Here is a 121,896-nt window from a genome sequence, read left to right as displayed (position 1 = left end):
TTCTTTCTTCCTATTTTTATACCTTTACTTCCTTCTCTTGCCTAAATGCTGTAGCTGGAATTTCTAGCATTATATTAAATAGAAGTGGTGAAAGTGGACATCTTTTGTCTTGTTCCAGATTTTAAAGTAGGAGTTCATTTTGAATTGTTTTTTAAATTATTCAAATATTCTCATGATTTCAAATCCAAATTTAGAAAGTCTATTCAGAGTATTCTGGCTTCTATCCGTGAAACTTCAACTCTATTATCCCTTCTCTTTCCCCATAGGTTAAAAAAAAAGAAAAAAACAAGTTTTGTTTTATGTTTCATCCTTCTGAAGTGAATTTTCATTATAGTTTTAGCACCCCTTCTAAGGAGATCAAGAGCATATTGTACACTTCTCTAACTTGCTTTTTTTCCAGGTTTAACTTTTTAGTATTTAGATTTATTGATTCACATACTATACAATTAACCTTAAGTATTACTCAATGATTTTAATATATTCAGAGTCATGCAAACGTCACCATAATCAATTTTAGTATATTTTTATTCCAAAAGGAAATCATGTACCCATCAACCCTGTTTCTCCCAACTCCCCCACTACAAGCCTAAGCAGCTGCTAAGGTACTTTCTTTCCCTATGGAATTGCTATTATAGATGTTTCATGTAAGTGGAATCATACAGTATGGGACCTATGGGACCTTTGGCCTGCCTGCCTGCCTTCCTCCTTCCCTCCCTCCCTCCCTCCCTGCTTTTCTTCCTTCCTTGTACTGATATTGAACCCAGGAGCATTTTACCACTGAGCCATATCCCCAGCCCTTTTTAAAAATTTTTCATCTTGAGACAGGCCTTTGCTAAGTTGCTTTGGGACTCAATAAGTTGCTGAGGCTGGCCTCAAACTTATGATCTTCCTGCCTCAGCCTCCCAAGTTGCTGAAATTATAGGTAGGTGTCAGCATACCTGCTGGCCCTTTTTCTTTTTCATTTGGCATGTTTTCAAGCTTAATCTATGTTGTAGCATGTACCAGTATTTCTTTTTTATTGCCAAATAATATTCCAGTATATGTATATGCCACATTTTATCTGTTTTTAACCTTGCTTTTTCTACTTAATAACATATTTAATATATTACTCCATGTTGTTAGAGATATTCCCATTAGTACATCCCAGAGGAGATTTGCCCAAGTTTTTAAAATATTGTTTTAAATTGACAAACAATAATTATATATATTTACAGGTGCGATATGATGTCTTACTACATCTGTGCATTATAGAATAACTAAATAGGCTATTTAGGATGTCCATTACCTTATACATTTATCATTTCTTTTCAGTGAGAACATTTAAAATCTTTTTAAAATTTTAAAAATATACAATTCATTATTATTAATGTTAGTAGCTATGCTCTGCAACAGAACATCAGAAGCTCTTCCTCCCGTCTGAAACATTATACCCTTTGGCTAGCTGATGGCTGCCCTTTCCACTCACCCACCCTCACTCTGGTAACCAGCATTCTGCTCTCTACCTCAGAGTTTGACTTTTTAAAATTCCACATATGGTGAGATCATATAGCGTTGGCCTCTCTCTGCTTTGCCATAGGTTATTTACTTATTTATTTAGGAACTGGGGATTGAAGCCAGAGGCACATTACCAGTGATCTACATCCCCAGCCCCTCCCTACCTCTCTCTCTCTCTCTCTTTTTGAGAGAGTCTTGCTAAATTGCTGAGGCTGGTCTCAAACTTGAGATCCTCCCATCTCAGCCTCCTGAGTTTCTGGGATTGCAGGCATGCACCATTGTGCCTAGCTTCATAGGTTATTTAACCAGTATTTTATTCTTACATGTAGTATGCAAGGGAAAAAACCTGCTGTAAATCTTGTGAGACAATGGGGAGCTAACTTGTGCCTTCCTCAGTCCTCAGTGGGTTGACCTCAGCAACTGCCCAGGATGCTTTCAGCTTCAAAGACCTCTGACAAATCAGCAAGGGTGACATTAACAGTCTGATTTCTGAGGCCCTGGTGGTGCTGGGTTGACTCTGGACAGCCTTTGCTGTTAGGTGGTGTTCAATCAATGGAGTTGCTTCTGTGCTGGGAATCCCATGAAATGAAGGGTGAGGGGTACTGTGAGGCCCAACCCCTTTGTCCCACAAGATGGAGTAGATTTGCTTATATGGAAATATCCAAAGGACTGTGGACATCCTGGGACCTAGTCCACTGAGGCCAGGAAAGGCAAACTTTGCTGTTCTCTGTCAGAAAGCAGAGCAGAGATCAGGGATGGATGGGATGCTGACGGAGCAAGGAGCATCTCCCAGGGAATCAGCAGCAGGACACACGACAACCTCATGAGGCACTTCCCAGCTTGAAGTGGAAGAGATTTCTCCAGGGAAGGGTCTGAGGAGTTCCCAGAGGACAGCAGGAACTCAACTCACAATCAGCGAGATTCTTAGTGCAAAGGAAAAGAAGTTCACACAAGCCAGACAGAGGCTGAGACAGAGGTTTATTTAGGAAAGCAGCTACACATTCAAGGGAGAATGTGGGCTGTCTTTAGAGTGAGAAGCGGCCCTGACTTGGACTGGGGGTCCAATATTTATAGAAGGGCTATATCAGGGGCCAGTCTGGAGATGGAGCCAGGGTGGAGCAGCAAAATTTCTACCAGTTTCCCCTGCACTTCTGTATTTCCCTTATTTTTAAAGGTCACGGGCCAAGGCTTTTTGCTCAAGATTTACAACTATGCTTTCTACATCTCAATGGCAGTGAGTGTTTCCTTTAAGATTCAGTATCTCTCTCTCTCTCTTTATCCTAAATTGCTATCTCAGAATCAGTGAAGTGGGGACTGACCTGCAGCTCTGTTCCTGGTCCCTTAACTCTGGGGACTGTCCCCTCAGAAGCCTACAAGGCCAGGCCAGAAAATAAATGGGTCAGGGAACGTATGACTCATCTAAAGGGGAGTCCCCACTGATCTTTGCAAAGTGAGAACCCCTAACGTAACTAGATTCTTTGAGGTTTTCTGTCTTGTTTTGTTCTCTCCAGAGGTTAGAGATCTGGATTTTTCTGTGTGGAACTGTGTGGTTTAGGGGGAGTTGTTTTGATTTAGAGTTTTTGGCAAATATATTTGGAAACTGTGTTCAAACTCTGTAAAAAAACAGAAAATTCAGGGAACTAGCTTGACTGAGGATCTGACTCAGGAAATCCATGAGAGCATAAGCAGGTGCAGGCTCAGGGCCCTTCCTGAACCAGACGGCTACCAGAGGCACAGGAAGCCATGTCCTCCCTTCCTCGTGCTCTACCCTGCCCTCAATTGCTCAAGAAGACATTCTTGGAGCTGAAGCCCAGCTTCTTTTTACTTTAGCTCCCTGATCTTTAAAACAGAATCACATCTCTGTGATGGTGAGTTGTCAACTAACTGCAGAGGACAGTGCAGAGGTGATATCCTCAGCCTGAACATATTCCCAAGTATGTGTTGAATTCATTGAAGTGAATCCCCTTCTAGGTATCTCATTTCAATTTGGAGAGATGGAAGGTAGCTAAAAATTTTTTTAATAAGGAGAAACTTGAAGATACAAATATTAAAATTATAATATTCAAAACAGTATGGTACTAATGCTGCAACAAACTGGCAAATCAATATCTACCCTAAAGAATAGTTCCTAATATACTTAAATACTTTATAAATGAAAGTGGGATAATCAGAAATCAATCAGAAAGGCTTATTTGATAAATAAATTTGGAAGTTCAATCATTCCAGGAGAAAATCAACTGAGATAGTCCTTTACATTGTAAATCAATATAAATTTAATAATTAATAATAAACATCAGAACCAAATAAAACCAAAAAACTCTCTACATTTAGAACAACTTTCTAGTTATAAAAATAGCAAGTTGGTCATGGTGGTGTATGCTATAATCCCAGCAGCTTGGGTGGCTGAGGCAGGAGGATTGCAAGTTCAAAGCCAGCCTCAGCAATTTAGCAAGGCCCTAAGCAACTGAGTGAGACTCTGTTTCTAAATAAAATACAAAATAAGGCTGGGGATGTGGCTCAGTGGTTGAGTGCCCCTGAGCTCCATCCCTATACCCTCAAAATAAAAAATAAAAGGGCTGTGGGAGTGGCTCAGTGATTAAGTACCCCTGGGTTCATTCCTCAGTACCCCAAAAACCCACAAAACCAAAAAAAAAAAAAAAAAAAAAGGAAGATACTTACCGAAGGAAAAACGATGGTAAATTCAAGTATAAAAAGAACTTTTTAACGCCTAAATGTTTAAAAAAAATTTCTAAGTTGAAAGTTACTCTGGACAAAATGAGTGATGAATCTAACAAGATGTAAATGTTAATATTAAATATATAAAGAGCTCATGTTATCAAAAGCTCTATCCTTGTCCCCATGCCAATCCAATAACAAGGACATGGTTTTGAAAAAAGGAAAAAGAATATTATTGCTTTGCAAACAAAGGAAAAGAATCACAGGGGATTCCTGTCCCAGAGGCTGATTCTGCCCATCAGCAGGAACAGGGGGCTTTTAAAGAGATGATTCAAAGCCTACATTCCATGTGTTCTCTGGTGCAGTTGTAATTCACTTGTTAATCTGGAAGGTAATTATTTCTGAGTACCATCCCCAAAATCTGAATTCCTTCATTCCTGTGATGGGTGTGTGTTCAAGGACAGATAACTCTGGCTTGGATTAGGAATAAAGGTGATCCTGTTTCCCCAGAGATTAGGGAGGGGGAGATACTAGGGAGGAGCAGAGAGAGGAAGAGAAAAAAAACAAGTCCCCTTTTAAAAATAAGTTGGGGGGGGGCGCTGTTTCCAAGATGGTGGGCTAGAGGGAGGCTGCATTCTGTGCCACTCTGGGACCTGGGATTCAAGTGGTGGGAATACTGTTTCTCTGTAAGTGATTAGAGGACCCCCTACGGCTGCTCCCATGCAGGAATCATGGCCGTCGTGCCTGTGCAGGTAACCAGGTCTCAGCTTCAGCACAGGACTCCCAGCCACTCGTCCACACAGGATCTCCAGGTGCCCGAGTAGAACCACTGGCATCGGCACCCATGCGGGACTCCTGGCCACCACCTGTACAGGAACTCCAGCTGCCACTCCCGTGTGGACCCCCATCTACCAACATGGGGCTCCCTCAGTTGCCTCCATCTTGGGGCACTACAACCCCTGCCACAATCCCCTACACAGGATAACCTGCACCTGGAGATACTGCACTGGGTTCAGAGACAGCTGTTGTCCACAACACTGTATGCCACAGAGCTGCATCTCTGAACAAGCTGCTCAATGCCACCACCAGGCCCCACCCAACCCAACACCCCATACCTGAGAGCAGCCACCTCCATCTTGGGACACCTTTGTCACCATCTTTAGTTGGGGCAACCCCCAGCTTGGAACACCTGCTGGGGCTTAGAAGCAATATCAAGGTACTGAAAGTCTCCAAGACCTTGGAGAGAAAGGTTCCTGTGGGCTGGGATCTGGGGGCTGCACACCTGTTGTGGAGAGATGTTTTACATCGGGCAATTCAGGACCTGGTTTTGTGACCTGGTTTTGTTGAACTATGGATCAGCCACACAACCTCATGCACTGTGCAGGGTTAGCAGCTGCTGGGGAGAGTGGGTAGTTGGAGACTTTCAGTACCTTGATATTGCTTCTAAGCCCCAGCAGGTGTTCCAAGCTGGGGGTTGCCCCAACTAAAGATGGTGACAAAGGTGTCCCAAGATGGGGTTGAGCGAGATATAGTTTAGATACTAAATTAGAGACCAGGAATTGCAAGGTCTACAGGTAATATAAGGAGATAAGACCAGGTGCCCACATCACACGAGTGGGCCCTAAAGGAGATCCTTAGGGTGCAGTCTCCCATTGGGGACCAGCAATTGCTATATCCCACTTCCAGGAGCTCTGCCCCCAAGACCAACCCTCCCACCCTAATAACCCTCACCATCCTGAGGGTGAAGACACCAGCAAACAACAAACAAGCCCACCCACTAGATGAGAAGGGAAGTAGGAAAGACACTGATCTCCAAGAGAAACAATCCTTGTATCTTCCTTCAAGATTTCTCTCTCTGTCCTCCAACACATCCCCAACATTTATGAAACCAAGTACTTTTCATGAATTAGGCTACTGAGGACTGGGATGTCTGAATAGTATATTAAAGTAGTGTTGTATATTCTTTACCTCCTATTTTCTCATTTTTTATTTTTCTTGACATTTATGTTTGTCTTTTGTATGCTACTGTCTTCCCACTTGCTTGTCTCCCCCAAATCACTTTCTCTCTCTTCTCCTGCTACTAACCAACTTCTTTAGATTCCTCTTTCACACTTTCAAAGATATAATAATAACTCCATATCCTCACCTCCTACCACCTCAACATCTCATCCTACACCTTATCCCTGGTTCTTTGTCCACCACCAGAAACTGTAGACCCCTTTGCAAATCTTCTATTTATACTGTGGATAATAATTGTGACAAAACCATAAACATCTTAATAGCAGCTCTCTGGTGTAAGGTTGTATATTGTTTGTATTGGGATCTGTTCACATTGTTTTCCCTCTTAAAGGAGAGGTGTTGAAAACCTGCAGGGACACTACAGCCTATGGGGTAAAAACTGTAATGCCTTGGATCCACAGTGCTAAGGGGAAGACACAAAATCAACATAAAAAAAAAAAAAAACAAGGAAAGAAAGTGTCCAAAACAAACCAAGACATTATATTATTGGAATCCATGGCCAGCACAGCAGAAGTAATGACAGAGAAGGAGTTCAGGATGTACATAATTAAAATGTTCTCTGAATTAAAGATGACATAAAAGAGCAAATACAGGCAGCAAGAGATCATTTTGATAAAGAACCACATAAGCATATATAGGAAGCAAAAGATTACTTCTATAAAGTTATAGAGGTTCTGAAAAAGAAACCAAATATAAATCCTCAAAATGAAAGAAACAATAAACCATATTAAAAACTCAATAGAAAGCATCACCAACAGATTACATCACTTGGAAGACAGGACCTCAGACAAGGAAGACAAAATATATAATCTTGAAAAAAATATTGATCACACAGTGAAGATGGTAAGAAATCATGAGCAGAATATTCAAGAATTATGGGATAGCATCAAAAGACCAAATTTAAGAATTATTGGGATAGAGGAAGGCATACAGTTCCAGACCAAAGGAAAGCACAGTCTCTTCAATGAGATAATTTCAGAAAATTTCCCAAACATGAAAAATGAATTGGAAAATCAAACAAAAGAGGCTCATAGGACACCAAATGTACAAAATCACAACAGATCCACACCAAGGCACATTATAAATGAAAATGCCCAGCATACAGAATAAGGAGAGAATTCTAAAAGCCACAAGAGAAAGGAATCAGATCACATATAGGGAAGACCAATTAGGATATTTGCAGATTTTTCAACCCAGACCCTCAAAGCCAGGAGATCCTGGAACAACCTATACTAGGCTCTGAAAGAAAATGATGCCAACCAAGAATCTTATATCCAGTAAAATTAAGCTTCAGATTTGATGACAAAAATGTTTCATGATAAACAAAAGTTAAAAGAATTTACAACTAGAAAGCTTGCACTAGAGAACATCCTTGGCAAAATATTATATAAGGAGGAAATTAAAAAACAACAATGAAAATCAGCAAATGGAGGTACTACACTAAAGGAAATACCAATCAAAGGAGAAACCAAGTCAAGTCAAAAACCAAAAATAAACAAAAATGACCAGGAAAACAAATCATGTCACAATAATAACCCTAAGTGTTAGTGGCCTAAACTCACCAATCAAAAGACACAGGCTGGCAGATTGGATTTTTAAAAAGACCCAACAATATGCTGCCTTCAAGAGACTCATCTCACAGACTGAAGGTGAAAAGTTGGGAAAAAAACATATCACTCACATGGACCACATAAACAAGGAGGGGTTTCCATCCTCATATCAAATAAAGTAGACTTTGCCAAAGTTAATCAAAAGGGATAAAGAAGGACACTACATACTGCTTAATGGAACCATACATCAACAAGACATAACAGTTATATATTTCATCCATAAAGGAGTGAATACACTTTCTTCTCGGCAGCACATAGATTATGTGGCATAATATATGCTGCCATATATTAAGAAACTCTTAGCATATAAAAAAATAGAGATACTATCCTGAATTCTATCAGATCATAATGGAATAAAATTAGAAATCAATCATAAAATTAAAAAAAGAAGCTACTCCAACACCTGGAAATCAAATAATATGCTATTGAATGAACAATGGGTTGCAAAAGACATCAAAGAGGAGATTAAAATATTCTTAGGGCTAGGGCTATAGTTCAGTGGTAGAGCGCTTGCCTCACACATGCAAGGCACTGGGTTCCATCCTTAGCACAACATAAAAATATATAAAGATTGTGTCTATCTTCAACTAAAAAATAAAAACAATTCTTAGAGGTAAATGGGAACATTGATACAATATATCAAAATCTCTGGGACACTATGAAGGCAGTAGTAAGAGGAAAGTTAATTGCATGGAGTTCATTCCTTAAAAAAAAAGAACATGTCAACAAATAAATGACCTAACATTACATCTCAAAGCCCTAGAAAAGTAAGAATAAATTAACACCAAAAGCAGCAGAAGACAGGAAATAATTGAAATCAATGAAATCGGAACAAGAGAAACAAAAAAAATTGACAAAACAAAAAGTTGGTTCTTTTAAAAAATAAATAAAATTGATAAAACCTTAACCATGATAATGAAGAGAAGGAGAGAGAAAACTCAAGTTAGTAACATCCAAGATGAAAAAGAAAATATCACAACAGACACTACTGAAATACAAAAGATAATTAGAAATTCTTTTGAAAATTTGTACTCTAATAAAACAGAAAGACAACTTTCTAGAGTCATATGATTTGCCCGAACTGAATCACAAGTTAAACAGATCAATTACTATTGCCGCCACCACCTATAGTTCCAGTAGCATCCGTCACAGGTCACTGGCAGGTTCTGGAAGCTCAACACCAAGGTGAGGTAGAGATAATATGCACGGTTACTATAACATTTAGGGCAGAAACTGTAATACTTCAGATCTGCACTGCAAGAAAGGAAGATACATAGATAACATGAAAAAACAAGGGAAAATAGTGTCCCAAACAAACCAAGATACTACAATAACATAACCCATGGACAGCACAGTTGATAAAACATCAGAGAAGGAGTTCAGAATGTACATAATTAAAATGATCTGTGAGGGGCCAAGGTTATGGCTCAGTAGTAGAGCACTTGCCTAGCATGTATGAGGCACTGGCTTCAATCCTTGGCAACACATAAAATAAATAACATAAAGGTATTGTGTCCATCTACAACTAAAAAAGAATATTTTTAAGAAATGATCTGTGAATTAAAGAAACACTTAAATGAGCAAATACAGGCAAAAATTAATCGCTCCAACAAAGAGATAAGCGAGCAAATACAGGCAACCATAGATCACAACAACAAAGAGGGAAGGGAACAAATACAGGTAGCAAAAGATTACTTCAAGAGTTAGAGATTCTGAAAAAAAAAAAAAAAAAAGCCAATCAGAAATCCTTGAAATGAAGGAAACAATAAACCAAATAAAAAAGTCAATAGAAAGCATCACCAAGAGACTAAATCACTTGTAAGACAGAACATATCTAGATAATAAAGACAAAGTATACAGTCTGGGAAATAAAGTTGACCACACAGTGAAGATGATAAGAATCCATGAACAGAATATCCAAGAATTATGGAATAGCATCAAAAGACCAAATCTAAGATTTATTGGTATAGAGGAAGGCACAGAGATTCAAACCAAAGGAATGCACAATCTCTTCAATAAGATAATTTCAGAAAATTTTCCAAACATGAAGAATGAATTGGAAAATCAAACAAAAGGGGCTTACAGGACACCAAATGTACAAAATTACAACAGACCCACACCAAGGCATGTTATAATGAAAATGCCTAGCATACAGATAAGGACAGAATCTTAAAGGCCGCAAGAGAGAGGAATCAGATCACATAGAGGGGAGACCAATTAGGATATCTGCAGATTTTTCAACCTAGACCCTCAAAATCCAGGAGATCCTGAACAACATATACCAAGCTCTGAAAGAAAAATGGATGCCAACCAAGAATCTTATATCCAGCAAAATTAGGCTTCAGATTTGATGACAAAATAAAAGTGTTTCATGATAAACAAAAGTTATTGACATGATAAACAAAAGTTTATTGACAACTAGAAAGTCTGTACTACAGAGCATCCTCAGCAAAATATTCCATGAGGAGGAAATGAAAATCAGCAAAGGGAGGAATTACATTAAAGAAAAGGCCAATCAAAGGAGAAACCAAGTTAAGTTAAAAACCAAAAATAAACCAAAATTTCTGGGAATACAAATCACATTTCAATAACAACCCTGAATATCAGTGGCCTAAATTCATCAATTAAAAGACATTGAATGACAGATTGGATTTAAAAAAAAAAAAGACCCAATTATATGTTGCTTCAATAGACTCATCTCACAAGAAAAGACATCCACAGACTAAAGGTGAAAGGGTGGGAAAAAACATACCACTCACATGGAACATGTTAATAAGCAGGGGTTTCCATCCTCATATCAGATAAAGTGGACTTCAAGCCAAATCTAGTGAAAAGAAATAAAGAAAGACATTTCATACTGCTTAAGGGATTCATACATCAACAAGATAAAACAATCATAAATATCTATGCCCCCATCAATGGGCTATCTATATATATCAAACAAACCCTTCTCAAATACAAGAACCAAATAGACCAAGACACAATAATACTGGATGAATTTAATATACCTCTCTCACCACTGGATAGATCTTCCAAACAAAAACTAAACAAAGAAACTATAGAACTCAATAATACAATCAATAATTTGTACTTAACAGACATATATAGAATATTCCATCTGTCAAGGAACAAATATACTTTCTTCTCAGCAGCACATGGATCCTTCTCCAAAATACACCATATGTTATGCCACAAAGCAAGTCTTAGCAAATACAAAAAAATAGAGATACTACCCTGCATTCTATCAGATCATAATGGAAAGAAATTAAAAATCAATGATAAAATTAAAAAGAGAAGCTACTCCAACACCTGGAGAATAAACAATATGCTATTGAATGACACATAAATAACAGAAGACATCAGGTAGGAGATTAAAAAAAATTCTTAGAGGTAAATGTGAACTCCAATACAACTTATCAAAATCTCTGGGACACTATGAAGGCAGTGCTAAGAGGGGTTCATTGCATGGAGTTCATTCATTAAAAGAAGAAAAAGTCAACAAATTAAAAAACCTGACATTACACCTCAAAGCCCTAGAAAAAGAACAACCCAACACTAAAAGTAGTAGAAGACAGGAAATAATTAAAATCAGGGCAGAAATCAATGAAATTAAAACTAAAAAAAATTTCAAAAATTGACAAAACAAAAAGCTGGTTCCTTGAAAAAAATAAATAAAATTGACAAATCTTTAGCCACTCTAACAAAAAGGAAGCAGGAAATCCAAATTACTAAAATCTGTGATGAAAAAGGAAATATCATGACAGACACTATTGAAATACAGAAGACAATTAGAAATTATTTTGAAATTTTATACTCCAGCAAAATAGAAAACCTCAAAGACACCAACAAATTTCTAGAGGCATATTATCTATCCAAACTGAGTCAAGAGGACATACACAATTTAAGCAGAACAATTTAAAGCAAGGAAATAGAACACACCATCAAAAGCCTACCAACCAAGAAAAGCCTGGATTCACAGCTGAGTTCTACAAAACCTACAAAGAAGAATTAATACCAATACTACTCAAATTATTCCATGAAACAGAAAAGGAAGGATCCCTTCCAAACTCATTCTACAAATCTAGTATCATTCTGATACCAAAACCAGGCAGAGACACATCAAGGAAAGAAATTTTCAGACCAATATTCCTGATGAACATTGAGGCAAAAATTCTCAGTAAAATCCTGGCAAACTGCATACAAAAACATATCAAAAAAAATAATGTACCATGATCAAGTGGGGTTCATTCCAGAGATACAAGTTTGGTTCAACATCTGGAAATCAATAAATATAACTCCTCACATCAATAGACTCAAAGATAAGAATCATTTGATTATATCAATAGATACAGAGAAAGCATTTGACAAAATACTTTCATGTTCAAAACAATAGAAAAACTAGGAATAACAGGGACATACCTCAACATTGTAAAAGCTATCTACACTAAATCCAAGTCCAACATTATTCTAAATGGAGAAAAATTGAAAGCATTCCCTCTAAAAACTGGAACAAGAAAGGGATGCCCTCTTTCACCACTTCTTTTCAACATAGTCCTTGAAACTTTAGCCAGAGCAATTAGACAGATGAAAGAAATTGAAGGGATACAGAGAGGAAAAGAAACACTCAAACTCTCATTATTTGCTGATGACATGATTCTATATTTAGAGGATCCAAAAAACTCCACCAGAAAACACCTAAAATTAATTAATGAATTCAACAAAGTAGCATGATATAAAATCAATACTCATAAATCAAATGCATTTCTATATATCAGTGATGAATCCTCTGAAAAAGAAATTAGGAAATCACAATAGCCTAAAAAAAAAAAAACCTTGGTAATCAACTTAACAAAAGAGGTGAAAGAACTCTACAATGAAAACTACAGAACACTAAATAAAGAAATTAAAGAACTTAGAAGATGGAAAGATCTCCCATGCTCTGAGATAGGCAAAATTAATGTTGTCAAAATGGTCATACTAGGGAGATTCAAGATGGCGGCCTAGAGGAAGGCTGCATTCCTACTTGCTCAATGGCTTGGGATTCAAGCAGCGGGAATACTGCTTCTCAAAGAGCCTTTTGAAAATATAGTTCAGAAATTCCACTGAAGAGAGACCTGCCGGCAATTGGTAGGATTTTTGGAGGTGACAGATTGCCCCAGACCAGTGAATCTCCGCCACGCAGTGCAGCGTAGAGGTCCGGACCTGCCAGCCACTGCCCGCGCGACTCCACTCGGCGACCGCCAGTGACCGCCCGCCCTTGGCCCCCATGACTGGGTGGCTAAAGACCACACAACCGCCGGCAACCGCCCACCCACTGCCCACGCGAATGGGCAGCTAGAGACCGCACACCCGCTGTAGGCCGCCTGCCCACTGCCCACGCGACTGGGTGGCTAGAGACCGCCTGCCAGCTGGCGACCACATGGCTAGACCCCGAGGCACGGCCCAGCAGGTGCGGTGCAGGGACTCTAGGAAGAGGTCTCTAGCCAGGCCTTCATGAAGTAGCTGAATCCAACCAGAACAGACCAGTCCCACCCCTCCCTTCAGACACTCCGGCAAGGAGCCTGGGGCCCGCCATGGCAGAGAGGTGACGTCACCGGAGTTCGGCCGACGGAATTCCTTCCCAGCAGAATCCACTTTAGTAGGTGTGTGACTCCAACCCCCTCCAGATACAAGCAGCCAGGAAACCTCAGGAATCTCCCTGGGGGGCGTGTCTGTAGGGAAGCAGAGGGGATTCCCGATCCCCACCTCCCCTTACCACCAGCGGCGACACCCAAGGTCTTAGCCGCCAGTTACTGGGGGAAGGCCCACCAAAGGAGTCCAGAAAAATTAAAACTGTTGGTCCCCAGATCACCGCACCACAGCACTGGGGCTTAGATGAATGCCGGAGAGAGCGCTCAGTCGTTCGGGAATTAGGACACGCGGTGGGGCTGCAAGTGTAACCGGTTCTTTGGGGAACCGCCTCTGGTGAACAGGACCTGGCTGGCTGACTGGCAGGAGGAAGGGGGGGAGGGGTCAGAGAAGTGATACGGCTCTGGACTAACAGGACTGAGAGTCTCTCAGGAGCTGCCTCACAGGAATTGCTATCTGCACGAAGAGGGCAGAAGCTCGGCGCGGAGGGCACAGCTCCGCCTACTGGAAGAGAAGAAAATGGATCTCTAAGACTTCAATTTTTTTTCTCTTTGTTCTTTTCTCCCCTTTTCCTTCTTTCTTTCCTGTTTCAAGTTTTATTGTTCTTTCCATTCTCCTCTAATCTATCTATCTCTCTCCTCCTTTCTTTTTAAGAGCACCTTCCTTCCCCTACCCCCCAACTTTCATCCCAAGCATTACATCTTCCATTACGTGTAATTGTCTAAATGCAAATAGGTGAATGTTTCGAGGCTGTCTATAGGGCTCCTAAATACCTAGCTACTACCAACACCCTGATCCAATTGCCTGTTAGTATCCCCCTTCAGTAGAGCAATCTTCTAAAGTAGCCAAGACATACTAACCCTCACACCATCATAGCACCTAACCTAAACATAAAGTCCTAAGAACAAACAACAAATCACTATATGCATACAGAATCCGGAAGCCTTTTATGAATTGAATGAAGCAGCTTTAAAGTATAATAAAGCCCAACATTTCTAGGCATAGTCCACCACCACAAAGGAGAGACAACAGAGATACACAAAACCAAAACAAATTTATAGGAGAGAGCAGAAACACAGCAGTCAAATAGAGCTGGAAAGTAACATGAACAACATGAAAAAACAAGGGAAAAAGGATTACAAACAATGCAGGACAACTTAAATCTACAGGAGGACCTAGAAGCATCAGAAACATGGACAGGGAAAGAACTCAAGGCATACCTGACTCAGATGGAAAGGAATATTAGAGAAGACATGAGACAGCAAGTCCAAGCAATGAAAGTATATTTTGAAAACGAATTAAACAAACAAATTCAAATGGCAAAGAACGAGCTTTACCAGGAGATAGAGAGTTTTTAAAAAAATCAAACAGTAATCCTAGAAATGCAGGAAATCATAAACCAAATTAAAAACTCAAATGAGAATATTACAAATAGACTAGATCAAGTAGAAGTCAGAACATCAGATAATGAAGACAAAGTTTATCAACTTGAAAAGAATATAGTCAACACAGAAAGGATGCTTAAATCTCACAAGCAATCTATCCAAGAGATATGGGATGTCATAAAAAAACCAAACTTGAGAGTCATTGGGATAGAAGAAGGTATAGAGGTTCAAACCAAAGGAATGGACAACCTATTAAATGAAATAATCCTAGAAAACTTCCCAGAGATGAAAGATGGAATGGATTGCCAAATCCTGGAAGCCTACAGGACCCCAAACATTCAAAACCGTAATAGACCAACTCCAAAACATATAATTATGAAGATAGCCAACATACAGAACAAGGAGAGAATATTAAAAGCTACGAGAGAAAGGTGGCAGATTACATTCAGGGGTAAACCAATTAGATTAACGACTGATTTTTCATCACAGACTTTGAAAGCAAGAAGATCCTGGAACAACGTATTTCAAACGCTGAAAAATAATGGATTCCAACCAAGAATACTGTATCCAGCAAAATTAAGCTTCAGATTTGACAATAATTAAATATTTCACGATAAACAAAAGCTAAAAGAATTCACAGCCAGAAAACCAGCACTGCAAAGCATTTTGAGCAAAACACTACAAGAAGAGGAATTGAAAAATAGCGCCCAAAACTAACAGTGGGAGGTATCTCAGTAAAGGGGGAGAAAAATAACCAAAGAGGAAAAACTAGCCAAACTAAAATAAATAAATAAATAAACATGACTGGAAGTACAAACCATATTTCAATTGTAACCTTAAATGTTAGTGGCCTAAATTCACCAATCAAGAGAATAGACTAGTAACCTGGATTAAAAAAACAAATCCAACAATATGATGCCTTCAGGAGATTCATATGATAGGAAAAGACATACACAGGCTAAAGGTGAAAGGTTGGGAAAAATGTGGCTTTTATACACAATGGAGTATTACTCAGCACTAAAAAACGACAAAATCATGGATTTTGCAGGGAAATGGATGGCATTAGAGCAGATCATGCTAAGCGAAGCTAGTCAATCCCTAAAAATCAAATGCCAAATGTCTTCCTTGATATAAGGAGAGCAACTAAGAACAGAACAGGGAGGAAGAGCATGAGGAAAGGATTAACATTAAACAGAGACGAGTGGGGGGAGGGAAAGGGAGAGAGAAGGGAAATCATATGGAAATGGAAGGAGACCCTCAATGTTACACAAAATTACATATAAGAGGTTGTGAGGGGAAAGGTGGGGGAAACAAGGGAGAGAATTGAACAACAGCAGATGAGGTAGAGAGGGAAGATGGGAGGGGAGGGGAGGGGGGATAGTAGGGGATAGGAAAGGTAGCAGAATACAACAGTCACTAATATGGCATTATGTAAAAATGTGAATGTGTAACCGATGTGATTCTGCAATTTGTATTTGGGGTAAAAATGGGAGTTCATAACCCACTTGAGTCAAATGTATGAAAGATGATATGTCATGAGCTTTGTAATGTTTTGAACAACCAATAAAAAAAAAATGGTCATACTATCCAAAGTGCTATACAGATTCAATGCAATTCCAATCAGAATCCCAACATCATTCCTTATAGACATAGAAAAGGCAATCATGAAATTCATTTGGAAAAATAAGATATCCAGAACAGCCAAAGCAATCCTTAGCAAGAAGAGTGAAGCAGGATGGCATCACAATACCAGACTTTAAACTATACTACAAAGCTATGGTAACAAAAACAGCATGGTATTGGCACCAAAATAGACATGTAGACCAATGGTACAGAATAGAAGACACAGAGACAAACCCACATAAATACAGTTACCTCATACTAGACAAAGGCACCAAAAACATATGATGGAAAAAGATAGTCTCTTCAACAAATTGTGCAGGAAGAACTGAAAATCATATGCAGCATTATGAAAGTAAATCCCTATTTCTCACCATGCACAAAACTCAATTCAAAGTGGATCAAGGACCTAGGAATTAAACCAGAGACCCTACGCATAATAGAGGAAAAAGTAGACCCAATTCTTATTATGTCATATTAGGCTACGGCTTCCTTAACAAGACTCCTAAAGTGTAAGAAATAAAGTCAAGAATTAATAAATGGGATGGACTCAAACTAAAAAACTTCTTTTTAGCAAAAGAAACAACCAAAGAGGTAAACAGAGAGCCTACATTTTGGGAGCAAACTTTTGCCACACACACGTCAGATAGAGCACTAATCTCCAGGATATATAAAGAACTCAAAAACCTTAATACCAAAAAAAAAAAAAAAAAAAAAGCAACCCAATCAATAAATGGGCTCAGGAGCTGAACAGACACTTCTCAAAAGAAGATATACATTTGATCAACAAATATATGAAAAAATGTTCAGGGCTGGGATTGTGGCTCAGCGGTAGAGTGCTCACCTAGCACATTCGAGGCCCTGGGTTTGATCCTCAGCACCACATAAAAATAAATAAACAAAATAAAGGTATTTAGTACAACTACAACTAAAAAATAAAATATCAAAAAAAAATCAGAAAAAATGTTCAACATCTCTAGTAAATAGAGAAATGCAAATCAAAACTACTCCAAGATTTCATGTCACTCCAGTCAGAATGATAGCTATCAAGAATATAGGCAACAATAAATGTTGGCAAGGACGTGAGGGAAAAGGCACACTCATACATTTTAGCAGGACTGCAAATTGGTGTAACCAATTAGAAAGTAGTATGCAGATTTCTTAGAAAACTTGCAATGGAATCAGCATTTGACCCAGCCATCCCACTCCTCAGTCTATACCCAATGGACTTAAAATCAGCATACTATAGTTAACGGAGCCACGTCAATGTTCATAGTAGGTCAATTCACAATAGCTAAACTGTGGAAGAAACCTACCCTTCAGTAGATGAATGGATAAAGACACTGTGGTATATATATATATATATATATATATATATATATATATATATATATACACAATGGAATATTACTCAGCATTAAAAGAATAAAAGTATGGTATTTGAAGGTAAATGGAGGGAATGGGAGAATATCATACTAAGTGAAGTAAGCCAATTCCAAAAAACCAAATGCTGAATGTTCTCTCTGATAAGTAGATGCTGATCCATAACGGGGAGGGGGAGGCATGGAAAAAATGGAGGAACTTTTATTGGGCAAAGGAGAGGCAGGGGAGTGAGGGTGCATGGGGCCAGGAAAGAAGGTGGAATAAAATAGTCATCATTACCATAGTTACATGTATGACTGCACATATGGTATGATACTATATTGTGTACAACCATAGAAATGTGAAGTTGTACAATTGTGTGCAATGAATCAACATGATTTCTGCTGTCATATATACCTAATTAAAATAAATTAATTTAAAAAGAAATAAAATCAAGAACCAATAAATGAAATGGAATCAAATTAAAAAGCTTCTTCTCACAAAAGAAATAATCAGTGAGGTGAATAGACAGCCTATAGAATGGGAGCAAATTTTTACCACACACATGTCAGAGCACTAGTCTCTAGGATATATAAAGAACTCAAAAATCTTAACACACACACACAAAAAAAACAAATACCCTAATCAATAAATGGGCCAAGGAACTGAACAGACAATTCTCAGAGGATGGTATACAATCAATCAACAAATATATGAAAAAATGTTCAACATCTCTAGCAATTAGAGAAATTCAAATCAAAACTACTGCAACCAATCTGGAAAGTAGTGTGGAGATTCCTTGGGAAAAAAAAAAGCTGGGAATGGAACCACCATTTGACCCAGCTATCCCTCTCCTTGGACTCTACCCAAAAGACTTAAAAACAGCATACTACAGTGACACGGCCACATCAATGTTTATATTAGCACAATTCACAGTAGCTAAATTGTGGAATCAACATAGATACTCTTCAATAGATGAATGGATAAAGAAATTGTGGTATATATATACACAAAGAAATATTACTCAGCATTAAAAGAGAATAAAATCATGACATTTGCAGGTAAATGGATGGAGCTGCTGGAGAATATCATGTTAAGTGAAGTAAGCCAATCCCAAAAAAACAAATGCCAGATGTTTTCTGATATGAGGATGCTGGTCCATAATGGGGAAGTGTGTGGGGGGGGAACATGGGAGGAATGGAGGAACTTTAGTAGGGCAAAGGGGAAGGAGGGTAAAGGAGGGGATATGGGGGTAGGAAAGATGGTGAAATGTAATAGACATCATTACCTCAAGTACATGTATGAATACACGAATGGTGTGATTTTACTTGTGTACAACAAGAGACATGAAAAATTGTGTTCTTTTGTGTTCTATGAACTGAAGTACATTCTGCTATTATATATAACAAATAAGAATAAATAAATAAATAAAACAAAAATAAGTTGCAGTGGCAGAGCAGCAGGGGCTATAGTCAAAGCATTAAGTGGACCACTTTTACACTCGTGTGGTTCAAAAAGAAAACAAATCTCTACTTTTATAAATGGGCAAATATATAAATTGGCATGTTATTTAAGCAAAAATCAAATGGCCAATATTCATGAAAATGTTTTTAACTTGAAAAATCAGAGACAGGGCTGGGGATGTGGCTCAAGCAGTAGCGCGCTCGCCTGGCATGCGTGAGGCCCGGGTTCGATCCTCAGCACCACATACAAACAAGAATATTGTGTCCACTGAAAACTAAATAAATAAATAAATAAATAAAATTCTCTCTCTCTAAAAAATAAATAAATAATAAAAATTAGAGACATGTAAATTTAATTTGAGGTGTAATTTTTTTTGGCCTGAATATTAGCCAAGATTGAAAAGATAAAAGAATATATTCAATATCAGTATACTTGGGTGATACATTGTAATGTGGCATAATTTTTATAGAAATGAATTTTATATTGGCCATCAGAAAAACTTTAAATGTTAATACTATGTGACCCAGAATTAAGCTTTTAGAAATTTATTCTAAGAAAATAATAAAAAATAAAGAGAAGTTAGGGGCTGGGAATATAGCTCAGTTGGTAGAATGCTTGCCTAGCATGAACAAGACCCTGGGTTCAAAGCCTGGCCCTACACACATACAAAAAAAAGTCAAAATATTGTTTATCATGATGAAAAACTATCAATCTAAACAATCTATAATAGGGAAAAGGTCAAATGAATCATGATAGAGGCAAAGAATGGACTATTATATACTTTCCAGTTATTACACATTTGCACATTATTTGAAAATAGTTTTTCGTAGTTGTAGGTGGATAGCATACCTTTATTCTATGGAACCCAGTGCCTCACAATGCTTGGCAAGTGCTCTGCCACTGATCTACAGCCCCAGCCCATGTTTATAAATTTTTTAATGAAAAATGGAAGACTCATAATATTCAATGTTAAATCATCCTTCTACAAATCATTATTTAACACCTAGTGTGTGCTGGGAATGGTTGTGGACATTTGGGATACAGAACTAACAAAGATCCATCTTCTTGGTTCTTACATTCATGAGGTAAGGGACAGACACATAATAAACATAATAAGAAATTTGTGCAGTAGGTGAAAGGTGCTAGGCATTAAAGAAAACGAAAGCCATGGGCTGGGAAAGCTGGAAGCGCTGAGGGTGAGCCAGGATGATTGCAGGCTCAATAAGTCAGAAGACTTTCTAGGACAAGGGCTCGCCTGGAGGAGGGACCTCAACTGTTACATTTGTATTTTACTTTCTGTGTTATGTATATACTCCTATTCTTTACATCTTTCCTTTATTTTCATAGAAAAAGGTTTAGGTGAATAAATGACATTAAAATATCCCCACTAGCTCTCTTGGAAGGTAGGATTTGGTTTGGGTTTGGAGCTTGTTATTGTGTTGTTCTTTATTACAACTTACTGAACTTTATGAGTAGTTACGGTTTTATTATCAAAAGTGAAGTAATATACATTATTACGTTTTAAAAAGCAGTTAAGCTACTTTCTAATCCCAGGAAGAATTTTTTTAATATATTTTTTTTAGTTGTAGATGGACACAATACCTTTATTTTATTTGTTTATTTTTATGTGGTGCCAGGGATCAAACCCAGTGCCTCACACATGCTAGGCAAGCGCTCTACCACTGAGCCACAACCCCAGCCCTAGGAAGAATTTTTTGCAAGGGGCAGTGTGTGGTTTCTGAGTCGTGTTTGACCTTTCTGAAGAGAGGGTCTTTTTCCACAAGGGGGCGCCTGGCCTCAAGGTGGCAGATGAGCTTTGAGTCCCGATTTTTAGTGTTGTGAAGGAAAAATCTTGCATAGGTAATTCTGTCACCATGCCTAAGAACCATGTCAGAATGGTCTGAAGATTTTGGCATCCTAATGCCTGCCTCCTAGATTCAATCAAAAATATAAAAGTTGATTTTCCCTGAAACCAGTTGACAAGCGAGTAGCAAGGCTTAGGCTGGGCAATGGCAAGGATGTTCCTTGCCCTTGGAGAGTTAGCCATCCAGCCAGAACAGCAAACTCACAATGACCTTTTCACAGTGTAAGCACTGAGATAAGAAGACCTGAAGGCAAGGGATGATCCAAAGGGAATTAATAAATGCAGAAGCAAGTATGAGTTACCAGGTTCAGACACTTGTAAAAGATAGGTGCATGCAGGAGGGAAGGGATGTAATGTGAGGGAGTAGGGGAAGGATGCAGAGGCCATGATGTGTGGGGAGACAGATGTGCTGCTGTGGAAAGCCACTGACCTCATGGCACTGGAGATTTTTTTAACCTAATGACCTGGAATTGCATTCCTGGCCCAAGTCTCTTTGCAAACCTAGCCTACAGCTTAAACAAAACCAAAGCCTGTGGCCTATGGCCAGTTTGGCTTGCCAGTGTCTACTTACCTGGTCAGAAGCAGGATGCACCCCGACCTCCACTACCAAGAATTGCTTCATTACATTCATGAGAGATCAATGGGGCAGGCCCTGACCAGAGGTTTGGGAGAGGAAGGTGGACAAGAGAACCTTACCTATACCAGCACAGTTGGGAAGAGAAAGAAGAGAGCCATCCAACCCAGCCTGAACGCTTCCTGGAGGATGATACTTGAGCACCTAAAAGACAGAGGGAGTCTGAAAGGAGGAAAGGGGTGTAGGAGAGGGAACGGCACAGGGACAAGAGAGAATGTGTCGTCTATCCTTGCAATAGCTGTTTTGTTGGAGCCTGGGTGAGTGGAAGTGTTAAAAGATGGTACTGGTGTGAAGGATACTTTATCTGGAGGGTACTGGAGAGCCCTTGAGGGGCTTTCAACAGTTACTTGATCGTGAATATAAATGTGGTAGTCAATGATCTTTAGGTGGCCAAATCCATTAGGTGCTTTTCAATCAGCATAAAGTATGAATTCTCTTAGTCCCATTTGATACTGTTACCTGCTACCACCTCCCTCCATGCTGAAGATTTGTGTGTGTGTGTGTGTGTGTGGGGCGGTACCAGGGATTGAACCTGGAGGTACTTAACCACTGAGCCATATTTCCAGCATTTTTTAATTTTTTATTTTGAGACAGCATCTTACTAAGTTGCTGAGGCTGAGTTTAAACTTTTGATCCTCCTGCCTCAGCCTCTGGAACTGCTGGGATTACAGGCATGTACCACCATGCCCAGCTTGAAGAATTCTTATCTCTTGACTTGAGTCACTCTGTCCTCTTCATTTTCTGCCTACCCTTGACATCACTTTTTCTCAGCCTCCATTGCTGGCTGTGTGCCTCCTGTCTCTCGACTCTGAATGTTGCTGTTCTACAGGATTAGGTTCTGGTCCCTTCTCACCATGCCCTCCTGCTCTCATTTACTCCCATGACTTCATATGCATCTACTATGCACAATAGAATCAGGAGACAGAATGTCACAGGGACAAACAGAGGGTCATATTTCCCGGACATCATGGTCCAGCAAAATGTATTCAGACTAAATCATGAGCAGTTGTAGGATGATCATGGCAGTGAGGGTCAGGGCAAGTTCTACAGATGATAAGCAAAGGCACATGCTAGAGGGAGAAAAGTGTCCAGATCTGAAGTCCCAGACACTGCTCCCAAGGGTGGAGGGAGGTGTGGCCACTGTGATGTGTGTTAAGATGCCAAGTCCAAAGTCTGAGAAGAACAGCAAGGCAAAGGTAGGGTGGGGTACAGGGAACATGCGAGGCCCAACAGAGCAAGCAGACTCCAAAGTCCAGAGAGTCACCTGAGGCAGGAATCCATGCCAGCAGACTTGGGTGGTGACCTCTGGCCTGGCTTGAACCTGTGTGTGGATGGGCAGATGTCCAAGGTATGTGTTCCCAGCCTACTAGACACGCCTCTGGGGTATTAGTGGTCCAAGTATGCAGTTCCAACCACACCAACACATCGACTGTGATGGCAGGGAAGTTATGATCCATATCCTGGCACCTTCTGTTTTCCTGATGTCCCACATTATAATGGGACAAAGAATTTCTCAAGACTCCAGCATTATAACCACTAATAAATGAAATTTGCTTTGTAACTTATAGGAGTAAAGTTGTAGTCAAGATCCAAAAATGATCTCCAAAACTTGTTCATTCAAAATCAATAGGAACAGGTAGATTATTCAGCAAATGGCATTAGGACAACTGCCATTTATTTAGAAAAACATTAGAGACCCATTTTAACATCACATACAAAAATAAATCTAACAATAATTTTAAAACTTCCCACAAAGCCAGGCCCAGATGATTTCATTGGTGAAGTCTATGAAACATTCAAAAAATTGATAACAATCCTTCACAAAGTGTTCTAAAACTAGAAGAGGGAAAAAATATTCCCCAATTTATCCTATGAAAAGACAACCCAGGGGCTGGGGTTGTGGCTGAGTGGTAGCCACTTGCCTAGCATGTGTGAGGCACTGGGTTCGCTCCTCAGCACCACAAAAAATTAATAGACGGAATGGGGGTATTGTGTCCATCTACAACTAAAAAAAAAAAAAAAAAAAAAAGACAACCCATAGAATGGGATAACATATTTGCAAATCATATATCTGATAAGGAATTTGTATCTAGAATATGTAAGGTGTTCTTACAATTTAATGCAATTAGAAAAGGTTCTGGAGAAACGGTTCTCTAAAAACTATATACAAATGATCAATAAGCACAAAATTTCTCAACATCATTAGTCATCTTAAAAGTAGAAATCAAAACTACAATTAAATATCACTTCACATCCACTGGTATGGCTATAGTTCAGAGGACAGCAATACCAATTTTGCAAAGGATATGGAGAAATTGGAACTTTCATACACCAATAGTTGGGAGGAAAATTTGTACAGTCTTTGTGTAAAAGAGTCTAACATCTCAAAAAATTATCATGTGACCTAATAATTCTCCTAGATAAATACCCAAGAGAACCAAAAACATACTTCTAAACAAAAGCCGTATATTAATATGGGCTGGGTCTTGGGCTCAGTGGAGAGTGCTCGCCTGGCATGCCTGAGGCACTGGGTTCGATTCTCAGCATGACATAAATGTAAAATAAAGATATTGTGTCCACCTAAAAGCTAAAAAATAAATATTAAAATAAAATAAAGGTATTGTGTCCACCTACAACAAAATTTTTTTTTTAATTTTAAAATTGAATATTAACATATAAGCAGCATCATTCATAATAGCCAAAAGTAAAAACCATACAACTGTCTACCAAGTGATGGATAAACAAATTGATACATCCATACAATAAAATATTATTCAGGAAAAAAAGGCAATGAAGTGTTGATACATGCTACTGTATCAGTGAAACAATAAGGTAAATGAAAGCTGCCATTCACAAAAGACCACATTATTTATGAACACATTATTGGATATGTAACAGGCAAATCTAGAGAAAGCACACTAGTGGTTGCAGGAAGATTGGAGGGATACAGATTGAGGAATGACTGCTAATAGGGACAGGGTCTCTCTTAAGGGACACGAAGGTGTTCTGCAATTCTGGTGATAGTTGCACAACCCTGTTAATATGCTTAAGAACATTTCTCTGTATCCTTTTAAAATATGGAGTTATATGTTGAAATACATATGAAGACATTATAAAATTTATATGTAAATTTTTCATTTCAATTATAATTTATTATAAACATACAAAGTCACAGAGGATTTTTGCAATCTGTGTGGCATATTTAGTGGGTGTCCTTTAAAAAAAAAAAAGAAAATGATGAACTCCCCAATAATATGCCATGCAGTCCAGAAAGGGGAAAAATAAGCAAAACAGTGCAGCCACTTAGAAGGCAATTTGGGGAATGCTAAACAGCAATTCCAGTGGATATGGCACAGTTCAGCTCAGAAATTCCAGATTTTGAAAATAATCGATCTGCTACTTTGATATAGACAGGATATAAGGCAGTTCTGGGAGGATCTATCAAAATGTTCAGTGGAAGCAGACTTTGTCCCAGAATTTCTTCTAGAAGTGTATCCTCAGAAATGCATCAAAAAGCACAGGAAGAATATTTATTATAGTGGCATTTATAATAGTAAACATATATCCATTCCTAGGAAATCAGTTACATAAGTGACAATCTATCTTCAAAACTGCACACTGGGGAGGCATTAAAAACAGCATATCTCAATTACCATTAATATGGAAAGATGCTTGAAATGTGAGAAGAAAAGTTGCAGGACAGTACATATAATATTCCAATTTTTAAAAATTCAGTGCATATATTTGTATATGTGTGGAAAATTCTGGATAAATATACAATAAGCCCTCAAAGTGGTTACCTGTGAAGAGTAGGATATTTGGAGGGAAGAGAGAGTGTAGAGAGGAAAAGAGGAAATTATTATTTCAGGTACCTTTGAATTTTTACTTTTTACCAAATAGAAAAATAAAGTAATAAGCATGGATTGGATGGAAAAGCCCAAAATACTAACAGTGATTAAGAGTAATTATACCCATGTGATGGGATAATAGTTATTTTCCTCATTTTCTTACCTGCATCTTCTAGCTTTCAACAATAAGCTTATAACTTGCTTTTTAAAGTGAAAAATAAAAGAACATCCTGATGTCTTAGTATTCAGCCGCTGGTCAGTTGAGGAAAGCCCTAGACACATTTGGTACACATGGAGACAGACTCTAAACAATAAACACCACTTAGAACGCCATGCGAGAATGAGACTCCAAATCATAGACCTGGAAATCACGAGTGTCTTTGTATGTCCCTCTTTGAGACATCACAACTTCAAGTTTTTGATGTATAACTTGTGAACCCTCAATTTGAATAACTGATTATTATGTACAAGATAACTCATATGATATCTATGAATCCAAATGATACAATATTAACATTCTAATTTCTTGTTATAAGTCTTAGAATTCCTTTTTTTTTTTTCTTGTGGTGCATGAAGGTAGCTAACCAATAACTCAGGTTAAGTTTTTTAGGGTTACATTATTATATATGAGAAAATTTATTTCAACATTATCTCACTTTTTAAAAACAATTCTTTTTTAAGCCAGACATGATCACACATGCCTATAAGCCCAGCAACTCAGGAGGCTAAGGTAGGAGGATCATCATGTGCAAGGCCAGCCAAGAGATAAACTAGTAGCATCAATGCCTGGGGCCCCAGTGTGCCCAGTTTGAGCAACTGTAATCTAAAGAGTATGTCTGAAAGCTGACCAATAGATAAGAGATAGCTTATTACCATGTTACAGGTCCATTTGGTGGACAGCTAGCTAAAAATGTCTGCCTTCCACTTCACATCAACAAGGTTTAATGCCCATTAATGCTGCTTTTTTAACATAACCCTGCCACTTGGCAACCAGCTAACTAAACTTGGGGTGGGCCAATGTGATTTCTTTTCAGAGAAACTTTGAACTGGGAGAAGGAAACACAGGGATGGACAGACAGAAGAATTCTATATAGAGTTGTAATGACTGAAGTTGGAGCAATGAGCCCTGTCTTCTGCCAGCTTTTTGGATCAGAAATCCCAGTTGACCGTGAATGAACAAAGCAGAGGAGCAGAGACCCGAAGCCTAGTTCTGGTCCTTCCTGTGACTCTTGTTTTTGGGATCCATGATCCATGAGTCACTCTTGCATACTGAGAAATGGCTCCTTTTTGCTAAGGCTAGCATAGGTGGTCACCAGTGATCCTTAACTAGACATATAATCCAGGCCTGGCTCATTTGCCAGGGTTACGATTAACAAGGATAGTGCAGAGACAGTGAAAAACAAACAGCATTGCAAGATCTTAACTGGGTCAAGAACATGTTGTGCAATCCTAACAGGTACAGTCATTCTGACAAGAACAGGGAAACAGTCAAGCAGCTGACTCAGGAGCAATACAATTGCTAACCCGAGCTGCACCCACATTTGAAAATGCAATTAAGGATAATAAACTGGCCAGACCAGACTTATGTTTTCCGAGAATTTTTAACTGCTCTTAGAACAGCAACTGAAGAGCTTACTGGTTCTGCAGAGTCATCCCAAGGTTACAGATTCCCCGCTGCAAATTATAAAGTTGAATGACTTATCCCCAAAGTAAGCAAACCTCAGAACTATTGGTGTCCTTGCACCAGAGTACCATCAATGCAGAATCTGGAAGACAATGGTCATGGTCCCCTTCACGCCTTCATTCAACCAATAAATACCAAGCCCTATATTAGGTGTTGGGTCCTGGCTGGTGAGAAAGGTCCAGAAACTGCAGTAATGAGTTTATACTTTTAAGTAGAGGGAGAAAGAATTTATGAAGGACATAACATTTCAGTGGTTATATGCTAGAAAGAAAAATCAAGCAGGGCAGAAGCATAAGGGTGCTGGGATATGTGCTATCTTACATGCACTGGTATGGCACTGCTGTGATAAGGTGATGTTTGAACAGAGACTTTTGAAAGAATGAAGAACTCTCTGAGCTAAGAACTTTCTAGGCAGTGACAACTGGTAAACACCTTAAGGTGGAAGCAACCATGAGCCACTGTGATTTGGAGCTGTGAGAGACAGATTGACAAAGAGTGGCAGAGAAATACCTTGTTAAGCCTCAATTAAGACTATGGCATTTACTAAGGGAAAAAGTCATTCAAATTTTGAGTAACTAGAGGGGTGACATGGTCTGTTTTAGGATTTAAAATGTCCAATCTGGCTACTATATTAAGAATAAACTGTAGATGGTCAAGGTCATAGCAAGGAGACTAGTTAGGAGGCTACTGCAGTAGATAGTCCTGTAGGTGGGAATCATGTGGCAGCTATGAACGTCAGATTTTGGATACTGCCACAGAATTCATTGATGGGTGGGATGTGAGTTTTCAAAAAAATGACCGTGGGGTTTTTGGCTGAAGTGAAGATGCTTATTTGGGCAGGGTGTCAATGTAGGCTACTTATGGCAAACCCAAAAAGTGAATATGAACTCAGTCTAGTCTTTTAGGGATCTGAGTATTCCCTACACTGAATTCATTCAAATAAGGGTCTGAGCTGGTGATAAAGGTCCAGATACTGCAACCAAAAGTTGGAGATTGCTGATGAGTAGGATGGCTAGAGCACAAAGCCACTTGTAGATCCAGGTCAGACGTTTAGATAGAGGAATTCAATACTAAAAGTAAGTCAAGGTCAGAGTCCAGTGCTTCAGTTCAATTTGGCAGGAATGAACAATAATTTATCAAACAGGAAAAAAGGCCATAACTACTTATTAGGAACCAAACACCATGTTAAAAGGCCATGTTCGTAGTCTCATTTAATTCTTACATCAACCCCATGAATTAGGTGTCACTAGCCTATTTTACAAATAAAGAAAGCCAAGAAGTTAAATAATATATATAATGTTGATACATAACAACATGCAGTTTAAAGCTGATGAGATCTGATTCCCATAGTGCTTAAGCACTATGCAACAATACAAAATTCAATGTCTCAGCTGGCAGCTGAAGTCACATCAGAGGTTCAAGCCAGGAGTGGGTGGGAGTGGTAAGCACAGGTGGAAACAAAGTCTAAATGTACAGACATGAATCCAAGTCTATGGTTTAAATCTGGTATGAAGAAATAAGCTTGGAATGGAGTTTGAACCAGGAGACCAGGAGCAGTGTTTCAGACCAGGCACTAGCACCACACTTGCCCACTGGCAGCCACAGCAAGGCTTCACAGGTGCTGACACATTGTAACAAAAGGGAAATGTTCTGCTTAGCTACAGTTGCAACACTACCACTGCACTCGACTAAGGTGTCCAAAAGAACCTGCAAAGGTAATGGAATCTTATTATTAGATCTCTGCATTGTAACCAAGACAGTGCTCTAAAGAGAATGATCAATAACCCCTCCCTTCAAGATATTTGTTAAACACAAAATGTAGGAAGAGCACACAAAAATCCATCTCTTGGAATATTTCAGGAGACTGCCCCAGGTCCTATGAGGAAAGAGCTTGGTGAGTTCACACTGCTCTTTCAAAAGCAAACAACCAGATGTAAGGGCCATCTAGCTGTTAACATCTGTCACCTACTGATCAACTGGGTTGACTGATCTGGCTGGCCACATGGGTGTCCCTTTCCTCCTTCACTACTCTACCTGCATCCCACCTGAACTGCAGGCTTGGGTGGAGGACAACATTCCTGATTCTCTGGTTAAGGGTATAAAAGCAGCTGTGCTCCCCTACTAGAACTTTCACACAAGCTCTCAAGGTCAAAGGTAAACATCACTATGGTTTCAATACTCTGGCTCTCTTTTTTCCTTGATCAGTAGGTAAGGGTGCAATAAATACAACTTTTGTTTTTAGGGTTAAAAAAAATGATATTTCATGCATTGAGGTTTCCAAACAGGTTAGATGCAGGCTTTTTATGCTCTAAGGAAATGAGGAAAGGGCTTAGTAACATTTATGGGAGGTTATCCTTTAAAATAACCAAAGCAGAATGGAGCTCCTAGAGCAAAGTTTTATGGAATCAAAGTTTGAAATGTGTCAATTTTCCAAAAAATAGGTGATTCACAGCACCCAGTTAGAGAAGGACCCCCATCTACCAGAGACAGGATAGACGTGTCCCATGTGAGTTGGGTGCCATGGTACATACCTGCAATCCCAGCAGCAAAGGTATTTGAGGAGAGGACTGCAAATTTGATGTCAGCCTCAGCAACTCATACCCCATCTCAAAATGAAAACTAAAAGGGACAGGGGTGTGGCTCAGTAGCAGAGTGCTTGCCCTGCATGCATGAAACCCTGGGTTCCACCCCCAGCACTGCCAAAAAAAAAAAAAGCATTGACTTCCAGGTTCCTTTATTCACAGGGTGAAAAACTTCATTCTCAATGTTTAAAAGGCCCTTCACTGTGGCCAGTCTAATATAGATATTAAAGGAATAAAATCTGTTAAGAAGCACACCCTGGCAAGGACTAATCTTTGTGCTCTTGTAATGGGTTAGTATTCAACACAAACTGTCCTATTAAATGCTGTTCCAGGAAGACTGGATTATCAGGTTCAAGTAGTATGTACTTTCTAATTAAAAGAAATTTAAGTCAGATAAGATGGACCTTGCCTATAATCCCCAGAGATTCAGGAGACCTAGGGAGTAGGATTGCAAATGCAAGGCCAGCCTTGGCTACTTGGTGAGATCCTGTCTTAAAAAGGGCTAGGATGTAGTCAGATCCTGTCTTAAAAAGGTATGTAGCATCTCTGGGTTCAAACCCCAGTAACAGGAAGTGGAGGAGTTGAGGATTTAATGAGATCAAGAGACAACAGGTGAGTGATAAAACTTAAGTCTAAAACTCAGATCTCCCTAGAGTTCAGCACTCTTTTTCGTCTACGCAGATGCTAAACCTGAATAAGCAACCCTAACTGTACAGGCATAGGGTAAAACTACAGTTGAAACTAATATTGTGTACATGGTAGACCAATTTAGGATAGAACCTCTCTTGGATTTTGAAAAGTAAATGGGAACCAAAAGGGCTGATAAAGAGCAGTCCAGTCTGCTTGATGACATCCACTAGTCAAATATAGTCTATGTAATACCACAGAATCTGATTTAAAAATAGTACTTTTAAATAAAACAATTTTGTAAGGAACAATACTATCAACTAGCTTTTTAACCTAGAAGCAAAGGTGATATATCTTGAGTTTCACTTTGAAAATACTTTGATTAAACATAGTTCTTGAAACTCTGGGCAGAGCAATTAGACGGAAGAAATTAAATGGGTACAAATAGGAAAAAGAACTTAATTATCACTATTTGCCGACGATATTATTCTATACGTAGAAGATGCAAAAAATTCCACCAGAAAACTTCTAGAACTAATAAATGAATTTGGCAAGTAGCAGGATATAAAAAATCAACACCCACAAATCAAAGGCATTTCTGTACATCAATGACAAACCCTCTGCAAGAGAAGCTAGGAAAATTACCCCATTTTCAATAACCCAAAAAAAAAAAAAAAAAAAACTTGGAAATCAATGAAAAGAGGTGAAAGAACTCTACAATGAAAATTACAGAATGCTAAAGAAAGAAATTGAAGAAGACCTTAGAAGATGGAAAGATCTCCCTTGTTCTTAGATACGCAGAATTAATATTGTCAAAATGACCATACTACCAAAAGCATTATACAGATTCAATGTAATTCCAATCAAAATCCCAATGACATTCCTAATAGAAAAAGAAAAAGCAGTCATGGAATTCATCTGGAAAAATAAGAGACCCAGAATAGCTAAAGCAATCCTTAACAAGAAGAGTGAAGCAGGTGGCATCACAATACCAGACCTTAAACTATACTACAAAGCAATAGTAACAAAAACGGCATGGTATTGGCACCAAAATAGACTTGTAGACCAATGGCACAAAACAGAGGATGCAAAGACAAACCCACATAAATACAGTTAGCTCATTAGACAGAGGTGCCAAAAATATATATTGGAGAAAGGATACCCTCCTCCAACAAATGCTGCTTTTTTGAGAAAACTGGAAATCCATATGCAACGAAATGAATTAAGCCCCTATCTCTCACCATGCACAAAACTCAACTCAAAGTGGACCAAGGACCTAGGAATTAAAGCAGAGAGCCTGCACCTAACAGAAGAAAAAGTAAGCCCAAATCTTCATCATGTCAGATTAGTCCCCAACTTCTTGTTAACAAGACTCCTAAAGTGCAAGAAATATGACCACAATGCTTTATGTAATTCCCATGGTAAGCACAAAGAGAATAATCTATAAAAGATGCCCAAAACAAAATGAAAAGGGAATGAAAGCACATCACCGAAAAAAAAAAAAAAAAAAGAAAGAAAAGAAAAATCAAACACAAAGTAAGGTGGCAAGAGTAAAAGTGGACAAAATAACTATTAGACGTAGAAAACAACATAACAATAGTAAGTCTTTCCCTATCGATAACTACTTTAAATATAAATGGATTAAAATTCCTAATTAAATGACAAAGTGGCTAAATAAACTTTAAAAAATCTATATGCTATCTAAAGGGAATAATTTTAAATACAAGGACATGCATAGGCTGAAGGTGAAAAGGATGGAAAGTTATTCCATGCAAATAGTAGCCAAGAGAGCCAGGTGGCTATCAAAAACTCTGACAAGGCATAAAGCAGGACACTGTATAAGAACAGAGAAGAAGGGGCTGGGGATATGGCTCAAGCGGTAACGTGCTCGCCTGGCATGCACAGGGCACTGGGTTCAATCCTCAGCACCACATAAAATAAAATATAAAGATGTTGTGTCCACCGAAACTGAAAAATAAATATTAAAAAAATTCTCTCTCTCTCTCTCCTCTCTTCAAAAAAAAGAATAGATTAGAAGAAGAAAAAAAAAAACAGAAATAAACTCTATCATGGTCAAATAATTGCCAACAAAGATGCCAAGGTTACATAATGGAGAAAGGATATCTTCAATAAATGTTGGATATCCACATGCAGAAGAATGAAGTTGGACCTTAACTTTGCATTGTATACAAAAATCAACTCAAAACAAAAATCTAAACCTAAAATTATACAACATAGAAAGTTTCACCACACTGAATTTGGCAGTGATTTCTTGGATATGACACCAAAAGCACAGGCAACAAAAGCAAAAATGTGACACTGCATCAAATTTAGCTTCTGTGCAGCAAAGAAAACAAAGTGAAACAAAATGAAAAGGTGGTCTACAAATGGGAGCAAATATTTGCAAACCACAATACCTCATAAGAGGTTAATACCTTGAATGAAGAACTCCTACAGCTAAACTATACCACTTAAAAATAAGCAAAGAACTTGAAAAGACATTTCTCCAGAGATGACAGATAGCCAAAAAGCATACAAGAATATGTATATTTAATCATTATGGAAATGCAAATCAAAAATCCGAGAGCATCCCATATCCTTTATGACAGTCATTACCCCCTCCACCCGCCCATGTCCCTCCAAAAAGGCTGGGTGCAGTGGCACACACCTGTAATCCCAGTGGCTTAGGAGGCTGAGGCAGGAAGACCACAAGTTTGAGGCCAACCTTGGCAACTTAGCAAAACCCTGCCTCAAAATTAATAAAAGAGATAGGGACTTGGTTCAGTGGTAAAGTACTCCTGGGTTCAATCCCCAGTACCAAAAGAAAAAAAGTTGGCAAGGATATGAAAAAATTGAAACCCTTTGTTGGTGGTATTGTAAACTGTTGCAGTCACTATGGGAAAAAAATATAGCAGCTTCTCAAAATAAGAGCTATCATATGGCACAGCAATCCCAATTCTGGCTATATATTCAGGAATTAAAAACAGGAAGATAAAAATGTATCTGTACACCAAATATATTTACAGGTTTCTCTACATAGTTCACACCTTCCACACCTATTCCATATAAATGTTCAAATATATAAAGCTTTATTTCATCTTAATGTGTGAAGTTAATGTAAGATTTTTGTGTGAAGACAAAAATGACTTTACTTTTCAGCCTTTAGACTAATAATTTAAAGCCACAATTCAAGATACTAAGGAATGGAACTGAAGTCTGGTAGTAATTTTCCATCTAACAGATAATTTTCATCACCTAAAGAGTGAAACAGGAGCCATTTTTGCTGGCCATGTTTTATTTGTCCTTTTTCTTCAAACAGGATAGCCAAAGATACAGACAGTATTCAGTAAAATAAAATAGATGAAACAAATTCTAAGAGACTGCGATGCCACATGCTACATTTAACCTAATTTTATTCATGCTTGCCTTGGGATGGGGAATAGATCATTCGGTAAAAACATACAGTAAAAACAAAAAATGTCTTATCATGTACAACTTTAAAACTACAATAATGATGTACCTTAATTACTTCCATGCACACAAGTCTAACATTACAGTATTTTTAAAAAATAAACACAATTAAGACTTCTAGGAGCATTTTATAATAAAGTAATTCCTAATTTTTCTTTGTAGATAGATCAAGCACCTCCAAAATACAAATTCCTATACACAGTGAGTACTTTACTTAAAATGAACACTTAAGTAAATTAAGTACGTGGACAGCCTTAGGATAAGCTGATATTATATATTCAGCTAGGTAGGCAACAAACCATAGTGCCAAATGGAAAAAGTGTAGTTGCAAATAAAGTTTTAAAACTAAGTTAATTTTATAATTAAATACAGAAAATATACTGATTTGCTAAAATAAATAAGATGTGATGTATTAACACTTCACTATAAAGAATGAATACCAGAACATTTATAAACAATGAGTCTTAATAGTTTACTACAATAAACGCTGGCTAAATAGAAGTGCATATTGTGAAGCACTATGGGTGGTATATGTTTTGCCACATACTTTTGTTACCTTGAGGTAGATAACACATGTGTACCAAATTCGGCATTCATTTTCAGTTGCTGCTGGTATCATGTGTTTTAAGAAATGTGTACAGTATGAAAAACTGGAAAATACTAATGAATGAAAAATGTTTTAGGAAAAAAATAGATATTTTCATGCAATTATGTACAGTCTCACTGTGTAAATTTCAAGGCAAGATTTTTGTTTCCTGTAAAACAGATCATTGTTCTATGAGAGAATGTTTTTTACTTGTCTTAGTGCATTTCTTTTGTCTCCTCCTGCATTGCATTATTTTGCTCTATTCTTTTTTGTGTGCAAATGACATGCCAGTTAAAATGAAAACTATCTCATGTAGAAAAAAATTCTGGATTTTAAAAACCAAGAACTAATAAAAATCCTTACTAAATGACACCATCTGATTCAAGTAAAAAATGACTTAAACACTAGTAATAAAAAAAAAGACAAACACATTTCATGAAGAATACAAAAAGAAATGTCTGCTGAGTGTTTTAGTTCAGATGTTTCAGAATGCTGCTGTATGTTTTATGAGGAATTTGAGGGGAAGATTTCATAGCAGAAGGTGTTAACGTGGCCTGGATTGACTTAAGTGGTGACCCCACTGGACTATGAAACTGTGGGATGCCTATGGATTCAAGCTGCTTGTTAAAAAGGAACTCCCCACTGTTGTTCAGAAATCCTTCCTCATTTCCTCTCTCCCCAAGTTTCCCATCCTCTACTGGCTCAGTTTCTAGCATTTCAGTATCTTCTTTCCTGCTAAAGAACTTGTCCAAGTAACTGGTATAAGTGTTTTCCTTCTCAACCTGTTCATCCTTCCTGACCTCACAACAAAACTGATTGATGAGAAAACATTCCTCCCTACCACTCACAAACTGGCTATCCCAAGAAGATTGGTACAAGGCTTCTAATTGAGCCAAATTTGCCATTCCTTTTTCCTGTTTTTCTCGGCTTACTGACTTTGATATCAAACTTTTCAACTCTAGTTGGGACACTGAGCTATTCAAGTCATTTAATTTATCAACAACATCAGTAGGCTCATGTTGTGAACTAAGTTGAATAGTTCCTGCAATAAAGGAATCAAAATCAAATCCCTGATTCTTTTCCCTTTCTTTTTCAGCCAGTTGCTGTGATGCTTCCTCTAGCGCTATCTGGGCTTTAACCAATCCATTCCTTTCACATTTTGACTTGCCCTTCTTATCAGATTTTTCTTTGCTTTGTTCTTTCCAATTGGAAAGATCTATAATAAGTTTGGGTTCATAATAATGATTAACTTCACTCTCTCTCCAAACTAAATTATCTAAATATGATGATGACCTTGTTTTGTAGTTACAAGTATGGCTGCACTCTAGATCACAATATTTGTTTTCATGATGATCTGGGTACTGCCAACAAGGCTCAGTGGAGTAACTGGTATCAAAAGCAGGATCCTCCAGATACTTTTCTCGATCTCCATCCAAATATTTTCGAGGATCAACCTGTACTTCTTCTTCATCAGTGACATCAGACAGAGCTCGTGGGTCAAGCTGAACTTCATCAATATCGAAGTTGTTATGTATAGGCCAATCATGCTCTGAAAACTGACAATCATGGTACCTGAAAATAATACACTGGGGTTATTCCATGTATGATATCATTTTCAAATTCACTGAGTGTCTCTTATGTGAAAGCACTATGCTAGGTCTACAAGGTGATAACAGTCGTGAGCCTTCTCTGCCTCACTAGAACTTACAATAATCTTTCTTTTTGGCACCACAAAATTTAACTCAAGGGCATTTAACCACTGAGCCACAGCCACAGCCCTTTTTATTTTTTATTTTGAGACAGGGTCTTACAAGGCTTATAGCCTTGCTAAGTTGCTGAGGCTAGATTTAAAACTACAATCCTCCTGCCTCAGTTTCCTGAGCAGTTGGGATTATAGGCGTGTGCCACCATACCCAGTTTTTGTCAAATGGTCAAATAACAAGATAGGTAAACCAGGCATAGTGGTACATGCCCATAATCCCAACAGCTTGGGAGGCTTAGGCAGGAGGATTCCGAGTTCAAGGCTGGCCTCAGCAACTTAGTGGTAAGAAGAGTAGAAATTTTTATCTGTAGAAAAACTATCTCAAAAAAAAAAAAAAAGGGCTGGGGATGTGGCTCAGTAATTAAGCGCCACTGGGTTCAGTACAAAAAAAGGGCGGGGGTGTACAGGTAAGATCTATTACCTCACAAAATACTAGGAGATGATATTTGATAACTACAATGGGATCTTTTAATTTCCATGAAGAATTGAGGTTCTACTCTTAAATAAGACCAAATATCATTACTCCTCTTTTTAAAATTTTTAAAGTTGTTCTAATTAGTTATACATGAAAGTAGAATGCATTTTGACACAATGTATACAAGTAGAGCACAGCTTCTCATTCCTCTGGCTGTATATGGTGCAGTCATACCAGTAGTGTAATCAGACATGTATACTGGGTAATAACGTTCGTCTCATTTCTCCCTTTTTACCTATTCTTTTATCCATACAACTGCAGATACATTTATCTAGGTGGCTGGCCTATCTATAGTTTAATTCCACATGTTTCAAACGAATATTTTATGGCCACAAAATGAAGATATCTAATCTCAGGTACCTTACAAATTTTCATTCTGGTAATTAAGACAGACTAGAAGTGAAGGTTTACTGGAGACCAACAACCTGAATTAAAAAGAAATCTACATATGTTACACAATGTGATATTCTCTTACTGATACATCATACCAGTCTTGGGATGGAGGTATATGTTTAATGGCGAAGTGCAACCATTAGGCAAGGCTCTGGGTTCCATCCCCAGCGGAAAAAAATCAAAAGATTTTAAAATCTGTGAGTTTATGGTTCAGATTTCCAGATTTCACATTTAAAAGACTTTAAGGAATGCAAATTATAAAGACATTCAAAACAGCCTTCATTATCTATTTCCTAGCCAATAAATATTAAATATTTAAATTACCTAAAGGCTATTTAAAGATATTAGTAAGTTGAGCAAGAAACCCAAAAGTGCCATTACTAAAAATCTTAACTTTTTCATTGTCTTATCATATATAATTTAAATACTTTGGTTCACTGTTTTTCTACTTAAAAATCAATTTACCTTTCCCAGTTATAAATGTGACTGTGAGTTTCATCCATAAGCAAAATATCATCAACTTCATCTTCAATGTGAAAAGGATGGCTTGAAATTGGCTCATCCATTGGAAAAGAATATATACTCATATAAGGATGAGAGAGTGCTTCCTCTGCTGTCAATCGATCCATGGGGCTAAATGTCAAAATTTGTTCCAGGAAATCCAGTGCTGCAGTGTAAGAAGAGTAGAAATTTTATCTGTAGAAAAACTGAAAATGTTGGTCTCATTCAATAAAAATGACTAGTTGAATGACTATTTTACCACTTCTTACTACACAATAGGAACAAAACATCTTAACTGTACTTAAGAGGTCTGCCAACTGATAAAGGGAAAAGAATAGACTATACAACTAAAGGTAAGTTAATATTTGTCAGAGAAATAAAATTACCTGACTGATTAAAAAGAAAGGCCATTTCTTCCATCAACATGGTAAATATTTGAAATGTACTCTGATCTTATTATGGCCACACACTAATACTCTATGAAATTGCTGTTTTTGTCAAATGGTCAAATAACAGCAATTTAATATGGTTTAACCTAATACCTAGGTCTTATTCCCACAGCTCTTCAACTCACTAGCTTAACTGAATTACTAGCTGTGTAGTGCTAGATAAGCTACTTAAACTTACTAAACTCTAATTTCATCAAGTATAAAAATTTAAGGCATAGTGTCTGATCTTAATAAAAGCCTTTCTCCCTTCCCCTTCCTTCACTAACTTAGCTGCTGCTGTTTACCTTAATCACACTCTAGCACAGTTCACACATTACACTTTATCATTTTAGAATTCTGGAGGGACTAACCATACACCAAATTCTTCCTATTAACTAGTCTGTCAGGCCTTCCTATGTCTTTACCTAGCTTCAGGCTGTCCCTATACCACCCACACACTATTGTGTATTATCATTCATCTTCAACCCTGGATCATTTCTACCATCTTCTTTCTCTCCTCTAGCAGCCATATAATAGTGATGAAAACTAGATGCAATATCACATCTAGCTCAATACAAATTCATACTGTGAAATTTCAATTTAACACTTGCTCTTTTGAACAAATCTCTTTTTTTTTAAGAGAGAGGAGAGAGAGAAAAATTTTTAATATTTACTTTTCAGTTTTCAGTGGACACAACATCTTTATTTTATTTTTATGTGGTGCTGAGGATCGAACCCAGTGCTCTGTGCATGCCAGGTGAACATGTTACTGCTTGAGCTACATCCCCAGCCCCTTGAACAAATTTTTATGTTCTAATTCTACTATGATCCTGAACATATAAACCCAATTCATATTTATCTCAATTCCTATCTAATCACTATGGTCTCTTAAATGTCCTTTTGTTTTTTGTTTTGGTACCCAGGATTGAACCCAAGGGCTCTGAGCCACCTCCACAGCCCTTTTTTTAAAAATATATTTTATTTAAAGACAGGGTGTCACTCGGTTACTTAGGGCCTTAAGTTGCTGAGGCTGGCTTTGAACTCACAATCCTCCTACCTCAGCTTCCCAAGCCACTGGGATTACAGGCGTGCACTACCACACCCAGCTTCACATGTCCTCTTATCCTCACTTTCTATTTCAAAGGGAAAGAAAGTCCCTTTAAAACTAACACCTGTACTCTAGAAGAACCTATTCTTTTTTTTTTTTTTAACTTAGGGGCACCTAGCCACTAAACCACATCATCAGCCCTATTCTGTATTTTATTTAGAGACAGTCTCACTGAGTTGCTTAGCACCTCACTTTTGCTGAGGGTGGTTTTTGAACTCTAATCCTCTTGCCTCAGCCTCCGAGACTTTGGGATTACAGGGGGCACTTCGGGCTAAAGGGACCCAGCTTCTCATTAACATAAATAGCTGACATGCTTATAGCTGTTTATTTTATAACACTTCACTCAATTCTACCATCAGTCCAATAAGGGCCCAAAAGAAGAAACCTAAGGCTCATTGCTACTCAAGCACCTCAGGGGATAAGTTCTGAGGGTCTTTCTTGTGTTCCCTGCTATTTCTCCCTACTCTTCTCATTTTCCCTTATCTAGAAAGTCATTTCAAAATGCATTAATGGTTCTGCTGCAAGAGAATCCATCTCGTTCTGAGGCCATGGGTCCCCAAAAAGAGAAACTGGGAGGCAAAGAGTTATAGATGGTGATCCAGCACAATCACATTCTTTAAGTAAAGGGGGGTATATTTAACTACATAAGGAAAACATTCTATAAAGTCCCTAGCATCTGGGAACTATAGGTGGCAGGTGGAAAGAGGGAGCAATAAGAAAGAAAAACTAGCCAAGTAGGCTTAACTAGAAATACAGAACATTTCCATCAGAATAGAAAGTTCTATTGGACAGCACTGCTCCAGAGAAAACCAGTAAATTTGCTACAATGGTATTAGTATGCTAAGATATAGAAATACTTAGCATGAGAAGGAAAAGAAGTAAAAAAGAGGGTATTCACTTGAAGATATTAAGAGTGGAGTTCCTAGTAGTCTTATATGAATACTTATATTCATATGTATTTAATCCTGTTTATTTATATATTTAATCCTACTTCTGTAGATTATAAACAGTGCAGGGAGAGAACATGTATTTTTAACAAATACCCCTTGCCTCTGAATGTCCTCTTTCCAAAAACAGAACTTCAATGTTACTCATGAAGAAAACAGCCGTAGAGCAATAAATCTTTAGTCTCAGGAATGTTACCCACTCTGCACTGCACCCACTGAATGCAAACACAGTTTTGCCATATGTGAACATCAATGGTTAATTCAATGAACCCATTATCAGCATCAGACAAACATTCAGCTTGGTTCAAAGCTGACACAATCTCCACCCTAATAAGGGTAGAGAAAAGAAAGATTCAAGAGCATTATTAAGATTAAGAATGCTTCAAGAGCAATGTCCTCTTTCAGTAAGATCCAGCAACAGTGACAATGAAGAAGCCTCAGCTACTTAGCAAGGCTCTAAGCAACTCAACAAGACCCTGTCTCTAAATTAAAAAAAAAAACTAAAAGGGCTGGGGATGTGGCTCAGTGGTTAAGTACCCCTGGGTTCAATCCCCAATCCCCAGTACCAAAAAAAAAAAAAAAAAAAAAAAAAAGAAGAAAGAAAGAAACAGTGACAATGACTCTGAAGCAGATCCAGGTTACCTGAGAAATGTCTCTCAAGCTGGCTGAGTAGAATCACAACTGTACAAAATTTTAAAAATAGATATCCTCCCTATTTCCCATCCCCAACTCTGAATTCCAATTTAAGCCTGCATTTTAAAGATGGCTCCATAGATGACTGAGGCTTAGTCAAATGTTACATGACTGCCATTTAGTTACAAACAGGGATATCATGATAGTGGCTACAAAGTTAGGTGCAACCAGCAACAGAATTTGACTTGAGAGACTTTAAAACTGGTTAGAAATTAAAAAATGCTAAAATTTAATCAGTACCTTTAAGTAAGCTTCTTATTTGGGCATCTATAAGTTCCTAGTACATTTGAGAAAAAAAGACATTGCCTGTATTTTCAAAATACTTGTTATTTTAAACACTTTAATAATCATTACCTTGAACCACATATAATTGATGAGAGAGGGTGACAGGAAAAATAGATATAAAATAAAGAGAAAGCTTAATGGGTTTAGGAAACTTCCTAACTTTTTTAAAAATATTTTTTAGATGCTGATGGACCTTTATTTTATTCATTTATTTATGTGTGGTGTTTAGAATCAAATCCAGTGACTCACACATGTGAGGCAAGAGCTCTACCACTGAGGCACAACTCTAGCCCCTATTCCTATTTTGATGAGAAAACAATACACTTCTGACACTGATACATTTCAGGTGTGTGTGTGTGTATGTGTGTGTGTGTGTTTTCAAGGTCCTGAGGATTGAACCCAGGGTATGCTGGGCAAGGGGTCTACCCCTGAGTTCAAGCCCTTACAAAATAATTCTTAAAGATATCAGACAATTTTTAAAAAAATATTTATTTTTAGTTATAGTTGGACACAATACCTTTATTTTATTTATTTTTATGTGGTGCTGAGGATCGGACCCAGGCCTCATACGGGCTAGGCGAGCACTCTATCACTGTACCATAACCCCAGCCCCCAAATCAGACAATTTTTAAGAAAAATATTTTTCCTGTCTCATGTTTTTAAGAAAATGTTACCTTATTACAAAAGTTAAAGACTTGTATCTTATTTACATCAACTCCATTTTGAGACATAAAATTGTTTTAGTGGTCAATGAAGTTGTGATTCTCTCCAAGTTTCTACTATTTTCAAGTTTGCACAATCTCTTGCATTTGGCATCTAACACTCCTAACACCAATCCAAACTCGTACATATTTTGCTCAAGTTTTGCTCTTTCCTCCCATCTCTGCCTTCCTCTGTCTCAATTTTTACATCTAAATGACACTTATACCCATACTTATCATATAACCCTCAGAGAACTCAACTCTCACTTAACAAAAGCCGATGATTCAATATACTCACATACAGCAGGAAATCAGGGTAAGCTGAAAGAATAAATGGTGTTAGAACCAAGAGAGAAGGGTGTATTTTTTTGACCCTGGAAAATTATTCAGTAGGAAGAAACACATCTTAGCCTAAGGGTAATGTCAAAAAGGGGGAAGTAAGAATTGAAGGTTTTGGTATGTAAGTGTCAACAGACTATTCAAGAGAAACCTGTATACCCAAAGAGCTTCCCTACACAGATCATATTTACACACACACACACACAGGCATTAACTCTGAAGTCATAATACCTTCTCGACTAATTCCTGGAAGCAGCTGAGTTAAAGGTTTGTGTGGCTCAGTCATATCATTTCTAATGTAAACTGGAATTACACTGAGAAGCTCCTGACGATCTTCCTCATGTACAACAGGAATAGATTCTAAAATCAGTTGCATCTGTTCAAGTTCATGTGCACCTGAGGGTAAAAAACACCAAATATAACAAATACATTGTTCTGTGTTTATTTGGCAATAAACATAAACATTGTAATGACCAGTAGGGCAGGGGGACAGTTTCAAATGGATCATTAATTAGCAGATTTCACCATTCTGAATATCACTTAGTCTACTTAGCCTATTTATTTCAATTTCTGCCTACTGATATATTTAGCTTTAGCTGTTCTCTTTCCACAAGGAGCTGACTCTTGAAAGTCTGGCCTCATACTAAGATTATCAAAATCAAACAAGTGGGGGAAAAAAGCAATGAATTAGGATTCCAGAAACTTGGACTCTAATCTTAGCTGTACTACTAATTAACGGTTTTACTCTGGAGACAATACTTAGTAGCTCTAGGATTTGATTTCATCATCAACAAAAGAGAAGGAAGGTTGGACTAGATTTATGCAACAAGTAGCTTTGTATTTATGTTTAGGCTCAGTTAGCATTTCTAATCAGAACCATTATTAATAGACTAAAAGGGAAATAAAGGCTAAATGGGTGACTAAGAAAAAAATCTATCTGTATTTCCACTATTAGAAATTCATTCAAATTTTTAGTTCCTACTACCTACAGAGCACTAAGGAATTCAGCTGTACAACAAAGTCCCTGTTTTCATGGAGTTAACAATCTAGTGGATAAAGATGGATAATCTGTAAACGCTACATAAAATGATGATAATGAACCCAACAAAGAAAAGTAGAGTAATGTCCCTGTGGGGAGGAGGGTTGTTAATTTATAAAGGATTAAGGAAGTGAGGGAATTCACTCACTTTCATAAGGAGGAAGATGGAGAAAGGCTCAGAGAAAAAAGTGGGTTTAATGTGTCCCAGAAACAATTAGAAAAGTATAGATGGGACCAATAGTAGGAGATGAAGTCAGAGTGGTATCAGAATATAAAGGGTTTGTATAAAGGGTTTGCTTTACCCTACAGTTTAAGCAGAAAGACATGATCTGACTTGTGTTTTAAAAGGACTAGTCTAGTTAGTAAGTGGTAACTGGCCTACAAATAGTAAATACTGGAACAGGGAAAAAAAATATTAAAAAAAAAAAAAAAAAAGGTCAGTAAGGAAAAGGAAGAATCAACAGAGTGGTACACAGAAAGACAAGTGAAAAAAAAATTTAAAGAAAAAGGGTAAGATTGTGACAAATGCTGGAGATGGATAAAATGAGAATTGAGCCAGGTGTGATGGCACACAACTGTATTCCCACCGACTTGACAGGATGAGGCAGGAGGATCTCAAGTTTGAGACCAGTCTCAGCAACTTGTTGAGGCCCCGTCTCAAAAGCAAAAAAAAAAAAATTGACCTAGGATTTAGCATTATAAGTATCACCGGTGACCCTGATAAGCAGTTTTGGTACAGGATAAAACCTGACTAGAGAGGGTTCCAGGCAAAATAAAGAAAGGAATTAAAGATAGCAGAATATACCAGGGTTTTTTAGATTTACTTTGAAAAAAAGTATGTGTAAGTTGTTGAGGAGGATGTGGGTTTAGGGGGGAGAGAATTTTTTTCTTTTGTACTAGGGACTGAACCCAGGGGCACTTTACCCCTGAGCTGCATCCCTAGTTGTTTTTTTTTTTTTTTTTTTTTATTCTGAGACAAGATCTTACAGAGCTGCTGGGAAGAAAGGTGTGTGCCACCATGCCTGGCTAGAGATTTTTTAACATTGTAAACATACTAATAGTTGAATACTGATTAAAAAGGGTCCAGTAGGAGGATGAAATGAAGGTGCAACAGAATAATAATTAATAATAATAATAATAATAATAATAATAATGCTAGAGTATTGAAATGCTGGCCTAGAATCAGAAGAGAAAACATCTACTGCCCAAGTAGAGGGATTGGCTCTGAACAAGACCACAGATGGACACTGACAATGTACACATAAAACAAATGCACAGAAAAACGAGACTGATTCTTCCCATATGTTTAAAAAAAATAGATTTAAATCAATGTTGCTATTCCTTTGCAGCATATACCTGGTAACTACTCAGATCTCTCTCCATGCTACTTTTATTGAACAGTTAATCTAATATCAATAGGGAACTATAAGCTAGAGCTTTCATTTTATGATTACTCTTATATTACCTTAGGGTTTTTTAAAGTCCAGTTCTTTTTACTGCTATACTTGAATGATGTCTGAATGTGTCAAATGAACATTTGAAAATACATGAAGTACCTTTGTATAATCAACACAGCAGTATTTACTGACCCCGTTTCTTTAACTTGGAGCATGACATAATGCTTTTACATTCTATAGATTTAAATTTGTTTCCTTAGTATTCCTGATTCATTTTTGTGATAGCTTTAAAATATGTCCACAAATTCTTAGATATGTCTCCTGTCAAAGGGTAGAACCCAACTCGCCTCCCCATGAGTGTGAGCTGTACTATTGACTAGCTTCTAATGCATAAGATAATCTGAAGTGACACTAACTTTTGCCATGAGGTCACAAAAAGATATTTTCTATTTATGGTCAACTGATTTTTAACAAAGAAGTCATGATAAATAGATGGGGAAAGACAAACTTTTTCAATAAATGTTGCAGAGACAACTAAATATCTATATGTAAAAAATGAAATCGGACCACTACCAAACTCAAAATAGATCACAGACCTACATGTGAACAGTTAAAACTATAAAACTTAGAAGAAAACCCATGACCTTGAATTAGAAAATGGTTTCTCAGATTGGACTTCATCAGAATTAAAATTTGTTTCAAAAGACACCAGCAAGAAGGAAAAGACAGTCTGTGAACAGCATGAGAAAAAAAAAATGTAAATCATATATCTGATAAGGGATTTCTATCCAGAATACGTAAAGAACTCTTTCAAAAAGACAACCTAATTTAAAAATGAGCAAAAATCTGGATAGTCTCCAAAGAAGATATAAGAATGGCTAATAAGAACATAAAAGAGAGTTGGGGTTGCAGCTCAGTGGTACTGCACTCACTAGGCACAGGGCTCGATCCTCAGCACCATAAACAAACAAACAAAGGTATTGTGTCCATGTAAAACTTAAACACACACACACACACGAAAGATGTTCAACATTATAAGTTATTAGGGAAATTAAAATAAAAACCACAATGAGATACTTTTTCTTATCAGCTAGGATCAAAAATAACACTTTAAAGGTTGATAAAAACATGGAGAAATTGGAACCCTCACACATTCTTAGATGAAGGGAATGCAAAATAGTGCAGCTGCTTTGGAAAACCGTCTTCTCTTCAAACACTGAGCTTATGTCACTAGCAATTCAACACCTAAGTATATATTCCCAAGAGAACTGAAAACACATGTTAACACAAAAACTTAAAAACTTAAAACATCCATAGCAGCATTATTCACATGGCCAAAAAGTATTAACCCAAATGTCCATCAGCTGATGAGTAGATGAACAAAATGAGGAATATCCATATAGTGGAATACTATTGGTCATTAAAAAGGAATGAAGTACTAATATGCCCCATGGATGAACCTCTAAAATAATGCCATATGAAAGAAACCTGTCACAAATGATAACTGTTATGATTCTATTTACATAAAATGTTTAAAATGGGCAAATCTAGAGACAGAAAACAAGATTACGGTTCCTAGGAGGTAGGGGAAGTGACTGCTAATGGTTACAAAGTATCTTTAGGAGGGATGGAAATGTCATAAAATTAGATGGTAATGATGGCTATACAACCCGGTAAATATATTAAATACTAAACTATATATTTTAAATGAGTGAACTGTGTGTGAATTATATTTCAACTACACATTTTTTTTTAATATATTGGCTTTCTTCTGACTCTTTTGTATCATTAGTTCTGGCGAAAGCCGACTTCTACACCATGATGACACTCAAGCAAGTCCTATGGAGAAGCCCACCTGGTAAGAAACTGAGGCCTCTTGGTAACAGTCATGTCAGTAAGCTATCCAGAAGTGGATCCTCCTGCCCCAGTGGAGCCTTCAGTTGACTGCCACCCTGACCAACATCTTGACTGAGAAAACCTGAGCTGGAACCACCCAGCTAAGCCACTCCCAAATTCCTAACCCACAGAATCTGTAAGATAATAAATGTTTATTGTTTAATTCATTAAGTTCTGGGTTGTTACACAGCAACAAATAATACAATAATTATTTTACATATGCTGAAAGATACTCAAATACCAGGAATGTAACCTCTAATCACAGTATTGTTCCTAGGAAACAATTCACTTAACTATTCAGTTTATTAACTGGTATAATCTCAAAGTTTTCTATAACTGAAATACAATCAATATCACACATCACAGAAGAAATTTCAGATAAATATAGGGAAAAGAGGATAAATAACTTGTTAATGTTATGTAAGCTAAGCATGGCAACAAGTAAAACACACTTAGGGGCATCTGTACGTACCAACCTTCCTTCAACTACACTCTCCTATGCACCCTAGTGTTCTTTTATTAACCTTTCTTTTGTAACCAGACTGTCTACCCGTCCACATTTAGCACAACCTGGGAATGGAAAGAGGTCCAACAACTCTGAACACTGGTTATAGATGGAAAAATAGAAATGTCAAAAGAGAAAAAGGAGCTGGATGCATTGGCACATGCTTATAACACAAGCTACTTGGGGGGTTGAGGCAGGAGGATCCCAAGTTCGAGGCTAGGCTGGGCAACTTAGCAAGACCCTACTTCAAAATAAAAAAAGGGCGAGGGATATAACTCAGTGATAGATCACCCCTGGGTAGTTTTCCTCAGTACTGAAAAAAAAGGAAAAAGAAAAAAAGACCTGGATCACCATTTTATCACTTCTTGAAGTAAAAAATCTTCAGCTTCCTACTTTTCCAAATAATAACTCCTCTGCCTACTTTCTAAGAGATTAAGTATTCTGGCTCCATATTAACTAGTCTTAAATACCATATTATTATTTGACCACCTTGCTTTCATCAAACTTTTCTCATGGATTCATGAATGTACCAGGCTCATTCCTTCATATGAACATCCTTCAATAACGTTTTTTTTCCCTCTTCTTTACTAGTTTTACTATTCCTATGTAGTGAAAAACTTTTTACTCCATTTGCCTTCCTTTTCAACTATGACTAACAATTTTTAGGTTTGCAGCTCTTATAGTCAGAATTCAATTTTATATAAACTCATACATTGCTTCTCATCTTAACTAAGTTCTCTCTGACACATTTTTAGACTCCTCCATAATCCAACCTTAACAAACAAACAAACAACTTTTTTTTTCCTGAAAGATCACAGTAGTCACGCAAAAGGATATGGCAGTTCAAGCAACAAAGATAATGAAGTGACCAAAAGAAATTTTTTGGATTTCACCAGAGAATGACAAAGACTGTACTATGCAAATCAGATATCAACACAGATTATCAACTAGTATTGTGGGTTCACAAAATATGAAGTTAGGTTTAGGAAATAAGATGGTATATGTAAAAAAAAAACTAGAGTTCTAACTAAATTTACAAAGTGACCAAGTTAGTGAATATGTGACTAAGTTTTCTCAATTTTTTCAATAATAAAAACACCATCTTTTAATATAAGAGACCAGAATAAATTGTTTTATATGAATCCCACTTATAGATGAATGAAAAATTAGTTTCTCTTGTGGATAATTTTTTTTACATAATACAAACCTGCAAAGAGGGTTTTACCAGTCAGCATTTCAGCAAAGATGCAGCCTGCAGCCCACATGTCAATGGCTTTAGTATAGTTATTAGGAGAAAGTAAAAGACGTGGAGATCTGTACCATTTAGTAACCAAACCTTCAGAAAGATGACCCTAAACAAGAAATAAAAAACATATTTTATTTTTTTGCTTACTTTAGCTAAAGAACTACCAACAAAACAACACAAAACAAAAAACCCAGTAAATTGTTAACTAATTAATATGGAGCCAGAATACTGTTGATTTCTAATATCATTTTTAAGGTTCTTATACTTTTGAGGGTGAGTTACATTTCCCCAGAATATACCATCTATAAGATGATAACAGGCATGTCTCCTGACCAAAATACACCATAAGAATTTAGTGCTAACTTTAGCCCACACATCTAAAACATGTTTCAGAAGAGGAGCTATTTTTTCACTCCAAGTCTTAAGATAATTAAGGATCAGGTATTCTTCAAATCAAAGAGAAAGGCAGGGAAGAGCACTAGAGTTGCTACTTATACCAGCCTATTCTTTGAGAACCCAGGGGAACTGGCTCTACTATATATCCCACTCCTAATCAATTTTATTTACATTTGTTTGACAAAAACACACCTATATTGTTTTATTTCACCCTCAAATCAAAACTGAGAAATTATAAATGGTATATATTAACTCCATTTTTATAGTGTGATAACACTCAAGATTAAGGTCATATAACTTAAGGTGATAAAGCTAGTTAGGTATAGAAAGGGAAGTAAATGTTAGTACAACTCTTAGTTCAGTATTCTATATGTAATACTTCATTGTTAGCTCTAAAGAGAACATGGGTGCTGGGTGTAGCAACACACTCCTATAATTTCAACTACTAGGGAGGCTGAGGCAGGAGGACCATGAGTTTGAGGTTAGCTTGGGCAATTTAGCAAGACCCTGTCTCAAAATAAAAGAAAAAGGGCTGGGGATGTAGGTGACTGGCAGTGCACTTGCCTAGTATGTGAGAGGCCCTGGGTTCAATCTCCAGTACAGGATGGGTGTGGGTATGGGTGGGTATGGTTGTAGCTGTGGTTGTGGTTGTGGCTGTGGTGGGGGGGGTGGATATCCATTTCAGTTCAGTACTCAATTTCTATGGCTTTTTTGGTTAGTTTGTTTTTAATGAAGTAAAGATATCCTTAATGTGACACACACTATGGAAAGCCAAGCAATCAGAGTATCCAATGATTCTTTATAACCAAAGTAGCTTCACTTTTACATTTTACACATCATGGTCCCACATTAGATTTCAATTGAAAACTAAAAGATAGAATTCTATTTGGAAAATACTATCAAATTTTTACACGAAAGCAAGTGCTAAGGGAAAGTTGCTAAACTGCCAACTGTTTGTGCAAATTTAAATTTCAAACTAAATTCAGTTTATTTTTAAAAGGTGTAACTATAGAATTGAATATTGTCAAAAAAGCAAGGCCTAGGGGCTGGGGATGTGGCTCAAGCGGTAGCGCGCTCGCCTGGCATGCATGCGGCCCAGGTTCGATCCTCAGCACCACATACAAAGATATTGTGTCCGCCGAAAACTAAAAAAATAAATAATAAAACTCTCTCTCTCTCTCTGTCTCTCTCTCTCTCTCTCTCTCATTAAAAAAAAAAAAAGAAGGCCTAAAGGTTGGACTAGCACCCTGTCTTTCCTTCAGGTAGGACCTCACTGCTGTCCCAAACAGAAAAAAATATATTCCCCTTTGAAATAACTATACAAGAATTTAGTTATAATAACCATATACTCTGGAACTTCACTATAATACATAAACATATACTTTTGGGGATGTATATTTAATTAGGATCCCTCTCTACCATTTCAAATGCAGGGAAATTGTGAAAGTAGATCTGCATCAGAAAAAAAGACACCATTGGGTTGAAAAAAAAAAATCTGTCTGAAGTGACGTTTCACATACCTTATGGGAATAATGAGGATCCATAATCCGTGCAAGACCAAAATCACCTATCTTCAGCACCAAGTCTTCAGTATTAATGAAAAGATTAGCTGGTTTGAGATCTCTGTGCAGTACATTTGCAGAGTGAATATACTTGAGCCCCCGTAGCAGCTGATACATGAAAAGCCTGGCATGCTCTTCCAGTAAAGGGCCCTGCTCCAGCACATTAGCCAAGTCTGTCTCCATGTACTCCTGAACAATGTAAACACTGTTCAGTTCAGTAAGAGAGCCCACATCGTCTGTTAACTGGCTTCCACTGGGGCCAAGAATTTCAAACACTTTCACAATGTTATCATGGTCAAGTCTTCTAATAATTTTGATTTCACGGAGAGCATGTTTGACACTCTGAGGATCAGTAAGGACAATTTTCTTGATGGCTACTCTTTTGTCACAGTCATTGTCTACAGCAGAAAAAACCAAGCCATTGCCTCCACAACCCAATGGTTTTAAGTCCATATACCTAGAGCCCAGATCAAAACCATGAATGTTCATAAGACTTTCAAATTTCTCTGCCATTTTGAAACCCTTACTATCGCCTTTTCCTTTCGAATTGTTGAACTTGTGTAAACAAGGAAGAAAACAGGCATCAAAAGGAAAGATCTTTCAAAAAGGGAGAAGAAAAATAATTATGCTTCCACAGCAAGATGGTTTCTTGATGTTCATTGCATATGCCAACCAGGCCTGTTGAGTTCCCCTCAGATTTAAAGCTCAAAAAGCTCTACTCATATTGAGACTTAAAAAGATTGTAGTACTCATAGTTCAAGAAAGGGGCAGCAACTCTGCAGACATTTAAAGAAAACACTCAAGAAACTCAAACGGAATGAAATGACATACTATGCACTCAGATATACTGTGCTAAACGATTTAACATTTAACAAAAATGTGAATAAATATGCACACAACAGGCTTCTATGAACATTCTCCTCACAGTGCAGATACATTCAGTGTTGGACTGGTCCTGAGCAGCATCATTCTAAGGTGCTGGTAAGCACTATTTCCGTTTTGCTTCTTTTCTTCCTTTGTTGCTATATATTTCAACAGGAAGCCCTGGCGACTGTTGGTTGACAGATGTCTTTTGTTAGTGATCAGGTGGCTCCAGCTCACCACAATCACAATCAAAGCTACCGTCCATCTTACTCTGATACAACCTAGAGGATAAAAAAGAAGGGAAAGAGTCACCACTACAGAAAATACTCTTCTTCAAATCTGTAAAATGATACAAACTGGGCATGTAGCAATAAACTACTACTGGTGCATTAAACTTATTTATAATCAAATGCTAAATTACTCTTCATCAAAAAGAGCTTACAAAAATGAAATTCACCACGGCTGCCTGGGCTCCAGATCTCACTGCAATACATTCTTTATAACACTTGGGTTCATCAGGTTGTGCATTTTTTAATGCCAATAAGAATGAAATGGTTCTTCACATTTTAAAAGAACTCTAGAGATTCTTGAGGGATAAAATACTAATAACACTTCTCTAAATGAACATATATAATAAGCCTGCAATATGTTAGTTCATTAAAAATGTCTACTTATTAACTATCATTACCCATGAACAAAAACCTTGTAGTATAAATAAAATAAATTTGTGGGATATGCTCTTCAATTTACGGAAAAATAAACTTGACCAATGAATAAGTCTATGTAAAAATGTTTAATATCATTGTCAAAAATCAAAATGAGGATAATATTTCAGACTGGGAAAACCTTTTGAGTCCGTTCATATCAAGTCTGAGAAGGAATGCAGAAAAAGTAATTTTCAGACAATATTGATGAGAGTTTAAATTACAGAAGTTCAAAGCAATTTGGTGTAAGTACATGAATGAATGAAGGAATGAATGATTTTTCCCCCCAGGTAAACTCCTTACAGAAATGCTTGCAAATATACAAATTTTTTTGTTGTTGTTTTTGTAATGGCAAAAAAACTGAAAAACATAAACTTTCAAAATTAGAAAAACACATAATAATTTTGAGTCTATACAGACTACTATATAATAATAAAAACAGATATAAATGGTTGAAACATCCAAAATATATAAATTAAAATCAAACTGCAAACTGGCATAATGGCACAAGCCTATAATCACAGCTACTCAGGAAGCAGGACAGGACAATTGGAAGTTCAAGGCCAGCCTCAGCAACTGAGACCCTGCCTAAAAATATAAAGGGTTGTGGATATGTATAAGAGCATCCCTGGGTCTACTCCCCAGTACAGTTGTGTGTATGTGTGGGTGTGTTAGTGTGGCAGGGGCAGGGTGCTGAAATAGAAATGTGCCTGTTAAGACCAATTATATCAGGTTCAAAGTCATGCAAAATAATGGTATTTTACGGTTACATATATATGTAGCAAAAAAATTTAAAAAAATACCATGAGATTGACAAATTCTAAATTCATGATAACGATTATCTTGAGGAATGAGGAAAGGGATTAGGATCAGATGGACTGGCATTACACAATAACTTCATATATCTTTAACATGTTATTTCTTTTTAAAAACTGAAGTATAGCAAATTATTAGTATCTTATAGTGCTAGGTGGTATATACACGTTCATTATATTAACTCTCTACATTAGAAATATTTCATGATTTTAAAAATATTCTATACAAGGGTAGGAAAAAAAAAATAGCCTCAACTCCAGTAGATGGGTCCCTAGCCAGCCTGAAAAAAATAAATGCAATTTGTTTTGTTGTTGTTGTTGTTATTTTGGGGGGGGGGGTACGAAGAATTAAACCCAGGGGCATTTAACCACTGAACCATACCCCCAGCCTTTTTTGTATTTTGTATTTAGAGACAGGATCTCACTGAGTTGCTTAGGGACTCACTAAATTGCTGAGGCTGGCTTTGAACTCAGGATCCTCCTGCCTCAGCCTTCTGAGTCAGTGGGATTACAGGTCTGCGCCACTACACTTGGTTTCTTTCAGTTTCTGAAAGGTCTAATCCTTGAATCTGCGGATGACTGCATCCAAAGTACCAAGTGAGACACAGAAAGTAAGTTAGTCAGAATTCCTGACAGGTAAAACCAGGCAGAAAGAATAATCTAAAACCAGAGTAAAAGAGACATGATTTTGGCCCTTGGGAAATTCAACTTATTGCCCAACAGAAAACAGCCTTATTTATTGAAAGGTACTGTTCCTCAGTTCTTCTAATAAAAAGGAACACTTCTTCTATCTGCTTAATATTGTGAATGACATTAATAACATTCTTTATTTTACCGTAACAGAGATGAGTTCTTCTGTTTGCAATTTCAGGAGAAAAAAAAAGATAGGTTCCTCGTAATTCTACAGCTTACCAGTCTATGTGCAATGAAACATTTAAAAATTAAAATCTGTGAATACATTTTTATATTTTAAAAAATTTCAGAGCTGGGGGTTAGCTCAGAGACAAAGGCCTGGGTCTGATCCCCACATCCATCTATACATGAGTGCACACATACACACACACAAAATTAGTTTCTTAAAGGGCTTTAGTTACTAATGTATGTCCTTTATTCCATTTTTTGGTACCAGGGATTGAACCCATAGGCACTCGACCACTGAGTCATATCCCCCCTATTTTGTAATTTATTTAGAGACACGGTCTCTCTGAGTTGCTTAGCACCTCACTGTTGCTGGCTTTGAACTCATGATCCTCCTATCTCAGCTTCCCGAGCCTTTGGATTACAGGCATGCACCAGTGTGCCCAGCTTATTTATTACCATTTTCTTTGCCTTCATACTTAATTTCATAAAGCAAGGTTCAAGTATTAGATTCAGGAAAGAACTAGGCTCCATATTCTTGTTGTACATTCTATATTCTTAAAGGAGGAAAGGAAAAATAGGGCAATAACTTAAAATGACCCTTTCCAGGATCCTTCCAATTTTTTTGTCTTCAAATGTTAACCATTCCTACCAACTAGTGCTGATTCTATGTTGTTTGGAGAAGGATCATTAATTAAGTTTGAATTAGTTGGCTCAATGTTGTTTTATTTTTAACAATTTGGTGAATATAAAGAAGTACAGAGAATAGCAAGAATAAAGCTAGGTTTTTGTTTTACCTCTGGTCTTCTTTCAGTGACCTAATACAATGTGGAAAGTAAGAGGTTAGGCTGGATACCAGTTTTCTAAGTTTATAAGACAGTTTCCTGAAACTGCCCTGACCACAACTGTTTCCTCAAGCACTCCTGTCTTCTCTAAATTACTTCAAGTTCTCTACCACCTGGTCTATCTCCCAATCGAGAGAAATGTAGGTGGTGTGAGTCAAATCTTAGTGTAAGGTCAAAATGCAAAAGAAAAATAAAAGAACCTTTGCTCTATCTCCCAATTCTGTAGAACAATCTGGCCTATGTCAAAAAGGAAGTCTGAATGTGCAAAGTTTGAGGTAAAGATCTTAACACAAAGCTTTAACATAAAACTTACTTTTCTGGTTTTCTCTCCACCTTCTATTTTGTTGCTTCTCTGGTTAAATGCTGACATGGTCATATGACCTGTTCATACCCTCTGACAGTCCTTCCCTTACCCCTCCTCTCAAAGGTTCTTACCTATTTTTCTCTTCTCCAGAGTGAATTCAAGTTAACTGAAATCTAGCCAGTCTCACATCTCCTCAGTCAAAAATCCAGTTGCTTTTGGAAAGGGAAAGGTTGACCTCTACTTATATTCACCTAGAATTGTCTCATCCCTGGCACAGAGAGGTATTGTCATAGTAAATTCATCCTTCCCCAAGATTATGTCTAAACTCTCACCAAATTTTTAGTACACAGAAGGCCAAGGGCTAAAGTTTAGCTGCTTGCTCACTTATTTTGTTTTGTTTGGTACTGGGGATTGTACTACTGAGCTACATCCCCAGTCCTTTTAATTTTTTATCTTGAGATGGGGTTTTCACCAAGTTGCTGAGGCTTGCCTCAAACTTGTAATCCTCCTACCACAGCCTCCCAAGTCACCAGAATTACAGGCATGTGCCACCATACCCAGCTCATATGTATTCTTAACAAAAGCTCTTGCTCCTAATGTAGGGTGGCCCTATTAGAAGCCTTTTTTAGGATTTGTACCTCAAGGAGGTCAGTTGTATAAATTAATATTAGTAAATAACCTCAGAAAATAACTAGGAAAGTGTGTGTGTGGGGGGGGGGGTCTTAAAACTACAAGGCCAAAGCCTAAAAGGCTCTGCTTAGTACAGTACTACTCTTGCTACAGAGATAAACTTGCAAAGTCAAGTTGGATGATTACAAAGCTTCTAACAAGGTATCTAAGTTAAAAACAAAACGCTAGGGCTGGGGATGTAGCTCTGTGGTATAGCACTTGCCAAATATGCAGTGAGGTCCTGGGTTCCACCCCTAGCACTGAAAAATAAATAGTAGGAAAATATAAAACAAAACACTTGTTATGTGCATGTACAAATATGCCATAATGAATCTATTGTATATAATTATAATGCACCAATAAAATATTAAAAACCCTCTTCTACTACGAATTTCTGTTTTTAAACCTGAATGCTAGCCTAAATACACCTTAACATTATGGGCTTTTGTTTGCCTTTGGCCATTAAAAAGCCATTATAAAATACATACACATATGTATACATGTATATATATATTTTTTTTTTCCTTTCTTTATCTTTTCCTTCTTTCAAGAGATGGGGTCTCTTGGGCTGGGGTTGTGTCTCTGTGGTAGAGCGCTTGCCTAGCATACATGAGGCCCTGGGTTCGATCCCTGGCTCCACATACAAATAAAATAAAGGTATATGTCCATCTATAACTAAAAAATTTTTTTTTAATTAAAAAAAAAAAGATGGAGTTTCACTATGTTGCACAGGATGGGCTGTAACTCCTAGTTCACGTGAACCTCTTATCTCAGCTTCCCAAGTAGGTGGAACTATAAGCACCGCACTACCATACCCAGCAGTATTTTTTGTTGTTGCTCATCTCCAGTTGTTATTTACTAGAAGTTATCCATATTGAAATATCAACATTTCACATACCAGATAAACTAGTCAAAGAATATCTAAAGACCTTCCCAATTCTAAAAGTCTATGACCTACAAAAGCAAAGAACAAGTTTTTAATTTCATTGGTTTTGTTCCCTGGCACTTTTTATGGTGGTATGCCCAGAATGAAGGAAAATCAACGGAAACTGCTGTTCACAAAACATTAAATATGATTCCTTCTAAAATAATTACAATAACTCTTCATTCTCTCTCCTATCTTCCTCCTGCTTGGGCCTTCATTTCTAAGATTTCTCATTTAATTAATACTAAGGAAACTGGAACAAATACAAGAGGACATGTGAGCATTGTTTCTTCAAGCTCCTTTGGACATGAGGATTCCAACCAAATGAAAATTAGTAGAAAACTTTGCAGCAGTCAGGATAGGTTAGATAACCCCCAAACAGCTCCCAAATTTCAATGATTTAAAAATTTAAGTCTTATTCATGCTGTAAATAAATCCAACATAGATTTGTAATCTAAGCTGGTGACAACTGTACCAGAAAAAAGAGAGTATCTCATCAGTGTCTAAAACTTTCATGCAAAAACATCGAGATTCTCTTCTAGTAACCTTTTATTGACCATGGGTCATCTTTAAACACTCTACCCTTTTAATCATCATCTTTATTAGAATGTCTATCTATAGAGTAATGAATGGAAAAAATAAATAAATCATTAATTATTAAATAATTGTTAAATAATGATTTACTTTGTGGGGGTTTTGTTTTTAAGCAGTTTTACATCGATAAATATAAATTAATATAATAATATTTCAATACCAAATTCACTATTGACAATTCTAAAGAAACTGGAAATTAATCACATGAGGGACTTATTTTATTTATTTTTTGAGACAGGATCTTATTCTGTTACACTGGTCTCAAACTTGTGGTGTCCCATGACCTTAAGCTTCCAAGTAGCTGGAACTACAGTATGTGCCACCATTCCCAGCTCACATGGCACATTTTAATCAAGATAAATATACCTATTTCAATGAAATGATTTTAGAGGCTCTGCTTTCTGTCTGAAAAGTGCAATTCTAAGATATTAAAAATTATATAATGTAATATGGCCCAAGAGTTCTAATTTTAGGATTTAAGTAACATATTTGGTAAATATTTGTCCATACTACCAACTAATTAATGAAAAACTTATTTGCTTGATTATTATAAAGGAAGGCAGTACTGAACATGAGAAAATTTTTTGGTAGTTATATATGGACAGAATGCCTTTATAATGTTTATTTTTATGCAGTGCTAAGGATCAAACTCAGTACCTCACATGTGCTAGGCAAATGCTCTGCCAACTGAGCTACAGCCTCAGTCCCAAGAATAGAATTTTTAATATCTGAATTTTTTAAATGTAAGCAAACTTTTATTGAGAATGTATTATATGTGAAACATTGTGCTGAGCATAGACCCTTATATTAAATTCCCATAACATCACAAAATGAATCTTAGGAGCTCAAATAATTTAAATAATACATTCAAAATCACAAAAATCAGGATTTGAACCAGGTTGTAAATAAACCCATGATCTCCATGATCTCTCGATTGACAATGTAACTTTCTTAGTGACAGCTATAGTACACATATCCCTCTATTCCCCAACTCTGATATAGTGTATTTCCTGAAGACAAGGATCTTCCTGCATAACCAAAATATAATCATCAAAATCAGGAAATTAATACTATTTAGAATATTACCATCTAGTACTAAAATCCCATTTAAGTTTCTAAAATTGTCTCAGTAATCCAGAGGTAAAGGACCCATTCCAAAATCACATTGAGTACAATTCAACTTTTTTTTTTTAATTTTTTAATTAGTTACACATGACAGTACACAATTCAACTTTTTAAAAATATTTTTTAGTTACAAATGGATCTTTTACTTAATTTATTTATTTATATGTGGTGCTGAGGATCGAACCCAGGGCCTCACACATGTCAGGCAAATGCTCTACCTCTGAGCCACACAACTCCAGCTCTGAATACAATGCAATTTTTAATATTCCTTTCACTTTAGAAGTTTAAAGAAAGCAAACACTTTATAGTCTCAAAATTTTATTGAGCACTTAACATGTGCCAGACAGTACGATGATATAGTGAGGAATAATACAGGTAAGGTTCTTCCACTTCCAGAGTTTGCATTCTACTAAGGAAAGAATGACAAACAAATCAGAAAAAAACCTAACTTCAGATTTGGCCAAGTACTATTCTTGGGTACTTGGAAAATGGTCATTTGAAGAGCTAATACCTGAAAGATAAGAAGGTACCAGCATTGCTAAGAGACAGAAAAGAGCATTTCAAACAGAGAACACTAAAACAACCACCTAAGGCAAAACAAAACTTGGCAGAGTGGAGTGAAAGAAAAGATGCCAATGAAGCCACAAGATGCAGAACAAGGGGAGAAGGAACTGAGGCAGAAATGAGACTGGATAGGTAAGAAGAAATGCATGAAGCAGGACTCTGCATTTTAAAAGAGCAAAAAAAAAAAAAAAAGCATTTGAAGGATTTTAAGCAGGCAATTAACATGACTGTATTTTAAAAGATGCTACTAGAAATGGATAGATGAAGGTAGAAATAAAACATAAAAATAAATTAAAGGCTACTTTGACATGATAATGGCTGAGATCAAGGTGGTAGAAATGCAGATATAAAATAGATCACTGAATACAAACAGATTCAAATGATATTTTAGAAACCTAGAGAACACGATGATGGACAAGGGAAAGACAGAGATCAAGGATAACACCAAGATCCCATTTACTGATATGGGGAAGACTGGAAGAGAAGAACAATATGGGCGGACTACTACTGTGAACAGGTTAGATCCATTTAGATAACCGTTTACTTAGGTAAACTGTGATAATGTCAAGCAGTCAGCTGGATAATGTGTCTATAGAGCTCAGACAAGAAACATAAATTTGGGGATTATCCACATGTGGGTGGTATTTAAGGCAATGAGTTAAATGAGACCACCAAGGGGAAGAATTCAGAAAGAAGAGGGGAAAGGAATCTAGAACCTAGCCCTCGAATATGCTAAAACTTAGAAGCAGGTAGAGAGAGAAGCCTGTCAAAAATATAAAAAGGTCAAGATCATTGATTGAACTGTCATGCGTAACTAATTAAAACAAAATTTTAAAAATAAATAAATAAATAAAAAGGTGTGAGCTAGGAAGAAAATAAGAACACGTCTTGTAAGCTAAGAGAAACAGGTAAATAGGCAGAAAACAGTGGTCAGCTACATTGAATGCTGCTACAAGATACTACAGATAAATTTGGTAACTAAGCCTTTGGTAATCTTGATTAGAGCAATTTCAGAGATGTGATGATGGAAGCCAGTCCAGAGTAGACTGAAGAGCAAAGGGAAGTGGAGGAAGCACATAAGTGCAACTCTTGAAAATTTGTTTGGGGATGTAACTCAGAGGTACAGCCCTTGCCTAGCATGTGTGAAGCCCTATGTCTAATTCCTAGCACAGCCCAAAAAAAAAAAAAAAATTTTTTTTTTGCTTGGAAGAAAATAAAAAATGAGGCTGTAGCTACAAAATTATATAGAATGAGGGAGAAATTATAAAGAAAGAAGCCTCACTAGAGCTGCTCTATCCAATAGTACTTTCTATGAATATAGAGATGTTTTATACCTGTGCTGCTCAAGAGGGTAGCCATTAGCCATATATGGCTATTGAATAGCTAAAAAGAGGAGTTGTTTCTTTTTTTTTTTTTTTTTTTTTCCCCATTAAGTTTTGCCTAAAGGAGGTAGCTCAGTTTGAAAAGTACATGCTTATCATGTGTAGGGCTCTGGGTTCAATCCCCAGCACACACACACAAAAAAATTTTTCATTAAAATACCTACATGTAGCCAGTGGCTACCATATTGAACAATATCACTCCAGAACATATTTGCATAATAATGAAAATGATCCAACACAAAGGGGAAAACTCATGATGTAGGCAAGAAAGCAGTCCTTAAGAATTCAAGGGAAGGACTGGGGATGTGGCTCAAGAGGTAAGGCGCTCGCCTGACATGCGCAGGGTGCTGGGTTTGATCCTCAGCACCACATAAAATAAAGATGTGTGTCCACAGAAAACTGAAGAATAAATATTAAAAAATCCTCTCTCTCTCTCTTCTCTCTCTAAAAAAGAATTCAAGGGAAGGAATCCACATTTATAGAGAAATCTATAAGGAATACAACAAGAACAAAGCAAGACATAAAATTACAGTAACCAACAAGACTTAAAATCAAAAGGTGGATTAAGCATGGTTAAAATGTTTTAATTAACTTTTTTGCTGCTCTGACCAAAAGACCTGACAAGAACAATTTCAGAAGGAAAAGTGTGTCACTCACAGATTCAGAAGTCTCAGTTCATAGCCGACTCTACTTCTCTAGGCCCAAGGTAAGCAAAACACCATAAAAGGTATGCAGGAGAAAAGGATTCAGAACAGGACAACCAGAAAGCAAAGAAGCCTCACCACTGAAACAACCCACCTCTTCCAGTCACATCCTATTCTGCCTAAAGTTAATCCTTATCAGTGGATTAACACACTAATTATGTTAAGGCTCTCAAAACTCAATCATTTTACCTCTAAATTTTCTTGCACTGTCTCACACATGAGCTTCTAGGGTACACCTCACATCTAAACCATACAGAATCTTAAACTCAAGACTAAAATTTTCAAGTTACAGAAAACTATAAAAGCCAAGCAGGAGAAGAAGGGAAGATAAAATATATTTTATCAAAAATCTATTAGACACCAGGCATTTTCTAAGTGATGCGCTATTTCTTGTTACTCCTAACCAAAACCTCATAAGTCTCATTTTACAAACAACAGCACTGATGCTTCAAGAAGTGAAGCAACTTCATGAGTCACATATACAGTAAATGACAGGATTTGGACATATGCCAGTCTGACTCTAGAGTCACAATCTTCCCACAGTATGAGGTGGGAGGTTAAGAACCACTCCATTTCTGTACCTGGAAATAACTTTTTAAAAAATGGCAGATTAGTCTGACAGTTATCAACAAATGCTAACAAGCCTGGAAATACTAGGTCAGAGACAAAAATTATCAGTGCTACTACCCATAAGATAAGGAAAACTAACTTAAAAGTTACTGTTTAATTTTTAATCCAATGAAAATAACTTTATTGGGCAAACAGGAGGAAATGTGCATTCTTACAACTTAACTACTTTATTGAAGAGGAGTATCAATTAGGACATTGATATTGCTTTACAATAGATTTAAAATAATATCCAGGATGTGAACAGCACATCTGTAATCCCAAGAACAGGTGGTTGAAGCAGGAGGATCAAAAGTTCCAGGTCTGCTGGGCAACTGAGCAAGATCCTGACTCAAAGTAAAAAATAAAAAGTGCTGGGAATGCAGACCAGTGATAGAGCACTCCTGGTTTCAATCCCAGAACCACATAAATAAAAAATAAAATAAAATAAAAAAGTCTAAAATAATATCCAGGCTTTTTTTCTTTTCTTTTTTCTTTTTTGGTACTTGGGATTGAACTCAGGGGCACTTAACCACTGAGCCACATCTCCAGCCCTTTTTTGTATTTTATTTAGAGACAGGGTCTGCTAAGTTGCTTAGCATCTCACTAAGTTGCTGAGGCTAACTCTGAACCCAAAATCCTCCTGCCTCAGCCTCCTGAGTGGCTGGAATTCAGGCATATTTTAAAAAATAAAAAACCTACATCTCTCTCAATTTGTACATTAAGACGGCAAAATTATTAAACTGATTTCAATTAGTTATTAAATTACAACTTAGACAATTTCAAATTTGGTGTGGGCAAAGATCATCTAGATCTGAATTGTCCATTAAGACAGCCACTAACTACAGACAGCTATTTAAATATATATTAATTAGCCAGGCATGGTGGCCCACACCTGTAATTCCAGAGGCTCCAGAGGCTGAGGGCCTAAGCAACGCAGAGAGACTCTGTCTCTATATAAAATATAAAAAGGGACTGGGGATGTGGCTCAGTGGTAAAGTGCCCCTGGGTTCAATCCCTGGTACCAAAAATAATAAATATATATTAATTAAATTTCAATTAAACATTAAATTCCTCAGGCACACCAGTCACTTGTTAAATACTCAACAGACACACATGGCTAATGACTGTCTCACTGGACAGCACAGAATAGAACTTTCCACCACCACATAAACTTCTATTGGACAGCAATTACTCAACTTTCCATTGACTTTTTTTCAGAAGGGCCACCAAAGAGAGCATATCACAAGATCTGGGTTTTCCAAACCAGTCACTAACCAGTTGAAAAATTCATGTCTGACATCACTTAGTGATGCTTCTTCTTCTTCTTCTGCTTCTTCTTCTTCTTCTTTTTTTTTTTAGGCATGACTTTATTTTATTTGTTTGACTTTATGTGATGCTAAGGATCCAATTCAGTGCTTCACACTTGCTAAGTAAGCCTCTACCATTGAGCCTGAGCCTGAGCCCCAGCCCCTAGCAATGCTTTTTGAACTGAATATGCATTTGAATCACTGGAAAGTCTTGTTAAAATGTAGTTTCTATATTTGAGATAAAGTCAAGATTCTTCGCCTCTAACAAGTGCCCCAGTAATGACAATACTATTGGTCCAGGAATCACACATTAGTGCCAAAGTCTTGGATCTCTCTGGGATTCAGTTTCCTTAACTGTCAAATGATGTATCTGGAGTAAAATAACATCTATGACCCTTCTCAAACACTAACACTTTATAGTTATAGCACTGTACAGAATTAAATGCACATAAATTTTCATTCTCTGCAGAAGCAGAGAGGTCTTCCTTGAAGTCAAAGGTGGGATTCTAACATTTTGTTTGTTTGTTCAAAAAAGAAAAAAAAAACTACATTTAGATGAAAATCAACAGGAAAATGTTATTTGCTATATAAAGATTCAATCTCTATACAACTTTTTAAAAAATGGATATAGAACACAACTAGTAGTGCCTGGGTAACTTAGCAAGATCCTATCTCAAAAAAATTTTTAAACCATTGGGGTTATATAGCTCAGTGTATTGTGATTGCCTAACATGTGTGAAGCCCTGGGTGGGGGGAGGGGGTGGAAAAAAATTTTTTTAAAGGAAGGCATCTATCTGAAAGTTGATGCTTTTAGAACACACCTGTAATCCCAGCAGCTTGGGAGGCTGAGACAGGAAGATCAAGTTCAAGACTAGCCTCAGCAACTTGGCAACGCCCTAAGCAATTTAGTGACACCCTGTCCTAAAAGGCTGGGGTTAAATCTCCAGCACCAAAACAATAACAACAAAAAAATGTTATCACTACTAGAAAGGCTGAGGTAGAAGGATCACTTGAGGCCAGCTGGTTAGAGCCTGCCAGAGCAACAAAGAGAGACACAATTCTTTAAAAAACGACAGTCAAGGGGGCTGGGCATATAGCTCAGTTGGTAGAGTGCTTGCCTCACATGCACAAGGCACTGGGTTCAATCCTCAGCACCAAAAAAAAAAAAAAAAACCACAGTCAACAACAAACAATCAGAGGGGCATACTATATTTCCTAAACATGCAATTTATGGAAGGAAAAAAAAAGAATGTTGGATTCAGTCCACAGCATTGTTACCTTGGTAAGTATCAATTCCACATAAAAGCAACTCCCTGGAAAAAGTCATTGGCTACACTAACATTACTACTGTTTTTGTAAAGTCTCAGAATACTGAGGAATAAAAATGCCCATTCTATAGGCAGTCTACAGTGTGATGTCATGAGTCACAAAACAGGCTAAGGGAGATGATGGAGCACAACCAACAACGTCACACAGAATTTGTTTTTGAGATATTTTTTTTCTACTTTAACAGGGGCCCTAAAGTAACACAAGATTCAAATGGGCAATACAAACAAGGAACTGGACAGCACTAGTGAGAAGGCTAACCATTTCATAAAGCAATACATGAGGAAGAAGATAGGCTAAGATATCTAGTTTGTTCTTAAATTCTGAACTGTGACCAACGTGATTTTACAATATGTATACTCACAAAAATGAGAAATTATATCCCATCTATGTATGATACATCAAAGTATATAAGTGCATTCTACTGTCACGTATAACTAATTAAAACAAAAAAAAGAAAAAAATTCTGAACTGTGCATGACAACTAATAATCTATATTCCAAACCAAACACTGTAAATTATATGTTCAATTTCTAAATCTTCTAAGTAATGTGATGCTCTGAAAATCCTCAGTACTCATGTATTTGTATTTTTGTTTCCTTTAGTAGGAGATATTTTTAAAGTGTGAATTGAAGTTTATTAAAATTCCTTTGTATAAAGCATGTAATGAAATTTCAAAATGTCTCCAAGGACTTAATTCAAATATATAATACACTTCATTCACAAAATTCCTCAAATAAATCACTCTGAAAAAATAAACAGTATACACAGAAAAGTTAAGAGGTGGGGGTCAGGAGTTTTTTCTTCTCACTTTCAAAACTGCCATGCTCAATCCTTTCATTTTTCCTTCAATCTTATTTTTAAGCCAATTTGCTAAATGTTGGCTGTTTTAAAAATCAATATATCTTATTACCAAGGTTCAATTTAAGTCCTAAAGTTGGAACTGTATAATCAGTTTATCTTAAAAAAAAAAAAAAAAAATGAAAACCAGTGCCTATAACACTACCACCTATTTCAAGATTGATTGACAACAGGGATTGAACCCAGTGCGCATAACCACTGAGCTACATCTCCAGTACTTTTTAATTCTGAGCCAGGTTCTCACTAAATTGTTTAGGGCCTTGCTAAGTTGCTGAGGCTGCCTTGAACTTGTGATCATCCTGCCTCAGCCTCCCCCATCATTGGTATTACAGGCATGTGCAACCAAACCTGGCATCAATTTGTTTTTATTAAAGGAGAAAATTCATATAGATAAGAAAGCAGTATGTATAATCATGTTTTAATAATTTCAACAGAGTGAAATGTTCATGTTCAGAAGATATATCTGATTAAACAGTAACCGTGTTGACACTTTTACAACATTTATTTAAACCAATTTTCTAGATTTTATAGATAACTTTTACACAATTAATGAAAACATAAGCTCAATTTCTACTAAAACCTAAAGTACTATCTGTCCTTTATAAATAACCTGTAACAAATCTCTTTTACTAGTAGTCAAATAACTTCTATTAACAAACATTTAATTTCAGCAACTGATCAGTGACTGATTTTACCTTTCCTCTCAACAAATGTTATGCAATTCCACCTGTAGGGTAGCATTATCCTTTTTAAATGCAATTTAAGAAGCCATTACTTTTTTAGAGAAATTGCTGTTCCTCCTCAGAGGAAAGAGGGAATTATAATATAGGCAGAAACATTTTAGCCTATCATTTAAAAAAAAAAAAAAAAAAACCCAGAGTATAAAAAAGAAAAAAAATAGCCACGTAGCAGTCGTAGGCAGGATGAGTCATCATCCAACTCAAAACTTGCAGCAGCACTTCTAAGCTTCCTCCTACCAGACCCCATCCCCTTCAGCAACATACTCTGAGTCAGCAAACCTTACTATTTTGTCAGTTACGAATTCTCGAATTCTCACGATGCTTAAATGAACACTTTCAATGCTAACACTTGTCATCAGAATGTGTTTTTTCTATTGCAAAATTAACTGTTCCTCAAATCAATCTGCTCCAGATTCTTTTTTAATCACGATTAGTATCCAGACTACTTTTATCCCCTTCTGAAAATAACTGAACTCCAAAACATCCTCATATAAAAACGTTTGTATTTTGTTTTTGTTTTTTTTTTTAACAGTTCTCCATTTTCCATGTCCCCCCTGCCCCACAGTCAAATCTAGTTGATAAAATAGGTCCTGCTCAAACCTGGCATATTTCCTAGATGACTGCAATTACTGAGCTTAGGACACCAAAAAGCAACTTTACAAGTCTGATAGATCAATTATATTAACTGATCTAACAAACATGTGATATATATATATTTTTTTTTCATATTCCTTGGCACACAGCAAGCACTTTAAATACGTTTGAACAACTATTAGCTAAAGGCATCTAAAGTTTCTTCCACCCAATTCAAAATAATTTTTCAAACATTAAAAAATGACATTTCTAAGAAAAAACTCTAGAAGCAGTTTCCTTTCAGGATCGGACACCGTTTAGATCTACGTTCTTTTAATAAGATCATTCTGTCCATCTCAGTTTTCCAATGTTTAAAAAAAAAAAAAAAAAAAAAAAAGACATGGCCAATCAGAAATTTAAGAAAAAAAAAAAAAAACAGGCGAGAAAAATCAGTAATCAGAGAATCACTCTGAAGCTCTTTAATCTTCGTTCAACGACCTGTTAAATTTTCCGCCACGGGCAAATCATCTATATCCATTAAAAAAAAAAGTTAATACAGAAACAGACTTAAGGGCATTTTAGCAATGAACATGAATCTTGCCGCTAATACAGTAGGCTTCTAATTCCACCTCACCAGTTCCGGTCACTGGATCTTTTCCAGTGAGCAAGCCAAATAAGACAAAAGGAAAAAAGAAAGAAAAAGAAAAATCAAAAAGCTCCTGCTGCACAGAGCTCCCCCATACCACCTGAACCAGTGGAGAACCTACGCCAGCCAAGGAACAAAAGACAACCAAACACCTTGACTTTTCAACAGGACTCAAGTCGGATTAAAATGCAAAGTGAAGAGGCTCTTTTCAGTAAACTGACAAAAGTACGTTTCCCATTCGGGTACTTTTACAGACCACCACTTAACATCCAGAAAAAAGATAAGGAAAGGCAGCAGCAAAGAAGGGGGATAGTAATTCCGTCTCAGACGGGTTTTCAGTACCTCGTTTATGGCTAGACTCAAAACTTGGGCTGACTTCAGGGCTCCGAGACGAGCCGGGTGAGTGGTGCGCGCTACGTAATTTGGAGACTTTACCCGGCCGGAGTCAGCTGAGGCCGAGTCACCGGGGCGGGATGGGGGAGGAGATCCGGGAGCCTTTGGAGAGGCAGCGTGCCAGGAAGGCAAGACTCCGCGCCACCTCACGCTCCCGGGGCCGCGCTCCGGGCCACCGCCCCTCGCTCTCCCGCCTGTCTGCCAGCCGGCAGGGCTTCGAACCCGCGGAACCCGGCGCGGGCGGCCGGACCAAAGCCAGCGAGCAGGGCCCCAGGGCGCGGTGCGGCCGGGCCCGGCCAAGCGCCCAGCGAGGGGCGTGCCGGGTGGGAGGGGCGCGCCGGCCGCGCCGCCAGCCCCACGCGGGGACCCCGGCCCGTCGCCCGCCGCCCCGCGCGGGGAAGCGGCGGCCAGGCCCGAGCGGGCGGGCGGGAGACGGAACAAAAGCGCCTTTGTTGAGAGGCGGCCGCCGGAGGGTCATACACAATGGAGGAGGCAACCGGCTCCGCCGCCGCCGCCGGGCCCGCCGCGGCGCCCTCCCGAGCCGCCCCACGCCGCGCCCCGCACTCGTACACACACACTCACGGGACTTCTCCGACTCATCGAGGGAGTGCGGGGCCCGCGGACAGTCCCCAGTGTAGGCTCAGGTCTCCGGCTGTGCTGGCGGCAGCGGCGTCTCCGAGGCTCTCGCTTTGCCGCAGTCGCCGCCATGTAACCCCGACCCGCGAGAGAGGGCGAGGGAGAGGGGGCGGGGCCTCTATGTGTCACGCCCCCTCACGTCACAGGCTCACTCCACGGGTTCCCCCGCCCCCGCCGGCTCCGCGCGCTTGCACGCGCCGGAATTTCCAACGCCCGTGACTGGGCTCTGCGCGCCACGGGGGTGGCTGGAGAAGCACGCGGGCTAGTCAGCAGCTTAGGGTGGGCTGTGCCCGCAGGTTGTGTGGGAGGAGGACAGTCCTGGGTCGCTCTGTTAAACTACTTGCCTGTGCACTAACGCATAAAGAGACCTAACTCCTTCTGAGCGTTTAAGAGCACCTACTATGTGCAAGGCACTGAGCAATCAGAAGAGGCCTCACCCCTTGCTCCTGTCAGTGGGCCGGGAGCTAGAAGCTGAACCTCAAGATGGAGTAGCTGGAAGGTTACAGCCCAAGTACAGGGCAAACACGCCAGGGGCCAAGTGATAAGGTCTTTAATATTCTTTTGTTTGGGGGAAGCTTTATCACCAAGCTACATCCCCAGCACTTTTTTTTTTTTTTTTTTTTTTTTTTTTTTTGAGGCAGGGTTTCTTTAATTGCTTAGGGCCTCACTAAATTGCTGAAACAGGCTTCAAACTCGCAATCCCCCTCCTCAGCTTCTGGAGTCTCTTGAGATTACTGACATGCAACACCGCACCCAGCCTAAGGTCTTTAATTTTGCCTGATTTTGGAGGAAGGCTTATAGGAGAGGTCGCCATGGGTGTTCTTTCTGCTGTATCCTGAATAAATCCATATAACCACAGGAGGTGAAGTGGAAGGGGTGTTCCTGCTGAGTGAATGTGTGAGCCAACACTGGGACACAGAAGAGTACCTTGTTTATTAGAGAAACCAGGACAAGGACAATATGACTGAATTTGGAAGTAATGTACTGTGAGATGCAGTGGGAAAGATAGATTTTGTGTCCACTTCTTGACTAAAAGCAAATTTATTTTTCTTGTCATGACTTATTGAGTCCAAAGAATCTTTCCAGTGCTTAGGTGAAATTTAAGTAGGGATTTATGAAATTAGAGATTCAGGTCAGCATATTTTTTTCAGTGATAATCACCATCCCAAAGAGAACCAGGTATATAGAAGTCGCTTATCATCATGTGCATTTTCAAGAATGAAGCAAAGACTCTTCAAAGATCCTGTAGTAGGGCTGGCGATGTGGTTCAGTGGTTGAATGCTCACCTCAGTTGAATGTTTGCCTCACACGTGTGAGGCACTAGGTACTGTCCTCAGCACTGCACAAAAATAAATAGACAGTGTATCCACCTACAGCTAAAAAATAAATATTAAAAAAAAATCCTGTAGTGACTTGAAGTAGTTCAGATGAGCATGTTTTCTATTTTTTAAATATCTTTATTTTATTTTATTTGTTTTGTACGAGGATCAAACCCAGTATCTCACACATGCTAGGCAAGCACTCTACCACTGAGCCACAACCCCAGCTCCAGTTTTCTATTTTTATGTTTAAAACAATAGCATCTGAATTGGTCCCTAAGCCACATGCTTGGTGTTTAATTAAACAGAAGGGGGGAAGATGCTGAGAGCCATAGCAGAATGACGCAGGGCATTTTTGCCAGAAGGAGTGGTTGAGAGGTGACACCAGCAAGCCATTGAGATGATAATAGTTAATGTTAAGCTGTGTATTCAATTGTATGTTAGACCCCTGCTGTTCTCCTTGGCCTGCTACTTTGGATTCTCTTGGGGATTTTCGGAGAGTTCCCATTGGCTGGGGAAGTGCGGGAGGAGGGATTTCCGGAGGAGGGAATTCCGGTTGGTGTGTGGTGTGTTGGGGGAGAAGGCCACGTGCGTGGCGTTTGGGAGTGTTCCCGGGAAGTGTGTGTAGAGTGCCAGGGAGAGTTCGGGAATAAAGGTTGCTGTTTGAACCTACAAGGCTGTGTGGCGGCTCGGTTATTTTGTGCCCAGCCAGACTGCGGCAGAATTCCAGGTGTGGAGAGGAGGGAATGAACAAATAACTCCAAGATAAAGAGGAGGTTTGTTCAAACACCAAAATTTCCAACGTGTAGAGGCAGCCTGTCTGCAACAAGAGCTCCTTGCCTGTGACTTGTGTCTGTTTCCCTCAAATTCTTTACTCCACTCTCAGGAACTCTTCTACCTCTTCCTTTCCATCAATAATTTGATCACCCAGAGGCAGGGAAATAAATAACAAGCCCAGAAACTCTGGAGGGTGAAGCAGGAAGATTACAAGTTCAAGGCCAGCCTCGAAGTTTAGCTGGGAAATAAATAACAAGCCCTGTGTCTTCCCTCAAGAAGTTTATAATGTAAGCCAGCACGGTGGCACAAAGCTATAATCCCAGCAACTCTGGAGGGTGAAGCAGGAAGATTACAAGTTCAAGGCCAGCCTCCCAGTTTAGCAAGATCCTGTCTCAAAATGAAATATTAAAAGGGCTGGTGATGTAACTCGGTAGTAAAGTACTCCTGGGTTCAATTCTGAGTGCCAAAAAAAAAAAAAAAAAATGTTTATAAAGTAGTATCACCACTGACTGTCAGTAAAAAACACCAAAATCACCTGTTGGTTATATGAAACCAAGCTTTTGGTTTATAGCAGTAAGGGAGACCATGAAGTTGCCAGTCTATAGCCTCTCGAAAGAGGAAAAGGTGTCAGGAGAGGAATAATTATAAGATTTGGGAGATCTGATTTAAGATCAGTCTTTTAATGAGGAGGTCAGATGGAGACTGGGTTAATAAGTAATGCTATATAAGTGATATAATAGTTTAAGATGGGTACACAGAGGAAAGGGAGAGTTTTGAAACAAGCATAGAAGAAAAAGCAGTTGTTTGTTAAACCTAATAGAGTAATCTTGTTAAGGAGGGGGCTGTTTACCCTGATGAGTTCTGTTACTAATGTGTTCTTCCTATAAATGGACTTGGAGGAAGTTCCTGAAACTGCAGTACAGTTTTTGCAACTTCATCTTCTTGAGCAAGAATAAACTGTAGACAGTTGAATTGTAAAATAATGTTAATGCAGTTGGTCCTAGTTTTTAATCCTATTGTGTGGGTATAAATAGTTTTCAGCTTTTTTAAACTTCAGATTATGATCCACTAGTAAGTAGTAAAATCATTTTAGTGTATCATGACCTACATTTTTCCTTAATAGAGTCAAAAAACTAAATCAGAGAGCATCACCTATAATAAAAAGGGCAAGCACTATTTGTGTAACTTTTGGTTATGTCCCACAATTCAACAAGTCTGAAAAGCCATCAATTACGAGACACCATTATTTTATATGCTGTTAAGAAAGCAAAACAACAACAACAACAAAAAAGCAAAAAACCTTATCAAAATGTGATCCTTCATTTGCTACATTCTGCCTTTATAGATATTAAACTGAACTGGAGGAAACACTTTTTTTTTTTTTTTTTTTGGTGCCAGGGATTGAACCCAGGGCCTCATGCTTTCCAGGCAAGCAGTCTGTCACTGAGCCACATCACCAGCCCAGGAGGAAACACTTAACATTGATGGAAAAAAAGTGTAAAATATACGGTATATATAACTGTTGATTGGATCAAAATGTAAAATGCATTTCTATTTATTGTTTATTATTTCCATGAGTTATGCTATTGCTAAAAGAACTTGAAAACTACTGTTGTAGTGGAAGAATGGAGGAGATAACAAATAAATCCAAGAGAAAGAGGAGGTAAGTACACAACAAGGTAGCATGAAATGAGTTTCCTGAGCAGAGATGCAAACTACCTGCTCATTTGGAACTTTAATGGGAGGAACAATTGATGAGGACTGGGGACATCAGAAAAGAATCAACTGGAAGAGAGCATTTTTGAGCTGAGTTTGATCCCATCAAGTAGTAGCAAGAAAAAGACATTCTCAAATGAAAGAGCAGAATGTACAAAGGCATGAGCAATGGGCAAAGTCTGACAGGCCTGGAGGAATGAAGACAAGTTGGCACCAGATGGAGACGGCTTTGATTGCCATGCCAAAACCTGGATTTATGCTAAAGGCAGTAGGAGAGGAATTTAGATGATACAGCTAATATTTTAGAATGATACCTCTGACATTAATGCAAAAGGTAAATTGGATAAGCAAGAGCTAGATGCCTAGAGAGGATAGGAGAATCCATTGTCTTTTTCAGCCCTAAACAAAATTTACTTTATTCTCCAAAAGCCAAAACAAAATCTGGTTTAGGAGGCTGAGCCTGGGGCTCAGTGATAGAGCACTTGCTTAGCACATGTGAGACACCTGATATGATCCTCAGTACCACACAAAAAATTAAATAAATAAAATAAGGTGTTGTGTCCATCTACAACTAAAAAAAAAATTTTGTATGTGTGGTGCTGGGGATTGAACCCAGGGCCTTATGCATTCGAGGCAAGCACTCTACCAACTGAGCTGTATCCCCAGCCCAAAGAATTTAAAAGAATATTTTTTAAAAATCTGGTTTAAGCATGAGAAGAGTGTAGAGGTAGAGAGCATGAAAAGAGAGAGATTATATTTAGATGATTGTTGCATCTCTAATGAGAGGGGAATATTTCATTTGGGGGTCAGAGTGAAATGGACATGGTGAATGTTCAAATGGGTTGAAAGTAAATTGAGTCATACAGTGGCTCCCAATTCACTTCTTTGAGTTTAAATTCCCCTTTAGTCTACTTTCCCCAATTAGATTATTCAAGAGGATAAAATACCAAATATTAACTTTTTCAAAATGGAGGAAAAGTAGATTTTAGCAACATAGATTAATTCCTGGAAAATTTCTTAATATAAATAATTGAACACAGCGTGTTAGGAAAATGTAAAAGGTTATCATGGATTCTTTTCAAGTAAGATATTATAAAGAAATACCACTTCCTTTCCTAATGCAGTATTAAACCAGGATGTTCATCATTTTAGGAAGGCAAGACACCTTTGTGGATAAAATGGAGAGATGTAGGTTTAGATTATTGCAGAGAAATTAACATGTAAAATAAATGAGTGCAAATGAGTTGAAATAAAGAGTGCAAATTAATGGCATGATATTAACCTTGAGACAGTTCTCAAGAAAAGTAGACTTGTCTAGTCTCAATAATATTTTTATCAATGTTTTGTGTGAAGATATTTGTTAAAACTAAGGAAGATACAAAATTTAGATGACAGAATAATTTTGGTTCAAAATCCATCTTCATGTGTAGTAAGGACTCTTTAAAAAGATGACATTTGACTGTAGTAAATACAAATTCCAGTATCTTTGTTCAGAAAAAAAAATCATTTGAAAAGAGACAGGATTTGGGAGATTTGGCTTGACTTGATAATGTGGCAATAAGTGTAGATATTCAGAGTTTGAGCAGCCACCAAAACCTGACAAAATGTAACAAAATGTGTTAATAGAAAACAGTGTCCCTTTCATAGGGGGTACCAGACCTGTGTTATTCAGCTCAGGATTTCTGCACTTGCATGTTCAAATATAGAAAATACATAAAAAGAACTATCACACATAGAAAACTGGTGTTCATTAGGTAGAGACACTCATGAAGGGTGTGGAAACTGTATTCTCTGAAAAAAAGATGCAGTAATTGGCTCTGATTAACCAGCAGAGATTTTTCTAACATTGTTATTCAGAGAGTAGATTTATGCCATGTTGCTTGGAGTTCAGATCTGAGACCATCAGGAGAGCTATTGGAGAGGAACATTTTAGCTCCGCCTAAAAATGGACTATTTTGGATATTGGAACTGAGCCAAGGTGGACAGGACTTCCTGATGAAATAAGCACTACACCCCTGGAAGCATTCAACCAGAAAAAAACAATGGCCACCTGTCAAGGATGCTATAAAAGGTATTGCTAAAGGAGGGGCCAGAAAGGAGGTGAATTCCCAAGGAGGTTAATCTCCAACTTGAAGCTTCTATTTACCTTTTTGGGGGGCAGGGACTCACTGGAGTTTGAACCTAGGGCCATTCTACCTCTGAACTACATGCCTAGCCCTTTTTATTTTATTTTTCAGACAGGGCCTCACTAAATTGCCAAGACTGGCTTTGAACTTGTGATCATCCTGCTTCAGCCTCTTGAGTAGCTGGGATTACAGACATGCATCACTAGGCCTGGCCTATGTTTATGTTCTTAATTTAAAATGACTCTTCTCCTAGACATGGTTTCTATGAAAATACATTGTATCTTGATTTGTAAACAAAACACATTTCTACTGAAGAAATTCATTGCAGGGTACAGTTGATTATCACAGCTGATTTTCTTTATTTGTTGTAGTTGTGCTCTATAAAGTCGCTGTGAACACTGAATTAGTGAATAGAACCACAGCTCTTAGGAGAATTTCAGGCTAAAGTTCCTGTAAACCTCTAGTCACATTTTTGTCAATCAGTCTATATAGGCTTGTTTTATGTGCATTTCTGTTTAAAAATATCTTATTTAATATTAATTGTTGATTCACTGATATTGAACTCATAGCCAGCAGCACTATAACTCATGGCTCTACAAAACCTATCTAATGTGTTTTCTTCCTAAGATGCTTCACAGCCTTCTACCACGTAGGAACACTATACAGCAACTCACTATTGTGGGGACCACTTTAAAGAGCAAAATCACCAACAAAAAGCAAAATGGGAGAAACACAGCACTGAATAGACCACAGAAAGGCTACTTGAGGATATTATGAGACTTGGGAGTGTCATCTTATTTGACCTTAGCTGGGAATTTTCATATAGAGTGATTCAAATATTTTGCCACTTTGTGCGTGTCTGAAAATAACTGCAAAAGAGTTTTGATATTGGAATTATAAATACATTTCAACAACAGGCAAATTTGCAAACAATCTGTAAATAATGAGGCTCCATTGCAGTTAAAAATTCTGGAGAATCCTGCTACAGTTGTAGCTCAGTGGGAGGATGTATGCTTAGCATGCACAAGGCACTGGGTTCAGTCCCTAGCATCAAAAACAAAAAAGAAAAAAAGGTTATGGAAAGAATATTTTCCGTCAAAATCCATCAGTTATATCTAAAGTTGATGAGAGGCAAATCATATGAATGCCTGCTAATGAAATTAAGGATCCCAAATTTAACTTGATGGGAAAACAGGTTCTTATATCTCAGGAGAATGGTAATAGGTATCACTTACCAAGCTCCTAAGAAGTAGCCTGTTTCAGGTAACCACTTCATAAACATTGTACCATTTTATCAGGCTATGATAAATGGAGCTTCATTTAAAAGCTCCAAAAACACCTTAAATTTTTTAGGAAAAAAAAACTGGCTTTCCTTCTAATAAAATCGATTTATGAAACAAAAATCTAAACACTTTTTGAATAATGGTTATATAACTACATACTTAAATAAACTGGGAAATACCTACTGGATAGTTTTTAAAAACTAATTGTTAAATAATGAAAGCAACCCCACCACCACTACCAATGTACCTTGGAAGCCAATGTTTTCTGGAAGTGGGACACATTTGTAGAAATGGTAAAACTGAATAGTAATATAAGTTTATAAGTTATAGCTTCCTCCTCCATCACCATCCCACTCACCCTACAACCGTCTTTTTTTTTTTTTTTTTTTTTTGGTGGTGGTTGTGCTGGGGTTGAACCTAGGTCTTTGTGAATGCTATGTTCCCAGTCCCAGTCCCTAGACACATACGTTTTAAGAAGAGCACAGAGATAATGACACTATCTGGCTTGAGAGAACTTCAGTCCAAAGGTTTTCTTACTTCGACTCTGTCCTTACTCAAAATCTTGAGAACAGATACTCCTCATTTCTGGAGATAGTTACATTGAAACGTGAACCGCTTGAGACCACAAAGATTTCTATTACTATCCTCAGTTTTTTTTAAACAACCTGGCCTCTGCCATTAGGCCACTGTATATGAAAGTAAAAAATAGACATGATGCCCCTCAGCCCATGTACAGGAAGTGATAAATGTTTTGAATTGTGAGAATAAAGCAGCTTTCACTACACAAGGTCATGCCCTTCCTCTATACTCCATTAGAAAACGCTATCCCACATTTGGGGAAGAAGTTAATTACTATCAAACTTCAAACTCTGCTGTACATTAGTCATTTGGGGTGCTCCACTTACTGATACAGTATAAATTCCTATTTTTCACCTTTATTTGGCAGATATTTTGCCCCCTGGTAGTTACTGTCCCTAGAACATGAAGATATCTACATCCCCAGAGGCTGATACTCGCCCCTGGAGTCTGACTATACCTATCACTGCCTCTGGCAATCCCTTAGGTGTATCATCCTGGGTGAAAAATGGCCAGGGATTCAGAAGAATTAAGATTCATCCGCCCATCCTGGCAATAGCTGTAGGCCTATGATGACCATCCCAGCATGCCATAAGTTTCTTCCTTTCTGCCCATATCCTCATACAGAAAGACCCCATAGTTAGAAAGACCCCATGCTTGGTTTGATGCTGTACTATTGCCACCTTGACATTCCTAGTAATTTTGTCTTTGAACTTGTGTTGTGAAGTGAAATCAGATGGGACAATGGAGTATGCAGGTGAGAAGAGACAGATGCAATAGATAGATGCAATACATGTGCCCACTTCTCCTTGCCATTCTGTTCACTATAACATTCTCCATGCCCCATGAACACAGATCTCTGGGGGACACACAATGCATTAGAGTTCAAAGCATAAAAGTATAAGGTGAGTGTCTGCAGCCGAGTAAGTAGAGTTGCTGACAGCTGTGAGATGCCATGCTTTCCATAGGAAGCTGAGTTTCAAATACTGAAGGCAATGGCTCTGTGTTCTAAAGAGAGAGAGAGAGAGAGAGAGAGAGAGAGAGAGAGAGAGAGAGACCAGGTTACCCTATCACAGTTTTTATTGTGTTAACTTCCTTGTGTTAGCCAACCACCATACTGAGGACATTTCCTTTCAGGCCTTTCTTTTTCTTCGGGAAGTTAAGGGTATTGATAGAACATGTGTGCATCAAGAGGTGAAATAATGGTTGAGTGAGTTTTGTGCAGTGTTTGTACTGCTCTGGTAAGAACAAAATATTTTTGATTTTTTTTTTTTTTTTTTGTAGATGTTGTAGATGGACGCAATACTTTTTTTATTTATTTATCTTTATGTGGTGTTGAGAGCATCCAATCCAGTGCCGCAAATGTGCTAGGCAAGCGCTCTACTGCTGAGCCATGACGCCAGCCCCAAGAATAAAATACATTTGAACATCTGAACTATGAGATAAAAATTGTATCATTTTGATAAATCCATGGAGGAGTTAAATGCTCTTATGTAAAACTTGCTTTGTACAATATATACATCATAAAATTCATGTTAATAATCTAAATTTAACTTTTTTCTTACTTAGAATGACATTCAAGAACAAATTTAAAGCACCATAACTAGAGAGAAACCTCAGGAGAAAAGAAAATAGCTTTATATTTTATTACCTTTAGCAGTATTTTCTTTTTCTGTTTTTTGACACAGGGGCCCCCGATAGTATGTAGCCAGTGGTGCTAGAACCACCCCCTCAAAGGAGTTTGCTAGTCCTGAAGGAGGTGGGTCAGGAAAAGAATCTCCAGTGCCCACACTCCCCTCACTGGGAGGACAGAAGCAGCAAGAGAATAGCTCTGTCCTTGTGCATAAGGGTCCAAGGCCGCCCGCAAGCTTAACCGCCCACACTCAGGAGCCACTTCCTGTATTAAATACACAAGCTTCTTTACTCAGGGAGTTAGGAAGAGGGGGAGGAAAGAAGACTTCGTTCTGTTGCTGGGGCACATTTTCCCATAAAAATAATGTAGGTCACAGTTTTGTAGTCTAGTGGTCAAGCTACATGTGGGCTAAGTGGGCTTCCAAGAGCTGGCCTGAGAACCTGACCAGTATTTATAACATTGTGTCTCAGGGGAAAATGCATTTTCATTTTTAAACAACTAAGTTAGAAGTCAATTTTTGGGAACGTAACTCAGTCAAAAGCAGGAACTCTCTGTACCTTCCTGCTCAGCAATTCCCACACTATAGAGAAGAATGGTATCTGTCAGCCCTTGGTAAACATCTAAACATTAATATAAAAAAATGTTATTCATAGTAATAACTTCACTTTGTCCTCTTGGGAAAGTCCAACCCTTCACATTTGCTGCTTGAAGAACCTGACTGCAGTTTCATCAGAGTTGACTGGTCTCTGGCAACCAGCACACACTAACCAAGCCCAAGAGACTATGTACCATAAACCAGATGCCAATTCATTCAGAACACAAGAATAGCCGAGCTGAGCTAGACTCATGATTCAACCAGTCTGGTATTCTCTGACAGTGATTGTGAACTTCTGTGTTTCATTAATTGTAACTCTAGTGTTGAGCATAGTGCATAAATGTAGTGGTCTCTCAATAAATGTGTGTCGAAGATTAAGTACTTATGAGTATTGTAATTGACTGCTATATCATAAATTTCAAAGAGGTGAGTAGCGATTTCCTCCAAATTTTTACTTATATAATCCAGTTTTTAAAGTAACTTGCTTCTTAGGGAATCTATTTTAGTTATCTTTTTCTATGACCTGGTATATCTATTAGACCTTTACATAAGGTTTCTGGGAAGAATTAAATGTATGATTCCAAGTATAGCTTCATTGCTGATTTGTTAAATATAGGAAAAAATAATGCTTTCTGTTCTGTTTTCCACATTCTTAGCAAAGAGGCCTAGCATTTTATTGTTGTACAACTTTAGGACACAGTTAATGATAAAGTTTTCTTTCTTGGAGTAAAACATAGCTCCAAGCTTACCTTCTTTTAAATGTACTTCAGACTAGCAAACCTACATGCAGTATCCCAAATCATCTACTGAATGAAACTCATTTGCTATATTTCTGTCCACTTACATAGCTTTGTGCAATTTAATCTTTTCTTCATTATATGTCTATTTGGTCTATGGCTTGGTGTTTACTACTTTGGAGAGCTTAAAGACAACTCAGTCCAATGAGTCTTCCTCCATGAGCTCACTCTCAAACAGTCTCTGAAAGTTTTAAATAAGACAGGTCCTCCTGCGGTAGTCCTTGAGGGCTCCACTCTGAAACCAGAAGAATCCATTTGGTATCCTGGCACTAACAGTAGTCTGCAAACTGGGTACTGGTCCCAGTTCTGCCACTTATTAGTAGTTCGAATCTGGGCAAGTCATTTAATTTCATCTTTAAAATGGTATAAATAACATCTACCTCACCTTCCTGGCAGTGTCCATCTAAGGATTTTGTGAGGTAATGTGTGAAAAGTACTCTGAAAATGCTGAACAACTATATAAATAAGGGATATTGTTAAAGTCTCCATATAGAAGCTTGCCTGTATAAACCATTATTCCTAAAGTTAAGACAGATTTCTCCTCTTTCACTCTACTTATTCAATAGTTAGTCTTTGCATACATTATTCCAAGTCACACCCCCACCCCCACCCCCACACTTTCTTGGTAACTTAGTTGGGAAGTTTTAATTATTTTTAATGTTTAATATGCAAATTGTTTAAAAAAAAACCGTTTTAAAGTGTAAAGTTCATGGTTTCTGTGCCTATTCATTTCTCATCAAGAAATGTGATCAAATAGTGAAACCTGCAACTTGCTCAAGCTTGTCACTTCCAGGGGCAAAAGCAGAAAGCAGGTGTGCCTTCTCTCAGCCTAGGAGAGAGAGAAGGGGAAGTCCAGAAGACTGTGAGAAAGGGATCTGGAGTGACTGAGGGAAATTCTCCATTCCCACAACAGTATAATAATGAACATGTTGTCTTACACAGAAGCAGCTTATCATACTCTCTTTTAATTTAACCTGGGGTCCATTCTAGCAAAGAAATATTTCTCCCACTTTTAGAAGCCTCCAGTAAAGGTTTATAGGTGCTGCTTCCAAAGGAAAAATGAAAGACAAAGTATTCTTATGGAAAAGGGGGTAAATTTTATAACATGATTTAGGTGTTCAGCAGGGTATGTAATGAAAAGGAAACCATTTTAATGGTTCTTTCTATCTCCTCCCTCCCTCTATGACTCAGATATTACTCCTAAATAATCTTCATCCAGTATGGGGAAGCTGAGGAAAGATCTCATCTCTAGGTTCCAAGTTCTATAATGGCCTTGGAGAAGAAAGGAACAAAGGCTAGGAAACAGTAACTTTTAAAGGTAATCCAGCCAGACACAGTGGTACATGCCTGTGATCCTAGTAGCTCCAAAGGCTGAGGTAAGATCCCAAGTTCAAGGCCAGCCTGGGCAACCTCATGAGATCCTGTCTCAAAATAGAAATTTGAAAGGTAGGAATGTAGCTCAGTGATAAAGTGCCCCTGTGTTCGATCCCCAGTACCAGAAAAGACGAAAAAAAAAAAAACAAAAACAAAACCATAAACTATCGAATCACAGGACTAAACCAGTCAGGGTCACTCCAAGTGAATGTGGGTAATAAAGACAGACACAGAAAGTACCTTTTCTTTGGGTTCAGTGACCACTCCTCAGCTGCAGCTGCCACAAGGGAGTCAAGGCAGGCAAGAAAGAGAGGAGCACAGCACATGCTGAACCCTTTTATTGGGGAGAAGCCACTCAAATGAGGGAAGGGGTCAAGTTTCAGAGGGCTGAGTCTTATCTTCCTGATATCTTGCTGTCAGCAAGTTGACTGACATCTAGGAAGGCCACGCCCTTCTCATGTGCCCTGTGGAGATCATAGGCCCAGCCAGCAAAGACGGATATGTTGCCTGCCCAAACAGAGGGGCAAAGTGGTTCAGTCCACCCTATGTGCCCAATGCTCCTAGTTCACACACACACACAGCCCATGGCTGACTTGCCACATCTCCACACTCTCATCGTTCAAGGCTAAGGGGCGCTTGGTTCCCATGTAAACCCAAGAGACTTTACATTTCTGTCATAGACTAAGGTGAGGTGAAGTTGAAGACCGGTCTAGCTGTGATAAAATAGGCATTTTCCTTTCTTGCCCTATTGTGAAGGATTATAAATTGTATTGCATACACAAAGGTGAATTTTCAATTCACCTTTTCAGTCATCGCCCACTAACTCTTCTAGGACTCTATATTATTCTTTCAAATGAATTTTTATCTTTTTATCAACATCAGTAATAGGAGGCTCATTCAGATGTTTCTTTAGTCACATTTAATTGATGGGTGTTTATTTTCTAAAAAGCTATTTATCTAGAATGCATGTATTTTAAATCTATTAAAAGTTGTACCATTGGGCTGGGGATGTGGCTCAAGCAGTAGATCATCTGGCATGCACAGGGCGCTGGGTTTGATCCTCAGCACCACATAAAAATAATATAAAGATATTGTGTCCACCGAAAACTAAAAAATAAATATTAAAAATTTTTCTCTCTCTAATAAAAAATATTAAAAAAAAAAAAGTTGTACTCATAGTTGTTGTTGTTTGTTTTGTTTGCTATTGAAGGCTAGGGAATGAACCCAGGGCCTCACACATGCTAGGTAAGAGATAAGCTTTATCTCCAGCCCAGCATAATGAATTTTTACCTGAACAAATTGAGAGTAAGTTGCAGACCTGAAATTTATGGTGGACATTGAGATGTATTGGCCAGGTCTCCCTACAAGGGAGGACTTGTTACCCAACTATGAAGACTACTGTCAGCACATAGCTATCAGCTATCATTTTCTTCAAGGTTTGTCTAACCTGCAGAGAACAACCTTGCCAAGAATATGTGCCCTTCCTAAGTGACCCAAATCCAATGATGGTCAAGGCAAAGATAGAAAGACTTGGCTATTTTAGCCCTGTGCAGGATATTGTTGTGGGCCATTTGTGTGGGGTTCATTGAGGCTGTCAGCCTGCATCTCATAATCCACTTTCTCTCTGCCCCATTCTTTTCTTCTTTCCCTTCCCATCCACGTATGTTGATCCCAAAAGTTCTTCTAGGGCTGGGGTTGTGGCTCAGTGGTAGCATGCTTGCCTAGCACATATGAGGCACCGGGTTCAATCCCCAGCACCATGTAAAAATACTAAATAAACAAAATAAAGGTATTGTGCCCAATAGTCCTTTCAAATAAATATCCTGAACACAAAAGTCTCTTTCAGTCTGCTTCCTAGAAAACCCAAACTGCCACAATTGGAGCCAAAAGAGGTCTGAGAAATCAGATATAAGAGGCGTTTCAGAGCTGGATCATTCACCACTCAGAACCATATTCTCAGTGATAAGTGGAGTACAGGAAGCCTTTGGTCCATGTTAGATCATATTTTAAAACTTTCAACAATGAGCTGGGTGTGGTGGTGCTTGCCTATAATAACAGTGACTTGCCAGGCTGGGGTAAGAGGATTGCAAGTTCAAGCCCAGCCACAGCAACTGAGCTAAGCCTTAAGCAACTTAGTGAGACCCTGTCTCAAAATAAAAAATAAAAAGGGCTGGGGATGTGGTTCAGTGATTAAGTGCCTCTGGGCTCAATCCCTGGTACCAAAATAAATAAACAAATAAGCTTTCACCAGTGACGAATTGGGATGATAAACCAGTGGGGAAAAAAAAATGCATGCACTGGTACAATATATGGCAGAAATAGTACTATAAGGACAATGAATTGGATGGTTATTGTTTAGCTCTATTGAAATTCTAAGAAAAGAAACAAGAAGACTGAGTTACTGCCACAATTGAAAGCCAAGTGTGAAAACCAGAGGGTCCCTGAGAGGGTGCAAAGAGATCTTCACAGCCGGGCACGGTGGTGCACACCTATAATCCCAGCATCTTGGGATGCTGAGGCAGGAGGACCTTGAGTTCAAAGCTAGCCTCAGCAAGGAAGAGGTGCTAAGCAACTCAGTGAGACCCTGTCTCTAAATAAGTTACAAAATAGGGCTGGGGATGTGGCTCAGTGGTTGAGTGCCTCTGAGTTCAATACTGGGTACCCAAAATGAAAAAAAAAAAAAATACCTTCACAGCCTGCAATGGAAAGGCACAGAAAGTTGAGGATAAAACTCAGGCTAAATCAATATAGCCAAGTTTCAAAGAAGATTAAACTACCAACCAAATTAGGTCTCCTATGCCAAGGACAGGGCTTTTGGGGGTAAACAATCAGACTCTGACACCTGGTATGGGAATATCTTGGTTAAAGTTCTCCAAAATCTTAAATTTCCAGATTCCTCTGGATCCTATTAGCCTTCAGATGTGAGCTAACCTTCCCTATTAAAAGAAATATGTTCCTCTTGCTTGAAAAACAAAACAAAGTCTCCTCTCCCACCAGACAACATGTGATGCTTCAGGATCTGCCCTCACCTTCCCCCCATTCACCAAATCTATAATAGGGGTTAAGTTACAGCACAATCCAGCTGGGGCCATTTGCCAGATAATACTATATAAGGAGCAAAAAGATCTAACCAGCATAGGCTGAAGACGCTGAAGGAGACAGAAGAGTAAGCCTGGGACTAAATTGTAAAGATGGTTGATCGAAGAAGATAAAACAGAAGATTGGACAAAATTTAGGAGAACTTTCCAAAAATACAAGATTTATATTTTGACAAGGACCCCAAGAATTATGCAAACTTGCTGGTAAGACGGTTCTGAGGAAGCATGGTCAAAGTGACAAGCCATGTCAAGTAAAATCAGAAAGCCATAAATCTCATAACATGATAAAGGAAAGGATTAAAAGTCTCAGGGAAATAAAAAAGAAAAAAGGATAAAATGCATAGTGATCAATTTAATAGAAGGAGTGCATAACCTGTATAATGTAAGCTACAAAACATCATTGAAAGAAATTAAAGAAGACCTAAATAAATGGAAGGGTATTCTGCATTCATAAATTGGAAGACTTAGTATTATTAAAATGGTAATCATCTTCAATTTGATCTGCAAATTAAATGCAATCCTCATCAACCACCTGCCCATGGATTGTATGTGTGTGTGTGTGTGTGTGTGTTTGTGAAGATTAACAAACTGATACCCAAATTCATATGTAATACAAAGAACCCTGAATAACCAAGACAATAATGAATAAAAACAAAGGTAAAGCACTCAATTCCCAATTATGAAATTTATTACAAAGCTGCATTAACCAAAATGATACGAATAGATACATCAATAGAATAGAATTGAAAGTCCAAAAATAAATCTAAACATTTAAGGTTATCGTACTCTATTTCAAATGCTATGATAAAATACCTGAGACTGGGTAATTTGTAAGGAACAAAAACTTATTCTCTCACAGTTCTGGATGATAGGATGTCCAAGAACAAGGCCCTATTGTCTAGCAAGGACTGTTCTTTGCTACCAAGATGGCATCTTATATCTGCATCCTCTAAAGGGGAGAAATGATGGATCCTCACACAGTAGAAGGTGGAAGGGCAGAGAGATGAAAGCTGTGAAGATTCTTTTATAAGACCCTTCATACATTTATGAAGGAAGAGTTCTCATGGCCTAATTATCTCTTAAAGGACCCACCTGTTAATATTATCACATTGGTAACCCCTGAATTTTGGAGGAGACACATTCAAATCATAGCAATGGGCAGTGGATTTTCATCAAGAGTATCAAAACATTTATATGAAGAAGGAAATGTTTTTTCAACAAATTGTTTTAGAACAATTGGATAACCACATGCAAAAAGATGAAATTGAACCTCTGCCTCACACAATATACAAAAATCAACACAACATTAACTATAAACTTACATGTAAGAGGTATAAAATCTTAGAAATAACCTTCAATTAGGGTTCCCAGATATGATATCAAAGCACAGTCAATCAAAGAAAAATATATAACAAGTAATTCTTCAAAATGAAGAAACTTTGTGCTCCAAAGTATACCATCAAAAAGCAAAAAGGGGGCTGGGTGCAGTGGTGCACACCTATAATCCCAGCGGTTTGGGAGGCTTAAATAAGATCACGAGTTCAAAGCCAGCCTCAGCAAAAGCCAGGCACTGAGCAACTCAGTGAGACCCTGTCTCTAAATAAAATACAAAAATGGGCTTGGGATATGACTCAATGGTCAAGTGCCAATGAGTTCAATCCTGGGTGCCAAAAAAAAAAGTAAAAAGTAAAAAGGGCTGGGCATGGTGGTACACACCTATAATCCCAGCAGCTCAGGTTGAGGCTAAGGCAGGAAGATTGCAAGTTCAAAGCCAGCCTCAGCAACTTAGTGAGGCCCTAAACAATTCAGTGAGACCCTGTCTCTAAATAAAATATAAATAAGGACTGGAGGTTTGGCTATGTGGTTAAGTGCCCCTGGGTTCAATCCCTGGTGCCCCCCCACACACACACACACCACCAACACACACACAAAAAAAAACGTAAAAAGGACTGGGCTTGTAGCTTAGTGGTAAAGTGCTTGCCTAACATGTGTGAGGCCCTGGGTTCAATCCCCAGCACAAAGGAAGAAAAACAACAACAACAAAAAAAGCGAAACAACAAGACATAGAATGGGAGAAAATTTGCAAATCATGTATCTGATAAGAATCTAATATCCAGAATATATAAAGAACTCTTTATGTGGTGAAATAAAATAACCCAATTTTAAAATAGGCAAAGAATTTGAGGAGTCTTTTCTCTGAAGATGTACAAATGGACAACAATAACATGAAAAGATGTTTAACACCATGAGTCATTAAGGAAATGGGAATCAAAACAACAATAAGACCCCTTTCATGCTCACTTGAATGGCTATATTTTTTAAAAAAATGAAATAACAGGTGTTGGCAAAGATGCGGGAATACTGTAACCTACATGTGCAGTCAGTCGATGGGAACATAAAGTAGTACAGCAACTTTGGAAACTGTGGCAATTGCTGATGAAGCTAAACATAAAGTTGCTATTTGATCCAGCTACTGATTATATTCCTAGGTATATACCCAAGAGAATTGAAAATATGTATATACAAAACATATACACACAAGAGCCAGGCATGGTGGCACATACATATAATTTCAGCAGCTTGAGAGGATGAGGCAGAAGGATCACAGTCTAGCTTACCAATTTAGTGAGACCCTTAGCAACTTAGTGAGACTCTGTCTCAAAAAATAAAAAGGTCTGGGGATGTAGCTCAGTGGTAAAGCATCTCTGGGTTCAATCCCCAGCGCGCGCACACACACACACACACACACACACACACACAAATAAATGTGAACACAATTATCTGTAGCACCATTATTCACAGTAGCCAAAAAGTGGAAACAACCCAAGTGTCCATCAACTGAGGAATGAATAAACAAAATATAGTATATCCATATAATTAAATATTATTCAACTATGATAAAGGATGAGATTCTGATACATGCTACCACATGTACAAACCTTGCAACAGTATGCTAAGTGAAAGAAGGTAGATATAAAAGGCTACATATTAACCACTTTGTTGGCGGGATCGCCCAGGAGAATGGAGCCTGCTGAGTGGAGCTGTACTGGAACTAGGTTCACATTCCCTGTCCTGCAGATGACTGTCCACAACCTATACCTATTTGACTGGAATGGACTGTGTCTGCACTACAGTGAGTGGCACCGCAAGAGGCAAGCAGGGATCCCCAAAGAGGAGGAGTATAAGCTGCTGTACGAGATGCTATTCTCTATCTGTTCGTTTGTCAGCAAGGCGTCCCCACTAGGCATGAAGGACGGCTTCCTGGCCTTCCAAACTAGCCTTTACAAACTCCATTACTATGGAACACCCACTGGGATCAAGCCTGTCATGAATACGGACTTAGGCATGGGACCCATTCGAGATGTGCTGCACCACATCTACAGGGGGCTATCCGTGGAACTGGTGGTGAAGAATCCCCTTCGCCTGTTGGGCCAAACTGCAAAGTGAACTCTTCGGCTCTGGGCTAGACTATTAAGTCCACTTCGCTGCCCGCGAGGCTGAAGCACCTTACTTAACTCTTCAGGAGAATGTGGACTGTCTGGGGCCCTTCCTAACTTGTGGCCCCCACTGTAAGCCCCTTCCTCTACCCTCCTTCCAAGCAAAACCCTAAAGCCCGCCCTCTACCTGGTGCCCTCCTCTCCAGAATGAAGCCCACAGAAGTCCCAATATCTCCAACCCACCCCTCTCTCCAGTTTTAACCCCTATATGACATCATGAGAAGCACAGAATAAACTTTTTGTTCAAATCATACATAGTATATGATTCTTATAAATAGACATGTCTACTATAGGCAAATCTGTAGACTCACAAAGTAAATTAGCAGTTTCCAGGGATTGGTGGGAGGGATGAATGGAGAGTGACTGCTAATAGACACAGGGTTACATTTGGGGGTAATGAAAATATTCTAAAATTGATTGAGGTGCTGGTTGTACAAACCTTGTGAATATACTAAAAATCACTTGATTGTACACTTTAAAATAGTGAACTTCGGCTGGGGCTGGGACTCAGTGGCAGAGTGCTTGCCTAGCATGTGTGAGGCACTGGGTTCAATCCTCAGCACCACATAAAAATAAATAAAATAAAGGCATTTTGTCCATCTACCAACTACAAAAATTTGTTTTAAATGGTGAACTTCATATATGAATATTCTATAAAATTGATTGTGGAACTTAATGCACAACCTTGTGAATATACTGAAAATCACTGAACTTTCCACTTTAAAAGTGAATTTTATGAATACAAATGCTGTCTTAACTTTTGAAAAGCACTCAGGGAAATGGACATGCTGGTGTGGATACACAATGAAAGACGAGAAAACCCTCCAGATGACTATGTTCTGCAGGTGGATATGTCATCTGCCAACAATAGGAATGTGTAGTGAAGGACACCAGAACTACTAAGTTCCGCGGTGGCTCTCTTCTGCAGGCCAGACTAATAGTAGAGGATACTGTGATACATAATTGAACTGGGTTAGCATTGTATGTAGTAGGAACCAGAAATAATCAAGCTAAGTGGCATCACTCATCTATCAGAAATCATGAAGATTTGCCAGGTGTGGTGACACATACCTGTAATCCCAGCCGCTCCTGAGGCTGAGGCAGCCTCAGCAATTTAGCAAGGCCCTGAGCAACTTACCAAAACCCTGTTTAAAAAAAAAAAAAAAATATATATATATATATATATCTCACCTGGGGATGTAGCTCAGTAGTTAAGCACCTTTGATTTCAAGCCCTACCCCCCTCCCCCCCCAAAAAAAAAGAAAGAAAGAAAGAAAAGAAGAAGAAATCACGTGGATGCACCAATCAGTAAGGTCAAAATGGTACCCAGGGACACCTGCCCTGCAGAGAGGTGTAGAGCTGTAGAGAGTTATGGTTCATAAAACATGGTGTCCCTTGCTGAAAAATAATGGGCAGCCAACAAAGGTACAACTCAATTTGTACAAGCAAAAACAAACCAAAAAAAAAAAAAAAGGAAAGAAAGAAAGAAAGGTGGAGGGAATGGAATTATTTGGGAACCAAGTTTTTATATACAATTGAAATTAAATGGGTTCTAATCTGAACTAGATTACTATAAACTAAGGTGTTATTTGTAACCCCCAGAACAACCATTAAGAAAATAACTAAACATTTGTTTATTTATTATAACATATATTAGTGTATATGTATTACATATTAAAAGGAATGAGAAGAGAATTAAAATGGTAATTTGGAAAATTCTTCTTAACACTAAAGAAGGTATTAATGAAGAAATAGAAAAACAAAAATAGGCACGACATAAAGACAAGAAATAGCAAAATGACTGATACAAATCCCTCATATAAAATGACTCAGCCAGTTGACTCAGCCTCTGTCTTCAACCACACCCTTGCTGGCACAATGGATCTATGAGTGAAGTGGCCATGGCAGCAGAATGAGGCTATTCTGAGCCCAACAGCATGGCTTCCTGTGTATCTGGGCTGGACTAATTATTGCCACTGTCCATCTGGACAACAAAAAAATACCCATGTAGAACTCCTAATATGGCCAACATTTCTCCAAGAAACCAACCAATTATTGACAAGTTGACCACTTTGGGACCCTTTTACCCTAAAAGGATGAGTGATTCCTTCTGACATGTTCTGAATGTTTGAGTATCTTGTCCTCGAGCTTCACCCTGGGCTCATGGTCACCAGGATGGACTCTAATATGACATTGCATCAAATCAGGTGATTCAATTTATAGGAAAGATCGTGTGAGAGTGGATCTCTGACCGTGGTATCTACTGGTTGTGTCACTTATTATACCATCATCCAAAGTTGCATCGTCTGGTCTGGTAAAGCACCTGGGGTGTCTTACCAGAGGCATAGCTCAAGTGGCTGCTCAGATGCAAGGGCCTGTGAACATGAAACACTATCCTCCAGGATACGTTAAATGTATAATCATAGATTTTTTTTTCCACTGAAGATTGAACCCAGTGGCACTTTACCACTGAGCTACACCTCCAGCCCTTTTTATTTTTATTTTTATTTGGAGACAGGGTCTCACTAAGTTCTGAGGCTTGCCTGGAATTTGCAATCTTCCTATCTCATCCTCCTGAGTTGCTGGAATTATAGGTGTACACCTCTGTGCCCTGCTGAATCATAGATTTTTATATGATGCTGTGTCTCCGGCAGGAAGAATGCAGGGATCTGGGAAGCAAAATATGGAAGTAGGAACAGTCTTGCTTGTCATGACTCTCCATAACCCTCTATGGAATTTATGCTTCCTGTTCCTGGTAACCTAGGTGTTGCAGGATTTGAGGACCTAGTTCCTAAAATGGGAATATTTCCATTGGGGATACAACAAAAGTCCTTTGAATTACTAGCAAAATTTGCTCCCTGGCACTTTCAGGTCCTATTATCCAAAGACAAGTAGGCTAGAAGTAGAGGATAATCTGGGCAGGGATATTGACCCTGATCATCATATGAAGTCAGGCCTGCTATTATAGAAGAATAAGGGGGGCTGGGGATGTGGCTCAAGTGGTAGCGTGCTCGCCTAGCATGCGTGAGGCACTGGGTTCAATTCTCAGCACCACATAAAAATAAAATAAAGATATTGTGTCCACCTAAAACTAAAAAAAAAAAAAAAATTAAAAAAGAATAAGGGGGGCTGGGGTTGTGGCTTAGCAGTAGTACACTCTCCTCGCACGTGAGAGGCCCTGGGTTCGATCCTCAGCACCACATAAATAAATAAAATAGAGATATTGTGTTCAATTACAACTAAAAAATAAATATTAGAAAAAAAAAGAATAAGGAAGATGGTTTTGGTACACAAATGATCTACTTACATGATTACATTATCCAATGGCAATGGTAAACAGATAATGCAGAAACCATGGCACCTCCTAGTGACCAGGAACTCAATCCTCACTGGGGTAAGAACCTACAGTATATCTTCAGGTAAGTCACAGAGACTGAGAGAAGTAGCAGCCAAGTATAAGAAGGATTTCAAAAGGCGATTAGACTCTATTACAGCCCTAGAAACAGTTGTAGCAGAGGCAGCTGCATTTTGTCCCTTTTGAGTTTCCCCAGGGGGAGAAACCCATCAGAAAATTAAAGAATGCTCCTTAAACACATATGAAGAAGGGAATCTGAGAGCAGCACAGGAAATGAATATGAAAATGAAGACATGGAGTTTTTCTGATGGGAGAGATTTCTTGCCTCAACAACTTGGAGACCTGTCAGCTGACAGCCTTCAGTGTCAGCTCCTAAAGCTGCAGAGAGCTGCTTCACTGAAGCTCATTCTGGAGACAGTCCACATCCAACGGCTGGTGATCAAGGCGTGATTCTAGAGCCCAGCCTTTCCAACCTGGTTTTGGAACAATGCTCAAGGGCTACTGCTGCTTCAGAGATCCTCACGAGGTCAGTTAAGGCTACTGGCCTTTTTTATACACAGCGCGCTTTTCCTTCTATCCAAGCTGGCTTCCTCTTCTCTTCCACAGGTGTCAATTTCAAAGGCACTTCCTAATAAACATCCTGGATACTAAACTGTGACTCAGAGGCTTCTTCCTGCAGAGACAAAACTGAAAATGCCTGTCACTTAGGTACTTTAGTGTATGTTTCTTTTCTTTTCCTCTTTTTTTTTTTTTTTTTTGTTTTTCTTTTGGGGGTGCTTTATGCCTGCTAGGCAAGCATTCTACCACTGAGCTATGCCTCAAGCCCTTTTTAAATTTTTATTTTGAGACAGGGTCTTGCTAAGTTGCTGAGGTTGACTTCAAACTTGCCAGCCTCCTACCCTAGTCTCCTGAGCAGCTGGGATTACAGGTGTGCACCACCATACCTGACTATATTTCATATGAATTCATTTAGATCACCCCAGTACAATCATCTAAATCAGAAATTTAACACTGATATGTTACTATATGGTCTTAGACTCCATTCAAATTTTGTCAATGGTTCCAAGAACGTTCTTTTCATAGTTAAAAGATACTATCCAGAAATCAGGCTTACATTTAGTTGTCATGATTGTCAGTCTTCTTCAATCTTCAACAGTTCTTAGTCTCTCTTTTACTTTCATCATCTCACACTTTTCAAAATTATAGGCTACTTATTTTTATAGACTGCTCTTCAGTTTAGTTTTATCATGAGGTTTTATCATGATGAAATTCAGGTCATGCCCCTTTGGCAGAACTATCAGAGAGGTAACACTGTGTTCTTTTCATTGTATCCTACCAGATAGCACATGATATCAAGTTGTCCTATCACTGACGTTGGTAACTTTGATCATTTGATTCATGTAGTGTCTGCCAGGCCTTTCTACTGTGAAGTTATCTTGGTAATTAAATAGTTTGTGGTGAAATAATATGAGGCTATGTAAATATCCCATTTTCCATCAAACTTTCAATTTAGTTATTTAGTTTATATCTATATTGGCTAAGGGATTCCTATTTTATTCAGTGGACTATAATCCATTATTGTCATTATTTTGATGTTCAAATCGCTCTACACTTGGCCAGTGGGAGCCCCTTCAAGTTGACATCTTAACCCTTTTGACATACTCATATTATTCTTTTTGCATTTTCTTGCTCACTACACAAGGATATTCCAAGCTTATTTGGCATTTTCCATGCCCCAGCCCTGGAATCAATATTTTCCAGGGAGTCCTGGTTCATTTTGGTGGAAAAGTATATTTAGAAACCAAAGTCGTGACATTATATGTGCTCTTTGCTACTGAAGTGTCATTGTTCCTTTTAGTGTACAAAGTTAAGGGGACAGAGCTAGGGGATATATGAAATGTTCATGGGCATTTACATGTTTGTGTGCATTTATATATGCAAATTTATATATTTGTACATGCATACATTTATATCTATATTTATTTCTATACCCAACTGTGTATATTTCAAATCATGAGTTTATACTGATACCTTCAATTTTATTTATTTATTTATTTATTTTAAAGAGAGAGAGAGAGAATTTTTACTATTTATTTTTTTAGTTTTTGGCAGACACAACATCTTTATTTGTGCTGAGGATTGAACCCAGGCCGCACGCATGCCAGGTGAGCGCGCTAACGCTTGAGCCACATCCCCAGCCCTACCTTCAATTTTAATTCAACACCAACTAGTTCTAGTTTTTTCATTTTCCATATATATATATATATCTACCACCTTTACCAGTGAGAAAACTGACTCCCATTATCCTTAATATGAGTACTTACTTAATGAAACATTCTGTATGTAAACAATTTCTCACATCTGTCTGTGATATTATAAAACATATTTGGCCTTCACCCATGGTTTCTCATATACAGCTCCCAAAGCCAAAGCCTTTGTAATTTTATGAGCAATATGGATATTAGGGATATCTTTTGCTCTAATATCTGGTCATTGACCCTTGTTCCTGAATCTGAGCTCCAAAGACCTTTGTAATTTCCTGAGCTTTAAGAGCATCTGACACTGAGCTACTAAATCCCTTGGAATTTCCTGTGTTAGGAGCATCTTTTACTCTGAGATAACCCTTGATGTGCTCCTGGATGGCCTAAGAATAGGGGCTGGCTGCCTGTGGAACCAGCCCTACATAAAGAAGCCTCCATGAAAACTCCAAAGGACAAAGTTTAGAGAGCTTCCAGATTGCTTAACATAGAGGCTCCTAGAGGGTGCTCTTCCAGAGAGGGTATGGAAGCCCGCACTCCTTCTTCCATCAATTTCATCCGGCTGTTCATCTGCACCCTTTGTGATAGCCTTTATAATAAATGGGTGAACCTAGACAAAGCGTTTCTCTGAGTATGTGAGCTGCTCTAGCAAATTAATAAAACCTAAGGCAGGGGTCATGGGAACTCAGATCTATAGCCAGAGAGTTAAAAGAACAGGTCACAATCTCTGTCTTGTGACTGGTGTTTGAAATGTGGGACAGTCTTGTGGGACTGAGTCCTCAACCTGTGGGATCTGACACTATATGCAGGTCAATAGTGTTAGAGTTGAATTATAGGATTCCCAGTTTGTGTCCAAACTAGAATCTGGTGTTGGACATGCTGAGGTGAGTGACTAAGAGTAGAAATTAGGGAAAATACTTTGGATTTGCTTTTTTCCTCTTTTATACTGCCCCTAAATGTGGGACTCCCTCCTCTTGTGCTCTGGGCTGCTGCTCTACCCAAATACTTTCCTCATCCCGCTTGAGCTCCAGTGCCCTGAGCTGTTCCACCCCTTCCATGGTCATTCCCAACTTGATCTGTGCACCCACACTTGGTTTCCTCTCTTCCTTTCCCTATCCCTGTCCCATGTGGACTGCCTTGGGCTCCAATACCTGAGACAAGACTGCATCTCTATGAGAGAGAGTCCCTTCTGAACTCCATTCCCCCTCTGCTCAGAATACCACACTGATATCCTCTTTGTGTACAGCTGCCCTCCTCAGCCTAGTCAGGCCACTCTGCACACAAAAGTCCTTCTCATCCCTCTTGGATTCTGCCTCCTATACAAGGCTGATTTCTTACCTATATTTCCTCCTCATACCTCTCTCAATTAACTTTTGTTAATCTCTAGACCACCATGGTCCACATCTTTTCTCCCCACACACTCATTTCGGTAAATCCTTGTATTGTATTTTCCATTGCTATAAAAAAAAAAAATCAGAGGCTGGACACTTTATAAAGAAAAGAGATTTACTTTGCCCACAGTTTTAGAGCCTGATTCCACAATTAGGTAGCCCCATTGATTCAGACTCTGGCTAGGAACCCCCATGGCTAATTTGCATCAGGCACGAGCTCAACACGGTGATACAAGAAGCCAGACAGCATGGAGGGACCAGTCTTGCCTTTTACAACAACTCACTCTCTTGAGAACAACTAATTTATTCATCCCTTCCCACAGCAGTTCCACCAATGATCTAATTATCTTGCCCTAAAATCCAATGGATTCATCATTGCCACACTGAGAACTAAATTTCCAATACATGGAAAAACATACTGGCAGGCACGCTCAAACCATATGCAAACCATGGCAGTTCTATATAATGATTTTGAACTGATTTGTGCAAAAGGGGAAGGAGAATGGGAAGGTGAGGATAAAGGAATAGACCATTAATATATTTTTAGTACACTCATTATTTTGAGACTCATTCCCATTTTTGTTTTTGGCTAGATCTATTTCTGTCTTCATGCCTATTAAATTTATATTTGCCAGGAGAGCCAACACTGCCTGTTCAACTCCTTTTTTTTTTTGGTACTTGGGATTGAACACAGGGGCATTTAACCACTGAGCCACATCCCCAGCCCTATTTTGTATTTTGTTTAGAGACAGGGTCTCACTGAGTTGCTTAGCACCTCTCCGTTGCTGAGGCTGACTTTGAACTCAAGATCCTCCTGCCTCAGCTTGCAAGCCACTGGGATGCTCAACTCATTCTTTTTTTGTTGTTTGTTTGTTTGTTTTTAGTTGTTGATGGACCTTTATTTTATTTATTGTATGTGGTGCTGAGAATCGAACTCAGTGCCTCATGCATGCTAGGCAAGTGCACTACCACTGAACCACAACCCCAGCCCTTCTCAACTCATTCTTTATGATGGCCAGGACTCTTTTCTACCAGAACTATTATGGTTCATGTAGGCCAATCTACAACAGGTTGCCCATTGGACATTCCCCTCCTTCACCATGATATATGTATCATGCTTATTGGGAAAAATGTATATTTGCTCAACCACTTCCAACTGCTTTTCCCTCCTTCCTTCTTTCTCTCTGAACTTTTGTTAATCTTGCTAGGTTACTTTAAATGGAACCTTGGTTGCCTCTAACTTTCTGCTAGACTTTTTTCCCTTAGGAAGATTCTTCAAATGCGCTGAAGCTATATAGGTCCTAAGTCACTTTCCCTTACTTGTACTCCAACCTCTGTGTGCCTTTATTCATGCTAATTCTTGTACCTGGACATCCTCCCTCTCCAAAGGTCAAGCCCTAATATACTTCAAGTTTCTTTTTACCTATCTCCCCTTTGCCAGGCAGGCATGGTAGTGCATGTCTATAATCCCAGTGACTCAGGAGGCTAAAGAAGGATTGCCAGTTCAAGCCCTCAGCAATTTGGCAAGGCCCTGAGCAACTTAGTAAGACCCTGTCTCCAAATAAAAATAAAAAGTGCTGGGAATGTAATTTTCATGTTAAAACACCCATGGGTTCAATATGGCAAAAAAAAAAAAAAAAAAGGAAGTGCCTTTACCAATCTCCCCAATATCAACCCTCTCAGAAATTTGTATGCATCTATGAGAGGTATGTGCCACTGTGCCCAGCAAAGTTTATACCTTTCTTTCCCTCCCTCCCTCCCTCCCTCCCTCCCTCCCTCCCTTTCTTTCTTTCTTTCTTTCTTTCTTTCTTTCTTTCTTTCTTTCTTTTGTGCTGGGGATCGAACCTAGGGCCTTGTTCATGCAAGGACTCTACCATCTGAGCTGTAGCCCCAGGCCCTAAGTTTATATGTTTCATATTGATTTTTTTTTCTTTCTGTTGTACACACTTCAAAATAACTGAACTTCTAATAGTTTTTTTCTAGTATAAGACTTAAATTTTCTACCTCATAGAAAAAAAAAGATATTTACTTTTCTAATCTAAAGGACAAGAAAGTGAAGGCATTTATCTTTTTTCTAACATGATGTAATGGGTTGTGTTGGTATGCCAAGAGATAAAACCTATTCTCAATGCAAATTCATATTTGCCCATGTAAGTATATATTTTTATCCTGCCCAAATGGTATACCATTCTGACTTTAAAAGTTATGAAACATTGACATATTCTCATTTTCCCTAGAATGTATGCATTATTTTTGCATATTTCATAAAATCATATTTTCATCTGCAGAGACATGGCCCCAATTCCTTGTTCCCAGTAGGAATTATGTAACTATAGTAAGAGACCAACCTGCTTCTTTTGTGTTGGTCTTAGCCTGGATTCACATAATCTGTTCCATAAAGCAGGGAATTATGGAAAATCTAGGCTACTTTGTCATGTTTTTTTTTCCTGCATTTAATTCTTTAGTGCAAGGGAAATCATTAGATTGTAAACTCTGACCCAGAGATGTCTTCTGACTCCTTTGTATCCTTCTTGCCATTTTTGGGATAACAGTACACTATAGATGTGCAAAGCATGATTTTATCAAATTTGATTTCAAGTGTTTTACTTCTCTAGGCTCTCCTTACTAATCTTGCTGTTTTTATTAGCCAAATATATGGACTTTTGTTATTCTTCTCCATTATGCTCAATCATACTGGTTTTTAGATTTTCATTTTTGTCTACTATCCTGGTAGACATTGTTAGCCAAGTTATTAAAGTTGACATTTCAAAGAAATTTATTTATTTATATGTTGGTACTGGGGATTGAACCCAGAAGGCTAACCACAGAGCTACATCCCCAGCCCTTTTTATTTTTTATTTGAGACAGGGTGTCACTCAGTTGCTTAGGACCTCCATCAGTTACTGAAGCTGGCCTCAAATTTGAGATCCTCTTGCTTCAGTCTCCCAAGCTGCTGGGATTATATTTTAATCTTTTTTTTCTTATAATATTTTTAAGTTGTAGACAGACACAATACCTTTATTTTATTTACTTTTATGTGGTGCTGAGGATCAAACTCAGTATCTCACATGTTCGGGCAAGCATGCTACCACTGAGCTACAACCCCAGCTCTTTATTTTCTTTTTATTATATGATTGCCTTGTAAATGGAAGATCTGGTTGGAAAAAGAAGGGTTGGGGACCATGAAGAATCTTTCCTGTGCATAGATAGAAACTGTCACTGATGAGATGATCAAAAGATGGCTGTATCCTATTTCCTGGAATCTGTGAATGTTACCTGTATGACAAAAAGAACATTATAGATGTGAGTAAATTAAGGATTTTGATGGGGTTGATTATCCTGGATTATATGATGAGCCCTAAATGCAATTATACATATCCTTCAAGGAGGGAAGTAAAAGGAGACTTGTTACACGACAAGAGAAGACAATGTGACTACAGATGTAGAGACTCAAATGTGGGACCACAGACCAAGGAGTGCTGGCAGCCACCAGAACTTCAATGCAGGGAGCAACAGATCCTCCCTAGTGCCTCTGGAGGAAGCACAACCTTCTGATACCTTTCCACCCAAAGAAACTAATGACTTCTGGCCTCCAGAAAAAATAAGTTTCTGTTGTATTAAGCACCTAAATTGTAGTAATTGTTTCAACAGCTACAAAAAACTAATACGGTATCTTATCTCTTTTTACAGCTTTCCTTCTTTAGATTAAACGTATTTTTAAACTCTTATTCTTTTCTTCCTAAGAAAAACTGCTGGTATTTTGAAGAAAGTAATTTTTGATATTCTTTTTAATTTCCTTAGATGTTAAATTTCAAACTGATTTAATAAACATTTAATGATCATCTGCTGTGGCTCTGGATTTGTTTAGGCACTTTAGGGGACATGAAGAATAAATATGGGAGCTGGGGTATAGTTCAGGGCATGTGGAAATCCCTGGGTTTAATCCCCAGCACTGCCAAAACAAAAACAAACAAACAAACAAACAAACAAAACAGTAAGCATAAAAAAAAGAAAAAGAAGAACAAACATAACTCCATCCTTAAGTATCTGTAAATTAACTGAAAGAGTTTAACTGATACTATGGCACACGGTGTGCTGATTTGTGAGGGGCTGCTGGGGTGGGGCAAATTTTATTGAATAGGTAGATTTTACAGGTAGACATTTGAACAAAAAGAGTTTAGATTTCACCCTCTGGTCAATGGGAATTTTAAAGAATTCCCTCCTCACTTTTATTTATTTATACAACCCCAGCTCTTTATTTTCTTTTTATTATATGATTGCCTTGTAAATGGAAGATCTGGTTGGAAAAAGAAGGGTTGGGGACCACGAAGAATCTTTTTTTTACTATAAAAGTAATCTCAGCTTTTCTTAAAACATTTCAGAAACATAAAAATTATATCTAAAATTTCCCTATTATCCTACTACTTCTAGAAAAAATAAATTTGCTAATAATTTGAAATATATTCCAATAATTTGAAATATATTCTGCTATAAATGTTCTTTTGCAACCTACCATTAAAGATTATTGAGTAAAATAGAGAAGAAAGGCACATTTTAAGATGATTAATCTTTTAGCAACACACACATAGCTCTCCCTTAATCTTTTAACAAAACACACATAGCTCTCCCAAATCCTTTCTAATTACATTATGAAATGTACCAAGGGGAGAAATGAGTTGGGGGGTGGAGTGGGGAGAAGGACTGTTAAAATTAGAATGGGGGGGGCTGGGGTTGTGGCTCAGCGGTAGAGCGCTTGCCTAGCAAGTGCAAGGCCCTGGGTTCGATCCTCAGCAACACATAAAAACAAATAAAATAAAGGTATTGTGTATAACTAAAAAATTAATATTTAAAAAAATTAGAATAGGGGCTAAGAGTGTAGATCAGTGGTAGAGCACTTGCTTAGCATGTGCAAAGCCCTAGGTTTGAAACTCAGCACTGATTTTTTTTTTTTTTTAAATAATTAAAGTAGTAGGGACTATATGGCAGCAACTGATAGTCAGGGGTTGGGCAGTTTTTTCCTATTATTTCAAAACTTTGTCCTCCATAAATAAAAATGAGTTTTCCCCTTTACCATCTTTTGAGAGATGGAAAAATAAAAAAAGATCCCATTCCATCTACATTTTGAGATATTCATATGCTCTGACTTTAATAATAGCAGTCCAAACCAGTATGATTCTGCAATCTGTACTATCAGAAAAATGAGAAATTATACCCCAATGATTCAGATGTAGGAATTGCCAAGATCATTGTAATATCATGTGTAGCTAATAAAATAATAATAATAATAATATTAGCAGTCCAAAAGGAAGAAATTGCTTTCTAAGATGTGACAGTGACAGGAGGGCTAAGACAATATTTTATATGTAATAATTTTTTTTAGTATAAAGCATTATATAGTTATAAAGGCATTTGTAGATAATATGGAAATTTAAAAAGTAAAACAAAACATAAATTTGTAAGTTTTTTTTTTTTTTTTTTTTTTTTTTTGTGTGGTGGGGAGCTGACTATTAAACTCGTACCTAGCCAAGTGTGGTGGTGAACGCCTGTCACCCCAGCAACTAGGGAAACTGAAGCAGGATTGCAAGTTCAAGGCCAGCCTCATCAAATTAGCAACACCCTACCTAGGTAACTTAGCAAGACCCTGTCTTAAAATTATAAAAATGAAAAGGGCTTGGGATGTAGCTTAGTGGTGAAGTGTCCCTGGGTTCAATTCCCATACAAACAACAACAACCTTTCCACCCCTCGGGATAAATTTTATACCCATTTCATACCAAATTGCTCTTTCAAAAGGTTGCCTATTTTTATACTCCCATCAGTAATATATGAAATACCCTAAAAATATAATTTAAACTTTTGGGTATTATTTCAGTTTATAGATGCCAATAAGTTATTTGACTAATTTCCTACTTTGGTGTTTCTAAATTTTTTACTACTATAATAAACACCCTTATAATGTTCATGTGAATTTCTTGCTTTCCTAAGATAATTATTTTTTAAAAAGTTTTTATGTTTTTTTTTCTATTATACATGACAGTAGAATCTATTCTGATATATTTATATATGGAATATATCTTATCCTATTAGGATCCTTGTCTTGTGGATGTACATGATGTTGAAATTCACTGTGGTGTGTTCATATATGTACATAGGAAAGTTGTGTTAAATTCATTCCACTCTTTCCTACTCCTATCCCCCCCTCTGTTCCCTTCATTTCCCTTTGTCTAATCCACTGAACTTCTATTCTTCCCCTCCACAGCCCCTCCCCTTTTTGTGGGTTAGCATCTATATATTAAGAGAAAACATTCAACCTTTGGTTTTTGGGATTGACTTATTTCACTTAGAGATAGTCTCCAAATTCATCAATTTACCAGTGAATGTCTTAAAGCCATTCTTCCTTATGGTTGAGTAATATTCCATTGCCTTCATATACCACAAATTCTTTATCCATTCATCTGTTGATGGGCATCTAAGTTGGTTTCATAACTTGACTATTGTGAATTGTGCTGTATAAACATTGGTATGGCTGTGTCACTGTAGTATGCTGATTTTAACTTCTTTGTATAGATACCCTGGAGTGGAAAAACTGGGTCAAATGGTGGATCTATTCCTAATTTTTTGAGAAATCTCCATACTACTTCCCAGAGTGGATGCACTAATTTGCAGTCCTACCAACAATGTATGAGTGTTCCAACATTTATTGTTACTTATATTCTTGATAATTGCCATTCATTCTGGTTGGAGTGATGTGAAACAAAGATAAATTCTTTGATATGCAATTACAGAGTCAAAGGTAAAGATTGTTGTGCACTTTTGAAACATATTATCAGCTTCAAGTCAATATTTAGGACTCGATACTTTTTTTAAGAATTTACTTGATGTTATCTAGGGAAAATATTTTTAATGACTAATATTGTTAATCAAATAAAGAGTTATGGTCCTAGCTGGGTGCACACATATAATCCCAACTTCCTGGGAGGCTGAGGCAGGAGGATTGCAAATCTGAGGACGGCCTGGGCAACTTAGAAAGACCTAGTCTCAAAATAAAAAATAAAAAGGACTGGGGATGAAAGGACTATGGTCCTAAAATCTGCTTTAGACTGTTTTCCCCCTGGCTTTTCTAGGTATTTTAAGGCACAAGATTGCACTTTATTCCTCTATCCAAGCTTTGATTCTGTATTAAATAGTACATAAAAAGTGTGTTCATGTATGTTTGCACGTTTGAAAGTTGAACTTATCCGTATATCAATATGAGTCATTAGTAACCTAAAGGGTACACCCTTTTTAGGTAAGAGATTAACTCTGCCAGTCATTTCCTTGATGAGTAAGGAAATAAATTACAGTAAAGGAAATAAAACCTTCAGTGGACTACTCAGAAAAATTTCCCATTTTATGGAGCTCAAGAAAAATACAAATATTTCTCTAAAGATTTAACAGTCACTATTTAAAATGCACCCTTAGGCAGCATAGGACTGCACACTTATACTCCCAGCAACTTGGGAAGCTGAGGTAGGAGGGTTGCTTGAGCCCAGAATTCAGAGCTAACCTGAGCAACATAGGGAGACCATTCTCTAAATAAATGAACAAAAATATCACTTGCAGAGTGACTTCTTTTTATTTTTTTAATGAATTAATTACTTTTTTTCAGAGTGCCTTTTTGATGGAAAAAAAATAGTTCCTGTTTGCTGGTACTACTTCATTGTTTTTAATTGGGCAAAAAGAAACTAAATGGATAAACATTGTTATATTTTGCTATAAAGGTAATGTTCTTCAAATATTCCCTCCTTCATAGTTTCCAATTCCACACACATAACAATTTCTTGCTGAAGAAAAATTTGTTAAGGGAGGGGTGGGATTTAGGTACAACTCATTGTGCAGAGGACCGAGATCTCTTCAGGTATACCATCACCATCTTGTGGCCTTTTGCCACATTACTGTTAAGGATTTTCATACCGCAATGCTGTTTTTGCATGAAATTCTAATATTTCTTGTTGGCGATCCCTCTGTGAGTAAGATGAAATAGAATGAGGGCCAGATACTGCCTGTATACCACGGGTTCCCACCCCCTGATGAGATGATATCTCTGCATTTATGCTCTGTTCTCACATGCTTCTAAACAACAAATTGAATAAGAAAATCCAGTGCTGATGTTCAATCAGAATAGTGCTATTGTAAAGTGAAGTTTTCATTTTGTTTTCTGTTTGAGCCAATTTTTTTTTTAAGTTTCTTTTTATTTGTAAAAGTATCATTTTCAGGGGGGAAAAAAACTCTGTCTCTTTGGTTAAACTGCTGGGGTGTTCTCCCATTTTTGTTTCAATATTCCCCTAACTTACTACTGTTTTATTATGTGCTTTAAATTTTTCATCCTTTCCGGTTTCCTTTTTTTCCCTTTGTAACTATAATCTATCTTTTTCTTCTTTTCTTCCTTACACTTCTATTTCCGGTTTGTTGGGTGTCTTGCTACAGATCCCTTTTCTCATTCTGTGTCCTCTATTAACACCCACACCCACAGTGGCCCTCTCCCAGTCCTCCTTTCTTTGTTCCTTGTCATTCTTTCCCGCAGTAGGTGTGGTTCCTGCTCTGCCGGGTTGAGTGCACTGACCTCATCCCTCCTGCTGCAGAGGTCTTTTAAGGACATAGTCCCTAGTAACCCTGAAGCTTGAGGAAGCAACCAAAACACTACCTATTCAAGGAAGTCTGCTCTTAAACCCACTCTATATTCAAGAAGACAGGTTTCCAAAGGGACAACCACTGCTTCTGTCCTTAGAAATAGTTTCTCATTCGTTAACTTTCTTCTTCTTCTTCTTTTTCTTTTTTTCCTCCACATAAGTACAAATTTTCAGAGGAATTGCACTTGAACCTGTCCAAGCTCCTCTTTGCTAGTCCAAACTCTCATTTGTTTAGGGAACAATTATTTACTTGTGTTTTAGGGCTTATACTTGAATCTCATAATAGCAAGTTAGATTAATGGTGGTGAGAGGAAAGAAGTTTAGGAAAGTGGTTTGCTACTTTTGAGAAAACAACATGGATGTAATTATGGGAGGTCTATTTTCTTTTCTTTTTTTCCTAGATATCTTGAAAACTCTTCCATGAGATAATTGGCTGCATATTCAAATAGCTTTATAATTCCAACTGGGTAAACGGAGCTCCCACACACATTTACACACACACACACAAATTAATTTGTAATAATGGTTCACTTTATGCTTTGAATATAACTCTTGCTGCTCTGCTACTACACCTTTTTTTTTTTTCCAGGATAAATTAAAGGATTTAATATTATCAACACTTTAAAAAACAGCCATTTGTAACATGTTGCTAATTAGAATAACCAGTTTTGGGGTTACGGATACAAGGAATTCAACACCAAGCTTAAAGCTTCCTTAAAACAAAGATTGAGACAGTGAATTGATGCAAACATACTACAGCTGAGAAAAATACTCTTCGTGTGAATGTTAATACTCAGCTAAATATAATCACTGGCACTGTGACTTGAGTCAGGCTTTTAAATCTGGATTAGGCCAACCAGGGGGAAGGCTTCCAATGGAGGAAGGAATGGGACTCAGAGTTGTGATAACTTGAAATTCCAGGGACAATGAAGAGATCTGTTTTAGGGGAGCAGAGTTACATATCCGAACAACAGAAAAATATTTTAAAAATTAAAATATATGTGTCAAAGCTTATTCATCAGCACCTCATGTTAGTTGAAACTTCTTTAACAAGGCCCAGTCTGAAAAATGCATATAAAGGAGAATTTAGAGAGCCAAGACAAGCATTAGTCTTGCTGAGGGCAAAGGTATGGCTTTGCATTTTGTTCAGGGTCTTTACTAAATTGTAGGGACTTCAGAAATAATAGTCTCTTTTTAAAAAGATTTTGCTTATTTATAATAAATGGTTTTAGTTAAAGGATTTAACCAGGTGAAAGCTCACGGGCAGTACACTGACTTTCGGGTTTTATCTCTCAAATATTTCTGAGAAAACAGTAAGGAAAAAAAGCAGCTTTCCTCAGTTCTAAAAACTATTTTTTTCAGACTAGATGAAATTCACAGGCAATATTGCAGCTAAGGGAAAACCTGAGGTACTGCTTCCCACTTAAACCAAACAGGAAGAAAAGTCGGAATGATCTGCTGTAAACCACAAGGCAAAACGTAGCTCAAAACTGAATGGAGCAGGGGTCCTTCGCTAAATGGAGGATGAAGCACGATTACTCAGTTGAAGTTCCCATTACATCACGAGTGCGATTCCGTTTTGGGGCAATATTTAATGTATCTCTCAGAAAAATAAAATAGCTTATACTTTGCATCACAAACTAAACAGTGGTCAAGAGGCCCAGCGCCACCAAGCAACTTTCATTCTGTCCCATACTGCTGAAAGCGAATCCAAGGCAGGGCGGAAGTCCAGGATGGTGAACTGGTAGTCCTTGTCAACTCTGCCACCATCATAGCAATCTATCACAGATCTAACTTCTGTGCCACAACCGTTGATGATCCAAACGTGCCTGTCCAAAGGCAGCTCATGCCCCATCCAGGAACAAATTCTTGCCCTTGGTGAATATTCTTTTGCTTTCTCTCCAAATCAGATCAATGATGGACCACAAGGACACTAGGCAGCATGAAGGGCTTTCCACTTCAAAATCTCCTTCTAGGGGCTGGGGCTGGGGCTCAGCTGTAGCACACTGAACTAGCATGTGTGAGGCAGTGGGTTTGATTTCTCAGCACCATATATAAGTAAAAAAAAAAAAAAAAAAAGAAAGAAAGAAAGAGAAAAAGGTCTGTCAACAACTAAAATTAAATAAACAAATAAATCTCCTTCCAGGCCTGTTCATTGTTCTGATTGTGAATTTTAATGATATTATTCATATCTTTCTGACTACTAGCCTTATCCTTCTACTTCCACTCTTTCCTTAACATTGCATTCCAGAACATCTGTTTGGAAGGATAAACCCACTTTTTCTCTGAATCTGCTCGTGGAATGGATGACTCCTCTCTGATGGTAGACAAGTCAAGGCCTGATCTGGAGCTGGTGTTTGATTAGGTGGTGGCATCAGATTTGAAATACCCAGGTTCTCCTTATTCTTAGCAGCAGCGCCCACAACAGGACACTCCACATACTCAGAAGCACCATCTTGGTGGGCAGGCACAAAGCATGTTTTGCTCTTACAAGTTGGACCAGAGGGTTCTGCACTCTTTGGACAGCCTTTCATTTTCCCTTCATGCATTGGCATCCTGAAGGCGGTGATGCCATCTGATGATCTGAAGCATTTGAGGTCTGAACTGGAACAGCAGGAGTAGAGGCTGACACACCTGTGGTTGGAATCAGTGTTAACTCCAAACAATTTTATATTTCCAGCTGCTGCCATCCCTACTTTCCTCTCACTGGCTCACTGCTGTCCCCGCAGTCACCCTATCTTTAAAATAAACATGTTTCTTTCTCTTCCTCTCTCTCTGCTCCTCCCTAATCTCTTCCCCTCTCTCATCTCAGGGGAAACTGGATTACCTTTCCTCCCCATCCTAGCCAGGTTTATCTGTCCTTGTACACACCCACCATAGGAATAAAGTAATCCAGACTTTGGGGATGGTACGGAAGATCTCAGAAATGACTATCTCCCAAATTAGCAAATGAATCACTTCTTTAAAAGCCCCCTGTTCCTCCTGATGCGCAGAATCACAGCCTCTGGGACAGGAGTCCCTGTGTTTCTCCTTTGCTAGCAAACCAATAAACCTTCTTTTTCCTTTTCTCAAACTGTGTCCTCATTATTGGATTGGCATCAGGAACAAGAACCAAGCTATCAGCAACAAATTTGGCACCCCAGCTGGGACCTGAGCAGCCTCTGTTCCAGCTTTCTTGGGCAGGCCTGGCTCTCCAAAGAACCCCACTTTCATGCTGAGGATTCAAGGTGGCTGGCAAACTTGTCCCAACAGCTGCTGTCCCTTTTCCTTCAGGGAACTCCGCTTCCTCTCCCTGGTATGGTTTGCTCCATCATGGTCCACTTTGAGAAAAAGGAAACTGAACTTAGGAAAGTCGCAATAAACTTTGGCTCTTTGGTCAGTTCCCCATGTGCAGGCCGAGGCCCTTGATTCCACACATGTGATTCCTGTTCGTGGGAACATATGGTCCCTCTCTCTGGGGACATCTGTGGTGTCACTTGGTGTAGGAGTTAAGCGGGACTTGAGAACCTAGGGATATTTACTCCCTTCTGATCTGTTCTAGGTTCTCATATGTTTGTGGGCTTTGGGCTTGGGAATTCCCTCTGGTTGTCTGTCTATATCTGTCATTACCCCTTTTAAGACATGGCCAGTACTGCATTGATCCTATTAGTAGTCTCTTGGGAAAGATCTTGGCTGCTCAATTTATAGGTTCCTGTCTGTTGGCCATGGTTTGGAGGCTCCTCTCTTATTGTCTCTCTGTATTTCTTTTTTGTACAATCTTGCAACTGGAGTTAGTCTGTCAGAGGTAAAGTGAGTTGAAGAAAGGGCTACCTATAGGTATAAGTCTGTCAAAGATAATGTTTTACTGTAATGATCTGGCTTTTAAATAGCTTTCTGGATTATTGTACAATCTTGCAGTTGGAGTTGATCTGTCAAAGGTAAAATAAGTGGAAGAAATTTGTACGCGCAGGTCGCGCAGGTCTGTCCATTTTAAGTGTTCCCGTCTGTCAGCCCTTGTTTCAGTGATCCTCTCTTGTCTGTTTTTTGTTTGTTTTGTTTTGTTTTGTTGTTTGTTACTGGCCCTTTAAGACATGGGCCATGCTGCATTGATCTTACTGGTAGAGATCTTGGCTTAATGGACTCCCTACAGCTAAAAGTCTGTCTAAGAGAAAGTCAGTTTGCTGTAACACCATCTGGCCTTTGAAGGGTTTTTCTGGATTATTATACAATCTTGACATTGAAGTTGGTCTATTGGGGTAAAGTATTTGAAAGAGATTCTGTACGCACAGGTATTTATGCAATTGCATGATAAGGGGTCTGAACCATCAGGAAGTAAAAGGTGCCAAAAGGCACTGCCCCTGGTGTGCAAGGAGAGCAGGACACCAAAATAAAGATTAAAAAGAGATTTCAAACCTTTAAACTCCCAGCACTGTTTCTCAGGTTAGCCCCAGGCAGCCACAGATCACCTCACTGTGGTCAAGGACACTAGCACTAAACTAGGGGGGAAAAAATCCCAGAAAAGCTGCCTTGGCTATAGAAAAATGGCCAGAGAGAACCTGACCTCTGCCCTGCCTTCCAGCCCCTTTTGCCCATGGAGGGTGGAGGCTGCGGGTAATAAAGGATGTGGCAGTAGGTTCCAGGACTCTCAGTTTGTGACCCGGGGATAGAAATAGTCTCTCATTTTAAGATCTAACAGGAAACCCAATTTGATCAGGGAATATTCATCACTACAGCAAACATCACTACAGCAAAGCAATTCTTGCTATAATAGTAGTCCATCAAACTTCATCACTATACCAGACCTTAAACTATACTACAGAGCAATAGTAAAAAAACAACAACATGGTATTGGCATCAAAATAGACTTATAGACCAATGGTACAGAATAGAGGACACAGAGAGAAACCCACATAGTTACAGTTACCTTATATTAGACAAAGTCACCAAAAACATATATTGGAGAAAAGATAGTCTCTTCAGCAAATGGCACTGGGAAAATTGGAAACCCATATGCAACAAAATGAAATTTAACCTCTATATCTCACCATGCACAAAACTCAACTCAAAGTGGATCAAGGACCTAGGAATTAAACCAGAGACCCTGCACCTAACAGAAGAAAAAATGGGCCCAAATCTCCATCTTGTTGGATTGACCCTGACTTCCTTATTAAGACTCCTATAGTGTAATAAATAAAATCGAGAATCAATAAATGGGATGGATCCAAATTAAAAAGTTTCTTCTCAGCAAAAGAAACAATCAGTAAGGTGAATAGAGAGCCTACAGAATGAAAGCAAATTTTTACCACATGCACATCAGATAGAGCACTAATCTCCAGGATATATAAAGAACTCAAAATCTTAACACCAATAAGACAAATAACCCAATCAATAAATGGGCCAAGGAACCGTACAGACACTTCTCAGAAGATAATATACAATCAATCAACAAATATATGAAAAAATGTTCAACATCTCTAGCAATTAGAGAAACTCAAATCAAAACTACTCTTAAGATTTCATCTTACTCCAGTCAGAATGGCAGCTATTAAGAATACAAACAAGGGGGCTAGGGTTTAGCTCAGTGGTAGAGTGCTTGCCTAGCATGTGTGAGGCACTGGATTCGATTCTCAGCTCCACATATAAATAAATGAAATACAGGCCCATTGACAACTAAAGAATATTTAAAAAAAAAAAAAAAAGAATAAAACAGAGGCTGGGGATGTGGCTCAGTGATAGAGCACTCATTTAGCTTATGCAAGGCCCTGGGTTTGATCCTCACCACCACATAAAAATAAATAAAATAATAGTATTGTGTCCAACTACAACTAAAAAATAAAATATTAAAAAAAAAAAGAATACAAACAGTGGGCTGGGGTTGTGGATCAGCAGTAGAGCGCTCGCCTCACACATGCGAGGTCCTGGATTTGATCCTCAGCACCACATAAAAATAAATAAGTGAAATAAAGGTATTGTGTCCAACTAAAAAATAAAATATTTTTAAAAATATTTATTTTTTAGTTTTAGGTTGGCACAATGTCTTTATTTTATATTTATGTGGTACTGAGGATTGAACCCAGCGCCTCATGCATGCTAGGCGAATGCTCTACCACTGGGTCACAACCCCAGTCCCAAAATAAATATATTTTTTAAAATAATACAAACAACAATAAGTTGGCAAGGATGTGGGAAAAAAGGCACACCCATACATTGCTGGTGGGACTGCACATTGGTGCAACCAATATAGAAAGCAGTATGGAGATTCCTTGGAAAACTTGGAATGGAACCACCATTTAACCCAGTTATCCCCACTCCTTGGTTTATACCCAAAGGACTTAAAAACAGCATACTACAGAGACACAGCCACATCAATGTTTATAGCAGCACAATACACAATAGCTAAACTGTGAAACCACCCTAGATGCCCTTCAGTAGATAAATGGATAAAGAAACTGTGGTATATATACACAATGGAATACTACTCAGCATTAAAAGAGAATAAAATCATGGCATTTGCAGGTAAATGGATGGAGTTGGAGAATATCATGCTAAGTGAAGTAAGCCAATCTCAAGAAAGCAAATGCTGAATGTTTTCTCTGATATGTGGATGCTGATTCATAAAGGGGATGTGGGGGTAGAATGGGAGGAATGGAGAAACTTTAGTAGGGAAAAGGGGAAGAATGAGAATAGAGGGGGCATGGGGATAGGAAGGATGGTGTAATGAGATGGACATCATTACTCTAGGTACATGTATAAAGATATAAATGGTGTGACTCTACTGTGTGTACAGAGATGTGAAAAAGGGTGCTCTATATGTGTACTATGAATTGAAATGCATTCTGCTGTCATATACAACAAATTAGAATAAATTTTTAAAAATCCAGCCTCAACAACATAGTGGGCACCCCCCCGCGCCTGCAAGGTAGGCGGACCTGCGACCCACCGGCAGAACAGGCCCAGTCACCCGCCATCGCCCCGGTTGGGGGAGGGGCAGAGCCGCCACCAGCGCCTGCTAGATAGACAGACCTGCAATGGACAGACAGAACAGGCCTAGCGGCCCTCGGAGGGACAGAGCCACTGCCCGCGCCTGCAAGGTTGGCGGACCTGCGACCCACCGGCAGAACAGGCCCAGCGGCCTGCCAGCATGGTAGGCACATTGCCCCAATTGGAGGGGGGACAGAGCCACCGCCAAAGCCTGCGAGGGAGACTTTGCAACTATACAAGAGCAATATAAATATATAGGGGGAAAAATCAATAACACAACAGTTTCACCAAGCAGAAAGAAACGCGAACAGTATGAAAAGACAAGGAAAGAAAGGACCACAAGCAATGCAGGTCAACTCAACTTCAGAAGAGGTAATATCTGCAGCAGATGGAATGTCAGATAAAGAATTCAGGATATACATGCTTCAGATGATCTGGAGTCTCAAGGAAGATATTAGACAGCAAAATCAGACAATGAAAGACCACTTCGACCACTTCGACAATGAATTACATAAACAAATCCAAGAAGCAAAAGATCAATTATATAGGGAGATAGAGGTTATAAAAAACAAACAGAAATCCTACAAATGCAGGAAGCAATAAACCAACTTAAAAACTCAATTGAGAATACTACCAGCAGAGTAGAACACTTAGAAGATAGAACATCAGACAATGAAGACAAAGTATTTCAACTTGAAAAGAACATAGACAGCTCAGCAAGACTGATAAGAAACCATGAGCAGAACATCCAAGAAATATGGGATAACATAAAGAGACCAAAATTAAGAGTCATTGGGATACAGGAAGGTATAGAGGTCCAAACCAAAGGAATGAGCAATCTATTCAATGAAATAATACGAGAAAACTTCCCAGACTTGAAGAATGAGACAGAATCCCAAGTCCTAGATGCCTACAGGACACCGAATGTGCAAAATCATAAGAGATCCACACCTAGACACATTATAATGAAGATGCCCAACATACAGAATAAGGAGAGAATTTTAAAAGCTACAAGAGAAAGGAATCAGATTACATTTAGGGGTAAACCAATCAGGATAACAGCTGATCTTTCAACACAGACTCTGAAAGCTAGAAGATCCTGGAATAACATATTTCAAACACTGAAAGAAAATGGGTTCCAACCAAGAATTGTGTATCCAGCGAAATTAAGCTTCAGGATGGAAGATGAAATTAAAACCTTCCACGATAAACAAAAGTTAAAAGAATTTGCAGTTAGAAAACCATCTCTTCAAAACATCCTCGGCAAAATATTACAGGAAGAAGAAATGGAAAATATCAATGAAAACCAACAGCGGGAGGTAGTACAGTAAAGGGGGGGGAAATAATCAAAGAGGAAAACAAACCATGTTTAGTAACATAAATAAACATATATGGCTGGAAGAACAACCCATATCTCAATAATAACCCTAAATGTTAATGGCTTAAACTCACCAATTAAGAGACACAGGCTAGTAGAATGGATCACAAAACAAGACCCACAATATGCTGCCTTCAGGAGACGCATTTGATAGAAAAAGACATACATAGACTGAAGGTGAAAGGTTGGGAAAAATCATATCACTCATATGGAATTCGGAAACAAGCAGGAGTGTCCATACTCATATCAAATAAAATAGATTTCAAGCCAAAGTTAATCAAAAGGGATAAAGAGGGACACTACATACTGCTCAAGGGAACCATACACCAACAAGACATAACAATCATAAATATATATGCCCCAAACAATGGTGCAGCTATGTTCATCAAACAAACTCTTCTCAAGTTCAAGCGTCTAATAGACCACCATACAATAATCATGGGAGACTTCAACACACCTCTCTCACCACTGGAAAGATCTTCCAAACAAACGTGAATAAGGAAACTATAGAACTCAATAACATAATTAATAACCTAGACTTAATTGACATATACAGAATATAGCACCCAACATCAAGCAGTTACACTTTTTTCTCAGCAGCACATGGATCCTTCTCAAAAACAGATCATATATTATGTCACAGGGCAACTCTTAGACAATATAAAGGAGTAGAGATAATACCATGCATCTTATCTGATCATAATGGAATGAAATTGAAAATCAACGACAAAAGAAGTAAGGAAAAATCATGCATCACTTGGAGAATGAACAATAGGTTACTGAATGATCAATGGGTTATAGAAGACATCAAGGAGAAAATTAAATAATTCTTAGAGATAAATGAAAACACAGACACAACATATCAGAATCTATGGGACACATTGAAAGCAGTTCTAAGAGGAAAATTCATTGCTTGGAGTTCATTCCTTAAAAAAAGAAAAAACCAACAAATAAATGATCTAATACTTCATCTCAAAATCCTAGAAAAAGAAGAGCAAAACAACAGCAAAAGAAGTAGAAGGCAAGAAATAATTAAAATCAGAGCTGAAATGAATGAAATCAAAACAAAAGAAACAATTGAAAAAATTGACAAAACTAAAAGTTGGTTCTTTGTAAAAATAAATAAAATTGATAGACCCTTAGCCACGCTAACAAGAGAAGAAGACAGAGAACTCAAATTACTAGCATACGGGATGAAAAAGGCAATATCACAACAGACACTTCAGAAATACAGAAGATTATCAGAAATTATTTTGAATCCTTATACTCCAATAAAATAGAAGATAGTGAAGGCATCAATAAATTTCTTAAGTCATATGATCTGCCCAGATTGAGTCAGGAGGATATTGACAACCTAAACAAACCAATATCAATTGAGGAAATAGAAGAAACCATCAAAAGACTACCAACTAAGAAAAGCCCAGGACCGGCTGCGTATACAGCAGAGTTTTACAAAACCTTTAAAGAGGAACTAATACCAATACTTTTCAAGCTATTTCAGGAAATAGAAAAAGAGGGAGAACTTCCAAATTTATTCTACAAGGCCAACATCACCCTGATTCCTAAACCAGACAAAGACACTTCAAAGAAAGAAAACTACAGACCAATATCTCTAATGAACCTAGATGCAAAAATCCTCAATAAAATTCTGGCGAATCGGATACAAAAACATATCAAAAAAATTGTGCACCATGATCAGGTAGGATTTATTCCTGAGATGCAAGGCAGGTTCAATATATGGAAATCAATAAATGTTATTCACCACATCAATAGGCTTAAAAATAAGAACCATATGATCATCTCGATAGATGCAGAAAAAGCATTCGACAAAGTACAGCATCCCTTTATGTTCAAAACTCTAGAAAAACTAGGGATAACAGGAACATACCTCTATATTGTAAAAGCAATCTATGCTAAGCCTCAGGCTAGCATCATTCTGAATGGAGAAAAACTGAAGGCATTCCCTCTAAAATCTGGAACAAGACAGGGATGCCCTCTCTCACCACTTCTGATCAACATAGTTCTCGAAACACTGGCCAGAGCAATTAGACAGATGAAGGAAATTAAAGGCATAAAAATAGGAAAAGAAGAACTCAAATTATCACTATTTGCAGGTGACATGATTCTATACCCAGCAGACCCAAAAGGGTCTACAAAGAAACTATTAGAGCTAATAAATGAATTCAGCAAAGTGGCAGGATATAAAATCAACATGCATAAATCAAAGGCATTCCTGTATATCAGCAACAAATCCTCTGAAATGGAAATGAGGACAACCACTCCATTCACAATATCCCCTCAAAAAATAAAATACTTGGGAATCAACCTAACAAAAGAGGTGAAAGATTTATACAATGAAAACTACAGAACCCTAAAGAGAGAAATAGAAGAAGATCTTAGAAGATGGAAAAATATACCCTGTTCATGGATAGGTAGAACTAACATCATCAAAATGGCGATATTACCAAAAGTTCTCTATAGGTTTAATGCAATGCCAGTCAAAATCCCAATGGCATTTCTTGTAGAAATAGAGAAAGCAATCATGAAATTCATATGGAAAAATAAAAGACCCAGAATAGCAAAAACAATGCTAAGCAGGAAGTGTGAATCAGGCGGTATAGCCATACCAGACTTCAAACTATACTACAGAGCAATAGTAACAAAAACAGCATGGTACTGGTACCAAAACAGGCGGGTGGACCAATGGTACAGAATAGAGGACACAGAAACCAATCCACAAAGTTACAACTATCTTATATATGATAAAGGGGCTAAAAGCATGCAATGGAGGAAGGATAGCATCTTCAACAAATGGTGCTGGGAAAACTGGAAATCCATATGCAACAAAATGAAACTGAATCCCTTTCTCTCGCCATGCACAAAATTTAACTCAAAGTGGATCAAGGAACTTGATACCAAATCAGAGACACGGCGTCTGATAGAAGAAAAAGTTGGCTACGATCTACATACTGTGGGGTCGGGCTCCAAATTCCTCAATAGGACACCCATAGCACAAGAGTTAATAACTAGAATCAACAAATGGGACTTACTCAAACTAAAAAGTTTTTTCTCAGCAAAAGAAACAATAAGAGAGGTAAATAGGGAGCCTACATCCTGGGAACAAATCTTTACTCCTCACACTTCAGACAGAGCCCTAATATCCAGAATATACAAAGAACTAAAAAAATTAGACAATAAGATAACAAATAACCCAATCAACAAATGGGCCAAGGACCTGAACAGACATTTCTCAGAGGAGGACATACAATCAATCAACAAGTACATGAAAAAATGCTCACCATCTCTAGCAGTCAGAGAAATGCAAATCAAAACCACCCTAAGATACCATCTCACTCCAGTCAGATTGGCAGCCATTAGGAAGTCAAACAACAACAAGTGCTGGCAAGGATGTGGGGAAATTCACTTGTACATTGCTGGTGGGACTGCAAATTGGTGCGGCCAATTTGGAAAGCAGTATGGAGATTTCTTAGAAAGATGGGAATGGAACCACCATTTGACCCTGCTATTCCCCTTCTCGGTCTATTCCCTAAAGACCTAAAAAGAGCATACTACAGGGACACTGCTACATTCGTGTTCATAGCAGCACAATTCACAATAGCAAGACTGTGGAACCAACCTAGATGCCCTTCAATAGACGAATGGGAAAAAAAAAATGTGGCATTTATACACAATGGAGTATTACTCTGCATTAAAAAATGACAAAATCATAGAATTTGCAGGGAAATGGATGGCATTAGAGCAGATTATGCTAAGTGAAGCTAGCCAATCCCTTAAAAACAAATGCCAAATGTCTTCTTTGATATAAGGAGAGTAACTAAGAACAGAGTAGGGAGGAAGAGCATGAGAAGAAGATTAACATTTAAACAGGGATGAGAGGTGGGAGGGAAAGGGAGAGAAAAGGGAAACTGCATGGAAATGGAAGGAGACCCTCAGGGGTATACAAAATTACATACAAGAGGAAGTGAGGGAAAAGGGAAAAAATATATAAGGGGGAGAAATGAATTACAGTAGAGGGGGTAGAGAGAGAAGAGGGGAGGTGAGAGGGGGAGGGGGGATAGTAGAGGATAGGAAAGGCAGCAGAATACAACAGACACTAGTATGGCAATATGTAAATCAATGGATGTGTAACTGATGTGATTCTGCAATCTGTATATGGGGTAAAAATGGGAGTTCATATCCCACTTGAATCAAAGTGTGAAATATGATATATCAAGAACTATGTAATGTTTTGAACAACCAACAATAAAAATTAATTTAAAAAAAGGAAAAAAAATAAATAAAATAAAATACATTTAGAACTAAAAAAAAAAAAAACATAGTGGGGCCCTCAGCAAGTTAGCAAGACCCTGTTTCAAAATTAAAAAAATGGTGGGGGCAGTGGTTAAGTACCGCTGGGTTCAATCCTCAGTACCAAAAAAAAAAAAAAAAAAAAGTAAATATAATACTGAAGATAATTTACTATATTCTTAGTTATAGTTATGAATAAAACACCTGTTTTAGATTTAGTTCTATTGTTAAAATTACATTTAAAGCCAGTTAAAATACAGAGACAAAATGATGTGATGGAAAAATAATTTCTTTGTAGATAAACCTTGATTTAAAAAAAAATAGTAGCCCGTCAAACTAAATGCCTGGGCACTTGGCAGAATAAATAACTGTACCCAGAAAAGAAAGACAGAAACTGAGGTCAAATTGTGTTTGTAAGCAGCCTCTGCAAAGGGGTTGATGAACCCCACCTAATTCCTCCTAAAGATTGGGACTCATCTCATCACAAAGTCATGAAAAGTTAATTTCTGTTTTACTATAAAATTACTGCAATTTCTAAACTTGTTTACCCATGCCTTGAACTCACCCAGGCCTGTCTTTCCCTGACCAGATAACAACCCTCTCTGAAACCTCAGTGGCACCTCATAAATTCTGATGTTGGCATCTAAATTTATTCTCTATCTTGAAATGTTAAGCCATGTAGATCATTAACCTACTATCTGCCTTTGTATTATGCTTGTCAAAATCCTGTTATCTATAAGTTCTCCAGACACCCCCTTTTGCAACTTTTTGTGCTATAAAACTATGCTCCTACAGAGCTAGGGTACTGTTCTATAGCCCAGGGTTTTCAGGAGAGACAGTCCTGGCCAGAATTACAAACTTATTTTAATTTGATTTAAAATTAGAGTCGGTGGTCTTTTGTTTGCATCATGATTTAACAGGATCTTCAAAGAAGCCTAAAGAAAAGGATGGCAAGGACCTCTTCCAGTGCATATCAACATACCTAGTATAAGAAAAAGGCCCCAAAGGGGCCTCTGGGTAAAATTAACTGGGAAATGCACTTAAAGTTGATGGAATTGTGATAATGATCATGGAGACAGGTCAGGCTTAAAAATATCCTATGCTTCAATCTCTTGAATGCAACCTGGGGGAAAAAAAGATTAAGGGATAATTTTTGTGTATGCTGGATTGTCCAACCCTCTCCTGGTACAAAATTTGTTGTGTAAGTTAAATGCATAGATAACATTCATAAGAACCGCTTCAGAATATAAATTTTAAAAAGGGTTCAAAACTAGAGAAGAAGCCAGGCATGATGGCACACACCTGTAATCCCAGAGACTTGTGATGCTGAGGCAGGAGGATCATGAGTTCAAAGCCAGCCTCAGCAACAGCAAGGTGCTAAGCAACTCAGTGAGACCCTGTCTCTAAATAAGATACAAAATAGAGCTGGGAATGTGGCTCAGTGGTTGGGTGCCCCTGAGTTCAATCCCCGGAAACCCCTAAAAAAAAAAAAAATAAAGAAAGAAAAAAGAAAAGAAAAACTAGAAAAGATTAAAAAAATAAAGTTATAGATATGGAAATATATTTTTGTATGGACAATTAGAAGGTAAAAGAAATGTTTCTGGATGAGAAAGTATTTTGTCTGGTAAAGTAGTGTTTTGGGGCTAAAGTGCAAAATGAGATGATGAAACTAAGGATGTAAAGTTGTGAATGCAGAAGGTTTGTGGAAGGTAAATCTCAAAAAATTGACTAAATTGGCTATAATTAACACAGTCAGTTAAAGTTATTTGAACTTTAATGTAGTGATATAAAGCAAAGTCTTTTATAGATCAATGTTATTTATCAAGATAATTTTCTTGTATTTGTTAGGTTTTATTACTTGGGGAAACTAAGACTTAAAGGAATTAGGGTTTGCACCTGTTTTAAAGACTTAAATGATTACTTTGGATACTGGGGATGTGGCTCAAGAGGTAGCGTGCTCTCCTGGCATGCATGCGGCCCAGGTTCAATCCTCAGCACCACATACAAACAAAGATGTTGTGACCGCCTAAAACTAAAAAATAAATATTAAAAAATTCTCAAAAAAAAATGATTACTTTGTAACTGATTAAACAACTGTTATTTAGGTTATAACAATATAGTTTACATCCTAAATATATGCAACTAAGCATATGTATGCATCTGAGAACTATATCTGTCTAAATGTTACCGCTGTTGGCCGGTGACGAGTCCTTGCTTCCCCGATGTTGAAGAATAACACCAGAAAAGCACACGCTGAGGCAAGGTCAGAGTAGAGATTAGAAGTTTATTAAAGGACAGCAGAAAAGACTTCTCCCGGAGGAAGAAGGGGACCCAAGAGGTGGAATCCAGTTGGCAGGCAAATGTGTTTCCCTTTTTATAGGTTTGGTGATGGAATGTAGGTTGGAAGGCCCGAGGGGTGGAACACAGGTGGGCCAGACACAGGTGGGCCAGACACAGGTGGGACAAAGAAGTAATCTGGTCAGGAAGAACTTCTGAGTCAGCACCTTCAAGTTTGCTGGGGGCTGTTCATTAACACTTCTTTGAGGTGGACTTTGGCCTAGGGCCTTTTCGGGACTTCATTAACATTCCATGAGTCGTCCTGTGTTTTCCCTGAGTCATTCTCAGCATGGCCTCCATTTTAGATTTCACTCGATATTAGACCCGATTTACCTAACTACACTGACTACCTAATTTTAAATCTGGCTTCATAAACCTTTCCTAAATGTTATATAAAGGTTTATAAAATTAAAGTTTATGTAAGTTTCCATAAGTGCTCTCTTTTATACATTGTATGGTACATAGAAGGGCCACACTGTTATTTGAAGACCTGTCTTATATCTGTTTGCTTTGACTAAGTCAATTTCTGATCATTAACACTGTTTCCTTTGATTTTTGTTAGGCTATGCAGACCTCTAATTATTGTTATTATATGCTCTGGATTATAAATTATACTTTAAAAGTTAAACTTAGTTAAATGTAAAGCTTAGGAGAGTACTTTGCCAAGTTGGTGTTCTCCAAACTAAAATTATATGTAGCAAAACTATTGAATTTGTATAAAAATAACAAATTTGGTTGGTATTTTTTCATGTTGTAAGGGTCCGGCGAAGCGTCGGAGGGAGAGACCACAAGAGACCGGCTTCATGCAATTGGCAGAAGGGGTTTTATTGATTCAGCATGCTGAGGCTCCAGGCTCATTCAGGAAGATAGAGCAGCCCAGAGCCCAGAGCAGAGGTCAAGCAGTGCTTAAGTACACTTTTTGGGGAGGGGGTGGGGGCTTTGCATACATCAGAACAAATCATCATGAGGCACGGGAAAATTGAACAACAACTCTGAGACATGATTAGTACATTCATTGGCGGGAACAGATTGGGCAGGGGTGATTGGTCACTTCTAAGCGGGGTACACATTCAAACTGATTGGTTTTAGGGCCTAAATGCCTACGTGATATATTACACAGAATCCCAAGTTATTAGACAACCAGAGGAGTCAGTGAGAATATTTACTGGGCAGTTCGGGTATTGTCCTAACAGCTACAGGGAATACAGGTTTTGGGGGTAGCAGGGGAACTTTAACAATACTTGGTCTTTTACTTTTTAACCCAAGCCCTGCAGTTTAGAAACTTTACAATGCCCGGTCTTTTACACTTTAACTCAGGCTCTGCGGCTTAGAATTAGCTTAGAAATTTTACCTTTACAATGTCACTTATTGTGTTATAGCTGGATAAAATGAACTCTTGTCAATAAATTGTATATACAATTTTTTGTTACTCTTCACACTGGAATAGAAATTTAAATGCATTTTTAGAAGATAATAAGGAGAGCCTGATCTGTTTAAAGGGGACATTATAAAACTTGGAAGCATTCTGCCACTTTTTCCACAGAAAGAAAGTTAAAAGATCTCTTAGCCTTTCTTTGATTCACATTTCTGATATAATGTTGTATTGTGTTATTTGTGAACAGCCCCATCTTACCTAAGATAAGGCTCTTTACTCCATGTTAGAATGGCTCCAAAATAGGCTAGACTTCAGCTCATTTAAAATTGTGTTTAAAAGATTGATTTTTGTTATAAAGATTACTGTGATCTCAAACAGGGGAAATAATATATAGCTAAGTAAAGGTTCAAAATTGTAAAAGTCATTTTTCTTGGTTCATAGCTATTACACAAACTTTATATGTTTTTGCTTTGTTTATTTTATTTTGTATTTTCCTTCTAAACTTTATAACTGTTGCCTGTTAGTGTTCTGCAGAGGTACTGCTTCCAAAATGAAGCAACCAGGGTTAACTTTAGAAAACAAGCCATCAACTACAGGACAGATAGTATATAATGCTGACTTTCAGTACTAATACCGCCCCCAATTAAATGAAAGGGGTAACTAAAATTATAGATATTGAAGTTATTGTAAGGGTTTGGAGAAACGTCGGAGGAAGAGACCACCAAGAGACTGACTCATGCAATTGCAGAAGGGGGTTTATTGAGGATCCATTCCAACGCGCTGGGGCTCCCGGCCCACTCAAGAAGGGCGAGCAGCCAAGAGCCCCGAGCAGGGGTTGAGCAGCGCTTAAGTACACTTCTTGGGGAGGGCGGTGGCTTTGCATACATTAGAACAAATCAGCATGAGGCACGGGAAAATTGAACAACAACTCTGAGACATGATTAGTACATTCATTGGTGGGAACAGATTGGGCAGAGGTGATTGGTTATTCCTAAGCGGGGTACACATTCAAACTGATTGGTTCGGGCCCTGTATGCTCTAGGCTATAAATCAGCAAAATAGCCTAGTAGGGCGTTGTCTTAACTGCCTCAGGGTGTAGCAGAGGAATTTAACAATACCTGGTCCTTCACTTTTTAACTTCAGTTTCTTTTACTCTTACATTATAACTTGTTATTCCCTCTTTGAATTGGTCAAACTGGCTTGCTGGATGTTTAAAACCAAAAACTTAGAGATCAGCATCAAGGAAGTAAAAGGACCAAGGGAAAAACAGCACACACACACACACACACACACACTTGAGTTTTAATGGTACCTTTACATGTAGATTAGTCAGAATTTTCCCCCCTTCCCATGTATCTTGCATATGGGATATTCCTTACTAAAATTATGGGTATGTGCTTTCGTGATGTTTTAAATGTTAAGCAGTACTAATAAATTTAAAATGTTTAGTATTTGTGTTATCATGACTAAGCAGGTCTTATTAGTTACATGACCTAGGGCAGAACCATTTAGCTTCAGTGTACTTCCTTCACATTTTCACATGTAAAATAGGAATATGAGAGGGTTGTTGTAAAAATGGAATAAGTTGCATGTGCAAGGTGCTGGGTTCAATCCCCAGCACTAAAATAAATTATATATATATATATATTTCAGATCATTTGCGAGTGTGTGTGTGTGTGTATATATATATATATGTGTGTGTGTGTGTGTGTGTGTGTGTGTGTGTGTATAAATATATATATATTTATACACACACAAGATATACATATATCAAGAAAAGTGAATAAGTTAATTCTGGTCCACAATTCCTTATGTGAGAAACTAATGTGGCTTCATTTTTAAAAATAAATAAATAACAGCAGCTTCTACCTCAAGGCCTGTTCTAAGGAAGGGGGTATGACCCTTGTCCTTGGAAAAACTCACAGAGCACTCCTAAGAACATACCCACCCTGCTGAGTTGTTTGTCTGTAAATAACAGGAGAGGACTGTGGCGCCAGGTGTCCCTGACTCAGTTAGGCTAGGTGAGGACCCATAGCAACCCCCCTAGCAACCTCCAATCAGCATAAGACAGGGAAAATACCTAGGATGCCAGATGACCCTCCCAGTAGTTTATGGTGGTTGATAACATGTTGGGAAACCATGTAGTTTAGCATGTACACCCCTCGTGGCCTAAACCAATCAGTTCAAACGAACCTCCCTCTTGTACTAACCAATCATCCCTACCCAATTTGTTCCCGCCAGTGAATGTGCTAATCAATGTTAAGAGTTGTTGTTTGATTTTCCCACGGTATGGAATGATTTGCTGTGTGATGTTGTGACGCATAGAGTATCCCCCCAAACCTATAAAATCTCACTGAACAAAGGACCAGGACTCACTCCCTGGGACCGCTGCATCGGGAACAGTTGTGAGTCCAGGCTCGAGCTTGCAATAAAGACTCTTGTGTGATTGCATTTGATTCGGCTCCTGGAGGTCTATTGGGGTCCCACGAATCTGGCATAACATATGCACAATTCTGAAATCCAAAACTTCAGAAACTGAAAATTCTTTCTAACTGATTTGGCAAATGCTGACCTGAACTGACATAAAACTATTTAAAGATTTTGTTGTAGGGACAAACGAGGCAAGGCACCAAAGATAGCAGGAAACAGGTTTATTTGGCTGTAGCCAGGTTCAGAGAGCACAGCTTTTGCTGTAATCAATTAATCCCCTGAACCCCAAGTTCAGGGAGTTTCAGAATTTTATACCCAGCATGTAAGGGGAAGGGCTAAGAAGTTCACATAAAAGCAGCTTTTCTTTCACTGTTCTGGGCAAGTTAACTCTTCAAGGACAACACCTAAAAAGGGGAGAGCTTTTTCTCCCCTTTCTTTCCTCCCCCTGCCAGCTGTTACCATGGGCCCATTTGTAACTTATCTTAAAAATGTAGACATCTCTGTGAAGCCCAGCTCAAGGCCAGAGGCCTTGTTTGCACATTTCTTCAAAGTATTATATTGGATACATTTGTGAAAAACTAGTAAGAGGTGTCCAACACCTGGAGTGCTGGTATCTTCTCAGCCAGTGGCCAAGGAAACAGGGTGACACGAAAATAGGAAGTTTATCTACATTGAACTTTTTTGCAGAGACTCTTGCTGACAGTCCTAAAATTAGTCTGGATAAAGATTTCTGGAGAGGCCCAGTTAAGACTTTTCAGGGGAAAAAGGGGGTGCCACTTCAATTTAACACTCTTGGTTTGAATTTTCATATATTTTGCTATAGAAATTTAATTTTGGTCATAGGATACTGCTTAGAGCCCAATGGGTTAGTAAGCAATAAATAATTTAGACACTGTATTACCTTTCTAAAATCTGGGAGGAAATCCAAATTATGAAACACATAGAGTTCCAAAGGTTTGGGTAAAAGGCTGTGGA

General features: G+C 38.1%; 1 protein-coding gene and 2 pseudogenes across 4 annotated transcripts; 1 reads left to right on the top strand and 2 right to left on the bottom strand.

The window, feature by feature from the left end:
- Positions 1-10,574: 10,574 nt before the first annotated feature.
- Mapk6 (mitogen-activated protein kinase 6) lies at positions 10,575-67,756 on the bottom strand. Of its 4 annotated transcripts, none has more exons than XM_076850793.1 (6): positions 67,606-67,756; positions 50,186-51,372; positions 48,231-48,375; positions 42,418-42,582; positions 37,650-37,851; positions 33,775-36,126 (listed from the first exon to the last, which is right to left on the bottom strand). In XM_076850793.1, exons 2-6 carry the CDS (start codon positions 50,738-50,740, stop codon positions 35,025-35,027), a joined length of 2,169 nt encoding a protein of 722 aa, XP_076706908.1. In that variant the 5' UTR covers positions 50,741-51,372; positions 67,606-67,756; the 3' UTR covers positions 33,775-35,024. The 4 variants fall into 4 exon arrangements, with proteins under 4 accessions (XP_076706909.1, XP_076706908.1, XP_076706906.1 ...); XM_076850791.1 differs by having other exon boundaries at positions 67,618-67,756; XM_076850792.1 differs by lacking the exon at positions 67,606-67,756 and adding an exon at positions 66,985-67,046.
- Positions 67,757-85,986: 18,230 nt separating this feature from the next.
- Positions 85,987-86,412, top strand: LOC143394759 (trafficking protein particle complex subunit 1 pseudogene; annotated as a pseudogene).
- A 17,372-nt stretch (positions 86,413-103,784) lies between these two features.
- On the bottom strand, positions 103,785-104,756 carry LOC143394063 (holocytochrome c-type synthase-like; annotated as a pseudogene).
- Positions 104,757-121,896: the final 17,140 nt, after the last annotated feature.

The sequence above is a fragment of the Callospermophilus lateralis genome, chromosome 3 (assembly GCF_048772815.1).
Source record: "Callospermophilus lateralis isolate mCalLat2 chromosome 3, mCalLat2.hap1, whole genome shotgun sequence".
NCBI lineage: Eukaryota > Metazoa > Chordata > Mammalia > Rodentia > Sciuridae > Callospermophilus > Callospermophilus lateralis.
This window is presented reverse-complemented; position numbering and strand designations above follow the sequence as displayed.

Excerpts from the sequence above, each read along its gene's own strand:
- Mapk6 (XM_076850793.1), bottom strand. The coding sequence starts at position 50,740 with ATGGCAGAGAAATTTGAAAGTCTTATGAACATTCATGGTTTTGATCTG. Across the intron at positions 48,376-50,185 it reads ATCCTCATTATTCCCATAAG|GGTCATCTTTCTGAAGGTTT; the intron begins GTATGTGAAACG and ends TTTCTTGTTTAG. Across the intron at positions 37,852-42,417 it reads TCCAGGAATTAGTCGAGAAG|CACTGGATTTCCTGGAACAA; the intron begins GTATTATGACTT and ends CTTACACTGCAG.